The 127,500-nt window shown below is 36.9% G+C and overlaps 1 protein-coding gene across 1 annotated transcript; it reads left to right on the top strand.

Moving 5' to 3' along the window:
* Positions 1 to 42,717: 42,717 nt before the first annotated feature.
* LOC131062646 (uncharacterized) lies at positions 42,718 to 86,592 on the top strand. Its single transcript, XM_057996355.2, has 6 exons — positions 42,718 to 43,406; positions 50,041 to 50,586; positions 68,698 to 68,778; positions 76,628 to 76,705; positions 85,922 to 86,017; positions 86,273 to 86,592. Exons 1-6 carry the CDS (start codon positions 43,080 to 43,082, stop codon positions 86,528 to 86,530), a joined length of 1,386 nt encoding a protein of 461 aa, XP_057852338.1. The 5' UTR covers positions 42,718 to 43,079; the 3' UTR covers positions 86,531 to 86,592.
* Positions 86,593 to 127,500: the final 40,908 nt, after the last annotated feature.

The raw sequence follows: 127,500 nt of genomic DNA, 5'->3' as shown, positions 1-127,500 counted from the left end.
ACTTACAACAAGATGCATCGTCTTTCACTACCTAGGTTAAACATACCAACACCCATATTCAACTTCTAAGAACCACTATTCCAACATACATTCTTACAAGAAAAGATCTTTCGACTGAAATCCTTATCAAAAAGTATACATATCATAGTGTACAAAACATCGTAACTTACTCTATCCAAACATGAAAACACTTATTTTACATCAATATGCATCATAAGATGATATTTACATGTCTACTACAACATCCTACATATACACACTTTCCTGCATTATTAGGGTAACCACAACATACTCTCATATTAAACTCTTAAATTCAATCATAATTAATATATCTTACTACCTCTAAGGTACATAATGCATACACATTGAATGAACAAAGGTTCATGGTATAGAAATCACATCAACAACAACACCAAAACACCAATCCTAAAGCACGATACAACCTCATTCAAAAGAGGAAATGAATATAATTTCCTACATCCAACCATCTAATGTCTACTTAATTCAATTAGAACCCTATGTAGGCTTTTCAAACACTCAACAAACAATAAGTTTGCAGATCATTAATATTTATCCAAAGCCTATCACACAACTCACTAGATCTAGTTCACACTTCTTCCTAATAAACCTTATGATTTGGATGATTACAAACCAATTTTCATCAAAGAAAATACACTTATTTCCTTAGCTGATATCAATACTATTTGGTTACCCCATTATTGCACCTGATGTACAGTTGATGTTTTGCTCGTCACACGGAAGGCTTTCATATATAGAGGACATAAACACAAACTCTCATCAAATAAGATTAAGCTATAGAAGATAATAGTATCAGGTGCGTTGAATTCAAATTTGTATCAGTGTATAAGGGTTGCTTGAGATAGGTTGATAAATTTGGAAACCAAAAGCCATGGTACTCCACCATAAAATGTGTTTAAAAATTTACTTGTGTAAATTTGAATAACACGACACAAGTAAAATATCACAAGTTATATTTCAAAATTGAAATTGCAGGAGAAGTTTAGAAAATCTTTAAAGTTAATAAGTAGCTACTTAAAGTGGGGAAAACAAAGATATCTAACTAATTTATTTTCAACATTTTAAGAGAATTGATTGGAACACTCTTTAATAAATTGATTAATCTCAATCTTGACTTTCAATGTAAATTTGAAATGTCTTAGAGAGATTAGCTACACCACTAACATGATGAAACTAAAGAAATTTGTGAATGTGAAAAACCATACCATTTTGCCTTTGATTTAGTAATAACCAAATACTAACGATATAAGAGGATAACTAATTGAGTTCTATTCATATTTTTATTTTTATTTTATGCGGAAGTCCATGATAAACATGTTTATATAGACTCATAGAGTTCTCAAAATGTATTCCTCAAATATTAGGTTCCACGTTTTTGTAAACTTGCAGTTGACCAAACCTCTAGCGTCCAACACACAAATAGTTTAATAGAGGACATACAACCTGAGGGATTTGTTAAAAAATACATACTATCAAGGAACTCTAGTTAATCATGAAAACATAAACATAATGGAATAAAGTCGAAATGAAAACATTGTTGTAAGCTAAATGCAGTTTTGTAAAATTAAGAAAAGTAAAAATGCAAGTTGTAATTTTATTCGGGGTTTAGAAAAACGATGGATTTCAGCCAGACATTTAAACTAGAAAAGCAGGATTTAGAACAGTAAATCACAAATGTCTATATTGGAGAAGTAGAGTAAGAAAACTTGCTCAAATCGCATGTTGGCATAGTATCAGAAGCTACCCAAACAGTTTCCTCCATGTAAAGTGGACCAAACCATCATTCACAGTCAGGTGTCAACTTACCTTTAATTGGATGAGTGTAAGACAACCATGATTAGCTATAGTCCCTCGAACAATTGCTGGAAGTGTTGTAATATGTGCGTACAATTTATTTAAATTCCAGTTCTTTAAAGAGTCAATTGGAACAAACTCTAAAAATATAAGCAGAAAAAAGTCAATAATGCCAAAATTTTACAGACTCCCAAGAATAAGTTGACAACAAATCATCAGGAATTATTTTTTGTAACAAAACTTACAAAGCAGTGCATGGCGCATGGGTGCATGGTGTAATAGCACATTTATTCAATGTTTGGCCAATAAGTATTGAGTTGATCCTTGATGGACGGGTCCCACAATAGACGTTGTGATTTTGGTTGAGTTGGTCTTTGGTCTAATGGTATGACTATTGGATGTTCGTTCATAGATATCTAGTTCAAAACCCACATATTTTCCTATTGGTTGAGTTGGTTAGTTGCCTAAATATTTCAATGTATGGGAATGAGGCCCCCGTTTGTAGCCTAAGCAGTTAATCCCTAGATTTACCAGTAAAAGACACAACTTACCAAGCAAGAAAATATATACAACCCAAGAAATTGACCCTCATTTAACAGTGTGTTGGAACTATCCCTTAACAATTCATTAAACAATTTCACTAATGAACATTTTTTATTATTATTTGGTCAATTTTTCAAGTGGTGTGTCCTTTAACTTTAATTTCTACCTCATACTAATATAATTTACAGAATGTGTTTTCAAACATGATGTATACTAAACTCAGAAAATGTCATCCCAAAAATTGCGTCACTCCTCTACTTGTATTCCATTTACGAATAAAAATCAAAAGTCATTTCCAATGAACAAGGCAATCAGCACACAAGTGAAAATATTACCTCATGATGAGATTGGTAATATAAACAACAGAAGGAGTATTCTCTTGGAAGAGTCTCACAGTGGAAAGTTCATCATTCTGTAGTTTTCAAAGAGGGGTAACCACAAAAGCATTGGCCCTATCCACATTACATGTTACAATAGATAACATTATTGCCAAACTTGTACACCACACAAATAAATGATCAACATCTTTTGTTGAATTTAAGAGTTTTTGGACACCTTAGTGGCATTTGAGCAGAGCAGAGCTGTCTGTGGAGAAGAATAGGGCAATCAAAAAATCAAACTTTTAAACACAAAAATAGTTTAGCCGAACATCTAAAATTAAAATAATTAGGTTGACAGATCTAAACAATCACGACCATGCAAACACCTTGCTAGAAAAATTCATTACCAAAAAGGGAAGGCTTTCAAGAAAATTCTCCATAAACCCAGATTTCTCATTCTTTAAAAAGGGAAAAACCCAGAAAAAGTTGAATGTTATTGACCAAGATGAAATAGTGGATGGAATTAAGGAAGTGGGTATTACTAAAAGATCTATAAAAAATAAATACTAAATAAGGAGTCCTCAAATTGTTGAGAAAATTACAGTGCCTGAAAAACTGCATGAACTTGAAGATCTTTTAGATATTCTGACATGGGATTCTTGGAATAAATACCTTAGTCCTTCTGAGAGATGTGATCTTCGTCTCCTTTTGCCTCAAGGGAAGAGGAACAATTGTATGTTAAAGTCTTTGCTTGATGGTGAGATTCAGAGATTTGGGAAAAACCCTGTTGCAGAGTGGGGGAAGAGTGTGAGTAAGGGAGACAAAAGCCTTGTTGAAATCTTGCAGAAAGAAGTTGCAGGTTTCTCAATCATAGTACTTCAAGAATCTTAGAGCTTATCACCACATGTATATTGATAGAGTACATATCCATGGCTATGCAAGTCTAAAAATTTATCATAGTCAGAGCATGAGAAAATAGAGCACTTTATCTTGCAAACCTAGCCCCTGTTCACCAAAGTTGTGAGAGTAAAGTCGTTGAAGCTTCAATTTAAAGTAACATGCGTTCCTCATTAATATTGAATTCTTGTGAGAAATTAAAAATTATCCTTCCGACACATAAAAGGAGAAGCAAATTACAAAACTTACAAGATTGAACATTTCCTATGGTGCAAATTATTTATGAACGAAAGAAAAAGAAAAAAACAGACTGGATAGCTTAGGAACAAGAAGATTTACCTGTCAGCATGATTTCATGCAACACAATTAGCTATAAACCCCGATTTTAGACAAATGCATTGATCGAACTTTGCAAATGATTGAAAGAAATTTAAGTTTTAGATATGAATTTCACTGGGCTAATATCAACAAGGTGAAGGACTTGAGAAACTCGAAAGGTTTACAAACAACAATGCAAAAATCTTCAAGAAACAAATGATTCCAAATGTGCAAAAGAAAAATGAGGTGAGTCGTAGAGAGAAGAGAACAAAAGTATAGATGGGTGTAGGGGAGAGGGACCAATAGGTGATAGGGGTACCGATACATGTTATAGTACATGGACACTTTTAGATCAACAGTAGTGCCTTAAAAATGTCATGTCAATGCTCATCCCCAAAAAAGTACCTCTAAAATTAAAAAACAAACCAATGATGCGATGCCACATCAAAACACAAGTAAACATGACTTAGTGCACACCTATGGGTGTTATGACAATTTGGGACCATTTTGGACACCTTCACAAAAATGCATGTTGATGTGGCATCATATGTGACCATATGGACTTGAAATTTTATTTTTAAGCATGGGAGTTGAAAAGTAAGCTGTTGTGTAAAATTGATTTTTTTTATTAAATGTCCACATATGATTTTGAGAAGTGTGAAGTTAGGGTGAGCATGTGTTGGCTCCTCTCCCCTAGAGCCAAAACAAATCATCGGACATTTTCAGAAGTTTCATAGTTTCCAGAAGTCTCTACTTAGAATTCAAATTTATTTTTAAAAACAAAATTAATGGCAGGCTCCAATGAAAATTAGAATGAATAATTTTATATTCATTATTAAATTTACTTAAACTCAAAACATTTAAGAAAAATAAGAAGTTCAAAAATACTTCACTGTGATTGGATGGCTCAAAATAAGAAATGCATCTATCTGATGCATTAGTGTCGACAGGAACTAAAAAACAAACCACAAACAACTAATTAATAAAGACAAAAAAAATTCCCTTTCATTAACGAAAGTTCTATCCCATAAAATAAACTATATATCACTTTTATTCACATTGACATACTTTCTCTATTCCACTTTCCATGCATATCAATAACAACCACTTATCATACATTCATTGCCAAAACGAAAAAAAACTAAGAAAAAAACACTAGCCAAAAACAAACAACTAAACAATAATAAATAAATAAGCAATAGCTACGCAACCCACAAAATTATAATCATAGACTTCTCCCTATCGGCTTCTTGTTGCATGCAAACCATCCAACAACTAGTATTTACTGTGTATGGTGAAAATGGATAACAATAATAACAATATTGAAAGACTAAAATGGATTCAACCACTAAACCCTAGCCTAACAATGAACAAAGATCCACCATAACATATGAAGATAACCTAAGACAATGCAAAATAACTCAAAATCACAAAGATTATACCATCACATGTCCAATAGGGTTTTGATCTCCATTCTTCCTATCTCCATTGATCTTGTTTGATATGCTTGCTCTCAGATTTTTGTATGCACAAGAGCTCAATAAAGAACGGAATGTGGTTGCAAGTGGAATTGTAGTGTAGCCAAGTTGCATGAAAGATCATTAGCATCTGTTATTAGGGTTTGACAATGAAGAAAGCATCTCCTTAAATAGAAGACACAATAAGAAATGGAGGGTTAAGATTGAGAGGTGTAAAAAGAGAGGTCGGCTAGGATTAGAGGGTAGGTAAAAGAAATACCAAAATAATGAAAGAGGTAGGTAGTGTAGGAATTAAGAGATGAATGACATGTGTCATGTGTAGAAAAGGCTAATGAATTAATTAAATAAATAAAGATTTATTTAATTAATAGAAGAAGTAGGATAATTAAATAAATAAAATATTTATTTAATTTAGGAAAGGGATAATTTAAATAAATAAATGTATTTATTTAAATGAGAAATAAGGCTAGAAGAGGATAAGTGAATTAATTAAATAAATAAAAATTTATTTAATTAATAGAAGAATTAGGCTTAGATAATTAAATAAATAAAATATTTATTTAATTAGACATGACAATTTTGGGTGTCTACATTTTGCCCCTCTTTGAGACAATGCGGCTTGTCGCGTTGTTTCAAAGAAAATAAGATGAACTGATACAGAGTTGCCCCAAGATGGGAATGATATGCCCCCTCGAGAGATTGGAGGAAAATGTCTGAAAAGATTGCAGACAATCTCTCGATAAGAAAGACGGGATAGAATGGACTGATTGGATAAAGTGACAAAGTCACGGGATGAGAAAGACTGACTCGGGAAATGAAGACGAGAGCTAAGCTAGGCTATAAGATAGACCACGGGCAAAAGACATCCTCATTGTCATCCACACCCTTACGAGATCACAGTGCAGAGCGAGAAAAGAGCAGCAGCAGTCAGTAGCGATGGCATCCATTCATAGATTCGACCGTGTTCGTCGATTCCAGCGACCAGCCGATGCAGGAGAGCCGGTAAGTACCCGAAAACCTCCTCGTACTTTCACGCATTTCGAGTTTTGTCATAAATGCATGTTTAGTAGCAATAAATGCGCTAGGAATAGGATAGTTTAAATATGCAAAAACGCGCAACCGCGTCTGTGTCGGTGCCAGGCGCGTCTGTGTCGGGCAGGCGCGTCTGTGTCGGGTTCAGGCGCGTCTGTGCCTGGAACCGCGTTTGTGCTGAATGCGGACGCGTTTGTGAAATGTAGAAGCGTCTGTGCTTTGTAGGAGCGTTTATGTCATGTAGGGACGTCTGTGTTCCCTGGTCGCGTTTGTGCATGGCATAGGCACGTTTGTGTTCAGAAAACGCGTCTGTGTTGCAGAAGCGCGTTTGTGCAGTCTATAAGCGCGTTTAGGTGTTAAAAGCGCGTTTGTGTGTTAAAAGTGTGTTTGTGTGTCAAAATGCATGGTTTTAGTCTTTTAGGTCAAACCGACAGTTCTGTGATGAACATACGCTGTCGATTGGATAAGCTGCTGAGAGGATACACTTCAAGCAGGTCCTCTAGGAAGAGTAGAATAGATCAAGGCACTTTGTGATGAACAGGGAGCACCAAGATAGGCAGCACTTTGTGATGAACAGGGAGTGCGAATGTGAGTAACACTTTGTGATGAACAGTGAGTGTCACACACGTAGTACTTTGTGATGAACAGGGAGCACTACTAGGGTAGATAGCAACACTTTGTGATGAACAGTGAGTGTCACTAGGAGAGATAACCAGATGCATTTAGGTAGCAAGTAGCATTTTGTGATAAACAGTGAATGCCACGATAACTGACAAAATTGATTGTGTGACTGCAGGAGTATTTGCCGATGTTAGAGTCACGGGAGAGATTCCCGTCGACTCAGAGGCTGCGACCAGAGTTGTCGATTCAGGACATGATATCCATTGAGGAGATGGGTCTCACACATGTGCTCTATGTGCCTGAGTTTCGGGCAAACATGGGGTTGCTGACTGCATTAGCTGAGAGATGGCACTCGGAGACGTGCACGTTTCACCTGCCGATGGGTGAGATGACAGTTACATTAGAGGATGTCTACAGGATTCTGCATATCCCTATTGATGGAGAGTTGATTCCCTATGACCGTGACGGTGACAGGGAGGCATTGAGACGGGTCTTCCAGGATCCCGGGTTGGAGATGCGAGCAGGTCATGTAGCCTGGGATACCATGACTGCCACAGGTTTAGCATTGCCGGCAGTTATTGGGGGAGCCATCAGTGGGTATTTGTGTCCAGACAGGGCCACATGAGGATTGGCAGTGGGCTGGGGAGGGGCATTGGAGACACTGATGACAGAGCACACTAGGTATGCCTGGGGGCCATGTGTCCTGGCACATTTATATTATGAGCTGCATCAGTTTGTATACCACGGATCAGTGGGTTTGGGCTGCGACGTGACTCTCTTGCAGGTGTGGGCTTATGAGCACCTTCCCATCACACAGCCCATTCATTTCAGAGGCAGAGGACAGGGACGGAGCTTCGTGCACTTGTACGACATGATTACTTCCCAGCCTCGGATTGGTAGATTGGAGCATTGGAGGCGCGTCATAGATGACATAGACATGGTCATCTGGAGGTCGTACCTGGGGTGCGAGGAGTGGAATGACGACGCATTGGAGCTACCATATGTTTTCAGGAGCAGGTATCTGATTGGGCGGACGCCCTATATTTTGGAGAGGCAGCTTGTTGATAGGGTGTGCAGGCAGTTTGGGCGGATCCAGCGGATGCCACGGGGCTCGGGCATGTATGCCCGTACGGTCAGAGATCAGGTGCAGTTTGGGCCGCTATTATCATATGATCAGGCGGTGACACAACTAGCAGAGATGATGCCGATGCCCTGGGACATGTGGCCAGAGTTAGATGATGCAGGGATGGACGCAGAGTACTCTACGTATTGGGCAGAGCATCCGTTTCCTAGGTTGACAGATCCGGCAGAGCCACTAGAGGGAGAGGGTGGAGGAGATGATGATGATGGTGGAGGGGATGGAGGTAGGGGCCGGTGGAGGCGGAGGGGAGTGGTGGGAGAGAGGCAGGTGGCACCTCGGAGGGAGGGAGGACAGGAGAGAGCAGCTCCGGTGGTGAGGGGTCGGGGTGGACTGCCCCTACAGGTGCCAGCAGCACAGGGTCCTAGAGCACAGGGACCTAGACAGGTGCAGGCAGAGGGACAGAGACAGGTACAGCCACAGGTACCTAGACAGACACAGGGACAGGTGCAGGCAGAGGCACAGGGACAGGCACCTGCAGGGGAGGAGCCACAGGCAGAGGCTGAGAGCGGAGATTCTGAGGAGGATGAGGTGTTGAGGCTACGAGAGATCTGCCAAGGCCAGGCAGATGAGATTGAGGATTTGGTGCGGGAGAGAGATCACCTCAGGATCAGGGTCAGAGACACAGAGCGGGAGAGGGATCAGGCCATCCAGAGATACACAAAGGCCGAGACAGCTCTGAGGGCAGGGAGGCGGGCAGCAGAGGATGCAGGGGCAGGCTACGCATATGTCTTGCGAGCCGGAGAGGAGATCGCCTACTGGAGGGATCTATACTATGCAGCCGTGCCAGCAGATCAGCGGGCTAGGAGCTTCCATAGATCGTCGCGTACAGCGACGGCTACGGGAGGGAGTCGCAGGAGACAGGCATCCAGCGGTGGGGTCATGGGGCCTCCACCACCACCGGAGAGACAGGGGGATCCTGGGGCGGGACCATCTACAGCTCAGACTCCGTCGAGGCCAGGCGCCTCCGAGGGAGGGAGTTCCTCATAGCTATAGTGGGCTCCCCATTGTATCAGTATATGTATCACTTCTTGTATTGTAGACACCTGTGGGTGATTCTTTGTAGCCATATGATTCTTTTGACATCATTGTATCATGACACTTTATATATATATGAGAGATGATTCATTTTGCGGCAGCTATATGCATGTGTACCTTATGTGATGAAATGTTCTTATGTGATGCATGTTTTATGATATGGATGCTTATATGATGCAATGCAATATATTTTTGTTCTTTTATGTTGTATATGTGATGCATGATGCAAATGTGAATGTATGAGATGCAAATGAATATGATAATGTAAATGATTATTTACATAATGAAAATGTGAGATGTGCTAACATGTGTTGTATGCAGGATGTGATGCAATTGTGATATCTATATGTATGTATGAAATGCTTATATGTGGTGATATAGGTATAGCTATATGAAATGCAAATGTTTTTGGTGTGTCATTATACTCAGTCATGTGATAGCGGGCTACGCGGACTCGAGAAGGACAATGGAAGTCAATCAAGAAAGGGGGATGGAAGACAGAAGATATGAACGTGAAAGAGCTTCTTGTGCGTTATCATCATTGAGCTTTATTATGGCAGAATAGGTTATGACAATCGAGACATTTGTTCGACCCAGAAAGTCATTGTACCTGTTTGCATGGAGATAAGACAGTCACAAACAAGGAATGCCCCAGTTCATACTAGACTCACAATGTCCTCATATCCTTGGACAAGTCATAGCATTACTGAAAGACAATCCACAAACAGCAAATGCAAATAGGTGACGATACCCCATCCTCGCTTTTCTAGTCAAAGACATCCTGGAGATAGAATCTCTAGTCAAAGACATCCTGGAAAAGCTAAAAGACATGTCACCAAAAAGATAAAATCAAAAGAAAACCAAGACTCGACACCAACATCCACTGTAGTCCTCAAGTTTAGTGTCTCTTGTCACTTGTTTAAGTCTTATTCGATTGTGGTCACAATGTTCACTTTCACAAAAAGGATAGATAGCACTGAACCATATGTTGTCTGAGTCTGTTGAAAGATTTGATTTTGTTGAAGCTCATTGTTGTTGCTGTGTCTCCTTGGAAACTAACTGAATCCATGAAACTGATACTTTATTGTGGAGAAGATGGAACTTTATTGTGGACTGGCGATGCAAATGTTGCTTTATTGCGGATTGTGCGTGGATAGACTTGAAGGAAGCTGGAAGACACTGTACTCCTCGAAACATGTGATGTTCTCAGTTCCACACCCATCACTAGACGTAGGAATTGCCTTAGTCACAGATAGGAGCTGATTTATTATGGATGGAAAGGGAGTGAAAAAGGGAGGGTTATGGATGGCTAACCAATCTTAGGTAGATCAATAACAAGCCATGATGGGAATGGGTAAGTTTATTGTGAGTGAATAGGTTGTGAGTGTGTGCAAAGTGAAAGGATGAAAGAGAATCCTGAAGGAGAGAGGAGCAATGTCTCTACGCATGGCGCTGGTGACCCAGTTTTCACCATGGTACTTGCCCAGGGCGCCACCGAAGTGGTTTTCACCGTTGGACGAAATTATTTCTCTTTACTTTTCTCGATTTTTCAATTTTTTTGTTGTCACAAGGCGCCTGTTTGCCAGGTTTTCACCAAGTAACGATTTTTTTTGTTTTATAATTTTTTTTGTATTTTTGAATTTTTTGGATTTTTTTTTTTTTGTATTTTTTTTGAATTAGGATGTTCCGAAGAGCTTATGTGTAGAACCTGCGAAGGTGCATGCTGTTGATAGGATCCTCCAAGGGTTCACCTTCTGTAGTTGAGAGCTGATATGCCCCAGATCCATATACTGCTGTGATGATGTAAGGACCAAGCCAGTTTGGTTCGAACTTGCCCTTCTTATCTCTGTCTTGTTGATTCTTGGGGTTCTCTCTGAGGACTAAGTCACCTACCTCAAATGTGCGAGGCTTGACTTTGTGATTGTAGCTGCATTGTTCCTTGACTGAATGATGTGTAGCTTGAGTGACAGTCTTCCTTGATAAAGGAACTGAGATAGAATTACTAGTGTGTGGACTACACAGGCCCATATGCGCGTCACCTGAAGAAGTTTGGGCATCTCTGATAACAAAGTCCTTCAAGGAAGCTCCATTAAAGGTCCATGATGTATCGCCAGAAGGGAAAGGATGTGTGGAACAAGTGGATGAGTTATGAAGGCTTATGACTGTGAAAAGAAGTGAAAGTAGGATAGCATGATGGAGACTTAAGATCAACAAGTATGCTTTTTGACTTGCAATTGTAGAATTTTTGCCCCCAGTTATTTTGATATTAGGGGATATCAACTCTTGCTCTTTTTCTTTCATAGGATTTTTATCCTTGAATTTGATTTTTGCAGAGTCCAGTAGCTTTTGATTTTGATTTGGACTAAAGCTCTTTTCTTTATTTTTGACTTTTAAATTTTTCTTTTCAAGGCTTGATTTTTGATCCCCAATGAGTAAGGGCTTTTGTAATTCTTGTTGATCTAAGTCTAGAAGTGGAGTGGAAATGGAATGAGTGGATGATATGGTAAGGCTATGTGAGTTCTCAAGAGGGTTGGCGATACGCTCAATAAATTCTTCATTGGAACCACTCTTAGGACTATTGATATCAAGAGTTGCTTGCACCACTAGAGGAGATTTGCATTCAGACTTAGTAGCCACAACAATAGGTGGTTCACACCCAATTCCTTGTAAATTGTTTGTAGATTGTTCTTGTTGACTGAATACCTTAGCAGATAGTGGGAGTTGATCAACATGAAAGATATACTCACCACATCCCATGTCTTTAAACTTGAATTTTTCCTTGATCTCTGCTTGTTTGGTTGTAGAAGCTTTCAAGGATTCAGGATCCACATATGTTGAAGATGGAATAGCTTCTCGATTAGCTGGAATTGTTATTTCTGATCTAGGTCGCAGATTGTTGCAATATGTGGATCAATCTACTTGATACATCGATGATATGTAGATGGGACTGCTTCCATCTCAAGAATCCATGGACGTCCTAGCAATATGTTGTATGTGAGGTCAAGATCAAGGACTTGACAAACCACATCCTTTGTGACTGGCCCAATTCTTAGAGGTAAGGTGACTGTGCCCTTGGATGAGCGCTCTTCATCATCATAAGCCTTAATAGTGATTTGGTTTGTAGCATTCACAGCCTTGTCAGAATATCCCAATTGTTTGATGGTGCTCAATGTACAAATATTAAGACCTGCTCCTCCATCTATCAGGACTCGTTTTATTCGGTGTTTATGTATGAAGGCTTCAATGTGTAGAGGTGCATTATGAGGCTGACTTATGGAGGCATCATCGGCTTCTGTGAATGTGAGGGAGTGTGGAACGGATAAATATCCCACCATGGCTTGAAACTGGTCCATGTTCAGATCAGTAGGGACGGCAGTATCTCTCAAGGTTTTATCAAGGATAGCTTTATGTGCAGGAGATATACGTAAAAGCTCAAGAATAGAGATGAGCGCAGGTGTCTTCCCTAGTTGTTCTACAAGGTTGTACTCAGGTTTGGTTGATGAAAGATTGGTATTCTTAGTAGAGGCACCTGGCAATGTGATCTTACCTTGACGGGTTGTAACATGACATTCAGAGGTAGATGCGGACGAAGATCCCACACCTTTTAGGACAATTTTGGGTCTTTGAGAAGGATTCTCAGGATTTTTGTTTTTGATAGTAATGGTAGAAATATGATTGTCCATTGAGATGTGATTGATAGTGGAATCATAATTGTAAGATGCTCTAGTGTAATTGGCTTGATCATCTGTGACTTTGCCTTTTCCCTTGTCATGTTTTGGGAATGGTTCCTTAAACACCTCATGCTCTTGGTTAGATGAATGTCCCTCAATCTCAATATCTCCTCTGTCAATGAGATCTTGTACAATGTTTTTCAATCGATGGCAATTACTTGTCTTATGACCCTTGCTCTTATGAAATTCGCAAAATTCATCATCATTCCACCAATTCGGTTTTACCTTTGGTTCATATGAAGGAAAATCTGGGACCGTGATTACTTTATTTGCTACAAGCTTTTTGAATACTGATTCAAGTGGTTCTCCCAATGGAGTATACTTCCTTCGTGGTTTAGCAGCCGTTTGATTGTTCACTTGATTGTTGGTAGAACTTGATCCAGAAAAGACGAACTTTGGTCTTACTGTGTTGGCATCAACAACACCATCATTAACTGTGTTCTTATTCTTGTTCCAAAATTTTGGTTTGTCCTTTCCTTTGAAGTCCTCTTTGTTTTCTTTGAATAGTTTGATAACTCCTTGTTCAATTAAGACCTTTTCTGTTGCTAGGCCCTTTTCAATGACATCCTTGAATGTAGACAAACAAGCTTTTCTGAGATCATAGCCAATAGCTTTATTAACGTTTTGTGTGAACATCTCCACCATTTGTTTTTGCGGGATTTCACAAGAGCATCTGCTAGCTAGGTTTCTCCATCTCTGTAAGAATGTTGCGAAAGATTCTCCTTCCTTTTGTTTCGTATTGCACAAGGTAGTAACTGAGACATCTGTTTCAATGTTGTAAGAGAAATGCTGAATGAATGCCTCTGCTAAGTCGCCCCATGACTTAATACCGGGAGGTAATTGAGAAAACCATTCCATCGCTTGATCTCCTAAGCTCTGTGGGAACAACCTCATTAAGTATGTTTCTTCCGCGGCTACCTCAATGCAAGTTGTGAAGAATTGTCTTATATGTGCCTTGGGGTCTCCTCTCCCTCTATATTTGTCAAATTTTGGTGTTACAAAGTGCGGAGGAAACGGAGGCATTGGAATGCTCTTATCGAAGGGATAAGGGCATATATCTCTCATAGTGTATGTAGGTTTGGATGTACTCATGTCCTCCACTTTCTTTTGTAGATCTCTAATTTGTTGTTCCAAATTATTCTTGGGAGGAGACTGATTTCTTGTAGCATACCCCATGTTTGAAACACCCATTTGAGGAGGAGCTTGTTGCATGTATGGATGATACTGATCGTAGACCTGTCCATATGGAGGTCTATATTGTTGCGACATATATGGAGCACTTGGCATAACTTCTTGTTGAGGGACTCCATATCTGTTTTGTGTGTATAAACCATATTCAACAGGTCTTTCATTTTCCATTGTGTTGCCCCCAATTTTGACATGAGGTCTCCTTGTGTCAAAATTTTGAGGATGTCCTTGAGTATCCACTTGTCTTGATTGATCCATACCTTGAGCATGTGTTTGAGCATAAGGCCTCCATGATGGTCTTTGAATGTAAGTATCATATGTTTGAGCTTGTGTATGTGGGATTGCCGGTTTTTGAAGCAAAACTGATGGTGACTCAGGCATCATATTCGGTCCTCTATTTCCTCCACTATTTGGTCTCCTTTGATCCATGTTGGGTTGAGTTTGTTGTGAAGGTCGACTTTCCATAAGTTGAGATAAGTCAAAATCATGCGGTATTTTAGCTCCACTTTGTGCCATCATGTTTAAAAAGTATTGACGATCTCTCTTCATTATCTCTTCAACCAATCTATTGAATTGAGGATCCATTATGGATTCTTGTATGTCTGCTGATAGTATTGAAGAGTTGTCAACATTGTCATTGTGTGTAGTATTGTTGTTTATAGCATTTGCGCTTTCCACATTTGGATTGTTTCTATAAACATTCATGTCTGGTAATGTAGTGTGCTCAGGATTGTAGAATAGATCATTGTCATACTCATAAGAACTCATGTTTATGGATTCTTGAGCTTCTTTAGCTATTCTCCTAGATTTTTGAAGGCGGGTTTCAACCATGAACTAGGTGTTTGACCAAGATGTGAGAGACTAGATGGAAAATATGAAAAGAGTATGGAAGACCAAGAGTTGTATGGAGTGTAAATGAATCTTGAGGTGTACTTGCAATGTCCAAAGTGTAAGACCAAGTATGTAAGTAGTAGAGTAGGTGTGACTTCCAAAGAGAGGATAGTTTCTCTTGACGAGGTAAGCTGACCTTGACTCTAAGTAAGACCAAATGAGACCCAAAGGTAAGAAACCTTGATGAGGGACCACTTAGCAAAGTGTAGTAGTATGTAGTGTGTTGACAAAGTATGACGAGGACAAGCAAGTGACCTTTTGACTCAAGTTTAGACAATTGTGAATGTAAAATGAGATGTGAAGCAATGATGGACTATGTGAGACCCAAGGACAGGTTGAATGCTAGATGAAATCTGAAGAGACAACCTAGGAAGCTCAAGTATGCCGAAACTGATTTCTTTGTTTTCTTGAACGTTAAAATTTTCAAATCCTGACACAGACGCCTCTGTATACTTCACAGACGCGGTTTTAAGACACAGCCGCTACTCTATTTGACGCAGATGTGATTCTGAGATTTTCCTGTTGATGTTTGCCGGGACTGTAACAGTTTTTTTTTTTGTTTGCAATTGTGGACACAAACGCGCCTGTATACTTCACAGACGCGATTCCCAGACACAGACGTGTCTCTGTTCGACACAGACGCTGATAAAAACACAGACGCTATTCTGTACTTCACAGACGCGTTTATCCTACACAGACGCGGTTTGAACAGACACAGACGCGTTTTTGTAACCTTAGTGCAATCTTTCCTATCTGTGAATTTGTTTTGCTGTGACCAAATCTGATTGTTCGACTGTTTTTCGTGACAAGAGGACACAATGTTGATGACTCAATGTTTGCAGACTGTTTAGACTCCAAAAAGTGTGTTGTTTGATGTAAAAAGTTTTGCATACACTTGAAGACACAAAAGACACAATGTTTTGCTGTTTGGTCTTGATTGTTTGAATGTTTAACATAAGTCAAGCACAAATCTTAGGGCTGGCCAAGACAATAGTTGTTGATCCCACATAGGGTTTTACCCCCGAGGCTACGCTATTCAGAGCGGATACTTAGATGCTTGACCTCACTAGCTCCACCCTCGGCACTCACTTCTCGGGTCAGCCAAACATCAGTCCCCATGAAAACTCCCCATGGCGAACTTTGTATCTCTACTAAGAACTGTATGTGTGTGGGCCGCTACCAGAGGTCCGACCTCCTGTCTCAACAACTAGAAGGATTTGGGCATCTAAAACAAAAAGGTGCTAGTAAGGGCATCCGCTCGTGTGGCCATACATGCGGCACTTTCAGCTCTGTAAATACAGAAGGCTCCCAGCCGGTAGGGGTTACGCCCTACAAATGATCAAATAAATTTGATCAAACGGGTTTATGGGGAGACATAGTGTCGGTATGAACTAATCAGCACACGGTATTCATAGTTTTCACCATGAATACATTTGATTATAGTGGTTTGGATGAGGTGGGTTTTCCTCGCTACCACTTGGGTCGTTCTCTTCTCACTAGTAGTCCTAATGACCACACGGGAAGACAGGCCCTCTAAAGAGTAAACAAAAAGAGCCTATTGCTCAAGACACAAAAGACAATGATTCAATTTTAGTGCACCAATTGAAGTGTTTGCTAAGCTATGAAAACAAGGCACACAATAAAAATTACAAAACCCTAGCTAAGGCCCTGCAACAAAATTGTTAGTAGTTTGGGTTGTTTCAAATGATAACCCCTTCCTGCAAGCACACAAGTTAGGTAAATTTTAGAAAACCCAAAAAGACTTTGTGAAAAGGGGCCTTCAACAAAAACGTATTTGCCTCCAAAGCAAGCTGCACAAACTAGGTTAGCTAGATCTGCAAAGGTTAGCCGAAAATAAACCAGATCTGAAACCCTAAGTACAAAATCCGAAAACCCGAATCAAAGAAACTTGAAAAATTTGCACAACAGAAAGCACAGACGCCTTTATACAGACACAGACGCATCTGAACTACACAGACGCGGTTCTGTAGTTCACAGACGCGATCAAAGGTCACAGACGTGACTCCCGAACATAGACGCGATAAGAGCAGTCACAGACGCGATTAAAATTCTCAGACGCGATTCCAGAAACCTGCAAAAATAAAAATCTGGCAAAAACACAGGCGCGATTCACGATATCACAGACGCTTCTGAAACACAAAAACGCGATCCGAACACTCGCAGACGCGGAAAAAAAACCTAAAATGTCGTCGAAATCGTCCGATTTGCAACTTCAAAAATGCAAAATCTGCAACAAAAATGTTAAATGCAAAGGGACAAGAGTCCCACCGGGCGTGCCAAAATGTGTATGGTGAAAATGGATAACAATAATAACAATATTGAAAGACTAAAATGGATTCAACCACTAAACCCTAGCCTAACAATGAACAAAGATCCACCATAACATATGAAGATAACCTAAGACAATGCAAAATAACTCAAAATCACAAAGATTATACCATCACATGTCCAATAGGGTTTTGATCTCCATGCTTCCTATCTCCATTGATCTTGTTTGATATGCTTGCTCTCAGATTTTTGTATGCACAAGAGCTCAATAAAGAACAGAATGTGGTTGCAAGTGGAATTGTAGTGTAGCCAAGTTGCATGAAAGATCATTAGCATCTGTTATTAGGGTTTGACAATGAAGAAAGCATCTCCTTAAATAGAAGACACAATAAGAAATGGAGGGTTAAGATTGAGAGGTGTAAAAAGAGAGGTCGGCTAGGATTAGAGGGTAGGTAAAAGAAATACCAAAATAATGAAAGAGGTAGGTAGTGTAGGAATTAAGAGATGAATGACATGTGTCATGTGTAGAAAAGGCTAATGAATTAATTAAATAAATAAAGATTTATTTAATTAATAGAAGAAGTAGGATAATTAAATAAATAAAATATTTATTTAATTTAGGAAAGGGATAATTTAAATAAATAAATGTATTTATTTAAATGAGAAATAAGGCTAGAAGAGGATAAATGAATTAATTAAATAAATAAAAATTTATTTAATTAATAGAAGAATTAGGCTTAGATAATTAAATAAATAAAATATTTATTTAATTAGACATGACAATTTTGGGTGTCTACATTTACAATATAATTTTATAACATTTAATTATAAATTTAAATATTTTTCATTTAATCATTAAAAAATACATATTTTCACTTTATTGTTTATATTATATAATTTTATAATTATTAATAGTAATTTTACTATGATCAATTATAATAATATTACATAAATATAATTAAAATAAAATATATCTTAAACTAATAATCAAGTTTAAGATTGATTTTATTATTACAATTTCAATTATATAGATTTTATTATTATAATTAGAATTGTATTCTTAAGAAAAATATATATTTTTGATAAAATATTTATATTATATTATAATTATTAATATAATTTAATTCAAGTGGGAGTTATAGTTAATATTGCAAAAATATAACTAAAATATATAATTTTAAAATAACAATAATTCAAAATTATAATAATTAAGAATTACAACATATATATATATATATATATATATATATATATATATATATATATATATATATATATATATTTTATTAAATGACAATGAAGAAATATTTCACATCAATGACAATTTAGCACATCATGTGCCAAGAACCATCCAAACTAGATATCACATACACATACACATACACATACACATACACATACACATACACATACACATACACATACAAATACACATGCACATACACATGCACATGCACATGCACATACACATACACATACACATACACATACATGTACACACACATGCACATATACATAAGCATGCACATGCACATACATATGCACGTTTGAACGACTTTTTCTCATAATAAAAATGTTTATTTATGGTACAAGAATTAAAAATAATTTGTATTCATACACATAAGAATTTCAAAGGAATAGGGAGAACATCATATTTTCTCTTTGTGTAATAAGAGCTTTCTGCAAATTTTCTAAACTAAAACTATTTTTCCATTCATGGAGAATGGATCGTAATAAATGCAAAGAAGGATCATCTCAAATCCAACGACAAACCAAAATTTTTGGATGAATTGAGTAGGGAAATCGTATATTTGATATATATTTGGAATGTGGTAATTTATTCTCCATAAGAAGAAACAGGCAATGGATGGATCAGAAACTATTCCATCCATTCATTGCTTTTATGAAATGTTTTGATCGCATTGCGAACAAAACTTCCAAGACAAACCTCTAGTAACGATTTAGAAGAAAAATTCTTATTGCATTCAATCAATTTATTTAGATCGGAATTCCCGAATAAACTAATTAAATTATTTTGTTTACGTATATGACGAATTGAACGTTTTACATTTAGGAAACTTGAAAAATTAGAAACTAAAATTTTCATTGGTTCAAAGGAACCAGATCTATCTAAATGATGATCATGAGCAATTGCATTAAGATCTTCCCCGAAAAAAAAATATCACTTGAAGTGATCATTACTTTCATACTCTCATTGCCAATAAAATGCTTGTGTAATTGTGAATATTAGCAACACTATCAAATAAAGTAATTGTAATAATAAAAAAGATATTTTTTATGAATAAGTGTGTTGGTTCTATTGATATTTAAATATATACATATTCATAATAAAAGGGGTAGGTGGACATGAGGTCACACCCCAAAGTTCATATAGGCAGTGCCTAGAAAGCTAACAATAACAACAATAAAAAGTTTCTAAGTGGCGAAAGCAATGCTAATGGGAGGTGACGGGGGGGTCTCAATCATCTGGTTTATCCCATACACTAGTGAGGTCTGGGTGACGCCAAGAATGGACCACTCGTCATTTTTTACCCCTCTCTCCTTGTGATCTTTGTCTTCATTTCATGTCGAATAAATAGCCAATTCCATGTGAAGGAACCACTTTGAAGACTTAGGCACCCACCACCAATTGACAACCCCACACCACCTAGAGGCCACCCAGAGGCGATAGCATGAGGAGGAGGCAAGACGAAGTTACATTTAGTAATAGAGAAATAGAGAAAAATAAGTTAATTCCCTAACATGATGAAGTACATGTGAAAGAGAGTCTCTAAATCAAATTTCATTGAGGTTAGTAAAGAAACAAAATTAATAATCAAATTAGAGCTTAGCTTTAGATATGGGATGTGAAAGGCTTTAGCAAATGAAGAATTCTCAGACCCGTAAAGTAGATGATTTCCAAGAGATCCTTAATTAGTGAAAGCAAATAAGTAAATTAACTAAGTGAAACCCTAATCTAGCCTATAATGAAAGTTATCTATCTAATTTTAACTTTTTTCTTTCAATATTGTAAATGAAGATTTTGAAACAATGGAAATGGTTTGCAACTCTTGTGATAATTTATTTTGCATTAGTCTAGGAGATAAGATTTGTTGGAATGTGGTGATCCCTAGATATTAAAAGGTTCTTGACTATTATAATAGTTGTTTCAAGTGGTCAAAATTCTCAATATCTTGGTAGAGGAGTAAATCCTTCTCTTTTACTTGGAAAAATACTATGTCGTCTTTTGTCTCCAAAAAAATTCCTCTAATTTCATGTATATAGCTTTTTTTGTGGGTGGAAATGATCTTCTACACAACTCAACCTACCAACCTTTTGCATTGAGTTTTGATAAAACATAACATATAACATTTTTCTAATCAATCACAAAAATGTATCATCATTAACTTTTTTGTTCATGTATTCTTTGTGATTAGCAAGTGCTCAACAAACACATGTAACCACATTAGGTTGGATTGCCCTTTTGATGATTGTGTTTAGGGATTTACTAATATATAAAATATGGTCAAGGTGGTCCATCATGCATATAAAATGACTAATTAAGCATGATGCAATAAATGTCACTCATACAATTAAAGTATTTACAACCATCATCCAACTAGATCTACATGGTTGCATGCAAACAAAATGCATATATGAAGGTTACATCATCAAGATTGATACTAGGGTACATTATTAGTTCAATACTTTGAGGGCATCATTATTATTCCCCTTCTACAACGATTGAATTCCTTGATGCTAAGATTACATTATGAATTGTGTCAAAGTATTCATATGCTTTTTGTATGCTTCACATTTTTTTATGTGATAAGGCATTCACTCCCATAATAATTTGTTTTTTATTATTTTTTGATAAATTTCCATAGCCTTGAACCAAATTTCTAAGTTTTCCACAAGATAAGATGATGTTAGTAAAAGTTCACGACTCTATCTTTATGCTCTCCAATTACATTCTATGAAAAAAATTGTGTCTTTGAATAATTTCATTTGGAGATATCTCACAACTATTATGTTCCATGAGGTCACAATTCACTAACATTTTATCAAATCATAGTGTGCTTTATGTAGGCTTCCACATTATTCTTGCATGTTAATCAAGGAAATTTCAAGTTCAATTATGACATATGACAATAATGACTTTCAATTATATTTTGATGGATCTCCATGCCTTTTTGCAAAGCTTCGAGTTTAGCATAAGTTGGAAGGATGCTCAAAAAAGCTAAAAATTTTACTTTACACCCATTATACTTGATATCTAGAATTTTAATAGTCTTACATCATCATGGTTGCACTCAAAATCACATTCATCCCCATGAGAATCAACAACATCACTGGGTCAAATAGTCAAACCAATGAGAATAAACTCCTCATTTCTAGTGTTGTAAAGTTTGAAAAATATTAGCCTTGGTCAACCACATGTTTAGCAATATGTCACGAGAAAGACAAACAATTTTATTTCTTGTAATTGTCAATCCAACTCTTCTACTCATCCACTAGTACATTAAATATAATGCCTTATTATGTTGTCAATTTACTTGAATTTTGAAGATTACCTTTACCATTATGAGATTTTCATTGTTTAGAAAAATGATGTTCTAAATATTGAATTACCCACAAGGATGATCTTACCCCTTTAGGTACTTGGAATTAGCTTTGTTGAATCCTTGAAATAATCTTATTACCCTATACAAAACTATTTGAGCAATATATGAATTTATCTCAACTACATCATAGTCATGACCAATCTATTCAAGTTTATATCAACACTTTCCATACTTTGACATCTAAGTTGAAATCATCAGAAATTAAGCAAGATACAATATTAAGAGAATAGGTCAAACTTATAACTTTATATTAAAAACTAAAACTTATTTCTTCCAGACCTTATAATATTCCTATTAAAATAAATTATGTATTTTACTATATTTGTAGAAAGGAACAACAAATTTAATCTATGTCTCATTCAAAATCCACCCGAAATTGACTTTTTTAAATTAATCTGAAATACCCACAAAGATTTAACAAGAAATCTTTCAAATTATGTACTCGATTTGAGAGTTGATTGTCAAATCAACCTGAAATTTCACCAAACTTGACATGCAAGTAAATATAAAAAAATAACATTATTTGGATGGTGTTAAGATTTTGATTTTATATAATTTAGATCAAACATAAATCTACATCCCAATTTATCAACGTTAATGAATGTTTTTTCCCAATGTATCTCATCTCAGTTGAATTACTATTTTTGGCAAATTTGTACTTACTATATTTAGTAAATATTATTTTGGAAAAGGGGACATGACAAGTCCTCCCTTCCCAAATTTTTTTGTCCTCAATCAATTGCAAACATGTAACTCCAAAATCCTGATGCCAAAATGATTTGTCATGACAAACTACATACTAGACCTTAACTCTACATCTATAAAATGTTGCATCTCTTTTCCAAGCATCTTGAAGAGAATTTATAAGGTGCAATTGTGTTGAAATGCTTGGTTGTGACTGTCTTCAATTCATAACCAAAATTTCCATGCAATTAGTTTCAATTTTCCCCCCTTCTAAAACTTATCTTTCCAAGCTCGACTTCCAAACTGAAATGATGCATGAACATTGAGCAAGTTGTACCAAAAGGACTTGATACTTTGGATGTTGTTGTGGATCTGATTTTCAATACTATTAGGAATATTATAGCAGTCACCACACCAACTATTACTATCAATACACTTTTTGGAAATAAATCTTTCATTCACTATAATATTGTTGAAATACGTATCATAGAATTCACAACAATAGACCCATAGATTACCTCAAATAAAGTGATGGCGTTTCCAACTTTATAGACTAATATGCAAAAGAAAGTTCACATTATTGGAGTAGCCATTAGTTGTTGGTAAATATGCAGGTTCAATACTAAAGATTGTGAAGATCAATCTATGTCCAATAAACCAATCAAATGATGAGATACAATGCTTGGACAACTACAACATGAAAATTTGAAACTTGTATAAAAATTTGAAAATTAAGTTACCTTAATGTAGAAAACCATCCTTAGATCCTTCTCCTTTATGATGTCAAAAATCAACCTACAAATCATGTTTAATAATCCTCTTATGTGAACTTATGGCAATAATTATAAAGAATGTCATCGCCATAAGATAACACCAATGAGGCAAATTTAGCAACATAAGAACACCACATAACATAGGATTTACATGAAGAAACTATTGCGGGAAAAAACTCCACCAAGAAGAGAGGCCAAGTATGCATTATCAATAATAAATGTGCTTACAATACATTCACTTCCATTCTCCTCTTTGCCTCCAACATAGAAGCACTCATGCACCCGTGAACAAACTCTTTAAGCCTCCCACTTATCCTTGTTCCTATAAATTAACTCTACATTTAGTTGGTTCTCATAATTTCTACATCCAAAGATCTATATTTATATAATGTAGAGAGCTCCAAAACCAAAAATAAAGACGTCCAAATAAGGCTCTTCATTTCTCGTGACCATAACCCTTGGAATGCCTCCATGGAAGTAAAAAAGATGCCAATTTTGGATCCAATACTTTCCCTCCAACTTGGGATTGCAAGATAAGAATTGCATTAAATGTAATAAAGGACAAAATATCAAGAGACACTTGTTACCTCTTCCAATTTCCCACTTGGAGAAGCCCAAAATGTCTCTTTTGTCCACTTCCTAAGTCATTACTTATCCCATTCTAACTTTCCATGTGTGGGGAAAACAATATTAAATAATTATGTTTATGATCCACCTTTGTTGCTACTAGTTGAACTCATCACTCCTTATGAATGCATTACAAACAATATTAAGAATAAATATATTTTTCCAATACACCTAAGTGCCTTAGAGAACTTTTCATGGATGTTGTAACCATAACATAGGATTTACAAGGTAGATGACACCTTAATTCTAACATTAGTATCATACAACGACAATATTCATTCCATAGCATTAGCATTCTAGGTGTTTGAATTGTAGATGATATTTTATCTTGGTAGAGAATGATATACCTTCTTAAATCATCTATCAATGTATGTTTCACATTCTTCATAAATGTGTGTCATTATCTTCCCTCAACTTTCTCTACTTCATCTTTGCTTTAGCAAAGCAAAATTTCCTATCTATATGAAAAGTCAACTCATCTTCTTCCTTCTGACTATAATCCTAAAAGCTTTGCCAAAATTCATCATCAATATTATTGTGTATGTCACCCATATCCATATATGATCTCCTCCAACAGAGACTCCTATCATGAATCTCCTCCAAACCAAAGCTATGATTTTGTTATCCCCAATTTTTAACCTTTAAGTAAAATTGGGGTGATCCCACAAATTTTTGGCATATTTATGGTTTTCTAGCTCCATGCACATTTTTCAAGGTGACTTCATTACTTCGAGTGTAGTCATTCCTTGGTTTTTCTCTTGTTTTTGTCCAACTTTGAGTTTAAGGTGTTAATTGTGTTGGGAAAATGGTGTTTCAACCGTGCATTTACTATTTATAGTAAGTTTTCATTTGAGCACGAAATGGTGCAAAATTCTCCCCGAAGCTTCTGGTTGGCTAGATAAGCATTTCGGTAAAGTTACGTCGCAAGATCACAACTAGTTTTGAAGATATTAAATTTTCATTTTGGAGGGGTCCAATGAAAGGTTTAAATTTGATTTTGAGGTCTTTAGAAGTATTAAAACACCCTAAAAAGTGGGTGTAAACAACGTAGAGGTTTATGAGGTAATAGATCACTTCTCAAGCTTTCCGACACTTCAAACAATTCGTCAATTGGACACACGATTCACAAGTTATGGCCTCCGAAAGTTTGTACTCCTGAAATAGGAAATATAAAATACATCAGACACATAAATGAGCTATAATAAGGGAGGAACATCTCATAGGGAATCTAGAAGGGAGATAAGGTTGGCTACACCTTATTGGGTAGGTTTAGCCCATGGTTTAGTAATACCATTTGACGGTTTCTTGTATTGTATCTCCTATATATGAGGTGCGTGAGATAGAGGTTGTGTGTGAGAGTCTTATGGCTATTGAGTTACCTCTGAATCTCTGATTAGTGGTACTCCTGCGAAGAGCTTGCTCTGCAAGTATATTGTAATTTGTTTTGATTTATGAATAATATATGGGCGGCTTTTGGAGTGTGGGGTTTTTCTCCCGAAAGGGTTTTCCCCACATAAATCACTATGTTATGGTTTGATTGTTATTATATCTATTTCTATTTTTTGTAATTGTTGTAAATATTTGTAAAAGATTTTGCATTACCCTCCTCTCAAGATTAGCGCAGGAAGTTGTTATGCTACTTAACTTCCTTGCAAATTGAGTCTATAAACTTGATTTACACCAATATTGAATTCAAGGTGCAAATCGGGTTTATAGGCCAAATTTGCACCTGCATAAGTCCATTTTGCACCAAGGTGCAAATTGGGTTTGTAAACCCGAAATGCACATTGACAAGTGCAAATTGGGTTTACAAATCCGATTTTCATCTATTTATGACACTTAGAGCTATTAATTGTCCCATTTTATAATTCAACTAGGAATCTTTCTCTGTGTTTTAATCCTTTTTTCTACATTGTTGGCTTCATTTTTTCATTCCTAGCTAAGATGAGTTCGTGGGAGAAAGAGAGATCTTTGGATTTCGTGGATTCTTCCTTCATATCGAGTATTCTTCTATTTCATGTTTTTTCCTTTATTTAGATAGGGTCTTTGAAACCTTATTCTTTCATGGCTTTGTCATTTCGATGGTGATTGAGCTTACTAACTCAAGCACCCATCTTATTTTTATTGTTCTTTTCATAGTTTGTATGATCATCAAATGGTGATGTTCGAGTTTGGAGGCCCGAACAACACCACGTTTGTGATGTTCCTCGAGTCTTTAAACTCGAGCATCTTTGTGTTTTTCCCTTTGCGTAGTGTTTTGAACTTGACCAAACCATGGTGGAGTTCGGGTTTATGAACCCAAACAACGCCAAATTCGGGTGGAGTTCGGGTTCACAAACCCGCACTCCATCCCCTTTACTATTGCCTTGGTGTATGGATGGTGTGTGACAGTGCCATAGGCTTGCCATGAATTGAAAGACATTTCTAGGTGCATGGTGAGTCTACGGACCCAACCTGCACTTCACACCTCTTATCCATTTTACCTTTGTGTACAACGGGTTTACAAACGCTCCTTACACTAACCATTTTACCTTTGTGTATGGCGGGTTAATGAACTCGCCTTGCACCATGATTTGAGATTTCCCCTTTTCAAGTGTATTATGGGTTTATGAACCCGCCTTACCCTATGATTCATCCATTTAGGTGTAAGGTGGACTTTTAGGCTTGGTCTACACCTAGTTTTGATTTACACCTCATAAGTGTAGTTTGGAACTATATGTCCGACCTACACCTATTTTTAGATTTTCCTAAGGTGCAGTTCAGGCCTATGAACCCGAACTACACCTAAGAACCACACCTTGCCAAAAAGTGTAATTTGGGACTATGAACTTGACTTACGACAATTTCACACACGTAAATAGGATTCATAGGCCTGATTTACTTTTGAATTACCATGATACAAGGAGGGTTTTTGAAACCCTAGTGACATAAAATGTATCTCATTGAAGAGCTTGTTCAATTCAAAATAAACAAAATGGTTGGTTGATTGCACTTCTTCAGTACTGATGATTTTTGTCGTGTTACAATGTTGTTATTATACAAATTACAGAGGCATCTCCAAATAAAAAGGCCATGCAGTTCAAGAAGAAAGATCCACATCTGGTCTTCCCACCTTCGTCAATTTCATCAAATATGGACTAGATAAGGGACACTGAGATAGGCCATGTTGACCTAACTGAGATTCTCAAGAGAATTGAGCAACCTCCTTCATACTATAAAATGGAGTCCATCATCAATAGTGGTATCCATTCAGTCACGGCTTTCCCCATGTCTACTCAAGATCCTGAATTCATCATGGCAACTATGATTCACTTTGAACCTGCTAACAAAAGTGTGAAGGAAATCACTGGTAAGAAGTTGATCAGATTAGATGAAGACTTATTTGACACTATTTTCAAGTGTCCTAACCTTGAAAAGTACTCAGATATAACTATGCAATCGGCCCAAGCCTACTATTACAGGAATTCTAACAAATGTAGGAGGAATATGAATGATAACTAGATGAAGACACCAAGGCCTACAATTGCCAGATGGCCGAAGATTTTTCCCATAAGTGATCTCATTGAAGAGGTGAATGATTTGGTAACTCTCTTGAGTAAGGCAAAAGGGCTTCCTACCTCTAACACTTATTATGAATGGATGTATCAATACATCCATGTCAACAGATATAACAGGAGAGGATATTTTGGGGTAAGCAAACCAATGATGTAATATGTGAACAACTTACCAAAGTTCCCACTACTCTTAAGTTCTACATGACTTCCTACTTAGTGTATGTTGCAACTTCAATGAGGCATTTTTCAGAACTATCTACGACAGGAGATAGAAGACAAGTAGTTGTACATGAATACTACTCCCAGTTGGTGCTAAAGAATAGTTTCAATAATTTTTAGAGAGTAAATGATGCTTTCTTTGGATACCACATGTGCATGATGAACAAAGATTTGTATAAGAGAAGAGTATTAGACCATGCTTGGGAGGTTGTAAACGAATGCAAACACATGCTCTTGCAATTCACCACTTTCACATATCTTAGAGTAGGGTGTTTCAATGGTGAACCCTTTATGGTCTTGAGGTATCCATCAGATAAAATTGTTTTGATGCAATTAGCCTATCAGATGGTAGTAGTTCACAAGGCACAATCAAGCTCCCATAAGACAGGCTTGAAATTCACTTTCACCATTGGTGGATATTCCATCACTTCAATCTTCAAAGCTAGGGAAATGGAGGAAGAGATGAGGAGAGTGACCATAAGGTTCTTCAAGGCTTGAAGAGACTTCGACTACAGGGGAATGAAGAACAAATTGAAAAAGGCCTATGTCCACGTTCATCGTATTGAAGATGTATGGGTTGATTACAAAACAAAACATGATATCAGGAAGCTTGATTATTGTTGGCTGACAATTGATCAAATTAGGGAGTTTGATCTTGCTGATTTCCCAGAGAACTTAGAAGAAGATGGTAACATCTTAGACCTTACCTATGTTGAAAAGAAAGTATCATCTACCCTCCTCATTCAATGGTCACAAAAGGAGTCAACCTCCATCAGAGACAGAGTTCAAACTATTATCGGGAATACTAATGTATAGATTCAAACCAAGGGAATTCAGTTGGAACCCTTCTCCTCTGGTTTTAATGTTGGGTTTGTTGGAAAGAGACCAAATATCAAAAGGAGGAATAAACATGATCTTGCTACTCTCTCTAAAACTCCAAAGTTGAAGTTCACAGTTGGGGCTCGTAAAGGAAAGGCCCAAGGAGAACCATCAGCCTCTAATTATCATGAGACAATAGTGAGATACGCAACAAACATTTGGATGATGAACATCCTAACTCACAACCTATTGATGTTGATCAACTTGAAGGTGATCAAGAGGACAGCGAAGAACATGATGAATATGATGAAGAAGGGCTATCACAAGCTAATAAGTCCAAAGAATCCTTACCCCAGGCATCCCTTTCTTTTTCTATGGTGCATGCTCTTATTTCTACTTCTAAGTCAGAACCCTATATTATCACATGTGCCACCCCTAGCATGGTTGTTCACATTTCTTCTAGTGAGTCTACTCTAGATAGCCCACACGACAATATTAAAAATATTTTCTCCACTTTTCCAAGTTTGTTTGAAGTTTTTGTCGCTATGTCAGATGATTTTGACAAATTTATGACAAAGACAAGTCCTAGACCCAATGAGTTATCCCTTGAAAATCCTTATGTAGTTATTAATAGAACGTCACCTATTGTGACTACTACCCCTCAAGAGTTGATGAATCCTTCTCAAGCTTTAACTACTGATGATGATGACTCTTCCTTGCCACCACAGTTATTCTCTAATGCTCCCAAGAGGAAGAAACAAGTTGTTTCACTTGATGATTTTGATTTTAGTCAACTTGTACACACGAAGCCCAAAATTGCCAAGAAAGAGAAAACCTTGTCAAGGGTGAGGGTGGATAAATCAAGAAAAAAATATTCAGAGATTGCTATTCCTCCTCCTGATAAAGATATTGATCAAATTCAAGAATCAAATTATGTAATCAACAGAATCAAGTTAGGCAAACAAACTCATGATTCTACTTCGGTGATGCTCCATCCGCTTTAGATGTTCTTGTTGCTAGGTATGATCGAGGCAAGGTAAAAAAGGATAAACTCAAGGCATGGATTGAATAGCTCACCACTGTGTTAATTAAGGTTACCAAGTCTTCGGAAGCCATTGGGCCAGTGACTTTGTCACTGGATGAACAAATTATGAAAAGGGTCGAGCAAACATCATCATGAAGTAGAGCAGTGGAGGAATGAATGGACTAGAGGCTAAGTCAAGGTACACGACTCCTGAGCTCAACTTCCACTATTGTCAGTAACCTTGATGTTGTGAGGATAGAAATGGACAACACCATGAAAATCTATTCGCAAGAACTGGGAGTGCAGGAGAAGGATTTTGGGGCATGGTTAAAACTTGAATATTTTGATTAAGATGATCTTGTACATAATGGTGTAATTTATTGTTGGCATACATACGTTGAGAAACAAGCGGCGCTAGAGCACCAAAGAATATTCTAGAGTACCTTATCAAAGACACGAGGAAAGCTCAAAAGGAATGCGCAAATAAAATGAAGGAGATTGTTGATAAAAACTTTGAGATCCCATGTACTTTCCTTGATGAAAATCAAAAGTTTATTGGTGTGGATGTGGTCATCAAGGAATTCAGTTCATTAGTAACTACTAAAATTGATAGAAAGGACTTATCCTTGTCCTTTATCAAAAAATTGATCGGTCTACAACTCATCCTAGATTTTTTGGATTCTCTTTTGAAGAAATACAAGAAGTGTTGCATTGATTTAAAAGATTCTATCATATAGGTTAATATTATCACCAATCACACCCAAGGACCTAATGGAGCTCAAATGAAGGATACCTTATAGAAATTTGAAGAATTCCAAAAATAGGAATCAACGTGAAGAAAATGACACTTAGTCACTTTTGTGATTTCCCAATGGCATTTTGTAATGTCAATCAACACCTTAAGTGTCTTTTTGTTTATGCTCTAGTACTCACGTAGGACTAAACGGGTTCCAATTCAAATAGGTCTCTACTTTTGACTTGGTCACAAATTAGTTGTAACTTTCCTAGTTTCATGTTGCACCTCTCCTCTATATATATATTAGGATTTTCATTGTAATAAGGATCTTTTTCCATCATTATTTTATGCAACAAAACTCTTTTGAAGTGAAAAGCAAAGAGAGACTCAGTGTTCATATTGTGAACTTGCAAACTTAATAAAAAAGAAGACAAGCTTGGCTTTCAAACTTTGTGTTGGAATCAATCTTGAGTATGATATAAATGTTCTTGTGTCATTTGTGTTATACTTTATTGAAAGGTATAAGTTGTGTATTGTTTTTGCTGAAAATATTGAGGAGTAACTTGAGTTTATAAAGATAGACTTTGTGTTACTTTGAGAATTCAAGAATAGGAAATTGGTGTGGATAATATTGGAGAGTCTTTGAGCTTTTGTTTATTATCTTTGAAGTTTATATTAAGTGGATAAGAAGGTAAAATCTTTGTGCTATACTGAGTTATCTTGTTAGAGTAGAAAATTTTATGATATATTTGAAAGTCTTTGAGCTAGCAATATATCGGTACTTTGGGTTACAGTGGTTGATAGGACTTAGGTATTTGAAAGAAACTTTGAGTTCTTTGTGTACGTAAGACCCATCCCTAAGTCATTTTCAGAAGAAAAGAAATGGAAGTAACAAAAGACTTTGTTATTTCATGGACACTTTATTTCCTAATTAGCGTAGTTTTAATATTACTGCAAGTTTGAATCGTTTCAATTGAAAGATGAAATCTGTTCTAAATAGAGAATCAGATAGAACTTGTTCTAAAAAGAGAGAATAAATTTGATGTATCATCCTGGATTAGTGTAAAGTTAGCAGGTAAATTTAGAATAGTTAGCAATTGCAGTAAAAAGGGGGAGCCTTCCTTTATAATTAGGAGAGATTATACCTTGCCTTCTGAGAGGTATCATCTTGTGTACTGTCATGAAACTCACATTTTGTAGGCCTTAACCAGCGTACAAAATTTTTACACAATAATTTTTGGCAACTTCATTGGGGAAATGAGCACACAACCAATTTCTACTATGGCAAGACAAAGTTACACACGTGGTAGAAGAAATCAAGGTGTTGTTGACCATATCTTTGAACTTCTTCAAAAGCATCATTTTGATTATTTACCTATGCATGCAACTTCTTCCCTTCAGAAAACAAGGATTTTTTCGCCTACCAGTCAGAGATGTCCTATTCCAAGTGAAGCTTCAGGTGTACCAAGGTCTTTGGTAATTCCACAAGTACAAAGGTTTGTAATTTCACCATATCAATCTCTAGAGCCAGTAGCAATGGGTACGTAAGGACCATGGAGGCAAAATTTTGGTCCCCCAAATTTGACTCCACCTCGTCATCCTCTTCTGCAAGATTTGCAAATGAATATTCCAAAGTTCTATGGGGATGGCAAGCAACACCCGAATGAACACATTGCAACATTTCATATTTCATGTGGAATTATTGGTGTGGAATTTAAAGATGTAGCAATACATCTTTTTGTTGAAACATTGCAAGGTGTAGTAGCAAATTGGTTTTACCATTTGACACCTCAAACTATTAGAACTTGTGATATTCTTAAAACTCAGTTTGAGGCACAGTTTAAGCCAACAAAAGATGTACATGCTCTCTTGGCTCAATTAACTTCTATGAGAAAGGAACCACATGAACCCATGCGGGATTTTGTGGCTAAGTTTAATAAGTTGAAGAATATAATTCCTACCACTTCTCAGCCAATTGAAGAAAATATCAAGTGTTTCTTTGTGAATGCTCAGTTACCCAAGGTCGGATTCTTACTAAGAAGGTCACCTCCTGCAAACTTGAGAGTGGCACGGGCTCAAGATGTGGAAATTGAAGATTACCTAGTTCTTGCTAGAAAAATTAAGAAGGATTCGAGCAAGGAAAAAGTAAGTTTTTCTACTTTAGAGACTTCCAGATTTCCTTCTTCAAGTACTGCCAATTCCATGTTGCAAATACTTGCGAATGAAGTGCTTGCTTTGAAAAAATAGATTTCGCAAACTTCTTTTCCTGCTCCATACAAAAATGTTCCACGAAGGACCTATCTCAATAATGCTTTTAGCTATGCAGCTAAAAATCAGAGTAAGTTACCTCCTCCTCTTGAAAGGTTGGCACTTGAAGCCCACCTCCTATCAATGCTTTGGTGGGATATTATGAGGTGGAGTAAGGAGATAACATTGTTGAAGATATTCCTCTTGAAGATATTGTTAATTCTTTTCAAAAAGAGGAAAGTGAATTAACTGGCGACTCTAATATCTAGTTTATGCATTACCAGGAAGTCGAAGAAGAATGTAGAGATGAAACCTTTGTAGTTTTCACTCTTTCACAAGTTCTGAATCAGCCTGATCAACAGTCTGTTGATAAATCTAAGTCAAAAGATGCTCCTCAATTGCCAGTGACTATGACAAAAAGAGGTACCCCTTTACCCACTTTGCCTAATGATTCTATATCAAATAAACAAGTAAGCACTTATGACCCTTATTCATCAAATGTGTCAAAGAAGTTACTTGTTTATCCTAAGCCTTCAAGTGATGTTTCTAATCCCTCATTAAATTTGCAATATCAACCTTTTGATATTATTGACCATGCTAAGAAAACCAAGATTCAAATGTCAGAGGTAGAACATCTAAAGGCAAATCCTAATCAGTTTGATAGATTGGCCAAATTTGTCAAAGAGAAAGAAATTCCTCAAGTTCCTATTGTTTCCCAGAATAATTTAGTTGTTGTCTTGTCCATCTTATAGGGTAGGATAGAACCTTTTTATATTTCTCTCCTTATAAATGGGTATAAACTTAGCTATTGTGTTATTGATTATGGAGCCTCAGATAATGTAATGCCTGCTAAGGTAGCTAATGCCTTAGGTCTAATCTTACCAAAACCTTTGGTTAATGTTTTTCAATGGAAAACAAGAAAGTACCCTTGATTGGTCAAATCAAGGATGCCCAGTTTGCTTTTGCCACCTATCCAGACAAGAGGATCAAGATAATTGTTTTGGTGGTCAATGTTCCAGTTTCCTATGATATGCTTCTTGGAAGAAACATTTCTAAGGATGTCAGAGGTGAGATCAACATGAATTGGTTTGAAGTGAGGATACCCGTCAAAGGTGAGATACAAAAATTACTTCCTGAAAAGGAAGTTAAGTACTCGGTGGTCAAATACGATGATCACAAAGCTCAAATTATTTTTGTCATTTGGTATGGGCACTTATTTTCTACAAGAAGAAGAAGAAACAAGTTCTACAAGTGATTCTACAAGCGATTCTACTAATGATAGTTTGTCAATCGAAGACTTTATGTTTGTTTCTTCTTTTGGTGAAACTTCCAGTTCATAGCTTGTTATTACAAGCGATGATAATCAAGTATGGATGATGGATTTTGATGGTAGTTGTACCTTCAATAGCTTTGGTGATAGAGTTGTTTTAATTCCCCCTCGTGGTGAAATCTTTCCCTACTCTTTCGAGCTTCAATTTTCCAATACCAATTATATAGTTGAAACTAAATCTTTATTATTAGGTATTGATGTAGCTCGTAAGAAAGGTATAAAAAATCTACACATACAGGGTGATGTTGAGTTGGTTTTATACCGAGTTAGGAATATCTACCAAACTAGAAATGACTGGTTGAAGCATTACCAAAATTTAGTTTGGGACAACATTGAATGTTTTGAATCCTTTAACATTTCAATGGTATCAAGAGAGTTTAATTCTGGAGCAGATTATCTCGCTCAGTTTGCTACTCTTTTTATTCTGCATTATGCTTTTTCTCAAAATGTGTACTATGTTGAGCTAACATGTAGGCCAAGTGTACCAGATAATTGGGACCACTAACAAATCTTTAATGATGATAAACAAATTATTAATTGATAAGTAGGAGGTATTTTCCATAGCAAGTCAAACTATGATATTGCTATCAAGGTTCATTCTCATGAGAGATGGGTTCTTGTGAACCACTACTCATGAAACATAGGTCAATGAGTTTGAATAAAAAACTACACAGTTGAATCCTGATAGCAATAGCATAGTTTGACTTGATGTGGAAAATACCTCCTACTTATCAATTGATGAGTTGAAGGGGCTCTATAATGAATGGTTCATAAGACACAACACTCAAGCTGAAGGTTTTTTAAATGGGGTTGCAAGCTAAGTGGGTTTAACCTTGAAGGGAACTTCATGGTTAAGTGCACTTGAGTTGGAGTAGTACCAGGGGATGGGTGACCTACCGGGAAGTTCCAATGCTTCACCCCTGTGAGCATCACCTAGATGCAATGAGTGCTAAGTGGACCATTCATTCTCATGAGAGATGGATTCTTGTGAACCACTACTCATGAAACATGGGTCAATGAGTTTGACTCGAAAACTACACAGTTGAACCCTAATAGCAATATCATAGGTTGACTTGTTGTTGAAAATACCTGCTACTTATCAATTGATGACCTAAAGGGGCTCTATAACGAATGATTCATAAGATACAACACTTGCTGAAGGTTTTGTAAATGGGGTTGCAAGCTAAGTGGGTTTAACCTTGGAGGGAACTCTGTGGTTAAGCGCGCTTGAGTTGGAGTAGTACTAGGATGAGTGACCTCCCAGGAAGTCCCAATGCTTCACCCCTATGAGCATCACCTAGATGCAATGAGTGCTAAGTGGACCATTCATTCTCATAAGAGATGGGTTCTTCTGAACCACTAATCATGAAACATGGATCAATCAGTTTGACTAAAAAACTACACGGTTGAACCCTGATAGCAATATCATAGATTATTAATTTCCTGGAAATTAGTGATGGTTTCTATAGTTTGTACTTTGAAGGAAGTAATTGCTCAAACTCAGTGGCTAGTGATGACTCTTCGCAAGATGAAGGTTTCCTGCAATTGAAGGGAAATAAGATCCCAAAAGGCCTGGTGTCTCTAGAAAAGTTATTTGATAAGCATGATTGGTACATCAAAAGGTAATAACAAGTGATGTCAGATGTTGCCATGGGATATGAGAAATACAATATTAGATCAGAAGATGATTGGAAAATATGTGCACATTGGTAATAGTTGTACATGAAGGAAAGGGAGCAGTTCATATAATTGCTACATCGGTATGTTGATGTATTGGCATATTCTTATGGTGATCCAAAGTCTTTTTAGTTTAAAGATGGCAAGTTATATGAAGCGTTATGGCACCTCTCTTGTTTCAACCACCATTTTTTTATATGTAATAGATTTGTTTATTTCTTGAATAATAATAAAAACTGTACATAGCAGGAGTCTATATTTTGCCAAATACTATGAGAAGCTTCCCATAATAGCCACCAAACTACCCCAGAATTGGTATCTTGATCAACATATCCCATAAAGTATTACAAAACAAAAGGACATATTTTAGCTAGTCCAAACATCCTTTAAAAGCAATACCATGTCATTACAAAGAAAACAACCATGTTTTGGCTAGTCCAAGCAACCCCCAAAGACACCCCACTTGCCATACTTGCTCAAGCATGCTTATTATCGTACAAAAAACCAGACCATCCCGATGAACCCTACCACTTGGAGAACCAAAATTTATAGGGAAAACACAAAAAATCACCTAAAAAAGTTGAAACATTTTAACATAGTTCTATTTTTTATTTTTCTTCGATCCCAGAGGGTCGTTGACCCAATGATCATTTGGATCAAAGACAAGGTGCCACTTACTGTCATTCTTTACCAAATCCTGCCTAAAAGCGTGCCCTCCTTCTTTCTCACACAAAAAATCCTTGTGTGCACTTGACCCAATGTGTGCTTCAACACACCGTTCCTCCTTGTCTATCATGATGGTCCAATAGATGAAGGGATGAATTGGTAGCTCGAGATCCCCCACTTTCATCCACTCACCATCTTAGGCCAAGAAACCAACCCTTGGTTTGGCCATGACAAATAGAGATTTCATGCCAATCCTCCTTGACACATTTCTCCATCACCCATAGCACTTCCTCCTTGTCATCCATTTCCAAACCCCATGCCATAAATAACACTAATATGGTACCGTACAAACACCTTAAAGATCAAGATTGAGATCTCAAAAATATTCCCACCACTAGTCCTTTTGCCCATCATTAAAAGATGTTGCATGCTTTGATAGCACATCCACCACACAATTACTACTCCTTGGGGTGTGTGTAATTTTAAATTTTTTAAAGGGTTTTATAAGATTTCAAATAAAAATAATAAACTTATTAAGCTTCCACAAAACTACTTCACCTTTGATTTTCACATTCACAATGATCAAAGAGTCACCCTCTAGATGGAGTTGCTCAATTGCCGAATTTTGTGCCACTTTAATAGCCATAAGAGCTACTTGGCACTGAACCTCATTATTCACACCTTCAATCATTTTTTTAGCCCCCATTGCTAGAATGTTGTTGTTCCAATCTTGCTCAACATACCCTGCACCTATTTAAAAATACAAACTTCAATGGCACTTCTGAATCCCGCCGCTGCTAGATTTTACTGTTGTTCTATGCCCAGAGTTGCTCTTCACTTCATGTCCAGATGTCATGGTAGTGCCCATCCTTCTTATTTTGAGGTCGATGGGAAGACATGACGATTTTCTTGGCCCAAGTTGAATCATGGGCGACATTTTCTTGAGGCTTCAACAACGACTCCAAAAAAGGAGATTTTAGTTTCACAGCCAAGAATGTGGCGGGCAGGGAGCAGGCGTGGGAGTACGGGGAATGTTCAAGGGCAGGGGTTTGGAGGATAACAAGAATAAAGGGCAATCTATGAATCATGTTCAAGGTTTTCCAACTGCAGCAAGGGCAATGGTGCTTTTTGGGGCAGAGGTGGCCAACGGAGTTAAGGAAAATGAGAAACATTTTTTTGAATTGGGATTGATTGGGAGATTCAAAGGTTTTTGACTGAGCTTGTGCAATCTGCCCAAATGGAACTATACATTTTGGAATCCTATTGTTGAGGGGGATATTTAGATCTTCTGGGGAGTGAGAGGTCATTTCGTGGTCATCTTTGACAATGAGATGGATCGAAAGAAGGTCCTCTGTGAGTACCAATGGAGTTGGGAGGACAAGTATATGCTGTTGTTAAAATCATGGTATCTGACTTTCAATCCCACCACATAATTCTTTGATAAAGTTCCTATGTGGGTAAGGCTCCCGTATCTTCCTTCACAATTTTGGTTTGAATCATTTTTTGAGGCTATTGGAGATTCTTTGGGCAAATTTTTGGATGTGGATGAGGTTTCCCTAAGGTTTCAACACACTACTTTTGTGCGTATCTTGGTTGACATGGATTTAAAAAGGGTTTCCCTACCGGTGTTCTTTTGAAATCTAGGGAGGGAAATTGGTTGTAACATGTGGATTATGAGGGCATCCCTTTCAGATGTCGACATTGCTTCCAAATGGGATATTTGGCAGCAAGCCGTGTTCATAAAAAATCAAATAAACATGGCTCATGGTGGAAAGATGTTTCAAAGTCACATTATTTGGTGGAAAATGATAGCCAAAACAACACCTCTCGTGAGGAAATGGATGTCGCTTATGCCTCTAAGGAAATGGGAGTTAGTCATGCTCAAAGAGTTGATACTTCTTATTTTGTGCGTGATGGTGTTTTTGTGGTTTTGGCTAATGCTAGAATAGATTCGGGAATTAGAGATGATACAAAGAATAAGGGGAGTAACTAGGCTTTGGGGGAAAAGATTGTCCCTAAGGTAGGTGGTGGTGGTTTGGAGAAAAATGAAATACAAGATTGTCCATGAAGCCTGGTGGTAAGGCAATTGCTTGATGAAGATCCCAAGAGAGAGTTGTAGGAAAGGAGAGATGAGGAGGTTGGATGGATGGAGGTGAAGAGGAAGAGAGACAAGAGAATTAGAGATGAAACTTCTTTCAATATGCTTCTTTGTTCTCATGATAAGGACAATACCAAAACCAAGATGTAATTGGTTGACTTGTTTAGGGGTCTTGCACTTTGGTTCCTTGTTGGTTTTGGGAGGAGGTTCCATTTTTGTAACCTCTATTGGTCCAGGCTCGTTTTAAATGTTGATATATTAATAAAAATTAGTAACATTTATCGACCAAAAATAAAACATACCCTACACCTAAAGGCCCTAGATTTCCCTTCGAAGCTCAATCAAAATTACCCTTAATCCACCATTCTTCAGGTTTCACTTATTTGAGATCCACCTTCAAATTAGAACTCAAATTATCCCGAGTCGGCCCATTAAGCTACCTTGTTTCAACCACCATTACTGTGGTTGCCTATCCCACATTAGCAAGGGAGGCCACCTTATGATGAAAGAGTATATGAAACCAAATAGAACAAGATAGAGAAGATGAATTGTTTCTACTGGAACCCACAAACTCAACATACTGGTATCACAACCCTAAGAGACTTCAGGGAGTTTGCCTTGATTTAGAATTAGACGTTGCCTCCTAGTTGAGGGCAAGCTAGAAATTGATTCAAAGGGAGTGATGATACCTTCAATTGTCTTTTAATAGCTATAGTGTGTCTCGTTGTTTCTTAAGAATGATTGAACTTTCATACAAACTCCATGACACTTTCCTAGGTTTATGATAAATATAAAGCACTTAACATAATCACCAATATTGTGACAAATATTTGCTGAGTATTTGTTAAAACGATGAAATGACATAATTTAAATAATGATGAGTATAAGTTTTGAAGAGTAATTAACTTATTCTACAAAAAAAGAAGAGAGGATGTGAATTGACATAGAAACTCCTATAGCCGAAGAAGTTTGAAGAAGAAGAACGAGTTCCCATAACTAAGGAATATGCAAAAACATACATTAATGACTTGCGATGAGCTAGTTGTGCCTAGGGAGATCAAACAAAAACACTCAAACTCATATTGCCATCAAATATCTACTGAGCCAAGACTCTCTTAACGTAATTAATATTTTATGTTGCATGATCCAAATCTAGAAAAGTCATGACTAGGACTCTATTTTTAATCTTTTAGTTGTGCTCTTTCATGAGAATAATTGTGTCCTTGCTTAATAAGGATGAGAAACAAATGTGGTTATGAGTTTGAGTTAGTTAAGTAGTTAGACATATATTGTAAAGAGTAGTGAATCAAATGATGAAGTATTCTATAATTTTTCCGTTTTCAAGTAGAAATTGAATTCAACAAAGTATTGTATTATATTCATGTGAAATGGTTTACGTGAAGTTTTGATTGTGAGTTGATAGTTTTGTGTATAAGAGTGTATATACCGAAGTAAGGGCCCACTTTTTCTCTATATCAATTTGTTAATATTTTTTGCATCTAGTTATTGATTCAATTAGGTAGTTCATGTAGTGATTGCTTTTTTTTCATTCATTATAGACATTTAGTTGAGTACATAATTTGCTCATAAATGGTGAACCGAAAGGTTGAAACATCAATATTATTTGAAGTTTTTTCAATTATTTATTAATATAATAATATTTATTCCCAATTTTGGGGATCACCTTGTGTTGTAGTGGTCATGTGGTTGCACTGTTAATAGTGCAACTAAGGTTCAAATCCTTGCTTGGCCCAAACAATGTTAATGCTGGTTTGGTCCCATCTTGGTGGACGTGGAGAAGGAGATTGGTGGATGTGTTGGACGTTGGTGGGCGTTCAGAGAATAGATGGAGGAGATAGTTAGGAGAGAAGAGGTGGCGAGAGTAGGGTGAGAAAAGGTGAAGTAGGAGGAATGTTGTTGGGTTGGGGAAGAGGTCCCCCTTGTGGCATCTCCCGGTGCAAGCCAGGCTAAAAATCCCTGTGATTTAACAAGCAAAAAATAAAAATAAAAATTATTCCCAATTTTAGTATTTCTTTTACTTTCATGAAGCATTTTAAGAATCTTAGAAAACTCGTAGTGTGCATATAGTACACGCCTCATCTAAGTGCATGCACTTGGTTGATAATTTAACACAAATTATGACAATTGGTGTGTGCTTAAGTTAGGATAATCTTGTTAATTAAGTAAACACACACAACCTCGTTGCTATAAATTATTAGTTATAGGAAATAATATTTATATTTTACAAACATAGATCCAATATCATTAATAGGAGTCTTCAACAATCTTAGGGATGTTGGAATGATTTCGATAACACAATGGTACCTGCAAAAGATTGATATCATAACTCCAAATGAATAAGTATCCAATAATAGGATTTAAAATGCAAAATAAGAAGGCATCAGAGGTGGATGCCAAGGATTTCCACATGAAAAGAAACTAATGCATGCACATACTCTCAAAAAAATTTCCATGACATGCATAGTGCTTGCATGCATGCACCAACCTTACATGTAGAGCATTGCCATGTTTGAGACCCTCTTGTGATAGTAAAACTAATCCCAACACCTTCCTCAACATGCATAAGGCTTGTTGAACATGAAATGTGCCTAGATGTATGCAAACCCCTTACATGCATATGTGCCTACATCAAATGGGGCCCACTTATCATCAATCAGTCATAATTTGACTCTTACATCATTATAATTTGTCACACGACACAAAAATCAACAAATCCATCATAATCATCATAATAACTCTTACAACTTGATAAATGTCACTAAATTAGCTCCACAGTGGGGTTCACCAAGTGAGATTCCTACTTCCACGATTATAACTTGCATGTCATCATAGTCACCTCCATGTAGGATGCCACCTCAACAAATAGGTCCCACAAAATGACTTTATATTAGTAGGCACAAAATAAATAATTAAATAAATGTCAGGACTTGCAAAAATTGACACACCTTAATCTTACTAGGGACAACTTAGCTCTTCTAATGGGGTTGGCATGCTATGCTATGTTTTACCTTCTATCGTACCTCTAAAACTAGATTATAATTGCACACTTTAGATCTTGTCAAATAAATGTGTCATTTAGTCTTACAATCAAGTAGGTAGAATTGTTATTGTAATCTTATCTTCTAAATTTGTGACCCTATAACAACAAAGTGAACTTGTTTGTGTCTATTACCCACTTTGAATTTCTTTTCTCTACTTCAATATTTATGCTTGGTCAAGGAAGTGTTTAGGAGCACCTTTCATGAGCTTGTTGTGCTAAGGTTGAAGGATTTCACTTCTTCTAGCCCCAATCAATCCCTCTTGTAATTATTGTTCAAAGTGAAAATGGATGATGATGAATTGAAGGATGTTTTTGTTGTAAAGATGTTTGAGTACTCTCAATGCTCTTGTATATGGACGATGTTTATAGGATGAGATGTTCACGATGATCTTAGAACACCCTAAAATTTATCTGTAACTAGTTACATTAAGTGTTCAATTTGAAAGTTTCACATTTAAGTCGACTAGTAATGAGCACTTTTTGAAATGACGTTAGGTTGGAAAATATAAATTTAGTTTAGGGCATAACAATCATGACAATTATCATGTTTAGATTAGGAAAATTGAATTATATATATTAATACCCTCGCCTTTAAATAACTAATCACAAAATTCTCAATAAACATACACTTATTAAGAAGTATCCTTTAACTAAATTATCATTCATATAATTAATTTGAATAATTATTAATCATAATTTTTTATAGAGACAAATTAAATTATATATAGCAATCTCTCTCTCTCTTTAAATAACTAATTATAAAATATTCAATAGACATATACTTATTAAGCAATATCCTTTATCTAAACTATCACCAATAATATCAATCATTATTAATCATAAAATATTTTTTTATTTTCTATATATTTTTTACAAATTTATTTAATAAAATTTAAAACTTAAAATTATTTATTTTTAATAAAGAAAATAAAATTATACAAATATCAACATTTGAATTATAATAAGATAAAATGGGCCATTATTGACAAATATATATGTACCTAATTACAATCCTTGAGAAAAAGTTGCTTAGACAATCCAATTTTGACGAAAATTCTTTTACACGATATCATGGAAGGGCACGCCAAGTCTTCCAGAAGAACTAAAAACAAATATATATTTTTTGGTTTAGAACCGGTCAACAATTAAAGGCTGGTTAGATAATCCAATATTCTTATTAAAATTCTTATAACATTAGTCATATATCACTAAAGTGGCATGTCAAATCGTCCACAAGAGAAATATATACACATAAAATATATTCTATCCAATCGTCAAAGTTCGCTGGCACCGAGAGTTCAAACCCTAACATATATACACAAAATATAGTCGACAGGCTAATCCATTTTGGTTGGACCCTGCAGGTATATTCAAACCCTGATATATATACACACAAAATATATTCCCAATTGAGTCCACCCCGGTTGGCCCCCGCCGGCATGTACAAACCCTTTGATATATAAATAAGAAATGTATTCAGAATCGATTGATTGCAGAGCGGGTGAAATTCCTCCTTTGTTAAAGGGAAAGTGTGTGCAGATCAGTTGATTAAAGAGCAGTATAAATTCTTCTTAGTTTAAAGGAAAAGTCGTACAAACTTTCTGCAGAATCTATGAAATTTAATGCACAGGAATTTGTTGTTGTTAGATGAGAGGAGCTCAAGATTTGTCATGGTGAGGTGCAGGAAGAAGATGCAGAAATTGCAATTTACTACAAAAAACTGTTTCAGCAGATCTCTAGTTCCGCTCTTATTTTTATGCTTTGTAACTCCATTGTTAATAATTCATTTAACGCCGTCTCTACCGATTGATTCGTTAAATCCCGCATCAGAGCCGAGTTGTGAGAAACCTGGGCCGGTCTTTGCAGTTGAAAACTCAGGCTTTTGCATTGGGGCGTGCACATCCGAGTGTTTTCCTCGCGTTAAGAACCTTTGCATTTCTCGTTCTCAGGTTAGCCACTTTTTTTTTTTATTAATGTTATTGGAAGCAAATTACTCTTCCGAATTTTTAGCGTTTATGTTGGTTGAACTTCACGAATGTTTTGGGAGTTTTGAAATGAACATATTCATTCGATATAGAGAAGCCTGAGATTATTATTGTGGAAATTGAGTCAATTGAGCGGAGTAGATTTGAATAAAGGTGGAGTTACTGTTTCATATGTTGATATATCTATTGTAGGAGGTAAGGGATGTTAGACAGTTTATAGATTTATTGTGCATTCAAATTAAAAGTTTGTAAGCTGTATTGTAATAAATTCAGTCCATTAAAAATATTGATTGAGGTTGTGGTTCTATAGAGGGGCTTTAAAAAAATATTTGAGTAGGTGTTGCTGAGGATGGATTTTGTAATAATGGACAAATTTTAAAATTTTAAGCTCCAAAATTTCAGGAAGCTTGTGATCTTGTGATTAATTTTTAGCAACAAGAAATGTTAAATCTACAATTATATAATTTGATGTAAACAATAATTTAGAAGAATTCAAAGAATTATAAATGAATGATGTGTGACAACAAAATTTTAAAAAGTAGTGAAAAAAACTTTCAACCCACCTCAGACACACCTCCGTAAATATAAAATTATAAAAAATAAGTGGCTCCCATTTTTTTTCACAAGATTATAAATTATCCTACAGCATAATTTTTTTTCTTCTCATAAAATCCCTTCACATAGTTCTTATAGGGATTCCATAAGACTCCTTCCTAAAGCCTTATTTCCCTCCAAAATATTAAAAAAAACTTTGTTTCTCATATATTCTCCAGATTATGTGTTTTAATTATTTTATTTGAAATCAATTATGTTTTATTCTTTAGTAACACAGATGACTCGAGATCAAGTGACGAGAATCTTTATTTCTCTGATACATTTCGCAATTTGAAAAGATAAATAGATTCCAGATAAAGTAACTAAAAGCCTTCTTTACCCATTATTTTAGTCGCATTATGCAAATTTTTTCGAAAGAGTATTGAGTAGGTGACTCTTTGGAGACCTAAAGTTGAGATTGTTATGATAGAAATTGATTTAACTTCCAGAGATAGACTTAGATATAAAGGAATCAATGCTATACACACTGCTATATATATATCTTTTAGTCACGTTAAATCAGACAAAACTTATATCTATTTGTGCGTTTGCATTTCAATTTTATTTGGAATATATTAAATTCAGCCAATAAAAAACAGTGAGCAGTTTTAAAAAATGGAAACTGATGAAAATATTATTTTGTTTCTGAGTTTTGAGCATAAGAAGGGTTGGCATTTCTTCGCTAGTTCTGCTACCAATCTTCCTGTCGTTCCGATTCTGCCTTATACAGTAGTATATATTTATAAGCATGAATTTCTAAGGGGACTTTATTACCCTAAATGACTGTCTGAAAATTGCTACTTTACATTATGTTTAGAGAACAGAGCAAAGCTTGTTAATAAGCAGAAGCAAAATTCTTGATCTGAGATCTCAAACCCGTTTAACCATATTTGCCATCACAAAAAGAAATTCTAGATATCAAAAACAGACATTTCTGGAACAGTCCAGAAGGAGAAAAGAGTAAATATGATCGCACACACATGTCTATCTTGCTCCATTAGAACTTCTTGAAACAAAATTCATTACAAAATTTGTTAAATTGGCATCTACTGTGACAACAGCCCTTTCACTGGCATATATTCTCGACAGTTACTCTCCTTGTCTTGCATGCATCCTTTGATTGCAACCCTTGGCTCTGGTTTACGTTTTTTACAAAAACTTCTATTACCCTTGGCTCTGGTTTACTTTTTTTTACAAAAACTTCTATTACTATACCTCTTTTCTAGTTTCTCTTTCTAAAAATTTTATTTAATAAAACATGCAAATCAACAAAATCCCTAATCCTATACCATAACTACCATAACAGTTTTACCTATTGAAAGAGGCAACATTGCAGGACAGATCACATTTTATGGAAGGAGTTTTGAAGTGGAGAAATCTCATTGTTTAGAGACCAGAATAGGAGATTTTTATTGTAGATGTCAGTTTTATAATTTATTCTGCAGAATAGAATTAAATATTAACGTAGCTGCTGTTCTTATGGTGGATCTAGTTTTTCTGTGGGAGGTACATTTTGTTTGGAATTTTTATTAAATTTGACCTATTTAAATTAGTGTGCGCCTTTTTATTGTCTGAAATATTACTGAAGAAGCCTTACTTATCCTGATTCCGGCATATGTGCACAATTACATATTTTATTAATTCATTTTTTAAAAACGAATATTTGGGATTTCTCGGGTAGAAATTAAGTTCATTTTACCAAATAGAACTAAATGTCAAAGGAATTAATGTGCTATATGCCGAGAAGTAGTTTGTCTGAGAGATTGGAAAACTGATATATCTTATCTCAAAGACTTATTGTCAAATTTCCGATTGCATTTTGTTTGGGAATTTTAATAAATTTCTCTATTTAAATTAGTAAACATTTTTTTGTTTCTTGAAATCTTTGCAGAATTTTTTTAGTCTGTTTGATATTCAAGATAATACTGGTTACATCTCAAACTTTTTTGAGCGAGTTTGGAACGGATGAAATTCTCTGTTTAGAAACCAAATTTATAATTATTGTTATTGTAAAAATTGAGTCTATTTTGTAGAATCGACCTAAATTTTGAAGACCTACTGTCCTATATAGTGATATGTATTTTTTTGTTTGAGAGAAGGTAAAGTAGAAAAACTTTTGGACAAAGTTGCATGGACACGGATACGGATACGGTATTGGATACAGATACGACTATTTTTTAAGACCCTCAATATGGATACAGCTGGATATGTTATTCATAAAAAACACATACACATATATTTAACACAATTTTTTAAGTCATTCGAGGAGATTTTCATTACTTCATAAGCAATATGGACAAATAATTGCTACATAAATAATGATAAGTTGATTTAACATTTTACAATATGCAAAAATAAAATAAAAAAATGCATGGATGAAGTTTTTAAAAATTAAATTTAGGAAGATTTACGTCAAATTTAAAAAAAATCAAATCACATAGTATCTAGCATGGTTGGAAATCAAGGTTTTTTGGGCACGCGTGGGCACAATATTTGATGTGTATCCGGGCTTTATCGGATATGTATCTGTATCGGATACGGGGATACGCGTGCCCAAGGAGGGACGAAGGAGTTTCCGGCTACTCTGCTTTTGGATTTTCTTGTGACCTAGCTTTTGCATTTGCTTGTGAATCTTATCAAATAGAGGCTACATAAAATGGTAAGCATTTATTTCCTGAAATTTTCACTGATGTAGACCTTATTAGTTTGGAAAGAAGCATAATATTGGTCAGATCTCCAATATGTTATTAATAGATTTTTCACTGGAGAATTTCATTCTATTGACACCAAAACTTGGGTTTATTATGGTAGAATTTAAAATCATTGTACAGAATGGATTTAAGTGTTGAAGGAATTGTTGTTCTGTATTCTGAGATATGACTTTTGCAAAAGGGAGAAATATGAAAACGTTTAGTTGTTTTGTCTGGGAGGCAACCTTGCGCCTACATTTTACCCATGAATTCTATTATATTCACCCAGCTTTGAATGGTAAGTGCTATTTTCCCCGAAAAGTTTCTCTGTAAAAGCTTTATTGATATGACTTTTACTGAGGATATTTTGACCTGGAAAGTCTTTAGATGCTAGGAAATTATGTTGCTATAGTAGATATTTAGTTTGTTTTCCTGGATTTGGCTTAATATCAAAGGAGTATAGTGTAGAACACGATTCTTCTATTGAGAGGGGTGGGGTGAATCAGTAGAAGATATAAATTTCAGTTCCTTAGTCAAGTAAAATATTTTTTGATAAATTGATAAACATAAAACTGAAACTGAAAAGAATGCAACCACACATAGAAGTCAAAACACATGAAATATGTGGAAAACCCAGAATGAGTGAAAATCCACGGTGAGTAATGCTGCTAGGATCTACTGTCCTAATCCAGTCTCACGAAGAAATGATGAGTACAGATTTTAAGGGCACCAACCCTACAGAATCACCGAATTCCTTGATTGAGAGCACCAACTTCTTTATCTGAGCACCAACTCAACATCCTAGAGGTACCAACCGTAAGGATGTTACAGATACAAATGGCCACTAACTTATATTTCCTTTAAATCTGAAACATCTGAAATCTGCAAACAAATGAAATAAGACGTATCTCTGTTTTCACGTTACTCAGCCTTCACATAATGAAAACTACTCACAACACTCAGATTTCTCTTATTTGCAAAGATACTCTACTGCATGATAGAAACTCTCAACACATCTTAATGCTCTCAAATAATATACTTCTCCTGTTCAATACTTCAATACATGACACAAACTTGTCAATATATTCTATGCCGTGCGTTACACGTCTCTGCTATTATTGTCTTCTCATTAACGATACAGGCTATTTCTTTCCATCAGCCTTTACACTTTGTAGAAAGAGTCTTCTATCGGTTGAACAATTGAAGACAGTTTCAATTGCTTATGCAGTCATAAGTAAGTGTTTAACTTAATAATGATTAGTCTTCAGAAAATTGACGCCACATGTACAATTCCAAAAACCAATATAACTTCCAAAATGATGGCGATTCTAATATAGACAAAAACTATGATCAAACATCTTGTTTGAAATTCTCTGCCCGCTTTGACAAAATTATATTCAATACTCCACTTGAACCTTCGGATGATAGCAGAACTTGGGATCATCAAACAAGTTTTCGTTGCCTCCGTATGACTCCATAAGGATTGCTGTTGTGTTAGCCATCTTCAAAAACATTGTCTTCAACCAGCCCGACTGTTATAGAAAAAGTTGGAGGCAACTTCTGTTCAGACTCTTTCTGCAGTCATGTATAACAGCATCCAAACACAAGATAGATTGCCTGATTTCTGTGAGATGTATATAGTGATAGATGACTTGCCGCCAGTCACAAAAACAATATATTATTTAAATTCTTTCACTGTCTTACATATGATGCATTCACTAACCTGATAACAGGACTGTTGTCTTGCATATGATGCATTCACATACTCGATCCTCGGTTTCTACTTTCCAGTTCCAGAGATAAGCAGCCCGTTCATTGCTTTTATAAAATTCAACTCCTTCAAATCATACAAAATGATGTATTAGCTGTCTAAAGATGAATGCAATTTTCAGATATGTGCCATGTATGAATCTTTTTGTATTGTCTGTTAAATACAATACTAGATTTCTATGTTTCAATACTAAGCTGCATCAGTTTGTCATCTTTTTGACATCAATGACAAATATTTCTGACATATAGATTATCCAAGGGATGGTAAAATAGACAAAGCTCATAGATTTATTTGCAGCTTTGCATCACATTCTGTTTTTAACTATTCAATTTAGCTTATTTAGAATCTGTGTTTTCTATGGGTGTTAGTGGTCCATCAATATGTTATCCTACATAATTTGTACTAAAGTAATCTCTCATTTTTCTTATTTATGCAGTTGTTTCGAAAATCACTTTTGACATGATAATTCTTTTATACGGTGAATTTATTAATTAGAAGGACTTCGAATCGATCTCTACTCATATAGCCATATAGTCAGTGAGAAATAATTGTTGTAGTCTTGAATTTGGCATTTTCGGATTTCACATATTTCTTATTTTTGTTTGTTTGTGTTGTATTGCAGGCTTAAGTTTGTCCTTGCAACATAAGACCATAACTTAAGATTGGCTTGTTGCCACTTACATGTCATAATGATGTGCTTGTTTGATTTTATGTGTTCATTCTTATAATGCTATACTGGGTGAAATAGTTAAACCATCCATCTTTAGTATTTGTTTCACCTTACTCAGCCCTAAAAGGTCAGCAGTAATAACCCTTTAACTTCTGATATACTCCAGTTTCTAGTTCTTAACAAGCTTAATCAACATTGATGTCATGATATTTGCCTTGCATTTGTTATGCAGCAACTCCTCATCTTTCCCAAGGATTACAGATAGCTCTGCAGTGCGAAAATAGCTACATCTTAATTTCAACGCTAAGATAGCTACAATTTTTTGTCTTAATTCAAGCTGTCATATAAACCACAATATCAAGAATTCATCTATAGTATTTTATATTGATGTTTATATCCCTGAGTTCTCACATTAGCTTTTTAAGTTGATAATATGCGTTTTTTTCTGGTTTTAAACAGCTTCAATTAGCATTCATTTCATAATTTAAATTCTAGCCTTGGATATATCTTTGTTAACTCTATGTATTTCCGAAAGAGTTTATAGGTCGACAGTGCCTAGATACAAAGTAAATCTAATGCTTATCTGCTAACCATGGATCAATTAAATTTCTTAAGAAGTAAAAGTAAGAAAAATTTCAGCACCTTGAATTACTGTTGTCTCTGTTTCATTTAGAGCAATAAAATTTCAAAATTAATAATATACTCATCTGTTGTCTACAATTGGTCATGCCTCTGATCTATATGTGTTCTTGTTTGTTTCTCTTCAAATGTTTCTCACTTTGTGCATAGGTGCTTTTATTTATAGACGTCGTGAAATGCATAGTATGGGGAATATATCCTCAAAAACATAACTAATCAAGCTTTCTTATGTAGGTGGCTTACTGTAAGATGGTGGAAGAAAAGGAAGAGATTGCATCAACACAATTAATGCATCCACATGCAGATGAAAATGACTCCCTTCAACCTAAAAATTCTAGAATGCCAAGTATCATGCGTTTTCATGGAGAAACTTTGACCGTACCTGTAGAAAATTCTTGTAATCAAGAAAAAAAGGGAATTCCTGGCTTATCTTTGGTAGCAGATCAACGATATCTTCCATCCCGTAAGCCAAATCCTCATCATGAAGCAGAAAAAATCATCCCAGCTCTTTTATTTACACAAAGTCAACAAGAACACAATCACACTTTTTATTGGTTCTCCTCTCCAAGTGAAGTCTCTGAGTGGGGAAAGGGTTTCTTAAAAGCCTTTAACATGGATAAAAAAGTAAAGTACACGAAATTCCCTGATGGGAAAAACAGTAGTATTTGCTTTGACGATGCCATAGTTTTCTCCGCTGGAACGACCCTCTACTATGTACCTGACCAAGACACAAATGACTGGCTACGACAAAATGTACTGCAATACTGCTCCATACCAATTGTAGGTAATAGTTCTTTTAATTAGCAGATTAATTTCAGTAATATGCATTAGTACCTTTTGAAACATTTTACTTGATTAAATGAAATGTTGTGCATGATGTTGTTTATTGTGTTTATAAGAGTTCTTATTCTTTTTTGATCATTAATGGAACAAAATTTTATGGTGTGGACATGTTACCTCTTAAGTGTTGGAGTATGTTTGAAACCATAGTTACAAGACTCGAACTTGGTAGGCTATTTTTTGACTCAAATTTGGACTTGACAAATTGAAAAAATCATAAATATAGATATTTTCAAGGAATTAAAGCATTTATTAAGCACCCTTCACTAAATCAACTTTGAAGACATTGTCATGATAAGCTAGTGGTAAAGTGGATGAAATCACATGAATGGCTGCTTGTCATTATTTTAGGTCATTAAATCATGTGTCAAAGGGCATTGGGATTTCAAAATGATCAAAATTGCATGGTTACAACATAGATGTCAGCCAAGACAATGTAAATTGTGTAATAGGGTCTAGAATCTCATGTTGTAGTGCATGATCTGTTACAAGTGGATTGTTCCTTAGAGCATTCTCTAGGTCAAGTTTGTTGCCTAACTGATATGTCTTGAGGCTTTCCTCTATCTTACATCCATAGACTAACTCATCATGAGAGGTATCCATTTTTAGCTCGTCATTCCTTTGAGTAGATTGCTTCATTGGGTGCGGTTAGCTGCTAACATTGTTGAGATGTGTTGTGACCTTTTCACACATCGCCCCATTGCTAACGGGGACCCCCCGCTTTGCTAGCTTTCTGCGTTGTTAGGTTAGGGTTTTGGCTGTTTAGTGGGCAATTTTGCGTTTCCCGTGCCCGAGTCTCGGAGTTTTGATCATGCCTAGTGCCGTCTAGGGTTTTTGAAGTTATAGGATCAAGTTGCGAAAAGTTGATATTTTAATGATCCTAAGTTTTGCTAAGTGTAGACCTTTTGAATGTTAACGTGTTTTTAAACACGCGCATCAAGTGATTTTAAAGTGCCAAGATATTCATAGACCCTTTTGGAGTTGTTTTATCGCTCCTAAGGTAACATTTAAGTTGGTTTCGCACTTTATTCCAATATTTTCCTAGCGTTTCGCTCATATTTTTGGAAAATTAGTCTAAGTCTAGTTAAATTTAAAGTCGCTGAGTGATTTTGAGTGGTTAAAATGATAAAATCCTAAGGGAAATTCATATTCCAAGGGTTAAAGGGTCAAAATCCATGCTAGAGGTGTTTTCCCCCTCACATTCCAGACTACCCAACCCATTCCCCCACCCAAAATCCACACTACACATGGGTTTCCCTTGGAATCCATACTGGCTACTAATTTCCTCCACTGTTTATCCACACCTGGGTCGAATTTCCCCTAGAAGTGCTAAAATTTGGCAAAGTGTCAGGATTTATCCAGACCGCCATCGATTTTCCACCAGGATTGCGGACTGGAGTGCGGACTGGAATGCAAGGATAATTCCATGCTTGGGTTGATTTTCCACCAGGATTTTGTGACAACTAAGTGAGGATTTTTGTCTGGATTTTTATCTAGGCAGAGGTCGAATTTCCCCTGAGAGCATTTGTGAGGATTTTTGTCCGGATTTTTATCCAGACAGGGATAGAATTTCCACTGGGAACATTTTTATGAAGAGTTTTGAGTCCGGATTTTTGTCCAGACTGAGGTCGAATTTCCACCAAGGAGGTTTTTTTCCAAGTTAAGTGAGTTTTGAGTGTGGATTTTTGTCAAGACACACATCGAATTTCCCTTGGGGGGTGATTTTTGCAAAATGAGTGCATTTTTGTATGGATTTTTGTCCAAACACACATCGAATTTCCCTTGTGAAGGTTTTTTGTGTGCATTTTGATGAAATTGAGCATGGATTTTTGTCCAAGCATGGGTCGAATTTCCCTTATGGGGTGAATTTTGACACTTAAGTGATTTTTGAAGGGATTTTTCAATCCCAACCTATAGCGATTTTCCCTTGGAGGCTTTATTTTGGATTTAAATTGCAATATTTTAATAAATAAGCCCCATTTTGATTGCTTTTAAATAATTGTTAATGATTATTTAAAATTTAAAAGCAAATTAAATAACTTGCAAAAATTATTAAATGTTTGAACCTTCTAGAAGCAAGTTAGGGTTTCACCAAGCAAGTATTTATACAAGTGTTTTATCCCACATTGTTTGTGTGGTGAAAGTGAAGGATGAAAGCAAGTATATGAGAGGAACTTCAGCATTATTTTATTATTATTTCTGCCAGGTGTCTTCGTGTTAGCGATTTTTCTCCAAGTTGGGCGAATTTTTAGCAAGGCATTTTTGTGAAATGTGGGATTGAGGATTTATTTTCCTCCATTTTTTCCAGCTTGTTGATCTATCCTCCTTGGCTTGCCATTAAAGACTAGTTTCAAATTTTCAATTTTGCTAAGTTTGGCGATTTTTTCCAAATCTAGCAATTTTTGGTGAAAGTTGGCAAATTCATGATTGGAGACTTGGGCGATTTTTCCTCCACCATTTTTGCTGATGTTCAGACCTTCATTGTTGCAGATTGCTGCCATTGACATCAATTTTCAGAATTCCATTTTTGGCGCTAGACTTGGGAAAATTTCGATTTTGCTTGGGAGGTGTTTTGGTGCCATATTTTGATGATTTATATGCATGTTTGGTGGCTGCCATCACTTTCAGCTTGCTGATTTGCTTCAGATTTGAGGTTTGCTTCAGATTTTGACCTCCATTAATGGCTGCCACTAATTTTCAGACTTAAGTTTTTATTGCCCAGCCAATTCCAACTTAAACATTTAGCATTCGGAGGTGTTTTATGGAGTTTTCTGTGCATTTTTTAGACCATTTTATCGCTGTTGCAGGTCTGAAACTCCATTGTTAGGCGGTTGTCCTCAGAAATTTTCATTTCCAGCCACCTAACCAACTTTGGCAAATTCGCTTGGGGCTGTTTCCTTAGCAATTTTTCATCATTTTCAGGGATTTAAACCACTTTGCAAGGTGCTGGTAAGTCTGAAGTATTCGATTTTCAGACTTGTCCTCAGAAAACTAAATTTTACCAGCCATACTTACATTCTAGAAAATGATTGTTTTCATCAATAAAACTGATTTTTATTGATTTCATGCACATTTTAAAGATTCCAACATGTTTTAAGAAGTCTGATTTTCAGGTTGTCTTCAGAATTTTGACCTCCATTGTTGACAGCGGAAGGTGTCTTTAGACATTCATTGTGTGAAAACACAACCTTTCACACCTCTCCTTAGTCATCACTTATTCGGTATACTCCTTTGCTTTTTTGCTTGCATATTTTCTAAGCATAAGGAGATACAAATGAATTTTATGGAAGGCTTCCATGCCTTAGTGTTGTCACACTTTGAACGTAATTGCTAAAACTTACCAAGTGTATGGATTATTTTCTTGACTCCATACTCTAAATTGACTAAATCTTTAGGAAGTTAGGAATTTTATTACGAATATTTTCCTAAGTCTAACTTCGAGCTTCGTAGAGGTGTGATGTCCAAGTCAGGATACAAGGAAAGGAAAGAGCTGTTGAAGACCCTGGAGATTGGATTTTATTCAGAGTTTAAGATTTCATCCAGATGGAAGGAGATCGCAGATACCAACATGCATTTCCTGGACTTCGACCAAATGCAGCGTCGGATGTTCGGAGTTAGAGATCAGGTTCCTTCTCTAGCATATGCGAATATTATGAAGAGTGGCATTTTCCATGCCGCTGGGTTTCCACAATCCATACAATGCAGTGAGTTGATCCTGGAATGTGCAGTGAGTTGATCCTAGAATGTGCACGATGTTACGATCCGCTCACAAGAATGATTAAGAGTCCCAAAGGCGTAGTCATCGCCTACCCTGCTGAGGATGCCATTGTAGAGGTGTTCGGAATTCCATGCGGAACAGACATGAAGGATGTGACCAAGGAAGATTATGCAGACAAATACACGAAGAAGATGGGTGTATGCAAGAGTTTAATTAATAAAGAATGGATGATTGAGCCTAGGTCTCATCATTCCAAGGCTCCCAAGACACTTATGTGCATAGATTTTAAGGAGGAATATAGTGATTTGATATTCCTACTCAACAGAGTGATGGGAATGCCGCAAGGAGCAATATTTGATGGATGGATGTTCTACCTCATCCAGGATTGTCTTAGAGGAACACTAGTGAATTGGTCCAAGATCATAAGTGACAATCTGGATTTTCAATTGAGGAATGTAGAGCGGTCCAAGTCATTCACCATGACTTCTTACCTGGTATACTTGCTTGCACGATTTGTTTCATACAGAGGATTAATATGCAAGGGTGAAGTCGGCAATGGGCAAGGACAATACAAGAGTTATAAATGCTACCCCCAATTGAGTATGCACAAAATTGAAGACTACAAGAGAGTGAATGATGCATTCACCATGTACATCACGCGGATGCTGCAGGGCGGAATCCACAAAAGATTGTCCAAGGAGGCAATAGAATTAATAGAGAAATATGGATCGTGGTATATACAGTTCCCCACTTTCACGTACTCGAGGATTCATGGGTTTCAATCCGAGCCCTACAGACTTCCTAGGTATCCAACCGACAGAATGATATTGTTGGAAGTGGTGAGACAACTTCTAGAGTTCAATGTTATCCAGAGAGAGAAGCACAGGACAGGAATGACATTCCCTATTTCAGTTGGGAAAACGTCAGAGGTTTGGCAATCCGCCATAGCTGCCAGCACTGCAGGTGAGGAGCTTGCATTCTACAAATTTGCTACCTATAAGAAGAGAGAAAGATTTGATCCAAACAAGAAGGTCGGGAGGATCAGGGGAGAGAAGTTCACTCATAAGATTGACATAGAAGAATATTGGGCCAACCTGATGGACGAGCAAGCAGTGAAGAGAAGAATGTGGTCTAGAATGTTAGTGGATTTCATGAGGAAGTGTGGACTTTTCCTCATTCCTGATCAGGTATTAGATGATAGAGATCATACACATCCACAATATGAGAATGAAATGAAGAAGGCAATCCTATTGCCTAATTGGTCAGAGTCAGAAGAGATTGACCTGAGTGTATTGATGAGAGAGGTTTTGAATTTCTCCTGCCTATGGGTGGATATACAGATGAATAAGTTAGTTGACCTGGGTGTTCCCTTCACTTATGAAAGGATGAAGTTGGAAGAGTCTACTTTCAAGGATGATCAGAGGACTGTCAGTGATGTCAGGATTCATGCAGATGAGGAGAGTCAAGCTCCCAAGGGAAGGAAGAACACGCCAGGAGAAGTCAAGGCCAGAGGGAAGAAGATTGAGGATGTGAAGAAGAAACAAAAGATTATCATTCCTCCACTTACCCTTCCTTCACCCCCTCCTAGTGTCTCATCAATCGAATTGATTGAAGTAACAGAACAAAATAAGGAGACTCAACAGTGTTCCAATACAGTGATACTACCAGAGAATACTCAGGAATTTCATGCCACAGCGACATCTGCGCCTCCTGATGAGAATGATGACCAGCCGAGATCCCCTACTGTCCTTTTGGAAGTTAGTTTGGGAAAGGATGTATATGATTGGACCAGGAATAATCCTGATGATAATGATGAAGTTATCTCGGCATTGAAAGGACTTAATCGAGAAATATGTCTTGATGATGGTATGGAGATGACCGCTATTCCTGAATGGTTGAAGAAAAGTATGGAGAAAAGTAAACAGATGATAGAGGTACAACCTATTCATGATATTGATGACTACCTAGCTAGGAGTGCTAAGGAGAAGGAGCCCAAGAGAGCGAAGATTTTGTCGCACATAGCTAGAGATGAGACAGGAATGCGGATTGCGCAGATCGCTGTTCCTATTGCAGGTGTGACAGTGGACATTGCTACTCCTATGGATTTCCAGATCACTTCAGTTGTCCTTGGTCGTACAACCCCAGGGAAGGAATTTCAGGAGATTAATGACAACCTCCAGGCCATCAATGCAAGGTTAGGTAGAGCGGTTGAAGAGAATGAAAGGTACAAAGAAGAAAATATTAGACTTAGAGAGTATATTGCAGGGACAAGGCGTGAGAATCCTACCCTTATTTCCCCTATTGCAGTTGACCATGGAATACATTCATACATTCACACTGCGAGGTAGCAAGAGGTACACACTCGGAGGTGGAAAAATGGATTGAAAGCACAAGAAAGCAGGCAGATGATTTCCTTACTCAGTTTGTTCAAGCATATGAGAAGACAACATCACTTGTATTCAGAATCCAGTATTTGGAGGGAGTTTGGGAAGAATTCCGGCCTATCCAAGAAAAGACTATTTCACGCCTCCTGGCATTGAAGAAGGTTCCTAATTCCACCTTGGTTAGTGAGAACATTGTGCACAGTGGAGATAAATATGATTTCCATGGCTGTTATTGTGCATTAGCCTTGAAGAAATCAGCTTATGAGAACGCCCAATCGAGTTGTATGGAGATGGAAGGATTAATTCAGGACATTCAGATGAAGATCCTTGCCTCAATTGAGGAATTTTTGGGTGTTGATGTTAGTGATGCTAGTGGTTTACACTTAGCCGAATTAAGAGACAAGATGAAATTTATGTATTTTTGCCAGTTGGACTCTTTACAGAAGAGTCAGATTGATGACTTGGTCTCTTTGTTGATTCATGTTCATAGTTCGCAGAAGCTTATGCCAGAATGGGATAACACTTTGAATGCATGCTCGGATTCATTGGACGTGATTGATTTACAGCAGGATACCTCGCCTAGCATTTCCATGGAGGAGTTAGATTCAGTATTGGCTAGATTCTTGGAGTATGCTAGGAGAGAGAAAGATGCAGGAAGGAATCTTCTAGAAGATTCCCTGTATGATGACTAGGTATCTTTTCATTGGGCCATATGTTGGTGGCGCCATTTTTGATGTAACCCTAATTAGGGCAATTCTAGGGTTTTGTTGGCATGATCTCGGCCGTTGATCTTAGATCAATCTGGGCCATCCATTTTTGTAAGAGACTCTATATTTGCCCCTTTGTCTCTCATTTGTAACGGAGAGTTTTTGTAGAATTGTTGGTATATGCTAGAGCTATTTGAATCCTAATCATTGTTCAATTGTTGGTGATTTTGCTCTTCAAATGTTGTATTTGCATTCATGGTTCTCAATTCCTCCAAGTTAGATTAGAATTTAGATTAGAATTTATTTTCATGTATGTTAGATTGAGTGAAAGATTTGTTGAATTCATTTGTGTGGAATCCTTAATCCATACCACTAGCCTCTTTCCGCTGGTAAGTGCGCCTTGTGTGGTCAACTAGAGTTTGAGTAAGCATAACTTCAACTATTATGCGTCCGTTGACAAGCATCAACTTGGATGGTGTCTACGTTTGATGGTAATAGTCTGAAAATCATTAAGTATACCTTAGATGATTGCACTAAGCTTGTGTCAATACCTGATTGTGAGACCTTGCCTGGTTTGATTCCACTAGATCCATTCGTCATTTCCTACATTCCTAGGATTAGAATAGATTTCCTAAACCCTATTCTTTTTCCCCCTTCTTTAGTAAGAAGTAAATCCAGAGCCTTATTGATAAATCTTAAGTTGTCAGCACACCTATTCCGCATCATTCATGATAATCCAAACATTTGCGTAAGTCCCCAAGTGAAACACTGCAATTCACATCAACCACTGAACTTACCCACTCGTCAAGACCTGACATGTAGAAACCTTGAAATCATTTTAGTTGATCTCATTCTTATCATCTGAGGTGATTTTGTTCAAGAGAGGGTAAATTACTTTGGTAATTTATTCTGTATTGTTATGTGCATAAAAAACACATCAACAAGAGGCTAACATTGTTGGTACTACGAGATGAACATCCTCCTTTCTATATCATCTCTATTGATAGACTAGCTCCTTTCACGTATTCCTAAGTTATGGCTACGGGATATGAGTATGCCAATATGACAGTTTTTTCCTCCTTGGGTATGGTACATTTGGGTAGAATATATATATATATCTTGTATGCTAGTATGGCACTTTTTTTCTCCTTGGGTACGGTATAAATATCCCGTATGCCAGTATGGCAGTTTTTTCTCCTTGGGTACGGTACATTTGGGTACTATATATATATATATTCTTAAGTTATGCTTATGGGTATGGAATACGAGTACGCCGATATGGCAATTTTTTCCCTCTTGGGTATGGTACATTTGGGTACAATGTGTGTGTTTATATATAGTTTCAAAAATTAAAGAAATACAAAGAATTGTAAAACTAAATTATGATACTTCATCATTGAGCAATGCTAATTTGGTAGTGATAAAAATAAATATTAAATGCCAATTGATACTTTAGAATTTCAATATTGTCATATGCCATATAATATATATCAGCTGCCCTTCAAAATGCCAAAATGAAAAAAGAGAGTGAAGAGAGAAAAATGATCTTTGTGTTGGGGAAAATGATGATTTTAGGGACATTTTATGGGTTTTGGATGCAAAATAAAAGTTTAAAATATCTTTTTGTGTTACTTTTTGGTGCTCATTGCCTTTAGGTACACTTGGGTACATATCCTGGGTGTACCTTGCAATGTCCCTGAATTGAGTTTAACCTGTTTGTGCCCAAAAATCAACAATTCCAACAATGTAGTTTATTCTTAACAATATTATACTTAAGTTAATTCATTTCATCAGTGATCAACTCAGAAACAATGAACCAATACATGGGTAAGTGAACAATTTCAACATATGGAATGATAAACATCATTAGTAGCTAACTAGCCCATAACCAATCATAGTTTAATTCGGTAGAAAACTCGAAGGGTGCCAGTAAATTGCTTAAGCCCAACTAAGCTTAAGGGTTTGTAGCATTCAACTATGATAACTCGCCCCTGGCCCACAAGCTGAAATGATAATTGATTGTTCGATATTGACAAAAGAGATGAAAATCCCTTAAATAGAGAGTACTAGCGACGTTTCTAAAACTATCTAGATGACAAAAGACAGAAAAAGAAACTTCCTAAAACTAACTAGATGACAAAAGACAGAAACGAAATTTCCTAAAACTAAGTAGATGACCATTACACGCTAAATATTACAATATTACTTTAATACCCTCCCTTAATGGTCACTCTACTAACTACCCTATAGAAAACTTGACAATTTGTAAGTCATTTGGCCACAAATGCATAGAAGGTTGACTCCTCTTTAGAACGCTTTGTGACCTGAGCCTATTACTAAGACCCTCCTCAGCCAACCGTTTTTTGTAGAACTTCTATACATGTCCAAGTTTACCACAATAATGACATGTGATAGATTTTAGATTCTTTGAAGAATCATTTGGTGCACTTTGTCCTTTTTGTTTAGTGGACTTGCCTTTTTCCTTGGTAGTAAACACCTATTCCACATTGGTCGTGTCACCGTTGCTAACCAAACTGCTGTTTTGACCTGGCTTGCTACAAGAGCGTATGACACAACGGATGTAATGTTGACAGTTTTGATGAAGTGCTCATAGGATTGTGGTAAGCTTTTCAGCTTGAACTACCATATTCTCTTCTTCCATCTTGCGACCATTGGCCTCTAGTTGATTGCAGATGTTTTTGATCTTCATGAGATGATCCTTCAAAGACATCTTATTGTCCACCATGATCAAGAACGACATGTTTTTAAGGAAGAAAGCTCTGCCTTTATCTGACATCTCGTGTAGATCCTTTAGGTGACTCTAGATCTCTTTAGCAGTCTTGTCTAATGGCACTTCTGGAAGCATCTCATCGGTGATAGATAACTTAAGTTGCATAACCGCTTTCTGATTACGCTCATCAAACTTGTCTTGGTAAAGACCCGCAACTGTGGGACGAGTAGTGTTACCAAGAACAAATTGATCAAGACACAACTACTCAAAAATAGTGAGCATCGTCTACTTCTAGGTATTGTAGTTCTTGTCGTTGAACCTCTAAGTGCCTTCCAACATGATGTTGAGTAGCGAAGACCTCCCTTGCATTATCCAGAGACATGGAAATTGAGATCAACTTCTCAAATTTTTTTTATTTTTGTTGATAAAAAATCGACAAAAAAATTGAAACTATTGTTGTAAGACCATGATTTTGTGGAAAAATTGGCAAATCCTTGATGTGATGCTGAAATCACACATGATTTTGGGAAATAATGGTAAAAAAGCTTCGTTTTGTGGAAAAATTGTGAAAACTCGCGAATTCAGAAATCTGGAGAAAAAGAACCCACGATTTTTGTATTAAAAAATTGTGCAAAAAAAGAACAAAAAAGCCACGATTTTTGAAGAGAAAATCATGCAAAACCCTAGTTGTTGAAATGTCCAACTCGTGTCGTGGTAAACAAAACCAGAAAAAATATTGTTGTTAGAAACCCTAGGCGGAGAAAAAAGACCCATGATTTTTAGAAATAATTGTGAAAAAAATGCTTTAGAAACGCTAGTAGATTGCATGGAAATAAAGTGTTGAGAAACGACGGTTTGTAGAATACTGCCGTTGTGAGCAGTCGTTTTTAGAATACTCCCGTCGTGAGCAGTCAAAAAACCCTCGCACTATGGCCAGAAGCCATTTGCGCTACAAAACACTAGACGTTGCGTGGAAATACTAGGTCGCGGCAGAAAATGAAGGGCCTACAAAAGTCTGCAAGGCTGTCAAACCTCAGAAACCCTTGCGTGGAAAAACCTTCACTCAGTCCGCGTGCAGCAAAAATTTGAAAAAGAACTTGTAACTGTTGTGGAAAAAAGAAGTGTTGTTGCATGGGGAAATAGAAAACCCTTGCAAAGAAAACACAGGTAAAGGCCACGATTTAAAAGAAAAACAGTCAAAAATGTTGAGAGAAGACGTTGTGTTGCCGTTTAAAAACTCTTGTCAGGATCTACAGGGAAAAACTCTGCATGAAAAACCCTCGATTTGGAAATCTGCTATTTCAAACCCTTTTTTTGAATCAGCGATTTTCCACAACATAGAAACCCTTGCACGATGTTCCAAAAAGATCCTTCGATTTTTATTAGAATAATCGAACTAAAAGTTTTGAAAAAAAGTTTCACAAAATTTTTCAGGAAAAAACCACTTTTAAAAAAAATTCACCAAAAACAAAAACCCTCAATTTTATTTTTAAAAAAAAATCAGGCAAAAAACTTCTAAGTTAAAGACCACAATTTTTATTAAAAAAATTAGCCAAAAAAGAACCTAAACTCCGATACCATGAAATGATAATTGAATGTTTGATATTTACAAAGGAGATGAAAACTCCTTTCTATCTTTCATCATCTAGTTAGTTTTAGGAAGTTTCCTTTCTGTAGTCATGTAAATTTATTTCAATGAAACAATAGCTAGGGCTGAATTGTTTGAGACAATGTCCATAGTGAAATTAGTTTGAACAATATGGGATCATTCCATTGTGTGAATATTGTTTGATAGCTAGAAAGCTAAAAAGATAATGCATATTTGAAGTAGTATCTGGATGTTGAAGGCCTGCTAATTGTTTGACAGAATACTGGCAAGAATTCCAATGGATTATGAAGGAAAGTGCGATACATGTCAGCTGTTTGGTGTAACATCCAATGGAAACAGTTAAGCTCTTGGTGTTCAGCATGAATACGAAGTTAAGCTGCCTAGTCAAGACATAAATTAATGCAAGGAAAAGGAAGTGCACAACCAACAATTATGTTTGTGTAAATTAAATTTATAAAATGAAATTATAATTAAAGTTTACTAATCAAGGGCCATTTGAAGGGTTATGACTGCTGGAGGAAGACTCTATTTAAGAGGAACCAAGCAAGCAGAAGGATGTATATTGAGAAAACATTTTTATTATCTGATTTCTACTCCTTGTGGAGGATGGAACTTTGGCTCAATTAACCTGAGGATGAAAGCCTCTAGGACTAGAATTGGAGGACAAAAGCCCACAATTCCTTAAGAGTGATTTCACATGGATGTTACCATTGTGCAGATTTGACCGATTTTGTAGTGGATATTGATAAAGATTTCAATTTAATAACATTTGATGTTCATCAACGAATCTGATTGCTATCTTTGAAGAAGATTTATGCTGAGCATGGGTGTGGCATTTTAAGCACTGGTTAGTCTAGATTGCAGCATTTGGTTAATCATTCCAACATCTTTGTGAAGAGTTGTACCCTTCCATAAGGGAGTTAATTAATACTCTTTAATATTTAATGAAGCTGTTTAATAATTGAAAACAGAAAATTTGAGGAAATTAATATTATTAATCTACAACAGCCAATTCAGGAGATTTATGAACAGCCATTAACATTTGAATTTTGTGAGGTAAATTAAATTTGATCAGATATTATGAACAGCCATTACATTTGAATTTGGTGTAGATACTTCTAGGAAATCCTAGAGCCTCCAGGTTGATTACCTCCTTCTAGCTCATCTAGGAGATTGTCAACTCTAAACAACCTTTGGATAGTATTACTTAATACATAGATGCAGGGAAACTTGTGAGACGAAGTTTCTCACAACTTAAGCACCGGCAAATGCCCCATTGGCAATGTGGTTCTGCTTCTTCCTTGCAACAAGGTTTTGCTCCTTGACAATCTGCTCCTCTCCATCTACCTGCCTGCCACAGTGATAGATGCATGTAATCATTGTAATGAGCTTCTTCACTGCTATGGGAGTTAGATTAGCCTTGAATGGTAGGTATGATTCCAGAGAGAATGACTTGACACCTTCTAGAATCCCCTAGCCTGGCTCTCCTGGCATTAGGCCTTTCATAGTGATCGATGGTGACACCAATGACTCCTCCATTTCAGGCCCAGACAGATAAATGTTGAGACTTGTCTCCTATATCTCTAGTACCCTACAACTTATGCACTTTGGGGTTCCTGTTTTCCCTACTTGGCTATTTGTTTTAGTTTTTTGACCACATGTGTTGTTTTCTGACAACTGTATTGTATTTCTGTTTTTTTTCTTCCTCTGTGTGAGCCTCTCTAGGATTTTCTTTCCTAAAACTTTCCATTGTATATTGGTGTGCTCTTGAGTCACATTAACCTACTTTTGGTCATCTATGGACATTAATATAATTTCTTTCTTTCTTTCTGTAATATCCTAACACAACCTTTTTAATGGGAATTTGGCTCACTCAATATCAAGCTCTGATCTCTATGCTTGTACATACACTATGAACATTTGCATAGTGCCCAACCATGTCAATCATTGCTTGCTATGAATTCTATACTTGTATGGAACTATTCTTCGATGCCCTACTAGGCAGACACTACTTCGTTGTCATGTTGTGCAGTGTACATCATTTAAAGTTTGATTTTACTCACTTCCCCCCTATTTGATGAGAGATGGAAAGTCCACATAGAATTACAACATTAAATAACTAGTCTGGTCCACATCATCAAACTCGATGAACCAAAACTAACATTCAACAGCAATAAAAAGCTAAAAAAAAGAGGCACCAACTCCTATGTTAACTGTCAAAATTGCCACTAGACTAATAACTCGATCATGGAGCTAGTAGTGAACTTAAGACAAGTAGTCTCTTGACTTGCTCGAAAAGCTCTCCTTATGGCCCTTTGGACCATAGAATGTAGTGAAAAGTCATGGAATTCTTGATGTTGCAAAAATAGCAATAGAGCTCTATTTGCTCTGTGAAAACCTGAATACTTTGTTTGTGCACCTATGTTACATCAAATTTTTAGGATGGGGACAGCAGGGATAGGGGAGCACGTTTCTATGAAGGATTTTTTGGGAAGCCATTTTTTATGGGATGGCTTTTTAAAAAAGTGAATATTAAAAAATGTAGGAAATTTCAAATATTCATATGAATGCGTTCATTATATACATTATAGAACCTTAATGCATAGTTCAGAACTAAATTGAGGTTTCAGATTCATGAGCCAACGCACAAATTAACAAAATTTGATTACTTTCAAGTAGTAGCTATATAGTAGTATATAAATATCTTAAGGTTTTGCAGTGCTCTTGCCGTTTAAATGTTTGCGCATCTGATATGACAGTTCAATTGGATGCCTTCTGCCTTTGCAATTGTCTTATCTGTTGATGATTTATAGCTTCAGTCAGATAAAATTAAATGTTAAATTGGCCGTAAGGCCTTCAACATTTAATTATATATATCATTATGTTATTTATTATTATTATTATAAAATTGATTAAAGGTATATCGATTAACAATAATATTGATAAACACCGATTAATATATATATACCGGGTTGCATATTATTTCTGGCTGCATATTATTATATTGGGATACATATGATATATCTGGTGGCAGTATATTAGTCACCGATAGTTATCGGTGTGTTAGTCTACACCGGTAGTTATCGGTTGTCAAGGCTAACACACCGATAACTATCGGCTGTTAGCGTTGACAGTCACTGATATACTATCGGCTGTTAGCGTTGGGTAAACAGCGATGGACTTTGGTTATAATCCTACTCCACACCGATTGGCATTTACGATAACATGCATTTGTTAGTATAAACAAAAAGGCACGATCAGTAATGTCTTGATCGGTCATGACTGATCAAGGCATTGCTTGACCGTGCCCCACTTGTTATATACTTATAGTGAGTGGCATTCTTGAGATAGGACATAGAAAATAATAAATGCTCCTCTCACCTGCCATACAAACGATTATAGTCAGATTTATATTTTAATTAGTAATACATAGAACAAGATAGATATTAATTCTGATCCATAAATTTAACATGACTTCAGCTAGACTTGGTGCAAAAATTATTTGAAAATACATTGGAACTGGAAAATGTTTTGCCCACAATACTGACCTCAAATTTCAAATTTATATAAATGGCATTTCAAAATGATTAACACACTTAGGTCTCAAGCATATTATGGGTTGACATGAACTTACAGATTGAACTCTCGTTGTAGGCAAACAATAATTTTTTATTTATTGAGGCTTTAGGGTCATATTGTTAACATTTACAATATGGCTTTAAGAGCCTTTCACTGGATGGCTGTTATTTGAGAACTGCCTAACTACCCTTTTGTAGCCAATGACCTAAAGGCTAATCACCTGTTACATATTATTAATAAAATTTATTACATTATAAACCAACACTCTGGATCATAGACAAAAATCTCATGCACAAAAACACCAAACATATATGTGGATGCCCCTAAGGCACTCCAGAACACAATATACAAAATAAAAAATTAGAAAGAATGAATGTGATACATGATGGATATGGGTGTAGCAAAGCCTTGAATTTATACATCCAATTCCACTAATGCATAAGGCATGTTAATACTTAAGAGCCTACTACATTGGCATCAATCCCAAGGTATACTGCAAATATTGGCAACTATACAGGCCTGATATTAACACATGTACTGAATATCTAATTGTAAAAATTTTCATGAAGCAGAAAAGACATTTTTATTTCATCAGTAATCAGAAACAACAATGTTTGAATTCTGAAATCCAGCAATGAAGATTTCCATGGCATGAAAAAAATGAAAGATAAAATCAAGTTCAACAGACAGGAGAGGCAACTTCATCCACCCCTTTTAACCTCAAATATGTGTCTAGGGATAGTTGTAGCCTTGTAGGTGCATGACATTAATGATGCGTACTTTTGACTTTCCTTTTTCCACTACCTCTGCCTCTTCTTTTGTTGTACCAAGCAGCTAAAGTGCTTTTCCATAAATTGGGTTCCATACTTAAATGTTCAGTTTTAATGATGGATCAACCAAGTCCAATTGAATGGGCTCTACATTGACTCCCCATAAAAATCTTTGGTGGAGTTGAAGCTTGCAGTGAATAACAGCCAAGTCATCCATCCTTTTTGAGATGATTCTTTTCATTCTTGGAGTGTATATGTTTGAACATACTTCAATAATGCTTACACCTAGAAGCAGTGGATGGCTGACTCAAAACTCTAATTGCAAAATTTCGAAGTTTAGGGACCAGGAAACCTAAAGTTTGCTGCCGTGTGCCCAGAAGTTTAAAGCATCTAGGGAACTAATCATTTCTATTAATAAAAACGATAAGAGGACAATGTTTCATGTTTCATAGGGATACAATAATTATCAAATTTGAAGGTTTGATTGTTTAAATATATTTGCTTTGTAATATGAGCATGCTTCGTTGACCTGCCATTTTAAATCTAGAAAGGTCCTCCATTCACTTTTATTTTAACTGCTACATGTCAATTATTTATCAGATCTTGTTATTCAAATGCATCTTCTCTATACCATGATAGTGCCTTCTAATGCCTCGTCATCAACAAAGGATCATAAGCGATTGTGGGGTTAGAGTATTACCCAGTTATATGAAGCTGTCTTTGCTATGTACTGTCTATAGGATGGTATCTTTTATTTGTGATAGCTTGCTCGGAATATATCAATTTGTAAGATTCCTTTGGATCAAACTGTGTAGGTAATTTAAAGATGGTATCTGTCCTCCTTGCCTTGATATGTAACTCTAGCAGTCTCTCTGGTCTCATAAATGTAGCTCATGCATGTGTAGTCGCTTTCCACAAAGTGAAGAAATTTAACTAAAGGCTCTGAATCACCTATAAGATTTGTTACAAAGTATCTCATAAAATATATGCTTGATGACATCAATACCATTTGTTTTAACATTTCCTAGCACAAGTGGAAGATGCCTTTTTCTTGCTACCAAACATCCTTTTGAGATTCACCTTTTGGCCATGAAACCTACAAGAAAATGGAATTTGTGGTCAATTGTGTGATGACATTTTATTGAATCTTCTTTCTTTAGGGTTTCATTGTCAAGTTGGTAACACATGAATGGCTGATTCGCCTAGTTATGAAATTTGCCTCATCTACAGCTTGACTGACCCACCAAATTTTTCAAATATTTTCTTAAATATCTGCTGTGCGCTGCACAAGGAGGCCAAAAATTAGTCAAGTATTTTTCTATATGATCTCTACATATATTGGATGCAGATATGCCTGGACATGACTTTAGAACAATCCAGATCTTGATACGGTCTAGATGAAATGGTCTAGGTATGGACATGAGCTGTATCTCAGATTTAGCATGTTGGAAAAACATAGAGGAATATATTACAAAATGTTAAAAATGTTAAATTGAATAAAACATAAGATAAAAGCACATGACTTATAAATTCAGGTAGAATGCCTCATTCATTGCACATTTATTTTTTGTTTTGCCTTGTATTTTCCATGATTGGTGGTATTTTTGTGTGCACACACATATTGACAGATAGATATGCCACATCCCAACCATATCAGGTACGTTATCATACTTGCCTATTTTTTGTAACTTAGTTTGTTGAACACAATTGGATTTTTATGCTTCCTATCTGCAAATGAACAAAACTGAGATCAGCGAAGCAATGTGTTATGAGACATGACATAGTGGGGCTAAAGTTGAGCTAGTTGGCATTTCCTACAAGGAACACGTTGCCCAATGCTTGATTTTTATTACTTTATATGGCATCCTTGTCCCCTCTATATGACCTGAACATAACTTACAAGAATATATATACATGGGAAGGAATCCTGTTTCATTGATAATTTTAAGAATCAACAGAATCCTGTTCCACAGCCCATCTATGTAGCATTGCAGGTTTTATCTATTACAATACCTATTCCCTACTCATAACCATTTTGTTACAACTTAGTTTGACACCATAAAAATTTCCTTTTGATGTTCCCCATTTGCCAATGCCCAAAACTAAAATCAATCAACCAATGTGTTGCGACTCCCTGGCATTGTTGGACTAAATCAAAGTCACTTATCTTTCCTCATTTAGGCAACTTTTCCTGACGCTTGCTTTCTATGACCTTTTTGGAAACTCTTGTCAGTTTGTACGTCCTTAGCATGGTTTACAAGATTATATTGAATGAAATCTATTCTATTGGTATGTTTAGTACTAACAGATCTGATTTCTTTGGTAATGTTAAGTATTAACTACTAAGTAGTAAAATCAAATTCTCAAGAAGTTTTAGCTGCAATATAATTTAGGTCTATGTAGAATCTCTTGCATAGGCCAATTAAACCTATATTGAATTCTTTTTAGCACAAATGATTAAGTAGAATAGGTCATAGACTCATTTAAAGCATTAGCATGGGGATTTTGCTATGTTTGTTGAAATGAATGAATTTTAATCTTTTTTTAATTCAGGTTAATGCATCTTGGCCCCCCAAAAAGGTGGCGATATTAGATCGAATTAGTGGTTCACGTCGACTTCAAAATAAAGATATGGTATTTATCTCCTTAATTGCTCCGGATGTGCTTTGTGATTCATCTGTACTTAACCATTTGTATGCAATGTTTTCTTGTATATTACAGTTTTGTTTTGCTGAATTTGTGTATTTAGGAAAATGCATGGTTTATTTTTGATACAGATTTGGTCTGATTAATCATGGAAAAGTATTTACACTGAAAGTTGCCCTTGATGGGAATATTGGTTAAATATCGAGATGTGCCAATGGAGCCTACAGAAGAGTTTTATGGGTCTGTGGAACAGGTTTCTTCTAAGAGTAGTTACTATCAGTATTGTTCAAAGTAGTGAATAAGGGTAGTTTCAGGCTCAATAAAATTGATAAAATCTCTGATTTTAGGATATAAAAGGTACTGCCTGTTACAGCTAGCCTTTGACAATGTTTGACAGGTTCATCTATGTATTGCAATGCTTCTCAAGTACCTCTTGAAGTCATAATTTTAACAAAATCGATGACCATTAGAAGCAAAAAGGAATCTATAATTCTCATGAATAATGAACAAAATTAGGATTCGCAATCATTTGCACAAATGGTTTTGTTTCCAAAAATTGTATTATACCAATTTCATTAAATAAACACAATGAAGCCATTTTTTTTTCATATAAAAATAGCCCATTTGTGTGAGTTTTGTAAAATTTTGTCTGTTCAGTAAATATTAATAACCAATTGAATTTGAGAATCATAATCCAGTAGCCACCTCTACTTTCTAACTCTAAAGTTTTTGTAATGTTTGTTGAGAATAATTGGTTTACCTTTGGACGCTTAAATCTTTTTTTTTCTTAGAAGGCATTTCAAAGCATTTTTCCACTAAATCTTGCATATGATAGAATGCTATTTCATATTTAGACAATGGTGTGACAGACCAAAGTGCATGATCCACAGAGACATTTTTTTTCTTTTTTTTGATCAGTAATGTCTTTTTTATACTGTAGTTTCTAACCAGTGAGGGCCACATTTGGGGGACCCCCCTCTCCCCGTGGTTACATTTTTTGCGAGGTATTAACACCTCCAATTTTGGCTGGCATTGTTCCTTGAGTCTCCTTATCACTCTGTCTATCTCTCCTTATCACTCCACTTCGTCTCCTTATCACTCCATATCAACACCTTATCGCTCCGCTACATCTCCTTATCTCATCATCTCCTTATCACTCCGCTACATCCATATCATTGGGTGGACCTCCACCCCTTATCTCTCTGTTTCATGCCTTATCTCTCCACATATGATTCAATCCATCCAGCTTGCCAGGAAGTGTCTTGCACGGCCAGTCCTCTATTGGTCCGCAAGGTCAAAGTGTCCACTTGTGCTCCTGCGTGGGCAGTCAGGTTTTGTCAGCCAATCAACTCTTGAGCATTTCTATGGCATTAACACTGTACAACTTCTTCCAGCGGGAATCAACACGGGAAACGGGCATGACCTGCAAGGGACAAGATTTGAACCAAAAACCACCCTATCCTAGGGCTCGTGAGAAACTGTCACGCTGCGGGGTGAACCCCAATCCACATACACTATTATTGCGTAGAAGTTTCCAGATTTTTTCTGTTAGGCATTTCGCTGTTTCATTTGACCATTTTTTTTTTAAGAGGGTAAATCCTTTTGACCTGGAGTTATGAACCGGTGAAGTCACAAACGGGGGGACCTCAACCCAATATAACCATTCAACAAATACACCCCAATGGAGTTTGAACCTTGATGACTAGAACAATAGTACTACCACTTAACCATCACTCCATGTCAATATCAGCTTCATTTGACCATTTCTTGGTTGTTGGGGAGGTTCGCATTTCCAAAGGTGTTTCCATGTTTGGTGCATCATATCATTATTTTATTAGAGGAGTAGTTGAAGTATTTTTTGGATAGGTTGGCAAAGAAATGAAGTACAGTACGAGCATTATGAAGAAGAAGATAATGATCCATATCCCCGAATAAAGTATCCCGTGCAGACAAAAGAGGTCAAAAGGTTTTCTTCCCAACTAAAGAAGCTTATAATGTTATAGGTAAAAGGTAGGACTCCAATGAGAGTATTCTTGTGTCTTTAGCTCCTAGCAACAGGTATAACATCATTGATATTGGCATGACAAATTAATACAGGTTCAAACAAAGAATGTCTAGAAAGTAGAGGTGTTTTGCAGTGTGAATTGAACTTCCAAAACACTTTTTGTCTGGATAATGAAAAGAGACTCTGGTTAATCCTATATGAGTTTCTGTACAAATTGAAATAACGATTTTTTTTTGGGATCTCAGAATAGAATGGATCCATGAAAACAAAGTCATCTTTACCTCTTGGAGAGATAGAAAACGACGAGTCCATTGCCTCACTGGACATGGCACTATGTCTAAATCATAGCTCACAAGAGTATACCAGTTGTTGGCAGAGGCAGATGCTAAGGTCATGTAACCAGTGATATTGAAGATTTTTTGGACATATATTATTTCTGTTGACTTTCTACGTGAATTGCTCAATATCGAAATCCATCTGACCTAACTGTCTTGAATCTATTGCTGCTAATAGCTTTATGCCCTCTCCAGAATTTCTATTACTTATCCCTTTGTGGGTAGGTGGTGAGAGTTGGTGTCTAAGGTTTATTTGAAGGGAAGGACCCAGTAAAGGCAGATGTTAATAGATTGAGGAAACAAAGCAGTCATAAAATGCTATATTGTTTCTTTCAAGGACACCCAAAGATGCATCCTACTCATAGGAATCACCAAGAGACCTTACTTTGTGAAGATAGAAAATAAGCTTGAAAAGACTCTTAAGACAAAGAAGTTTGGCATTAAATTCAAACTGGACATTGTTGTGAGGGACCATTCACTTACAGTGGATCATACATTGGAGCATATTAGTTTGCACTTCTCAACCTTCACACAATCAATTTGCTCTATAAATAGGGGCCTTAAACCTGCAACTCATGCAGTACATTTGCTCTAATTTTATATAGAAGACATGAACCTTTGAAGGGATATCCTTGCAATGTATCTCAAAGCAATGATGCTTGAAAATAGCAAGTGAAGCATGTCACTTACAACTTCTTGACCTAGAGATAGGTCTCAAGCAGAGAGCTGAACCTATAAGTTGATCTGCCTATTAGGTGTAGGTTGTTGTGATTTATTGGCTTGCTTTTGTTAAAAAAGCACATTAAAACGTAGAGAGAAAATTTCTGGAGGTTTAGATATTTTTATTTTTGTGGGATTTTTCACTGCATGGAGCATTTTCATACACAAGTCCTCACCCTGATGACTATCTGTTATGTGAATTGGATCAGTCAAGTTAGTAAGTGGGGCTAGCTTAGCCACTTGATGTTCTCATTGAAGCTAACCTCCTCATTATGCTTAATACAACTTGAAGGCACATTCTAGAAAAATGACATAATTTGATTTGTAGAGACTATCTGTCAAAGAGAATAGAGGAAGAAGAAACTGAAGGAATTGACTGCACAATGTAACTAAACCTGAAGAGGAAAAAAATAGTAATGGTTTCAACTTTCAACTGTGGTCAAACACATCTTTCTAGTTTGAAAGCAATCAAACCTTCTCTTATCAGTACTGGATGTGCAGATTGGGAGCAGTTGTGGTTGAACACTTTTGCAGAAGATGACAGAGACAAGGCCTGCAGGGTCTGAGAGCTCCAAAATATGTCACAATGATTCTTTTCAGTTACAGGGAGGCTTAGGCTTCCTTATTTGACTTTTTCTCTTCTAATTCATCTTCTTATAAACTTTCAACACAGGTCATTGTATGGGGGACTTTTTATTGATGTTCACATGTGTTGGTTGTAAGACTTGTTGCTGGCAGTCTATCAGTCTTAGAGAGTTGTAGCATTGATTTTGGGAGTGTGGGACGTTGCTGTTGTAGGAAAGAAGTCATTCTTGCATGCCTTTTTCTAAAAGATAAAAACATTGTAACAGCTCATGAGATGGTGGATTGAGGGGGAACAGGATCTCACTCTTAATAAGTTTTCCTTCTATTAGTGGGTTTCTCCAGGTCATGTTGCTCTTACTTGTCATTGATAGTGTTGCTTTATGCTTTTTGGTTGTATGTATATTCTCGATTACTTTGCACTTTACTTTTCATAACTTTTAAGATTAATTTATAGGGACTATTTTTCCATATTTCTGCACCAAGAGCAGAAACAAATGCAATTGAATTATAGTAGGGAAGTATAGGATCTGTTTTAATGAATAATATAGTGGAATATCTACACTATTTTAGAGATCATTTTTCTATGAGATCATCCATTTAAGAAATGTTCATTGATGGCTAGTCAATAGGAATGTAGCTCACAAAGCACAAAAGCACCTATTACTCATGTACATTCGTGAACAATCACAAGGTAAGAGAGCTTTCAAAGTACATAAGCACCTCCAAGCATCTTTGTTAAACATGGGGAAAAATGGTGATTTTTAACATTGCTTTTGACCTTTCACCCTCTTATCTTTTTTCTTGATTCGCAAAGCTTTTGGTTTTGTGTGCTTTATAAGTATTTCTTGATTCATGCCTATAATTAATGTTGAATTATCAAAACCCAACAAATTTTGTTCATTGTAAATAATTGGGACTTTCCTAGTTGGAGTAATGTTGAGATGTTTTTAATCAATCAAAGAAAAAAAAATCGATCGAAAAAATATTGAGATGTTTTTATTTTTGTGGAGTGTCTTATTGTGCAAAGTATTTCCATACCAAAAATCATACCCACAACAATTATAATTTATTTTCCATGAGTAGTCAGTCATTTCTCAATAACCTTTAACTTGTGCACACTGATGAATAAGTAAAAGATAAGGGCTTCATAAAGCACAATTACCTTTAAAAGTTTTTAGTATGGGTAAGGAATTGTGATTTTTAGACACTCTTTAGCTATTATTGTGCCGTGCTTCTGGATTCAACTGCGTAGAATATATTTGCATCAATGTTTCAGATCACATTCCATAATCCATCATTAGTGGAGTGTTATCTGAAAGGTTGGTGCAAATAAATTTTACACAGTTGAATCCAAAAGCATAGTGCAATAATCGTTAAGGACTGTGGAAATCTAATGTCTCTGACTCTCTAGTTTTTAGCATTAAGGTGCCATTTACCTTGCAATCTTATGTTTAATGTATGTATCTCCAACAATCTTGGAGAGTGCCCATGGATGGTTAAGGGGTAATTTGAAAATATTTTTTAATCAAGATTCCCTGAGAAATTTGGCATTCGTTATAACGTGCATTCATGAAGAAGGTGGAGCACAACAGTGGTGGTTATGGCTGACTTTGGACTTATTGCATTTTCCCTAAGTTACCGAATTGGCAGAAAATCCTTGCGTATCTGGGTACGATGCGTTTCTGAATCGGATTCGGATACAAATGTCTGTAGAATCGGGCTGGATACGATATTCTTGAGGTGAATTCGTTTGGAATCATCAAGCAGCGTACCTGGCCGATTCCGACTCATACAAGGGGTTTTCACAACGATTCCAGTGGTCAAATAAAAATTTTCACATACTTTTCTTTAACCGTTTTACCATAAAATATATGACCACAACCCTAAACAACAATTTTTTTCAATGTATTTTTGCAAGCAGTAGCAGATTAGCAAGACTATGACGGCATGGTTTGCATGCGTTTCATGGGACAACAACTCTTTTGTTCAGGTCACACTTAAATATTTCTTCCACCCTTGCCGTCGGAATATCTATTGTCTTCCATTTGAACTGCTTCAATCCCAGCAGTAGCCGGTGGGGGGTATTCACTCTTCCATCCATTCGAATAGCCTCCCGTCGGGATGGTCGGAGATTAAACCAAATGTGCGTTTGACAGAAGTGTTTTCTTATTCTCCTTTAATTACTCTATATAAGTTTTAACTTTAATTTTAGGTTTTTAATTTATTAAAATTTTATTAAATTTAATATTGCTTATTATTATTATCATTAAGAAGCTTACAATTATTTTACTGAATTATATTGTTTATTAAAATTTAAACTTAAATTAGTTATATTAAATTATATTAATTAATATTAAATTAAATATTATTTAATATTTATTGTTAATTTTATTTATATTATTATCATACATGTTTATTTTATTAATGACCTATTAAGTAGTATTTATATTAATAGGTTTTGAAAAATAGTGATAGGAATATAGTTCTACTTTTATTTTGTTAATATTTATTTTTAATATTTAACATGTTTAAAAACTAAATAATATCAAATAACTTTATATTAATATGGTATTAAGATAATAGTTAATAAAATTATAAATTTAATATAATATAAAATAATAAATCCATATTAGTATGACATTAAAGTTTTAGGTATAACTTTATATTAATATGGTATTAAGATAATAGTTAATAAAATTATAAATTTGATATAATATAAAATAATAAATCCATATTATTATGACATTAAAGTTTTAGGTATTAAATATGTATATATTTATGATTTCATATGTTTATTAAAGAGGTGTACCCAAAACATACCCAACCCCCTCCAAAAAAATTGCCGTATCCACGTACCGAAACTACGTACCCGTACCCGTATCCGTACCCGATTCAGTAACTTAGCATTTTCCCAATTCTAGGCATTACGACTGAGAAGTGGAGAATTCTATATGAGAAATAGGACCTGCATGTGTTGGCTAGTCCAAAATGGAATGCTATACTTGGGGATGTGAGTCCGGAGAATTATGAAAGTAAAAATTCTTTTGCAGTCATTAACTTACTATTTTTGGTAGACACTCTCCAAGGTGGGTGTGGGGTTTTGGTATCCATTGTTTTGGTAAATCATTTATGGTTTTGTCCTCTCTCCATGCCCATATATTGAGGGTATGAGAGTGATTTCATGAGATTGTTTTACAGGTACATAAGTGTTGTCAGAGTGAAGGGAGTGTTAGTTTGTTTTTTTAAATACTTAATACACTTAAAAGAAATTGATAATTTCAAGAATAGGGCACTCAGCACATCAGAATTGAAAAAAATTATTGAGCTTAGCTGAGCTGTGCATGTACAATTTTCAGGTTCAACAACTTGTTATGTATTTTTTTGTTTAATGCTGTAGTGTGTAACTTTTTTTTATAACAATTGGTTGTTTGTGAACTATTAAGTTGTTTAAGGGGTTCCACACAGTTCAAGTCATCAAAACTCAAGAAACCTGTCTTTTGAGTATGAGTTGTCTGTTTGAAGGTTAGTCCTCCAATGATGATTGTGTCTACGAAAGGCAGTTTTATCTTTCTAGGTCTGGGTTTGTCAGATTGTATTGTTATTTATTGAATCTGTTTTCATGGTGAATGGTATGCTCAATGCTGCGAAACATATTTTATGCCTTTGGATTTATCCTGTTGGATGGCTTCTGTTTTGGTTGTTTCAGATACTTCAATGTGTTCAAGTTCCACCTTGTCAGAGCTCTTGTGTTGTCAATCATGTGTATCAACAATATATGTAGAAGGTTTATATTTTCACAAGCATCACTGTCATCTAGACCTTGCTTCAATGTGACAATTTGTTGCTTAAAATTTTATTAATAACAAGTGGATAACAACGAAACAGACATAGTAAGGTTAACACAAGTTCCAACTTTTCACTAGTAACTAGTATGTCTTAAAAGTAAACGTAGAATTGAGCTCTCTGAGAATCTGTAAATTTGAAATTTTATAATTCACTTGTTTCAATTAATCAGTAAAAAGAATGATTGTTTCTTTAGGGTATTTCTAGTGTGTCCCTGTCTTGTGTTACTGTAAAGAACCTAGAAGTGACTCTCTGGCACTTCATTTACTCATCTTATAGAGGCATACTTTTGAGAGCAGAAACTTTACACTTTTTAATGTTTTTTGTTTCTTTTCTATGTTTATGTTAGGTTGCACAAGTGTTGTTCCAGAAGCTAGGAATACATGCAAGGCAAGGCTACAGTGGCAATGGCTCATTTTGTGATCAGGTAGTTTCTTATACTTGCCTACATGCTACCATGTGTTGTGGATTTTGTTCTGTTGTTCCTTTATTAAATTAGAAAGTAGTGATACATCCAAATACAAAAAGTAAGCTCATTTATAATCACCTATACCTATTTCTTACTTTCCCACATCCCTTTTTCTCTTAAGCTGAAGGGGATAATGTGAAGGAATCATTTATTTTCACTTTGGTTACTTGCAAAGAGCGAAGTATTCACCATTTTGTGCTTGTCTTCTTTTCATGCATTTCAAAACTGGGAACATTCTGTTAGAAAAAAGTGTACAAAGGATACAGTAATAGAGGATGCTTCAGAAAGAACACGATACCATTAATTTTAATGGCAATTCTCACATACAGAACATTATCCTGACTCCTTTGATTACTTTTATGGTTGAGGTAAGCAATTCACAATCACAGATAGAAGATATGAATGTTTGATCAAGGGAAAAAGACTATAAATTTCATGGAGAGAAGTACACCAGAAAATATAATAAATCCATCAGGCAATTTCTTATGCATATTACTGCAAGGGGAGGGTGACTTCTTTGACTAGTGGTAAGGTTGAGGTCAGCAATTTAACATCACAGATAGAAGATAGCAATGTTTGGTCAAGGGAAAAAGACTTTAAATTTCACGAAGCGAATGTATACCAAAAACTGGAAAAAATTTTAAAAAATTCATCAGGCAGTTTCTGATACATAACGCTACAAGGGGAGGGACCAATTGCCAAGATGAAGTGGGTACTGAAATTTGTCTCTGTGGGAAGTTTAACAACAAAATGAAGTTGAGGGATGACTCTAGAGAGTATAGCTGCAACATTAATGGAGCTTGGAAGTTGCCTAGGAAAATCGGAGTCTTGCTTGGAGTTTTGAAAAGAATCAATGGTCGAGGTAAGGATCATAAGTAAGAAAAAACAAACACCAAATATATGTGTTTTGAAAGATGCAAATCCATTCATTCACTCCTCATTGAGAAATTAAATATCAATCCCATGTTCTTGCTTTTTATGATGCATTTCACATGCTTAGATTGGTTGTTGCATGTGATAATGGCGGTTTCCTTTGGTTTTAGTACTTTCTTCATAGTTTTTCATGTTTCAAAATCAGAACTCTATGGGCTATTTTATCTCCAAAACAAGGTCGATTTACAATTATTTGTTTATAATTTGAGTTTCACTGATCAAATTATTTATTTGCCAAAAAGGAAAACAGATGCATCATGGTTCTTTATATTTAATTGAGATCACCTAATGGTGCAAGCTTAAGAATAACCGAGCTACAGTAATGGATTTGGAAAAAGGAGCCATAACTTTCTTTGTGCTACTAGCAATGTATCTGTGGAACATGGGGATGCCGAAAATAATCAGTCAGTTTTATCAAATGACTGTCTTGGATGAATTTTTTTCAACTGATCACTATTTTATATAAGATAGTTTACTAGTTTAATGGTGCAAACTAACCTGTTTAATGGTAAATGAACATTTTATTTTCCATACAGTTTTTCATTTGTCAAATCATAAAACAATTGATTTTGTAGCATATAATCATATTATAGCCACTTTTAAAAGTAACAATTTATTGATACAATCAATCTGATAAGGCATAAGAGCAAAAAGATAGCCATAAATGGGTTTGGCAAAAAAAAGTCAAACCACTTGTGTGGTGTCCCCTTTCTGTAAATGCCCTAGTTTTTGCCCTGAAATTGTTGATTTTAAGTAATCAGATTAGCAATATAGAATGAAAATCAGAATGCAAGATAAATCATACACATAGCACACATGTACCCTGGAAAAACCTCCCTCTTGGAGGTGAAAAACCCAGCAAAAAGATCTCAGTTTATATTAGACAATATCAGTATACAACTTTGCTTCAACACTTGAAGCAACATATAAATAAGAACAGCAGAATGAAGATTCCAAACTAGGGCACAAGGAATAGCTTGATATACTTATCTGCAATATCAAGATTTGCTATTTGCTGTCATGCAGATCATTTGCAGAGCATAGGAGTGAATTCGCTGACTGTGAATGTGATTCGCTGCTACTGAGACAATTCGCTGTTCCTAGGAATGAATCGCTGCCTCAAGAAGATAGTCCGCTGCTCTTGGAAGGATGATTCACATAAGGCTAACAGCACTTGATGAAGATGATGCATTGTGTTTGAAGTGTGAAATGAATCTTGTTTATATACAAGATTCATGTTCAAGTTTTCCAAGTCGGCTTTAACAAAATTGCCGCTATTTTACATATTTTAGTTTTGCCCTTTTGGCGCCCAATTTGGGGCCTACATAAATTGCAAGTTATACCACGTTTCATTTTGGGCCCAGCCCTATTAGACATGTAATTGCTTAACCTTATTACAATATTATTAATATTTTAATTGCCACAAGGCAACATTTAAATATAATCCAAACTAGCTATCCATTTCAACAGAAATCACAATTCCAAGTAAAACAGGAAATGGAATAGAGGAACATTAACTTGATCACATGATATACTTAATTTATTGATGGAATTCAACCCTAGGGAAGCTAGGGTAAGGTGACTTGAGAGGTTGCCCTAGAGATCCTCTACCCTAGGCCCAAGAGCGGAGATATCATCCCTCTTGACCTGATGTGGCCCATACCATCCATATGAGGTGGTGTACCTAGTGAGGTGTCCTATAACTATTCCCTTTCATCATGCCATCCAATTCCACTTCCTATGATAGGACTCCTTAGTATATTGATCCACCATGATAGAGGGTTGGGGTGTATTTACAATAGGCTGTCTTGGAAGTCCCTCCTTTATAAGCCCAAGGGTGGTGAATCGATCATAAACTTGGAAAGGAATGGAGAAAATTATAAGTGACTCGAGAAAATATAAAATAAATAATTATTTTCAAAAGACAACAACTAAGGATGAATAATTGTGACCCTTCCAAAGGGTAGAAATAGTGAAAAGGTGTGACTCCCTCCCAATTTTAAGATATAAAAAGGAGAAAAATCATTTGGAGGGGCATCAATTCATATCACAATTCAAAGCAGAAATTCAGAACGACACTCAGCAATCCAAGAGATCTGGAAACTAAGTTATCATTTTCGAAAGGAAACAATGAAGGGTGGTGAATCAATTATTGTGAAAGGTGGTGACTCTTTCACCAATAAAATATAAAGAAGAAATCATTCCAAGGATTCAATCATCACACTATCAATTCAGCAATCATTCAATCAACCACTCACCAATACATCAAATCAGCAATTATTAAATAATCACTTATGAATCCATCAAAGGAAATCATTTAATCATCCAACAATCATCAATGGAGGTTCATCATCATATATCAATTCATTCAACTATATGTACAAATTCAGAAATCAATCAACTATCATTTTAGAATATCAATTTATATTCATCTACAATCAATAAAATAATATAATTCATCAATTAAATGCAGAATCCCAAAAATACACTCAGCAATACATATAATTTCAGAAATTCATTCAAGAATTATTCCTAAGAACATTCAAATATTATTCAAGGGATTGATTGTCAATCCATCAAGAAATATTATTTAGCAATAGTCTAGCATATATACCAAGTCATCAATTTTGAATTCTAGTTAGTACAGCTAACCGGACAAACTAGGGATGGGGTCTTTGGTTTTGTCACCGTTCTAGTTAGCTCAGCAGATTAGCAAGGTATTTACGGGGAATTCACTATTTGATCAACTTGGGTATGTATTGACTTTAACATATTTAAATAGATTGCAATCCTTGATAAAATTATTTTATCTTGGGTGAATTCTATCATTTTAAAGAATATCTGAAAAGGGGACCATTATAGACCTCCAGTCTACTACCATGAGGTTGCGTACTTAAAAGAGGACCCCAATGCTGTTTCCACTCCTTGTAATCCCTTATTGCGCCTATCATTGCTGATTATAATATTTAAGCAAACAATATAAAGAATCCTACATTATGGCATGTACTCTCTCTCTCTCTCTGTATATATATATATATTTCCTGAATTGGTTAGCAATGTCAAATCTGATCTCTTTGATTGTATGACTTGAAGTGTTGGTGAGTCATGATTAAGTGATGGTTGATTAGGTGATTGAAGAGTCATGATGTAATGAATGCTGATTTGATAGTATGAGTTGCTGATTGATTGTTTGCTTGATTTGATAATTGATGATTTCTTTTGTGGATCCATGAGTGATGAATGCTGATTGAGTTAGTGATCCTTGAATGCTTGGAATGATCTCTCCTTTATACTTTATTGGTGGAAGAGTCATCGCCTTTCATAGGAATTGAGGCACCGCCTTTCATAACAATTGAGTCACCACTTTTCATTGCTGCTTTTGAGAATAATATATTATTCTCCAAATTGATATCCCTTCCATCTCTTCCACAAATGAACCTTCTTCCTTTTATATCTTCTTATGAGAGGGAGAGGTCGCATCTCTTCATCATGCCTGCCCTTTGGCAAGGGACACACCTTTCACAATTAGCACCCTTTGAAAGAGTACAACCCTTCATAATTTCTGCCATTTGAAAGAGTCTCTTCCTTATCTTTTTTCAATTCCTTTCTTCTTCCATTAATCCTTCCTTGATTCACATGCTTCATTCTTTTCTTTCCTCCTTACCCTTTTTAAATGTTCTCCTCTCCCTCTTATATCTCATGTTTGAGAGAGTCACAACTCTTCATTCCATGCCTTTTGACCATTCATTAACTTACTACATTTTAGTTATATTATATTATATTTTTATTATTTTATGTTTTAATTTATTATTAAATCCTATTTCAAATGGGGACATTACAACTTGTCAAACCCTTTAGAACTACAAGCACCACTAGAATAGATGTGTTACAATCTTAGATGATACACATGCCTAATGCTTACGATTTGAATTGTGTGTCTTGATTGGATTTGCCTTGGTAGTGAGTGCTCAATAGATAAGATAAAGAAAGAAGTCCCATGAGTTACCTAATCGTCTCGAGGATGCCCAAGAGTCTCTCATGGTCCCTAGTCAAAAACTCCAATTGAAAACAAAAAAGGTGATACATATGTGAAAATGATATTTATAATGAAGGTTTGTAAGGTTTTAGAGGCCTTATTTGTGAGTTGCCCTCATACACTATGAGGGGCGTTGAGGGCTCTGGCCCTAGGCCCCTACAATGGTGATTGCCCTTTGATCCTGTTGTGTTTTCTACCCCAAACCCCTGCAAGGGACACTACCCCTCGACCCCAAACCTCTACTCACCATTGTTATTGTTAATGTAATCATTGCCTTGTTTTTAATGTTATTAATTCAAACTTCACTTAGTATGCCAAAGTTTCATTTGCAATTCTTATACTTATCCTTGATTTACTACCAAAGTTCTAGAGTTATGCCTACCATTGTTAATGCTAAAATTTCAACTCTATCATTGTCATATCTTAATGTTTATTAGTTTAAACTGTACATTGCATGCCAAAGTTTCATTGGTTGCAATTCTTATACTTATTCTTTACACATCTTATAACTAATTTTGCCCCCTACGTTGCCATCCCCTACCATCCTCAAACTAAGGCCCTTTGTCCACACATCCTTGAAACTGGTCCCGCTATGCCCCTGTGAGTAAACTTCATGGAACTATGTTTTTATACCTCATAGCTCCGTCTCCCCTTCCTTAAGTCATTTTGTTTGTGCATATAATTAATTTTTCAAGTGCTATATGTATTTGCCCCCCACCCCTGCCATCCCTTACTATCCCCAAACTTAGGTCCTTTGTCCACCCATCCTTGAAACTGGTCCCCCTATGCCCCCATGAGTAAACTTCGTGGAACTATGGTTTTATATCTCATAGCTTTGTGTCCCCTTCCTTGTAGTCATTTTGTTTGTGCAAAATAAAGTACAAGTCAGAATGTACGTTCACTAAGTCCTCTACCTTTCTTGAGTGCAATTGGTTGCACTAAATTGTGTGGAGGGACGAGTATGTGTTACAATTTTGTCTAGATGTAGACGAATTGACAACCTATTGAGGCAGAGTGAGAGAGTTAGAGATAAGATTTAAAAGTATAAATGGAGCTTCAAACTTGAAAACGTTTTTGCTTTTTTATTTTAGATACAAAATAAAAACTTGTGATAAAACTTTGATCACAAGAGGTTCTAGGTGTTGGAATGCTTGGCAATGGAAATAAGAGAAATTGTGAGTACTCTTCTTAAACTGGTCATGAAGAGCAAGGATATTTTGACTATAAGAGTGTACAAAATCAATAAATTTTCTCATGACTACATACTCCAAATTAGGATTAAAGAAGAGTCTACAAAATGCTCGCTTGTTTCCCTCATTGATTTCCAAATCCCTGAATTGTGCAATCCTCGTTGGCACAAAATGGATATTAGCAATAATATTTTGGAGTCAAGGCAAAGACAATATGTAGCGGGGTAGTCATTTTGTTCCATAGCTTAGCAATAATTATGTGCACATGTTCAAAGATTTGTTTTAGGATTGTGCTCTTCCTCATTTATGAGGAATTCATCTTCTCAATTATTGAGTTGATGGTATTATATACTTCTCCCAAACAAGGCTTATTCATTTAAATAGAACAAATCATACTTAAAATGGGATTGATGAAACTAAGAAGATATTTCATGGGATTCCACCGAGTGTTGTTTAAAGATCATTTACTTAATATCTGTTTCCCTCTTAGCATTAGATTACTTGGCTAATGACCATACTAGAAAGTGCATCTCAAATCTTTTACCAGCTGTATCATAGAAACTTATTCAAAAATAAAAATTAAAAATATTGAAAACAAAGAAGAAAACATAGGACTAAAAAAATAATGTACTAATGTGGAACATAAAATTTTATATTGTTTCACATACCTTGAACAATTGTGATTTTAAGAATGTTTTGAATATGCATTACGACATGTGTTGGTTGGGGATGAACATTTAGATCTCTTCAACCATAGCATACTTATGGAAATTTCAAATTTATAATTAATTTTTTTTGTTTTTGTATCTTTTATTCCCCCATGGCATTTCATTTGGCCGGTGACATGAAATGCCCACCCGAGGCATATAGAAGTAGAAACGGAATCAAAATGCCAACTATACCTCCATCCGTCCTCGCACATGAATTGATTCTCTCTACTCCCATATTTCCATGCCGGTATCTCTCCACTCAGGACAATTTTTTTATCCAATTTTTGGAACCATATATTTAGGAACATTGAAATGGGAGCCCTTGTTGAGGAGCTAGACCCTAAGCGAACTTAAGGCCATTTGGTCCCTGAATCTGTACCCGAACTGCATTTTTGCCATAAGGGGGACGTATATAGCTGAACCCTGTAACACAGAATAATTGTTGGAAACTAAGAATATGGAGAAACAAGACAAAACAATATCACCTCGAACACTTTAAATGCCAAGAGGGACAATGCTGAAATGTAGGTGCTACTACCACACTTCCAAGAATAGTCTTCATAACAATGGAGATATCTTCACAGTTCATAGTTTGCTAGAATAGAGAGCTATAGAGAAATATTGACAATGAAGTGATAAAATGAATGAAGAATAATTTGAATTGAGTCAAAGAGGAGAACAAATGGGTGCATAGCTGTTCTGAATATCTGTAAGACAATTACTCGTTGAATGCAAGAGATGGCAGAGTTTGAAATGCCTGGTAACGGTTGCAAAATACAAATTGTTGTGGGATGCTAGCGTGTTGTGTGGATGTCTGCATGTCATGCTAGTGTCTAGGCAATTGGGGCTGGAAAAAAGGTCCAACACACTAGGAACAACACAAACAAGACACCTGTGACACAAAAACAAAGAGAAGCAACAACAAAAAGTGCAGAATATAATGTGAAATTGCAAGGGAATGCAATTTTCGACATTTAAAAAAAATGAAGAGGACCAAACAGTGAGTTTGATGTGGGTTCCTGCTAATTCTGTTGGGTTCAATGTGGGTTTGCCTGGGGGATGGACCCATAGAGGAAACCCCCTGGATGATTTCTTGGCCGGACTAAATGGGATCCAAAATGGGTGTGGATTAAACTTGGATCCAGGGGGCTGAGCACAGAACTGGCAACATAGCCTGAAATCAACATCAGAAACACTGCATCTGATTGATCAAGATGAATTTCATACAAAGACCTAGTAAAATGCCAGCATGCTGAGTTTATTCAGGAAGTGCATATTCCACACCACCCCACAAACGGAAAAAGCACGCTCAATCCAGTCAACCAGACTGTAGACAACACCCTTCATCAAATTAATCATCCTCATCCAGATTGTCCCACTTCTGAGTGGATGAACAGATCCAGAAAAGAACCTGCCACTTGCTCCTGCAGGAGCCTTGGGGACCTCTCTACTTCATATTATTAAATATGGAATATGAATCTTGTTTAAGCTCTTATTGTATCCTGTTTTTTTTCCTCTACTTTGTGTTTTGGAAGTTTGCTAAATAGTGTCTCTCTTTACTGAAATGATTAGAAAAAAATTACTATGTCCTAAGTATCTTGAAATTTGTATTTAAAATCTGTCTCTTACTGCTTTAATTATCTTTGCACTATCCTCATGTACAGCCCCTTTGCTGGCTGTATCTTGAGCATGTTTTGTAATTTTTCACCCCTTTTAAATATATTTTGCGATGAAAACATCTCTAAGAAAGGAACCAAATTTTGTGCTGTTAAAGGTTCCTTCATTGGGTTATTTATCTGATCTTCAGAAGATTTTCTTTATTGAATAATAACATAGTGAAAAGCATGTCTCTAAGTACATGAGGATTAGGAAGGAAACAACTCTACAAAAGGATACAAGGATTATGCTGTTTAGGGTATCTTTACAGGGATATTTGCCTGATCTCCACAAGATCTGCTTAATGAGTAGTGTAGTAGCCAAAAGTGTCTCTGCGAGTACATGGGGATGAGAGGTAGAGAAAAGCAACAGTGTTCCAATGGTAAATTAAATGGGCGTTTACTAATTTATTTAGATTGTGCAATCAGGAATTCTTAATTTAAGTTTTGGCACTTTGTTTTACTTTGTTCCATAATGAATATTTATTGAAAATAAATTTGACTATACCTTTTTTTTAGTGTGTCAAAAACAAAAATGATATATTTCCTTTTGAGCTCATATTTTGGATCCCATCATTTCCCAATTAAACTTCAAAAAGAAACTCATGCAATCAACAGTAATTAAATGTGTATTCATGCATTCATACCAGGTCCGTGAAGTTGCAGAAGAGGACCTTGTAATTGTCCCTCACGGTTCTCAAAATGTCAATCTTCTTTTTGCTCGTAAAGGGGCTGTTGTGATCGAGGTAGGCAGACATTAATTTCTGTGGACATTTATAATAGATCTCTTGATAATATATTAGTTAATTTCTTTAAATGAAATAACTTTTCCTCTGTTCATATTTTCTTTTGAAAGGATTAATAACATTTTATTAAACTATTTATTTTATTCAAATGTACAAGTTAGCATAATTTGACACTTTTTCATGTTTTCAAACTTGCATATACTCTAGTCTATTTTTTTTTGGCTAGTTTGTATCTGATTGTCATTTTAATTGCAGATTTTCCCTTATTTATATTACACTTCTGCTTTGAAGAACTACACACATGCAGCACAGTTGCATGTCTATTCACTTCTTGGAGATATGCCAAATGATAGCTTCTTCATGCGTCCTCTATCTTTATTGGGATGGGATTCTTGCTTTAAGATACGATGGTGCAAAAACTATGCTCGTAAACATTTTGTTCTTGCTGATATTGAAGTGCTTAAGAAGTTATTGGGTCACATCGAAAAGGATAGTTTAGGGTGGAGAACTTAATTTTTTGTGTAAATATTTGGTGTTAATCAATTAAATCGTTTCTGCCATCTTTCCATCACTAATTCAATTCAGTTACTGGACTTTGAAATGTGCCATAAAAGCAAATAATTTAATCTAGTAGTCTGAAATTAATCCTCGAAAGTTTAGGAGAGCCAAAAAACAAGTGTAAAAATACCATGATCATTTAATTTTTGCTGTAACCTAAGAAGTATTTCCAAGCATAGCAAAAACGGTGGTAAATTAATAAAAACGGAAGAAATGCTATTTTTCAATCAATCAAGATTTAATTGAGAAATTAAAAACGCTATAAAATTAATAAAGATATAGAAGAAATGCTGTTTTTTTCCCGGTAATTTCATGCCAAATTGCGAATTTTTGTCAAGTTGTTGGTACCGCAGGATTTGTGCCGTAGTATGGAGAAAAAATTGGCGACGTGTGGAGGAGTGCAGACTACTTGTGAGTAATAGCGATTTTTTGCAGATGCAACATTGTTTCAAAATATATCTTCAAAAGACAATTTGTCAATCTGAATAGTGTACAAATAGATAGGAATAACAAGAATTTCACAAATGTCTTGCGCACTCAATGAGCTTCAACCAATTTTCCCTAGCATGAAGTGCATCTGTAGCGTAGTGAATTATGGTACCAAGAACAGAGAGAAATCTTTTCAAGATTTTGTGCAGAACACCTTCTATAATTTCCAATATTGATATTTGCGATGCTCTGCTGGACTAGAAAACTTATTATATTAAAATAATAGTTTGAGCGTACAGTTCGAGAGGCAATTTGAAAAGCATATACATGTTAGCCTTACAATTTGGAAGTTAAGTTAAATACACCATGAGACTATTATATTAAAATAATAGGTTGAAAGTATGTTTCATAGGCATTTTTAAAAGCAAATACATGTAATAAGCACTACATGCCAGGAATTGAGTTCATTATATATGCTTGTGATTTTTTTGGCTTAAGGCAATTCATAGAAGGCTTTTAAATTTTCAAAATTTTGATTTGTTCACTGGTATTCAATTTGATGATTTAATAAAATGTTATTTGGTTTGAGAAAAATATTACATTTCGATCGTATTGCAGCTCTCAGATGCCATTTTATATGTGTGTTGAATTATTGATCAAAGTTAATTGATTGGTCCTGACTCGCTCCCTGAATCTTAGATTTTCAACCAGGGCATTTTGTTTTCGATGTTCTCGTTCTCCTCCACTTCAAGTTTTCAAGCAAGGTTTTTTCTTTTGGATGTTTTCCTTTTACCTTTCTTCCGTTGATTTGAGGTCTCAAAGTTCATAGTTTATTTGGAAAATGCTTTGGACGCGGTCAATGTTGGCAGACTCTGGGAGCCACGGCCTCTTGAAAATGGTGTAAACGTGGGCCCCATTTGGCGGAGATAGCGTGGAAGTTGTGCCATCCGAAAAATGGCTGTGGTCTTTTTGGATCAAATTTTATTATGTTTCGAAGCTAACATGGGCATTCATAATATTAAATTACTTATTACTGATATTACAATTTTAAGATTTTGTGAGGCACAGAGAATGGGAAACGGTTATCTAGAGCCAAGTATCTATTAATCATTATTTTTTACATTATAAATATATTATAATAGATATTTGTTGTATTTTAGAACGTCTTTTTCGTTTTTTTTGGGTCGATTTAAAATTAAAACTGAAAATTGAATTTTTTTTTTGTTTCCCTTTGACTGATTAATGTATTCTAGGCCATAGGCGGATGACAATGGGTAGAAAAAGTCGAGTTTCAGTAATCTTGAATGTTGAAGAGTTAATACGGACATTCATAATCAGTAATTACCGTTACTGATGATACATTTCAATTTTTGGAGAGGCAAAGAAAATGTTGGCAGCCACAAGCTATAGCTTGTAACTACTCTGCATTAGGCCCAGCTCTGACAAAATCTATAGAAGTAGGATCCGTGTTGTTTCAAAGGATCAAAATAAATCTCAGCAAATTAAAAGCATCAATAACCAGAGAAGCTATCGGAGGAGGGTTAGATGACAACTCCAACTAATGTATAGCAGTTCACTCTACGGTTAGTTTCCACAGTTGCCTTCTTTCTGATAGTTTTTCGGCTGCAAATATTCAAACCTGAATTAAACCTACTTAAAGCTTCTTACCCCTGTTATTTGCTATATTCATTATTCTGGTTCACTATCTTAGTATTGTTGTAAGGTGCAACGCAGCGCTGGGGTTTGTGACATGGCTTAACCGCCTCCTATGGATTCTATAAGTTTAGTGGTTGTATCGGGCTTTAACAAGTCGATCTTTTGGTGGAACGAAAACCGTACTTATAACAAGTGGTATCAGGGCTTGGGCCATAGGTTCAAACCTTGTCGCTTGCGTTGGGGGGTGAGATTGTTGCAATGTGTGCGCCCTTGGTCTCCTTGTGCTATGCAACGTGACGCTCGGGTTTGTGACATGGCTTAACCGCTTCCTGTGGATTTACTAAGTCTAGTGGTTGTATCGGGCTTTAACAGGTCGATCTTTTGGTGCAACGACAATCGTACTTCCAACAAGTATTTCTTATTTAATAAATTATAATGTTTTATTCCGATCAAAATATCACGATGATGCAATGCTCAACGCAAATTTCACTAAAGTGAGGACCATTATATCTAAGGCCGCTCAGAAACAAGTGGAATGTTCCTTTTTTGAAATATGATTTAATAATAAAATATAATATACTATAAATATAAGTTAATTAAGTTCAATGAATAGTCAAGAGGTATGCTATGAAGAGTTGTGACTCCTTCAAACATGACATATAAAAAGAGAAAAAATGATTTAAAATAGGATGAGGAAGGGGAAAAAAATGGAGCATAAGAATGAAGGAAAGGTAAATGGAAAAGGAATGGGAAGGAAATAAGGAAGTGATTCTCTCAAAAGAGTAGAAATAATGAAGGATTGCAACTCTTTCAAAAGGTGATAATTATGAAGGTTGTGACCATTGCAAAGGGCAAGCATGATGAAGAGGTGTGATTTCTCACTTGAAGATTTAAGTGGGAGGGTAAATTCAATTAGAGAGGAAGAGATTAAAGGGAGTAGCATTTAATCCATAATTAGAAGTGCAAATTTAATTTGAATGATAAGGCAAGCAATGAGGAGATATGACCTTTAAAACAAGTGTCCCTTTTCAAAGGGTCGTGTCTTCTCAATATAGTATGAAAGTGTAAAAGGAATTAGGCAATTAAGAAGAGCAGAAGTACTCACACATAAACACGATCAAGGAAGAAACAATTAGTTTCAAAATTAATAAGAACAATCAACAAGACTATGTTTTTAAGTGATGGGATCTAAATAAAAATTTAAAGATTTGTAATTCGCATTTCCTAAATATATTTCATACCTTTTTGGAAATTTCAAGGCAAAATATAGGAAACCCCAAAAGGGGACATTACAATCAGTTTTAGAGCTATCCTTCCAGCCATCCTATAAAAGGTAGTTAATGCAAACTAGCCAAAGGGCTTAAAATGGATTATGGGTAAAGGGTGGGGTAAGGCCCACTTTCTGGCTCAAAACGGATTATGGGCTATTGCCATCCTATAAAAGATAGTTAATGCAACCTAGCCGAAGGGCTCAAAATAAATTTTGAGCAAAAGGATGGTGTTAGACCCACTTTTTGGCCCAAAATGGATTATGGGAGAAGGATGGGGTAGGCCCACTTTTTGGATCGAAATGGATTATGGACATAAGGATGGGGTTAGGCCCTCTTTTTGGCTAAAATTGGATTATGGGCAAAAATTTGGGGTTAGGCCCATTTTCTGGCTCAAAATTGCTTATGAGCAATAGATGGTGTTAGGCCCATTTTCTAGCTCAAAATAGATTATGAACAACAGATGGGGTTAGGCCCCCTTTTTGGCTCAAAACAAATTATGAGTAGCAAGATTTGGGTTAGGCCTAGTTTTTGGCTCGAAAAAAGAAAAGAAGGGAGGGATCTAATAACACGTGTATTTGTGTGTATACTTCGTGTTTGCATATATTCATGTGTATACTTCGAATATTTATGTGTATGTTCTATGTGTACATATATTTGCAACAGTAACAATAGTTATCTAAAACCTACCAACAATATTTCACAACAATATACTAGGTATAAGAAAAGAGAAATTTGTGATAAATTTGAAAGTAACTTCAATTAAAAGGAATGCATATTTATATAGCCTAGTGAAATAAAATGAACTTAGAGAAATCTAGATTTTTTTCGTTAAATATATTAATTGCACTCTTTATCTTCAATTTCCATTATTTCATATTTTTGTGTTAAAAATCAAAACAATTAAATATCAAGTGCCACAGAGTGATAAGAACTTGCCTTCGTATTTTTTCAATTTAGACAAGTATTGTAATCAAATTATTTGTTATGAATTTATAAATAGATTAAGAAATTAAAATAAAATAAAATATAATATAAATAATGTAATGGGTGAAAAATTAGGGTTTCCACCAGAAGAAGGATGAAAACTGCTAATTTTTGCTTAGTGATCTATTACATTCAAAAGAGGGTTGAATCCAATAGATTTAGTCACAAACCAACTATAATAAAGACTGAAAATATTGATGGGATTCAAGTGGTGGATTTGTTTACCCTCTTTTGTGAGTTGAATTGCTAAAATTAGGGTAAAGTGCTGATAATGAAGGTAAAAAAACACAAAAAACAAGTTACAGTTGTCGGATTGAGGCACGCACCTAGATTTGAGAAATATAAGCAGATTCAGACATGATCCCTAAAAAAAGCTCCAAAAATGTTGGGATTGTAGCAAAATTTGCCTTGGTCCTCCAAACTTTTCGCACACAAAAAGAAAGGGAAATAGATTGGGAATAGGGGCTTGCTTAAGTCAAACCCCGGTTTTAGAATAAACCCCAGTTTTAGAATTAACCATGAAATAAAGATAAAAGATAATTGAATTGCTATAATTGAAGATTCTCCTTTTGAGGGAGATGTTGATTAATGACTGAAAACCAAATGTATACCTCCTTTCGAAGTTTTGTTTGTCTCCACACGGGTTAGGGCTTCATGAAGTCTTTGATAAAATATGATGTGAATGTTTACTTCAATGCTTGAATCTTGACTTTGCTGCTGCTCCTAGGCTTGAAGGATGACTGATTACTTGCTCAATTGCTTGAATACTTGAATGCTTGTGTGTGCTATGTATGCTTGCTTATCAAAATGAGAGAGGAAAGCCTCCTTTTATACTTGCCTGTAAAAGAACTTGCTAATTCTTTGACATGAGCCGACACAGAGTTGGGTTTTCTCGGTCAAATTTGAAATAGCAAAAAGGGTTTTAAAAGAGGCCTAATTAGGGAGGACTAGAGCGTGGTGCCATGGTCCTAATTAGGACTAGAGCGTGGTACCTTGGTCCTACCCCAATTTAGGGCTAGCGTAAGGTGCGTAGTTGGTGCAAAAATAAAAAAAATGTAGTCATACTTGAGTGATGTGAGCCGAATCAGGGCCCAGTTAGGGTTAGGGGCACAAATGCTAAGGTAGGGACCCGAATGCAGTCAAAATTGTATGTGGGCCGTTCAATTTTAGGATGCTACAAATACTGTTGTGAAAATAAACCTTCTTAAATCATAATGGTAGATCAATCAAAGTGTGTATATAATTATAATTTCATAAAAAATGAAACTAATATGAGTTATTTTTTTACAATATTATATAGTTAATTAGGTACTTAGGATGGAAAGTATAAACAATTTAAACAAATGATTTTGTTTTTAAATTTCATAATGGAAGTAAATTGCATAGGAAACCTTATGTCATAGAAAGAAACTGTAAGTAGGTTTGGTTTGAACTTTGAAGGATTTTATTGTGTTTCATTTTTTTCATATTCGTTGATCTATCCATTTGTGTATTCAATGTTTAAATAAAAATTTAAAATATTATATAATGAAAAACATATATAATGTAGATATTGAATGTATGAATTTTATTAAATGTAAGACAATGTATGGTTTATAAATACTTCAAAGGGAATAAAATAATAAAAGAATGATTTTATAACAAATGGTTTAATATGAAAGTTTAAAATTTAAATTTTTGTATGAGAAATAGAAACAATTTAATTATTATTTTAAAGTTTGATGGTGGTTTAATGCTTGTAATGGAATAGTTTAATATTTAACTCAAATTTTTATTATAATTGTCAGTAAAATAGAATATATATATATTTTTATATATTAAGTTCATTATTAATCATTAATATCAATATATAAATTTTTAATATTTAATTTTAATTAGCGTAAAATTTAACATTTTTTATTTGTAAAATTATAATATTTAAGTACAAAATAATAAATTATATTTTAATATAATATGCTTTTATTATCTTGACAATTTTCTTTCTCATATTTTAATTAAAAAATCAAAACATTTTATAATAAGTACTAAATAATTATAAGCAATTATTGTTTTTAAATGAATAATAAATTATATTATTATAATATGCTTTTATTATCTTGACAATTTTCTTTCTCATATTTTAATTAAAAAATCAAAACATTTTATAATAAGTACTAAATAATTATAATCAATTATTGTTTTTATTTAAAAATATGTTTATTAGCAAAATGGCGGCGTTGGATCGACAGTGGCGATAGGCGCTGGTCTACCGATATGCGAAGTTCTGGCGCTCAGGGCGCGAAGGTTGGTTCATGGAGTGATGAAGCAGATATTGCCTTTCCCATCGATACAGGTAGATTGCAATCAGCTCAGAAACCGGTTAATGCTAGGAAAGCATACATGTTCCAGGGTAACAGATATTCCAGACCGCGGATGAACTATGGAAATCCGTATTCAAGTGGTAACCAGTGCCCTATTGACCCTCATAAATGGAAGGAAAATGGTTTTATTTGGAATAACAAAGGCTGGTTTCGCAAAGCTAAGCATCCTGCTTCTGAGGCCCCCCGAAACTGGTATCCACTGCCTGAATCTAGCATCCCCGGTGCAGCAATTGAGAGAGGCAATCCTCATTTTGAACCTACTCTGGTCCCTCCGAAAGCTCATGGTAATTTCCAATTGCGGAATGGACGCTTCGAGCAAGATAACTCAAGGGCAGACCATGCCAGGTCTTGGAGATCCAACTTCCGTCCTAAAATTCAGAACCCTTGGATGAACCGAGAGAGCTACCCTGACTTCCGAAGACGGATCTTCCTCCCTCAGCGACCCCGTCATCCTAAACCGGTAAGAAAAACCTCAAGACCTGCCATCTTTATGGATGAAAATAAAATTAATTCTGCTAGGTCGAGTTTGCTTGAGTTTTGCCTTTTCATCAAGTGGGGTAGTGGAAAACGGGTTAAGGACAACTTTGAATCCTGGTGTAGAGCACAATGGGGAAAGGATATTAACATTAATATTCTCCCAAATGATTGAATTTATGAGTAATGAGGAGAAATGGCAAGCTAAAAACAAAGGTCCATATATCTTGGATGGCATTGAAGTTCACATCATTGATTGGCAGCCCAATTTCAATCCCCAAATGCATGTATTACTGGACAACAAGGTATGGATAAGATTGTACAACCGTCCCTCAGATTATTAGCACATTGATGTCATTAAGGATATATGCAAAAACCTTGGCACCTTTGTATCGGTTGATGACATTTTAGAGGATAAATTATGGGGAAGCTTCCTCAGAATTTGCAGTAGCACAGATCAAATCACCAAGATCCCTGATGAAGTCAAAATTATTGGTGCTGGGAAGATCTGGATCCAAAAGATTGATAGAGAAGTTCAATTGCATATTTGTCCTAAATGCTTCTCCTTGGATCACACCGGCATTAGTTGTGATGTTTCGGCTTCGATATAGCGAAGTTATTCCTGTATGTAATTTCCTATTGAAGAAAAACTGCAACCGGAACCTCCTAGCTCCATTGATATCGAGGAAGATTTTTGCAACGAAACTCATGATAATGAGAATGTTGCATTGACAGAGGCAACTCCTTTGAACATAGCTCCTCCCTCCTCTAGACAAAGCGGATTTGCCTCCACCCTCTCCTCTTGTGCCCAGGAATCAATTGGTAATTGAAGATTGCAATATTCACACTCAGGGTATGGAGGCTAGTACTCTGGGGGAGAAGGGAGGGAAGATTTGCTCCTCGATAGGTATTGAATTGGAAGATGGTGAAATTGAATCTTCCTCCTCGGAGGGTGATGAAGACTTTGAACCTGACTCTGAGCTTATATTGGAGGTTACTACAAAAGGTTTTGGGAAGTCGGATTCAACTATTGACAAACCAAATTTTAAGCCAAAAGGTGTGTGGGGGTGCATATAAAAAAAAATTATGCTAGCTGTGGCTGGTGCTGCTAGTGGTCAAACCAAACTTAATTTAGGGAAGGGAAATGCCCCTCCCCAAGAGAAATGAAACTCTTATCTTGGAATGTCAATGCCCCTGACAAATGGCGCTTGATTAAGCGCTAGATTGATGATACCAAATAAGATATTTGGCAACTACAAGAAACTAAGTGGAGTAAGGCTGAGACTGATGCTAAAATGAGAGTTTGGAAACAGTGGAATGGGTTGTTTAGGCAATCAGATGGAGCGTCTGGTGGCTTGAGAATCATTTGGAATCCCATGATTGTTAGGATATCTCTTGTTGGGGAAGATAAGTATTGGCAACATTGCCTAGTAACTTTTCTTGGTCGGAATGAGAATTTCAATCTTTTCAATGTGTACGGACCATCTTCTACTGGTGATAAACGTGCTCTCTGGGATCTCTTAACCATCAGACTGAACAGTATTACTGATGGCAGTTGTGTGGTAGCCGGGGACTTCAATGAAATCCTTTCTGGCATTGAGAAAAGTGGGGGTATTTAGAGGACCGGTACGTCCCAGAAGGACTTTGTGGAATTTGTTGAGAAGAATCAACTTCTAGACATTATTCCTAAAAATGGAGTTTTCACATGGATGAACAAAAGAGTGGGTTTTACTAATATTGCTAAACGACTTGATCGGTTTCTTGTTACTGGTGAGTGGCTAGGTCAAAATCTAGCTTTAGAGTCGTCGATTCTCCTGCTTATCGGATCAGATCATTACCCGATCTGTCTGGAAGTCACTACGGGACAAGCGGAAGGAGGTACTCCTTTCCGGTTTGAGAAAATGTGGTTCAGAGTGCCTGAGCTATATGATCTTATATCTGTTTGGTGGAATGAACCGGTTCTTGGGAACCATTTGAGATTATTCATTCTCAATAAGAAGCTCAAGTATATTAAGGTTAAGATCAAAGAATGGAATAAGAGCCAATTCAAGAACATTCATATGGAGAAATTAAGAATTAAGGCTGAGTTGGAAGAAATAACCAACTCTGTTATTACTTCAGGAATGAATGAGGATTTATTTATCAAAGAAAATAATCTCAAATCTGATCTAAATGAAATTCTTCGGTGTGAGGAAATCTATTGGCGTCAAAAATCAAGGGAGTTATGGCTAAAGGAAGGTGACAAAAACACCAAATTCTTCCACCGAGCAGCTATTGCCATTCGAAATAGAAATAGAATATCGGAGATTATAAGACCAGATGGAGTCACTGTCAGGAACTATGAGGACATTGCGCAAGAAGCTGTAAGATTCTTTGATTCCTTGTTGAATGGTGATCACCAGATCGATCATGAAGCAAGAGCCAAAATTCTTAACTCAATCCCATCCGTAATATCTGATAGTCAAAATACAGCTCTCTGTACTCCTATTTCAATTGATGAAGTAAGGAAAACTACCTTTCAGCTGAAACCTGATAAGACTCCTGGCCCTGATGGCTTCCCTACTGCTTTTTTCCATCAATTTTGGGATATCATCGCTCGAGATCTACATCTTGCCGTAGAATAATCAAGAAAGAAAATGACTATGTTAGGTGCTATTAATCACACCTTTTTGACTCTAATCCTGAAGAAGCAAAATCCTCAACAGATGAGTGATTTTAGGCCCATTGCTCTATGCAACACGGTATATAAGATTGTAACAAAGATCATAGCCAACAGATTGAAGCCCCTCCTTAAACACATCATATCAGATGAACAAAGTGGTTTTTCCCCTGGAAGATCCATTGTGGAAGGCATTATCATTGCTCATGAAACGCTTCACATGGCCAAGAAAACCAAGGATTCCTGTATGATTTTAAAACTGGATATTCTAAAAGCTTATGATATGGTGGACATGGATTTCTTATTTGATGTTCTTAATAAATTTGGCTTTTGCAAGGAATGGATCACATGGGTCACAAGTTGTCAATCGTCCCCCAAATTCTCTATTTTGGTTAATGGCTTAGCTCATGGCTTCTTTTCCTCGACAAGAGGAATTCGACAAGGTGATCCAATATCACCATTTCTGTTTATCATAATGGCTGAAGCCTTAGGTCGATCAATCAGATCTCTTCAGCTTAATGATCATTGGATTGGAGTCAATGTGGCAACAGGGGTTGAAAAAATGACTCATTTGCAATTTGCCGATGATACCATTTTGTTTGGTTCGACTTCTAGGAGGGGGCAAGAACTATTAAATCAAGCCTCGGTGATTACTATATGGTTTCTAGGCAGAAAACCAATTGACACAAATCTGAAGTGTTTTTTGTCAATACTCCGATTAACTTGCAAGGTGTATTATCAAGGATTCTTAATCTCAAAGCTGCAAACTTCCTAGGGAAATTTCTTGGAACCCCCCTCTTCATTGGCAGTAACAGATATCACTATTGGAGGCATCTTATTGATAAGTGGAAATCCAAGCTTGCAATTTGGAAAGGCAAGTGGTTATCCTCTGCTAGTAAACTCACTATGATAAAATCGATCCTTTATGCGCTACCGGTGTTTTCCATGGCTTGCTTGAGATTACCAATGGCAATTGAAGATGAATTGATCTCTCTAATGAGAAAGTTCCTTTGGAATGGTTTAGATGACAAAGGGAAATTTCCTTTGGTAGATTGGAAAAAGATCTGCTAACTAAAAAAGGCAAGGGGTGCTGGCATTCGCCAAATCTCGATTATGAATTTAGCTATGGGTGAAAAATTGGTTTGGGAAATTTGTAGTGGTGGGAAGCAAAAATGGGTAAGGCTTCTGAAACATAAATATCTGGACTCTCTGGAGCCAAAAAGGATTCTCACTATAAACAATCCCCCTAGAGGCTCGATCATCTGGAATTTTATTGTGGATAACAGGGAAATCATAAGTGATCAGGTTACCTGGGATGTCAGGAATGGTAGGGATGCCTCCTTTTGGATTAACTCTTGCGCTGGTGAAGATGCCTTATGTCTCAATCGCCCACTGCAACCTATTATGGTAGAAACCTGTCGCCTTTGGGGGCATAATATCTGTGATTATGGTTATCCTATCCAAGAAAAATGGTATTGTTAAGTGGAAATGGAACTCCTTGGATCCCCTGGACTTGGATCAACATCAGAAAGACTTGTTTGCCGATATTCTTAGCAAAAGGATTATTTTCCCTTCCCCTCAAAATGATAACAATAATAACAATATTGAAAGGCTAAATGAATCCAACCACAAAACCCTAGCCTAACAATCAACAAAGATCCACCATAACATATGAAGATTACCTAAGACAATGCAAATCACATGAAATCACAAAGATTATACCATCACATGTCCAATAGGGTTTTGATCTTCATTCTTCCTATCTCCATTGATCTTGCTTGATATATTTGCTCTCAGATTTTATGTGCACAAGAGCTCAACAAAGAACGGAATGTGGTTGCAAGTAGGATCGTAGTGTAGTCAATTGATCAAGTCATTAGGGTTTGATAATGAAGGAAGCATCTCCTTAAATAGAAGACACAATATGAAATGGAGGGATAAGATTGAGAGGTGTAAAAAGGAGGTCGGCTAGGATTAGAGGGTAGGTAGAAGAAATAATAAAATAATGAAAGGGGTAGGTAGTGTATGAATTAAGAGATGAATGAGATGTGTCATGTGTAGAAAAAGATAATGAATTAATTAAATAAATAAAGATTTATTTAATTAATGGAAGAAATGGGATTAATTAAATAAATAAAATATTTATTTAAATGAGAAATAAGGCTAGAAGAGGATAAATGAATTAATTAAATAAATAAAGATTTATTTAATTAATAGAAGAATTAGGCTTAAATAATTAAATAAATAAAATAAAATATTTATTTAATTAGACATGACAATTTTGGGTGTCTACACTCAGCAAAAAGATTATTTTCCCTTCCCCTGAAAAGGATATTATTAGGTGGTGCGGTTCCTTTGATGATAAATACAAAGTATGTTTTGGTTACAAATTGAAAGAAGTAGCCATAGACAAAAAAGATTGGCCTGCTAATCTTTTTTGGCATCGACACCTCCTTCCCAAAGCAGGCTCTTTTGCCTGGTTGGCTTGTCAGAAAAATATCTTAACTAAAGAAAGGCTCTATTCAATGGGTATCAATGGACCCAACAGATGCACTCTATGTCTAGAGAATGAAGAGACTACAGATCATCTACTTCTCCACTGCAAATTCTCCAGCCACTGTTGGTGGCATTTCATGGGAAAATTGAGAATCTTCGGCCCCTTCCCATCAAGGCTGGATATGTGGTTTTCGCAATGGCTTAAACCGGCGGGAAAGGCTATTTTTTCTGATTTTCTTAATATCCTTCCATCGCTTCTGATTTGGGAAATTTGGAAAGAAAGGAATTGTAGAATCTTTCGGGGTAAAGAGATGAGCTTAATGTCTCTTTGTGGGAAAATTGAGATCCACCTGACAGAGCTCCTGAATGAGGCTTCTCAATCCAAATCATTAAAGAAGAATTTGTACATAGACTGGGATTGTAAGATTAAGCTGGCTCTCCCAAATTTACTCATTCCACCGCTTTTTGGCTTGGGAACCCCGGTAGATCAGGTCAATCCAAGAGTGGGGGTGAAATGGGATGCATTAGAACCTGGGTGGAGCAAGGTAAACTTCGATGGTGCTTCTGTAGGAAATTCGGGTCAAAGTGGTATTGGTTGTATTTTGAGGGACTCCGATGGTTTCTGTATAAAAGAAATCTCTGAAAAGATTGGAGTTGCTTCTAACAATGAAGCTGGATTTAGAGCGGCTTTAAGAGGTCTTCAGTTAGGGAAGGAGCTTGGGGTGCAGAGAATTTATTTGGAGGGAGACTCATTAAATGTGGTTAATGCAATCCGCTGTAAAACATCCCTAGTTGGCGCCTTAACCAATGGCTTCAACCGATTTTGGTGCTGTTAGCCACCTTTGATGAATTTCGGGTTAGCCACATCTATAGGGAAGGTAACAAAGAGGCTGATAGACTCTCTAAATTGGTGATAGCCGTTGGTGACCCCCCTGATCTTCCAACTGGTGTTATGGCATGCTTATCCTGTTAAGCAATGATGGTTTGTGGTTGAGTTTGCCGACAGTGGCTTGTATCGATTGTCTACTCCTTACAGATGATGGTTCTTTGTTGGGCCGATTGGTGACGTTGTATTGCCTCCACCGGTTGACATGGTATCCTCACTATCTCATTGAGGGGGGTGCTCTCCAGTTGGGTCTCTTACCGGTTGCACTCTTCTCTCTTTTTCCGATTAAGTTTCTCTCCATATTAATCACCGGTTGTGGTGCAAACTGGCGCATTGCTCCCTGTAAAGCGAAAAAATCGAACCCTAGTTGTTCTCCCCTCCCCAACTCCAAGGAGAGAGAAGGGAGAGTCACTAGGGTTGATGGTTTTCACTTAGGAGGGACTTTACATTCAAAAGAGGGGTTGAAACCCACAAGATCCAATCCCACGCAATGCAAGATTGGATTCTATATGAGTTTCAAGGGTTAAGACATCAAGGATACCCTTTTTTGTAAAGAATGTAGATAGAAAGATTGAACTAGGAATGCATGTAAAGTAGGAAAGATTCGCTTATAAACAGAGATAGGGATATGGGATGAAGCTGCGGACCTGGAATTAGCAGTAAAATGTCGAGACGGTGCTGTTCTGCAAATTTGAGCGAAAGTTGACGGGACGATGGCGCCCGGCGTGCACACGGTCCTCCAAAAAATCCGCGAAACGAAGGTGGATCTGTTCGTTTCTGCACAAGGATTCCAGATCTTCAATTATAGCTGCGTACCTACAACCTACACACAGAAAAGAGAGGACGATTGGGGGGTTAGGGATGAGGGGTTTGCCTTTAGGTCAAACCCCGGTTTTGGAATTAACCAAGAAATGAAAATGCTGTAAATGTAAATGTTTGTAATGTAAACAAGTACTGATACCTTGTTGTAAGAATGTTTGTATTCTTACATGCGAAGGTGTAATGTATGTAGTATGTTGTATGTTGTATGTGATCTCCTCTTCAATGGTTGAATCCTTGTCTTGAATGCAACACTTAGCCTTGAATGGAGATTTAGAATGCTCAATTGCTTGAAGGAATGCTTGAATGCTTGAATGCTTGAATGTTTGAATATCGTTTCCGCCTTTTTTTTTCATCTTCCCAAAATGGGAGAGGAAATGCAGTTTTTATACTTGTCAATTAGGGATGATAGACTGATTTTCCCGACCTTAGGCCGACCAGGAAATAATATTTTCCAATTTGCAAACTTAAAGACCCGAAGCCCCAAAAAGAGACCGGGCCCAAAATAGGGCCAGGGACCAGGGCGTTGGGCGCCATGGTCCTGGGGGACCAGGGCGCTGGGTGCCCTAGTCCTGAAGGACCAGGGCGCTGGGCGCCATGGTCCCACCTCTAGGGGCAGCAGGGTGCAAGGAGGATCAGGCCAGGGTGCTAAAAAATGCAGTTTTTGATGTCATAAGCAAGTTTCGGGGTCTCCATTCAGGTTTCGTGTTGCATCGCCATCGTGAAGACCCAAATGCGGTCGAAATTGCAAGTGTCGCAATTTTAGGACGCTACACTCCCCGATCGCCGCTTTACTCTTTCTCAACCTAATGTCGTGGTTTTCAATGGATAGACCGACCGACTGATTTGATATCCTGTTAAGGTTTCTTCTTGTCACTGGGATGTGACACATTGCTGTCATCATTGATTTGTGCCGGTTTGGGGCCTGTGGCAATTGGAAATAAGTGTACTTTAATTAATATCTAGTTACGACTAGATCCTTTCAAGATTTGCTCATAATGACCTGATGGTTAAAGTCAGTCGACATTAAGTTGACGAGCTTTGGCTCAGATGTTGTTTGGACACTGGTATTTCATGTGTGTGTATTTAATTGGCATGAACTACTTGTAGGGTGTCGTATTCTTTGGTTCGATGTCTTACTATTAAATAATGAAATGCCCTCTTCTTTCCATCAAACAATTGCTTTCTTTTCTCGGTGCCTTGCTATGGAGACCCGAATTCTCCTTGAATCTACTTGTCATCTGATGGCTTTCCTGGGCGAAATCATAGAGAGATGTCTACAGGAGGTCCTCTTCTCTCGACATCCTCTTATTCTCCACAACATTAAGAGGATTCTGGGAAAGGAATTCCTTACGACTTATCACAGGTACAGAGCCAATGCCGATATCTCGACATTTTTCCTTGCAATGATATTATACATGGGTATTAGCAAGTAGAGAGCAAAGCTGTTAACTCAAATGATGTTTAAACATCCCTTTTGGGGGAGATTGATGCTGTATTGGATAATATTGATGCCAATTTGCGAATTTCGCTTCCCCAAAATTACTATATGACTTTAGGCAACGAGGCAAAGGTGAGGAAGCTTGTGATTGTTAAATCCCTAGACTTTGATTCTCTTCAATCAACCTGGCCTGTTATTATCGGGAACATTGAATTCCTGCTTAAAGTGACTGACATTCAAAACGACTTCACGTCGGAATGAAGGGCAAAATTTCTTTGTGATGAAGAGCTAGTGGGTGCTGAAGATTTTGGGATTTTGGAGAATGGAGACTTGGTGGTTGGTAATGACTGGGGGTTTGGGCTTGGTGAGGAGTGGTTCCCAAATGACTATCGACTTCCTAGGGAGAAGGCAGAATCGATGACTCACTTGAACTGTGACACTGAATGCCCTATTGTCCTGGATGCGGCTCATGCTCCTATGGATAGTGCTTCTGAAGAATCCCTTTGACTCCGGTTGTAATTATTTTCTCCGGTCTCTTTGATTTTGTTATTGTCTATTTTTGTTTTAATGCCTCTGTTATCTACCTTTAAGAGGTTGGTATTTGATGTCATGTACTCATCTAGCCTCCACTGCTAGTTTTTCTTTGTTTAAGGAATAGAGCTAAGGTAGGGAGTTTTCTTCCTGGTTCTTTCCCCCTACCGCTCTCACTGAATCAGGCCTTGTATTCTCGTTTTTTGATTAATACAAGGGTGCTGCCCCTCTGCAGCTATTTACTTATTAAAATAAAATAAAATATGTTATTAAATATATTAATACATATCTTTAGATTTTTCAAATGCTTCAAATCTGGATATTTTAAAAGGGAAAAAGCTTTAAATGGAATTGCCTACTTTTGCAAGCTTTACAAATGGACTAAAATATGGAATGTTATTTTTGTTTTTAGAATAGTTAAACTTTTTGGCTTTCAACTTGCATGTTTATATATTAAAAAAAAAGAATTATTAAAATCATTTAAGTGTGAATGGATTGTTATTTTTCAAGCTTTAAAAATAATTAAAATAGAATGTTTTGTTAGGGTTTCAAGCAGATCCGAAGCAAATATGAACTAACAATTATATGTAGATTTAAATACAAAAGATAAAGAGATAAAACAGGACACATATAACATAGAGATTTAACATGGTTCACCCAGAATGGGTTACGTCCACCATACACAGTCGTCCAATCTTTCTTATTATCCAGCAAAAATAGTACATCAACCTTATAATGCCTTAAGCATCCCAACCGCTTATAAAATGCGGTTTTAGGGCAACAAACAAAGTCGGCCTTTTTAGGGTTTTATTACAATGTCGGTTTTCATCAACGAAAAAATGGCAAAAATTTTTTTCTCGGGGGTTGCCGCCCCCGAACCCCCGCTTTTCTCAGGGGCTGCCGCCTCCGAACCTCTGCCTGGGGCCCAACTCGGCCCCAGACCCCATCGAGGATACGTGCTGAGTGTACAGTACTTTGCTGATCAGTCGCCACATTTCAATAATCTCCCACTTGGAGACTGATACTACACGACACCACTGTACATGCAACATCCACTGGATAAAACACTAGGACTTGACTGGTATAAATTCCACAATTATCAATCAAGAAGACCAACATAAACTAATGAAGAAATCAGCTTCTCCTGTGGAACTGCCTTTGTGAACATATCGGTAGGATTCTCACTTGTGTGAATCTTCTCAAGTTGTAATTGACCCTCCTCCAAAACAGTCTGGATGAAGTGGTACCTGAGTTGAATGTGCTTTGTCCTTGAATGAAAAGCAAAGTTCTTTGCAAGATGAATGGCACTCTGGCTATCAGTATACAATGGGCTATCCTCTTGTGTCTGACCCAATTCCTTCATAAAACATTGCAACCAAATCATCTCCTTGCTGGCTTCTGTAGCAGCAACATACTCAGCTTCAGTGGTTGAAAGTGCAACAACCTTTTGCAGCCTAGAAATCCAACTGACTGCAGTTCCCTCTATAGTAAAAACATACCCTGTAGTAATTCTCCGTGAATCAATATCATCCACTAGATCAGAGTCAACAAATCCACTTAGAGCAGCATTAGATCCTTTGAAACATAATGCCTTCGTAGTAGTTCCTTTCAAATATCGAAGAATCCATTTCACAACATTCCAATGTTCCATACCCGGATTACTCATAAACCTGCTCACAACTCCCACTGCATGTGCAATATCTGGCCTTGTGCATACCATTGCATACATCAGACTGCCAACAGCTGATGAATACGGGATGTTAGACATTTTACTAACCTCTTCCTGTGTCTTTGGGCACATCTCCTTAGTCAATTTGAAATGACTAGCCAAAGGTGTACTAACTGCTTTTGCATCCTGCATGTTAAATCTTTTCAACACCTTCTTTATATACTCACTTTGGGACAAATTCAAGGTTCTATTTTTCCTGTCTCGTGTAATCTTCATACCGAGAATTTGCTTAGCTGCACCCAAATCTTTCATAGCAAATGACTTGGCTAATTTCTGTTTAAGATCATTTATATGTTGCATGTTAGACCCAACAACAAGCATGTCATCAACATAAAGGAACAGGATAATATAACTGCCATTATCAAATCTCTTAAAATATACACAATGATCAAAATGACATCTATGATAACCGTGTTCGGCCATGAAACTATCAAATTTTAAATACCATTGTTGGGGTGCTTGCTTTAGGCCATACAGACTTTTCTTCAACTTGCACACCAAGTTCTCCTTACCTCTGACCTCATATCCCTGTGGTTGCAACATGTAAATTTCCTCCTCCAAATCTCCATGGAGAAAAGCTGTTTTGACATCTAATTGTTCAAGATGTAAATCATCTGCAGCCACAAGACTAAGTACAGTTCTAATTGAAGTTATTTTTACAACTGGAGAAAATATTTCATCATAATCTATAGCCTTTTTCTGTGCAAAACCTTTTACCACAAGTCTGGCCTTATATCTTTTTTGACCTCCTTCCTCCTCCTTCAGCCGATAAACCCATTTGTTAGGCAAGGCTCTTTTTTCTGCAGGTAAAGGGACTAAGTCCCAAGTCTTATTTTTCATCAAGGAGTCCATCTCCTCTTTCATGTCTAGCTCCCACTGTTGTTTGGCATCTACTTGCATTGCTTCTTCATATTCTTCTGGTTCACCAGAATCCGTTAATAAAATAGAATACAAAGAAGGAGAAAATATTTCAGGGGGTCTACTTGTCCTCGTAGAACGTCTAACACTTGCAGGAGTTTGTGGGACAATCTGTTGTTGTTGAGCATCGGGTACCCGTGGCATTTCATTTTCAGGAATCTCATCCAACACCACATATTCTTGTTTGTTCCGTTCATGCTTCTTTTCCTGCATCTGTTCTTTATACATAACCTTCTCATTGAATATAACATCTCTACTTCTAATTATTTTCTTATTTTCCAAATCCCATAACCGATAGCCATATTCATCTATCCCATATCTAATGAAGGTACATTTCTGAGATTTAGCATCAAGCTTGGTTTTGTTTTCTTTATCAACATGGACAAAAGCTTTGCAACCAAAAGTTTTTAGAAAAGAATAATTTACCTTTTTACCAGTCCATGCCTCCTCTGGAATACCACCATCCAAAGGGGTTGAAGGTCCTCTATTTATCAAATAGACAACAGTATGTACAACATCTGCCCAAAAATGTAAGGGCAATCCAGCATGCAATCTCATGCTCCTCGCACGTTCCATAATCGTCCTATTCATTCTCTCTGACACACCATTTTCCTATGGAGTTCTTGGAACTGTCTTTTGCTTTTGAATCCCATTTAAGGAACAGTAATCTTCAAATGCTTTGCTGCAATACTCACCTCCATTATCCGATCTGAGACACTTCAACTTTTTTTCTGTCTCATTCTCAACCAAAGCTTTCCATTTCTTAAAAGTTTCAAAAACATCTGATTTTTGTTTTAGGAAATATACCCATGTTTTTCTGGTTGAGTCATCAATAAAAATAACATAATAACAAGAGCCACCAAGAGATGATACCTGAGCCGGTCCCCATACATCTGAATGTACAAGCTCTAATTTCTCACTCTTCTTCTCTTTCCCAACCTTGAGAAATCTGACTCTTTTCTGTTTACCATAAACACAGTTTTCATAGAACTCTAAATCAATCTTCTTTAGTCATGGCAATAGATTTTTGGAGTGAAGGATTTTCATCCCTTTCTCACTCATGTGCCCAAGCCTATGGTGCCACATTATCGAATCTGTTCTTGCAACATTTATTGTTGTTGTCCCTGCAGTAACTTTATCTGTAGCAACTAAGGTAGAGTAAGTGTTACCAGTACATAGATATAATGTGCCCACCTTCGCACCTTTAGCTACTACTAATGATCCTTTAGTGACCTTCCACATACTGTCTGAGAAGGTAACTATGCAACCTTCACTACCTAGTTGCCCTGCAGAAATTAAATTTCTTCTTAAATTAGGAACATGTCTTACCTCCTGCAGAAACCAATCATTACCATTCTGTAACTTGATCTTTATCTTTCCTTTTCCAACAATTTGACAGGGCTCATCATCACTCAAATATACCTGTCCAAAATCACCTTGAACATAATCTAGAAAATATTTTCTATGGGGTGTAGCATGAAATGAAGCCCCAAAATCTATTACCCAAGAATCATTAACACTATCCAAACATAAGATTAAAGCATCTTGTAAAGTATTACTTGCAATATTAGCTTCCTTACTATCATTTTCATTTTTGTCTCCTTCTTTGTTTTTCCGAGACCAACAGTCTTTCTTTAGATGACTAGGCTTTCCGCAGTACTAGCAATCTTTCTTTCCTCTAGATTGAGAGCGTCCTTTCTTTGACTTCCCTCGTGACTTCTCATTCCCAGGGCCTTTTCCTCTTTCCTTTGATCTTCCTCTGTTCTCCACATTCAAAACACTACCTGATGATGTTGAAGTCTCACCTGTGCTTTTCCTTCGCATTTCCTCGCTTAGGATAACACCAACAATATCATCAAATACCAAAGTATTTTTACCAGAGACAAAGTTACTTACAGCCATAACCAAGCTATTCCAGCTTTCTGGCAAAGAACATAAAATCAAGAGAGCCCTAAGCTCTTCTGCAAAGGTAATTTTTACCGAAGACAATTGACTGGTAATTGTATTAAATTCATTTAAGTGCTCCGCTACAGATCCTCCCTCACTCATTTTTAAGTTAAATAAACGCTTCATAAGAAATACCTTATTCGAAGCCGAGGGTTTCTCATACAACTTAGCCAATGTTGCCATCAAATCTATAGTCATTTTTGCTTCTGTTATATTGAATGCTATAGACGACGCAAGGCACAATCGAATGGATCCCAGTGCCTTTCTATCTAAAATGTCCCACTCTTCATTTGATATTGTGGTCGGTTTCTTTGCCTTTCCTTGCAATGACCGCCACAAATCCTTTTGATACAGGTAATCCTCCATCTGCATTTTCCATAACTGATAATTCTGGCTGTTAAACTTTTCGACCTTGAATTTGGAATCCTCCATTGCTCCCACTCAAATCTGAAAGTCCTGCCAATATACAGAAAACCTCGCTCTGATACCAATTTTTAGGGTTTCAAGCAGATCCGAAGTAAATATGAACTAACAATTATATGCAGATTTAAATACAAAAGATAAAGAGATAAAACATGACACAGATAACACGAAGATTTAACGTGGTTCACCCAGAATGGGTTACGTCCACCATACATAGTCGTCCAATCTTTCTTATTATCCAACAAAAATAGTACATCAACCTTACAATGCCTTAAGCATCCCAATCGCTTATAACATGTGTTTTTAGGGCAACAAACAAAGTCGGACTTTTTAAGGTTTTATTACAATGGCGGTTTTCATCAACGAAAAAATGACAAATTTTTTTTTTCTCGAGGGCTGTCGCCCCTGAACCCCTGCCCGGGCCCAGACCTTGGCGAGGATACGTGCTGAGTGTACAGTACTTTGCTAATCAGTCGCCACATTTCAACATGTTTATTTTTGTTTTTAAAATTATATATATATATATATATATATATATATATATATATATATATTCCAAAAATAAAACGTAAATGGATTTATTTTTTCAAACATGAGAAAATGATCAATTTGTTTTTCTACATGAGAAATTGATTAAAATTTTTTCGGGCATGAGAAATACAAAATTACGATAGGCAATGTCGACACTAAATAGCCTATAGGCTAAAAAATTGGTTTAAATTTAAGATTGGCAAAGCAATTCACCACCTTGTTCCCAATTTGAAGATGCAAAAGACTTTCCTCCAACTAAGCAACTAGATAGAGCCTCTTCTATAAGTCTTTGCAACTTCCAAATGGAAAAATTACCATTCACAACTTCCACAGTAATTTGAGAATCCCCTTTAATTATGGGACATTTTCTTTTAGATTCAACAACCAAGTCTAAACCCATGATTAAGGTTCCATTTCCACTAAATTGTTTGAGTTAGTGTGGGTGGGTTTATACTTAATTTAATGATTTTTGTGCCTTACTTATTGTATATGGTGTAAATGGATAACAATAATAACAATATTGAAAGGCTAAATGAATTCAACCACCAAACCCTAGCCTAACAACAACAAAGATCCACCATAACATATGAAGATTACCTAAGACAATGTAAATAAAACAAAATCACAAAGATTATACCATCACATGTCCAATAGGGTTTTGATCTCCATTCTTCCTATCTCCATTGATCTTGCTTGATATATTTGCTCTCAGATTTTATATGCACAAGAGCTCAACAAAGAACGAAATGTGGTTGCAAGTAGGATCGTAGTGTAGTCAAAATGATCATTAGGGCATCAAGTCATTAGAATGCTTGATTAGGGTTTGATAATGAAGGAAGCATCTCCTTAAATAGAAGACACAATATGAAATGGAGGGATAAGATTGAGAGGTGTAAAAGGAGGTCGGCTAGGATTAGAGGGTAGGTAAAAGAAATAATAGAATAATGAAAGGGGTAGGTAGTGTATGAATTAAGAGATGAATGACATGTGTCATGTGTAGAAAAAGATAATGAATTAATTAAATAAATAAAGATTTATTTAATTAATAGAAGAAGTGGGATCAATTAAATAAATAAGATATTTATTTAATTTAGGAAAATGATAATTTAAATAAATAAATGTATTTATTTAAATGAGAAATAAGGCTAGAAGAGGATAAATGAATTAATTAAATAAATAAGGATTTATTTAATTAATAGAAGAATTAGGCTTAGATAAAAAAATAAATAAAATATTTATTTAATTAGACATGACAATTTTGAGTGTCTACATTTTGCCCCTCTTTGAGACAATGCGGCTTGTCGCTTTGTTTCAAAGAAGATAAGATGAACTGATACATAGTTGCCCCAGAATGGGAATGATATGCCCCCTCTAGAGATTGGATGAAAATGTCTGGAAAGATCCTAGACAATCTCTCGATAAGAAAGAAAGGATAGAATGGACTAACCGAATAAAGTGACAAAGTCACGGGATAAAGAAGACTGACTCAAGAGACGAAAGCGAGGGCTAGGGGTAGTCTATAAGATAGACCACGGGCAAAAGACATCCTCATTGTCATCTACACCTTCACAAGATCAAAGTGCAGAGCAAGAAAAGAGCAGCAGCAGTCAGCAGTGATGGCTTCCGTGCACAGATTCGACCGTGTTTGACGATTTCAGAGGCCAGCAGAGGCAGGAGAGCTGGTAAGTACCACCAAGCCTCCTCGTACTTTGATGCATTTATTGTTGTCATTAATGCATGCTAGTTAGAGCAATAAATGCGCTTAGGAATAGGGTACAAAAAAAGTCTGAAAACGTGTAACCGCGTCTGCGTCGGTGTCAGGCGCGTCTATGTCGGTGCCAGGCACGTCTATGTCTGGAACCGCGTTTGCGTCGAATGCGGGGGCGTCTGCGATGTGCAAGGGCGTCTGCGTAGTATAGTCGCGTTTATGCACAGCCTAGGCACGTCTATGTCATATAGGTGCGTCTGTGTTTTTCAGGCGCGCTTGTGTAGTCTGTAGGTGCGTTTGTGTCAGTCAAGCGCATTTATGTTGAAAAAAATGCAAGGTTGTGTCTTCTAGGTCAAATCGGCAGTTCTGTGATGAACATACGCTGTCGATTGGATAAGCTGCTGAGAGGATACACTCAAGCAGGTCCTTTAGGAAGACTAGGATAGATCAAGGCACTTTGTGATGAACAGGGAGTACCCCAAAGTATGAGCAGCACTTTGTGATGAACAGGGAGTGCAAATGTGAGTAACACTTTGTGATAAACAGTGAGTGTCACACACGTAGTACTTTGTGATGGACAGGGAGTACCACTAGGATAGAAGCAACACTTTGTGATGAACAGTGAGTGTCACTAGGATAGATAACCATATGCATTTAGATAGCTAGTAGCATTTTGTGATGAACAGTGAATGCCACCATGACTGACATGATTAATTTGCTTGACTGCAGGAGTACTTGCCTATGCTAGAGTCACGAGAGAGATTCCCGTCGACACAGAGATTGCGACCTGAGTTGTCGTTTCAGGATAGAGCTGCCATCGAGGAGATGGGTTTGAGACATATATTGTATGTGCCTGAGTTTCGAGCAAACATGGGTTTGCTGACTGCGCTTGCTGAGAGATGGCACTCAGAGACGTGCACCTTCCATTTGCCGATGGGTGAGATGACAGTCACCCTTGAGGATGTCTACAGGATTCTGCGGATACCGATTGATGGAGAGTTGATTCCATATGATCGTGACGGAGACAGGGAGGCATTGAGACGGGTGTTCCAGGATCCCGACCTAGAGATGAGGGCAGGACACGTGGCATGGGACACCATGACCGCCACAGGGTTAGCATTGCCGGTTGTGATCGGAGGAGCGATCAGTGGATTTTTATGCCCAGACAGGGCGACACGGAGATTGGCTATGGGCTGGGGGGGAGCACTGGAGACACTGGTAACACATCACACCAGATATGCCTGGGGACCATGTGTATTGGCCCACCTGTACTATGAGCTTCACCAGTTTGTCTATCACGGGTCAGTGGGATTGGGCTGCGGGGTGACACTATTGTAGGTTTGGGCCTATGAGCATCTGCCAATGACGAGGCCGATACACTTCCGAGGCAGGGGACATGGACACAGCTTTGTTCATTTATACAACATGATCACCTCGCAGCCGCGGATTGGCAGGTTAGAGCATTGGCGGCGAGTGCTGGATGATATTGATGTAGTCATCTGGAGACCGTATCTAGGATGCGAGGAGTGGGAGGATGACGCAGTGGAGCTGCCATACACCTTCCGGAGCAGGTACCTGATTGGGCGGACGCTCTATGTATTAGAGAGGCAGCTTGTGGACAAGGTATGTAGGCAGTATGGCAGGATCCAGAGGATGCCACGAGGCTCGGGTATGTATGCTCGTACAGTTAGGGATCAGGTGCAGTTTGGGCCTTTATTGTCATATGATCAGGCGGTCACACAGCTGGCAGAGATGGTACCCCTACCCTGGGACATGTGGCCAAAGGTTGACGATGCTGAGCATTCAGCATATTGGGCGGAGCATCCATTCCCACAACTGACAGATCCAGGGGAGTTGTTGGAGGGAGATGGAGGAGGAGATGATGATGATGATGGCGGAGGTGATGGGGGTAGAGGCCAACGAAGGCGGAGGAGAGTAGTTGGGGAGAGGAGGGTTGCACCTCGGAGAGAGGGTGGAGAGGAGCAACAGGCTCGGGTGGTGAGGGGTCGCGGAGGATTACCCCTACAGGTACTAGCAGCACAGGATCCCAGGCAGAGATAGGGACAGGGACAGGTATAGGGATAGGTGCAGGGACAGAGGCATGCACAGAGACAGGTACCCGTACAGGCACCAGTACAGGTACCGATACAGGGGCAGGTACTTGCAGAGGGAGAGCCACAGGCAGAGGCAGAGGGTGGGGATCCAGAGGAGGATGAGCTGATTGAGCTCAGGGAGATCTGCCAGGGTCAGGAAGATGAGATACAGGAGTTGGAGAGGGAGAGAGATCGGCTCCGGACTAGGCTCAGGGATACTGAGCGAGAGAGAGATCAGGCGATTCAGCGCTACACAGAGGCTGAGACAGCGCTGAGGGCAGGGAGGCAGGCGGCGAAGGACACAGGGGCAGGATATGCATATGTCCTGCGGGCTGGAGAGGAGATAGGATACTGGAGGGGCCTCTACTATGGTGCAGTGCCGACAGATCAGCAGGCGAGGAGCTTCCATAGACCATCGCGTACAGCGACAGCTACGGGAGGGAGTCGGAGGAGGTAGGCATTGAGTGGTGGGGTCATGGGTCCTCCACCACCACCAGATAGAGGGGGCAGGCAGGATGATCCTGGGGCGGGTCCTTCGGGGGCTCAGATTCTATCGAGGCCAGGCGGCTCCGAGGGAGGGAGTTCATCATAGCCTTAGAGGGCTCCCATTGTATCAGTTTTGTACCATTGTTTTGTATTGTAGACACCTGCGGGTGCTTTTGTAGCCATATGATTTTGACATCATTGTATCATGACACTTTATATATGTATGAGATGATTCATTTTTTGCGGCAGCTATATGCATGTGTACCTATGTGATGAGATGTTTCATGATGTATGTTTATGATATGAATGCAAATATGTACATGGTGTAATGCAATGTATTTTTGTTCTTTTATGTTTTATATGTGTATGCATGATGCAAATGTGAATGTATGTAATGCAGATGAATATGATAATGCAAATGTAAAATGTGCTAACAGGTGTTGTGTGCAGGATGTGATGCAGTTGTGATATCTATATGTATGTATGAAATGCTTATATGTGGAAATGCAGGTGTAACTACATGAGATGCAAATGTTTTTGGTGTGTCATTATACTCAGTCATGTGATAGCAGGCTACGCGGACTCGAGAAGGACGATGGAAGTCAATCAAGAAAGGGGGATGGAAGATAGAAGATATGAAAGTGAAAGAGCTTCTTGTGTGTTATCATCATTGAGCTTTATTATGGCAAAATAGGTTATGACAATCGAGGCATATGTTCGACCCAGATAGTCATTGTACCTGTTTGCATGGAGATAAGACAGTCACAAACAAGGAATGCCCCAGTTCACACTAGACTCATAGTGTCCTCATATCCTTGGACAAGTCATAGCATTACTAAGAGACAATCCACAGACAGCAAATGCCAATTGGTGACGATACCCCATCCTCGCCTTTCTAGTCAAAGACATCCTGGAGATAGAATCTCTAGTCAGAGACATCCTGGAAAAGCTAAAAGACATGTCACCAAAAAAGATGAAATCAAAAGAAAACCAAGACTCGACACCAACATCCATTGTAGTCCTCAAGTTTAGTGTCTCTTGTCACTTGTATAAGTCTTATTTGATTGTGGTCACAATGTTTACTTTCACAGAAAGGATTAGATAGCACTGAACTATAATGTTGTCTGAGTCTGTTGAAAGATTTGATTTGTTGAAGCCCATTGTTGCTGCTGTGTCTCATCTAAAACTGACTGAATCCATGAAACTGATACTTTATTGCAAAGAAGATGAAACTTTATTGCGGATCTGTGATGCAGATGTTGCTTTATTGCGGATTGTGCGTGGATAGACTGAAGGAAGCTGGAAGAAACTTTACTCCTTGAAACATGTGATGTTCTCAGTTCCACTCCCATCACTAGACATAGGATTTGCCTTAGCCTCAGATAGGATCTGATTTATTATGGATGGAAAGGAATGAAAAGGGAGGTTTATTATGAATGGCTAACCAATCTTGGGTAGATCAATAACAAGCCATGATGGGACTGGGTAAGTTTATTACGGATGAATAGGTTGTGAGTGTGTGCAATGTGAAAGGATGAAAGTGAATCCTGAAGGAGGGAGGAGCAATGTCTCTACGCATGGCGCTGGTGACCCAGTTTTCACCATGGTACTTGCCCAAGGCACCACCGAAGTGGTTTTCACCGGTGGACGAAATTATTTCTCTTTACTTTTTTCGATTTTTCAATGTTTTTGTGTCACAAGGCGCCTGTTTGCCAGGTTTTCACCAAGTAACGATTTTTTGTTTTATAATTTTTTTTGTATTTTTGAATTAGGATATTCTAAAGAGCTATGTGTAAAACCTGCGAAGGTGCATGCTATTGATAGGATCCTCCAAAGGTTCACCTTCTGTAGTTGAGAGTTGATATGCCCCAGATCCATATGCTGCTGTAATAATGTAGGGACCCAGCCAGTTTGGTTCGAACTTGCCGTTCTTCTCTCTGTCTTGCTGATTCTTGGGGTTTTCTCTGAGAACCAAGTCACCTACCTCAAATGTGCGAGGCTTGACCTTGTGCTTGTAGCTGCGACTCATTCGTTGTTGGTAAGCCTTGAGATGATTAAAAGCAGTTTGTCTCCATTCATCTAGCAGTTCTAGTTCTTGTAAGCGAGAGACCCTGTAATCTTCATCAGTGATGATGTTTTGCAAAGAGACCCGTAAAGAGGGTAGCTCGACCTCAATAGGCAAGATGGCTTCAGAACCATAGACTAGTGAATAGGGTGTAGCTCCTGTAGGTGTGCGGATACTTGTGCGGTAGGCCCAAAGTGCAGGATTGAGTTGGATATGCCAATTACGGCCAGCGTCGTCGACTGTCTTCTTGAGGATTTTAAGAATTGTTTTATTAGACGCCTCAGCTTGGCCATTACCTTGGGGGTAATACGGTGTGGAGAAACGATGGGAAATATGGAAGCGGTCACAGAGTTCATGAACATCCTGATTTTTGAAGGGATGCCCGTTATCAATAATAATGGAAACAGGAATACCATATTGGCATATGATATAGTTAAGGATGAAGGTAGCAATCTATTTTCTAGTGACTTGTGTGAGAGGCACGACTTCAATCCATTTTTGAAATACTCTGTGGCTGTGATAATGAATTTATGACCATTAGAGGAAGGAGGGTGAATCTTGCCTATGAGATCGAGTCCCCACTGACAAAAGGGCCAAGGAGACACAAGTGGTCGTAATTATTGTGCTGGCGCATGTATGAGGTCTCCATGAATTTGACATTGCTTACATTTCTTGACAAACTGATATGAGTCTTTTTCCATATTGGGCCAGTAATATCCAGTCCTAATGAGTTTCTTGGCCAAGGTAGGACCACTAGCATGTGGACCACATATCCCTTCATGCACTTCACGTAACGCAATCTGAGCTTCATCGCTTTCTAAACATCTAAGAAGAGTGCCATCTAGACCTTGTCGGTATAGGATATCAGCTAAAATGACATATCGAGAGGATTGGTGAATGAAGGTGCGACGTTGGTTATTTGATAGATCAGGGGGTAAAGTATTGTCACGTAGGTATGTGAAAATGGAACCATATAACTGGGATTCGGGACCAAGAACGCATATCATTTCAGTAGGAGTGATCTCATATGAAGGAACCAAAAGGTTATCCACCAAGAACTCATAGCAGGTCTCATTTTGAGGTAGATCAATCAATGAAGCAATTGTAGCCATGGCATCTGCAACACGATTATGCTCTCTTGGTATCTGCTCAAAATCTATCTTTGTGAAGTGTTGTTTCAAATCATCCACCATTTGCTTGTAAGGCAGTAATTTTTCATCTTTTGTTTGGTAATCATCAGTTGCTTGATGGATGACAAGTTGAGAATCCCCAAAAACACGAAGTTCCTGAATCTTCCACTGAACTGCAATTCGTAATCCAGTTGTTAATGCCTCATATTCCGCTATATTGTTAGTGCAAGGAAATGATAAGCGGTATGATTTTGGTATAGAATCACCTTGAGGAGTTATAAAGAGAATACCAGCTCCTGCCCCATGCTGTGTGTATGAGCCGTCAAAATATAGTTGCCATGGCTTTGCATGTGATATTGTTAAAATAGATTCATCTGGAAATTCTGAATTTAGAGGAACATCATCAATCATGGGGGCATCTGCTAATTGATCCGCGATGGCTTGTCCTTTTATTGCTTTTCTATCCACATACTCGATGTCGAATTCACTAAGTATCATTACCCATTTGGCCAGCCACCCAGTAAGTGTTGCTTTATTGAGGAGGTATTTCAATGGATCTATCCTTGCAACTAACTTAGTCTTATGAGTAAGCATGTAATGTCATAATTTTTGTGAAGAAAAGACCACGGCGAGACATGCACGCTCGATTGGTGTGTAGTTTAGCTCATATCCCACCAATGTACGACTGATATAGTATACTACTTTTTCCTTGCCGTCAGCAATTTGTTGTGCTAGGAGTGCCCCCAGTGCTGTTGGAGTAGCTGATATGTATAGTAGCAGTGGTTGATCTAGAACTGGTGGCATTAGAACTGGCAGATTTAGAAGATAATCTTTGAGCATCTGAAAAGCTTGTTGACAGTTATCATCCCATTTAAATTTGATATTTTTATGTAGCAGGTGTTGAAAAGGATTACACTTATCTGCAAGTTGTGCTATGAATCTTCGTATAGACTAGAGTCTCCCTTGTAAGGATCGAAGTTGACTGATATTTCTGGGTGGCGGCATGTCCAAGATAACCTTGACTTTTGCTGGATCGGCTTCGATTCCTCTTTTGGACACAATGAATCCTAGGAGCTTCCCGGAGGTTACTCCAAAGACACATTTCTTGGGGTTTAATCTTACTTTGTATTTTTCCAACCGATCAAAGACGACTGAAAGTATGGCCAAATGTGTATTTCTGTCCACTGATTTACCCAAGAGATCATCAACATAATCTTCCATAGTTATGTGCATGAGATCATGAAAGATAGTGGTCATTGCTCTTTGATATGTAGCACCTGCATTTTTTAGCCCAAAGGGCATGACATTCAAACAGAAAGTTCCCCACGGACAAGTAAATGCTGTTTTATGTTGATCTTCGGGTGCGATCCTTATTTGATTATAACCAGAAAATCCATCCATTAATGATAGCATTTCATGATCTGCTGTGAGATCAACGATCAAGTCAATATTTGGTAATGGGAAGTCATCTTTCGGACAAGCTTTGTTGATGTCTCTGAAATCTGTACATATTCTGATGCTGCGATCTGGTTTACTGACAGGTACCAAGTTAGAGATCCATTCCGGATAATCAATTGGGCGTATGAATCCGACATCCAATAACTTTTCTAGCTCTGCTTTGACTAGTAATACCACTTGTAGATGCATTTTTCTTAATTTCTGTTTCACTGGCTTTGCCCCCTGTTTGACTGTCAAATGGTGCATTACCAAATCCGGATCTAGTCCAGGCATATCAGCATATGACCATGCAAAGTTGATTTGTCGTTCCTTGAAGAAACTTATGAATTGTGACCTTTCAGACTCTGTCAATGATTTAGCCAGGAATATGTTGTGTGGAACCTCTTCCGTACCAATGTTTGTTTTGATAGTCTCCTCTAACAGCATGGATGACTTTTCCTCATACGAGGCTGGGAGAATGTCGAGCCTTCCATCTTTGGGTGCCTCAAAGAGGTTTTCGCCCTCAGATACATCCTTTATTTTTACTTTTTTGGGATCAGATAGCGCCACAGTGTGGTTTTTGCCATAAGATCCTTGATTTTCTCTTATTTTCACATTTTTGCGACTGGAAGGTCCGACACCCTCGCCAAAATATGCCATGTTGTTGAGTTCTATAGTGTATCCTGCTTTATGGTCTCCAAGGGGAAGATCATCTCGTATGCCAAGATAGTCAATAACAACTTCATCATTTTGGAATGTGTCAAACTGTGCTGGTCCTTCATAATCCCAGTCAATGAGTTGGTGGTGAACAAGGGGAAGGCCTTTAATGTTTTCGGAGTTTGCAGGGTTAAGAGTGAAGATGTGGTTATATTCGGGTATGTCAAGGTAATTATCGAGGTCATCGATGGCACTCTCCTCATCAGTCTCGATCATAAGCGAATCCAAATTATCATCACTAGTAGCGCATTCCGGAACAGGTGTTCTCATCCTATGTGATTTCAACCTAGGACCTTGAGACAAGGACTATGTAAACTCCTCATGGGTTGTTTCTTGACCAACTCTGAATTTGTTATAAAATTCCTCCTCTTCTGTGGGTTCATCTGGCTCTCTGAATGTCTCAGTGAGCTCGTAGTCACTGGAAGACTTATCGGAACCCCATTCCCATTCGTTGAAATATGTGGAATAGCAATTCTCTTGTTGAATTTCGGCAGCTTTGATTTGTAAGGCTTCTTCTGTCCTTTTAGTATGGATCTTGGAAGTCAGAAAACCAAGTCCCTTCGAGTGTTCCCTTTTTACAGTCAATTCAGGTTGTAAGGGCTCCATAACACCGCCTTTGCGTAACCCAAGAGGGCTTTTTCCATCATACCCAAATTTTTGTAGAATCTTGAAGCCTTTGCCATATTTCTCACAGGGTATATTGATCTGTTCTTGTGTGTCATCTTCAATGTCTTTGTAGAGCATTTTGTATAAACCTTCCTCTTCCAGTTTGCCCCATCTTTGAAAGGTAGTAGGATCCCATTTGAATGCCATGATGGATATTTGCTTGTTAGGATGTGGCCTTCCATATTCTTTTGGAGAGCTCATGACTTGTCGTAAATACATGGTCTGATTTAAAGTGTATTCTCCCATGCCTTTGTCCTGAAATCTGCCTTTAAGTTCACCTTGTTTTGATGTCGAAGGTTTCAATGACTCAGGATCAATGTATGCCGAAGAAGGAACAACTTCACGATTACTGGGAATGATGGTCTCAGTATGTGATCTCAAGTTATTGCAATATATGAACGGATTAGGATCATCGTTAACTGTTACCTTGACTCCGTTGTGAGGAAACTTAATGCATTGATGATATGTCGATGGGATTGCCCTCATTTCATGAATCCAAGGACGTCCTAACAATATATTATAAGTGAGATCCAGATCTAGGACCTGACAAACCACATCCTTTGTGACTGGCCCAATTCTTAGAGGTAAGGTGACTGTGCCCTTGGATGAGCACTCTTCATCATCATATGCCTTGATGGTGATTTGATTTGTTGAATTCACAGCTTTATCAGAATATCCCAATTGTTTAATGGTGCTCAATGTACAAATGTTTAGACCAGCTCCTCCGTCTATCAGGACTCGCTTTATTCGATGTTTGTGTATGAAGGCTTCAATATGTAATGGCGCATTATGTGGCTGACTTATGGAGGCGTCATCGGCTTCTGTGAATGTAAGGGAATGTGGAATGGAAAGGTATCCCACCATGGCTTGAAACTGGTCCACGTTCAGATCAGTAGGAACGGCGGTGTCTCTCAAGATTTTGTCCAAAATAGCTTTATGAGCGGGGGATATGCGTAAGAGTTCAAGTATGGAGATGAGCGCGGGTGTCTTCCCTAACTGTTCTACAAGGTCATACTCAGGTTTGGTTGATGAAGAAGCAGTGTTTTTAGTTGAAGCACCTGGAAAAGTCATTTTACCTCGACGGGTTGTAACATGACACTCAGAGGTAGGTTCGGAAGAAGATCCAACACCTTTTAGGACAATCTTGGGTCGCTGAGGAGGATTCTCAGGGTTTTTGTTCTTGATGGTAATAGTAGAGATATGATTGTCCATCGAGATATGATTGATAGTTGAATCATAGTTGTAAGGTGCTCTAGTATAGTTGGCTTGATCATTTGTGACTTTAGCTTTTCCATTGTCATGCTTTGGGAATGGTTCCTTAAACATCTCATGTTCTGGATTGGATGAGTGTCCCTCAATCTCAATGTCACCTCTATCAATGAGATCTTGTACGATGTTCTTCAGTCGATGACAATTTCCTGTCTTATGACCCTTGCTCTTATGAAATTCACAATACTCATCATCATTCCACCAATTTGGTTTAACCTTTGGTTCATATGGAGGAAAATCTGGAACTGTGATCACCTTGTTTGCCACCAGCTTTTTGAAGACTGACTCAAGTGGTTCTCCCAATGGGGTGTACTTCCTTCGTGATCTGGAAGTTGTTTGAGTATTTACTTGATTGTTTGTAGAACTTGATCCTGAAAAGATGAATTTGGGTCGCACTGTGTTGGCATCAACAACACTGTCATTGACTGTGTTCTTGTTTTTATTCCAAAATCTTGGCTTGTCTTTTCCTTTAAAGTCATCTTTGTTTTCCTTAAATATCTTAATGACTCCTTGTTCAATTAGGACCTTTTCTGTCGCTAAGCCCTTTTCAATGACGTCCTTGAAGGTGGACAAACAAGCTTTCCTTAAGTCATAGCCAATGTCTTTGTTAACATTTTGTGTGAACATCTCTACCATTTGTTTTTGTGGAATTTCACAAGAGCATCTGCTAGCTAGATTTCTCCATCTTTGCAAAAATGATGCAAAGGACTCTCCTTCTTTTTGCTTAGTGTTGCACAAAGTAGTGACTGATATGTCTGTCTCTATATTGTAGGAGAAATGTTGAATAAATGCTTCTGCTAGGTCACCCCATGACTTAATACCAAGTGGAAGTTGGGAGAACCATTCCATAGCATGATCACCTAAGCTTTGTGGGTATAATCGCATCAAATATGTCTCTTCTGCTGCTACCTCAATGCAAGCTGTGAAAAACTGTCTTATGTGCGCCTTAGGATCCCCTTTTCCTCTATACTTGTCAAATTTAGGCATCACAAAGTGTGTAGGAAAAGGAGGCATTGGAATGCTCTTGTCAAATGGATAAGGACATATGTCTCTCATTGTGTATGTTGGCTTCGGTGTATTTATGTCCTCCATTTTCTTTTGTAAGTCCCTGATTTGTTGTTCCAAACTGCTCTTAGGTGGAGATCAACTTCTTGGACCATACCCCATGCTTGAGGCACCAATTGGAGGAGGAGCATGTTGCATATATGGATGATATTGATCATACACATGTTCATATGGAGGAGGTCTGTAATGATGTTGCATATATGGACCACTTGGTATAGATTCATGTTGAGGAACACCATATCTATTTTGTGCATGTATACCATACTCTACAGGCATGTCATGTTCTATTGTATTGCCCCCAAATTTGACATGAGGTTTCCTTGTGTCCAAATTTTGAGCATGCCTTGGAATATCCTATTGCTTTGGTGGTTGATCCTTAGCATTGATATGTGATTGAGCATATTTTTCTCCATAAGACTTCCATAATGGTCTGCGAAGGTGAGTATCATATGTTTGACCAAAATGTGTATGTGGGACCTCTGGTTTTTGAAGCAAAGCTGATGGTGATTCAAGTACCATGTGTGGTCCTCTATTTCCTCCATTATTAGGTCTCCTTTGATCCATATTAGAGTGAGGTTGTTGCAAAGGTCTATGTTCCATTATTTGAGACATGTCAAAATCATGAGGTATCTTGGCTCCACTTTGTGCCATCATTTGTAAGAAGTATTGTCTATCCCTCCTCATTATTTCCTCAACCAATCGATTGAAATGGGGATTCATGATGGATTCTTCCACATCTGCTGAATGTACTGAAAAGTTGTCCACATTATCATTTTGTGTAGCATTGTTGTTTATAGTGTCCATGTTCTCCACATTTGGGATGTTTCTATAAACATCCATGTCCGGCAATGTAGTGTGATCAGTATTGAAAAATAAATCATTGTCATACTCATAAGAACTCATGTTTGCGGACTCTTGAGCCTCTTTAGTTTCTCTCCTAGATTTTTGAAGACGGGTTTCAACCATGAACTAGGTATTGACGAAGATGTGTAAGGCTAGATGAAAAATGGAAAGAGTATGGAAGACCAAGAGTTGAATGGAATGTAAATGAATCTGAAGTGTACTTGCAATGTCCAAAGTGTAAGACCAAGTATGTATGTAGTAGAGTAGGTGTGACTTCCAAAGAGAGGATAGTTTCTCTTGATGAGGTATGTTGACCTTGACTCTAAGTAAGACCAAATGAGACCCAAAGGTAAGAAACCTTGATGAGGGACCACTTAGCAAAGTGTTGTTGTATGTAGTATGTTGACAAAGTATGATGAGGACAAGCAAGTGACCTTTTGACTCAAGTTTAGACAAGTATGAATGTAAAATGAGATGTGAAGCAATGATAGACTATGTGAGACCCAAAGACAGGTTGAATGCTAGATGAAACCTAGAGAAACAACCTAGGAAGCTCAAGTATTCTGAAACTGATTTCTTTTGTTTGCTGGACTGTGAAATTTTCTTGCAATTTTTTTTTTTGAACACAGACGCGCCTGTATACTGCACAGACGCGGTTATCCGACACAAACGTGTTTCTATTCAACACAGACGCTGTTATAAACACAAACACTATTCTGCCCTTCACAGACGCGTTTATATGACCCAGACGCGGTTAAAACAGACACAGACGCGTTTCTGTAAAATTTGTGCAATTTTTTCCAATCTGTGAAGTTGTGACCAAATCTGACTGTTTGACTGTTTTTCGTGACAAGAGGACACAATGTTGATGAGGACTCAATGTTTGCAAGTGTCTAGACTCAAAATGACTCTAAGAAAGTGTGTTGTTTGATGTAAAATTGTTTTGCATACACTTGAAGACACAAAAGACACAATGTTTTGCTGTTTGGTCTTGAATGTTTGAATGTTTAAAATAAGTCAAGCACAATTCTTATGGCTGGCCAAGACAATAGTTGTTGATCCTACATGGGGTTTTACCCCTGAGGCTACGCTATTCAGAGCGGATACTTAGATGCTTGACCTCACTGGCTCCACCCTCGGCACTCACTTCTCGGGTCAGCCAAGCATCAGTCCCCATGAAAACTCCCCATGGCGAACTTTGTATCTCTACTAAGAACCGTATGTGTGTGGGCCGCTACCAGAGGTCCGACCTCCTGCCCCAACAACTAGAAGGATTTGGGCCTCTAAAACAAAATGGTGCTAGTAAGGGCATCCGCTCGTGTGGCCATACATGCGGCACTTTCAGCTCTGTAAATACAGAAGGCTCCCAGCCGGTAGGGGTTACGCCCTACAAATGATCAAATAAATTTGATCAAACGGGTTTATGGGGAGACATAGTGTCGGTATGAATTAATTAGCACACGTTATTCATAGTTTTCACCATGAATACATTTGATTATAGTGGTTTGGAAGAGGTGGGTTTTCCTCGCTACCTTTTGGGTTGTTCTCTTCTCACTAGTAGTCCTAATGACCACACGGGAAGACAGACCCTCTAAAGATTAAACAAAAAGAGCCTATTGCTCAAGACACAAAAGACAATGATTCAATTTTAGTGCACCAATGGAAGTGTTTTCTATTCTATGAAAACAAAGCACACAACAAAAATTCAAAACTCTAGCCAAGGACCTGCAACAAAAGTTGTTAGTAGTTTGGGTTGTTTGACATAATCACCCCTTCCTGCAAACACACAAGTTAGGTACATTTTAAAAACCCAAAAGACTTTGTGACATAGGGGCCTTCAACCAAACGATTTTGCTTTCAAGACAAGCTGCACCAATTTAGTTAGCTAGATCTGAAAGTGTTAGTCCAAAAATAAACCAGATCTGAAACCCTAAGTACAAAATCCGAAAATTGAATCAATGAAAACTTCAAAATTTTGAAACAGTAAATACACAGACGCTGTTACCCTCAACACAGACGCGTCTGGATAACACAGACGCGGTTCTGTGATGCACAGACGCGCCTAAAAATCACATACACCCCTTTCCGACACAGACGCGGGTAGAAATAACACAGACGCGTTTCTGAAACACAGACGCTCCTTTCTGAAACCTGCAAAATAAAATTTGTCGAAAAAACAGATGCGATTCCAGATCCCGCAAACGTGCCAGAAAATCAAAGACGTGATCCGAAAGTTCACAGACGCGGAAAAAAAACTAAAATGCTGTCGAAAAATGTCCGATCTGCAACTTCAAAAACACAAAATCTGCAGCAAGGAGGTTAGATGCAAAGGGACAAGAGTCCCACCGGGCGTGCCAAAATGTATATGGTGTAAATGGATAACAATAATAACAATATTGAAAGGCTAAATGAATTCAACCACCAAACCCTAGCCTAACAACAACAAAGATCCACCATAACATATGAAGAGTACCTAAGACAATGTAAATAAAACAAAATCACAAAGATTATACCATCACATGTCCAATAGGGTTTTGATCTCCATTCTTCCTATCTCCATTGATCTTGCTTGATATATTTGCTCTCAGATTTTATATGCACAAGAGCTCAACAAAGAACGGAATGTGGTTGCAAGTAGGATCGTAGTGTAGTCAAAATGATCATTAGGGCATCAAGTCATTAGAATGCTTGATTAGGGTTTGATAATGAAGGAAGCATCTCCTTAAATAGAAGACACAATATGAAATGGAGGGATAAGATTGAGAGGTGTAAAAGGAGGTCGGCTAGGATTAGAGGGTAGGTAAAAGAAATAATAGAATAATGAAAGGGGTAGGTAGTGTATGAATTAAGAGATGAATGACATGTGTCATGTGTAGAAAAAGATAATGAATTAATTAAATAAATAAAGATTTATTTAATTAATAGAAGAAGTGGGATCAATTAAATAAATAAGATATTTATTTAATTTAGGAAAATGATAATTTAAATAAATAAATGTATTTATTTAAATGAGAAATAAGGCTAGAAGAGGATAAATGAATTAATTAAATAAATAAGGATTTATTTAATTAATAGAAGAATTAGGCTTAGATAATTAAGTAAATAAAATATTTATTTAATTAGACATGACAATTTTGAGTGTCTACACTTATAATAATATTTCCTACCTTAGAGATCCTTGGATTTATTTTGGAGGCACTATCAAAGTTAAAATCTTCCCATCTCTAAGGGGTTTGAACCATTTTTAGATGTTAGGTTTAATTTGATCGTGAAGGATTTTGAGGTGGGACCAATATTGAAGAATATAGAGATGATTGCAATGCTTTTGTTGTTCTTGGTTCCTCTATTTACTGATAGGATATGTATGCAATTGGTCATAGAATCTATGTAGAGATGAATGTTATCATTAAAATTCTATTATTTCTTTCCAACCATATCTTTTAGGAGATTATTCCAAGAGCAAAACTCCACAACTCTTAAGAATTCATAATGAAGAAAGGCTATTTCAAGCTTCCACATTTTCTAAAATAGTAGAACTAAAGACATGGGGGGTTGAAAGTTGAAAGAAGTCCACCCAGATTTTTTTAGCAAAAGGGTAAGAAGTAGTAGGCAATTGATCTTTTTTCATCAACAAAGCACAAGGAACATCTATTATGACCTACCAACTTCCTTTTCATTAAATGATCCAAGGTAAGAATTTATCTTAAGGAACCACTCATGGGAAAACTTTGGCCTTAAGTGTTTTGAGTGCCAAAAATCCAAGCACTTGAGAGAGGGACTCCCTTGATAGAATTGAATAATTTGTTGTAACATTCTTTCACATGTAAGTGATAACTCAATGATGAACCACTAGTACCAAACCGGTACTGAGAGGGGGGGGGTGAATCAGTACAGACACAAATACAGTCCAAAACCGGTTTGTCAGCAAACACTCACAATGACTGATAAACAAAGATACCGGTAAAACAGAGTGCAACCGGTAGCATCCAGTATAGCTCAATCAGTCATGAACCGGTCACTCACTAAGCTTTTCACTTAGCTCAATACCACATTATCGTAATATTCTCATGCATGAACTAGTAGACTTAACCATCAAATCTTCACAACAGTGAGTTCAATATGTTTTATAGACAAGTATAAAACATAGAAACTTCATGTGCATAACAGATAAAACAAAGCATCATAAGACAAAAACATTTCACATGACACACATATTTTTCACGTGGAAACCCAATTGGGAAAAACCACGGTGGGGATGAATACCCACAAGCTTCTTTTTGAACTCTTTAGAAGTCTGCTCTGTTAGGAGCCTTGTCTGGTTAAGAACATTACAATAGGTTCTGGTAGGAACTGATCCTGTTAGGGATCACCCAGTTAAGGGATACCCGGTTAAGGGTTAAACCCTGTAGGGTCACCTTGTTAGAGGATTTTAAGAACTCAATAGATGAAAGGATCTCCTAAGCTTCTCTAGCTTCTCAGAACTCATTAGCTTTGAGTTACCCGGTTAAGGGATTTACAACAAGCCGGTTAAGACCACCCGATTTAAGGGATTTTGAATCAAGCCAGTTAAGGCTACCCTGTTAGGGGATTTTGCAACTGTTGAAGTGATTAGAGATCAATAGGTATTACAATGATCTGTTAACAGTACTTAATACTAATACAGATCCATTTAGGCTCTTCTTTTCCTTCTGCACATACACTTTACAGGTATCTCTTCTCTCCTATGGTTTGGCAAGAATCTTGTATCACTTTTGTTGGATACACACTCACAATTTTTGCCAACAACTTCAGACAGAAACCTAACATCGACCTTATAGGGAACATACAGGTCGGTAGCAAAAACCTTAAACCCTAAACCTGTTAGGTTGAGTAATTCAAACGGTTCGATCCTGACCATTGAAACATACTGCATTAAATGCACTAGTCTTGAGTCGATCTCAAGCCATTCTCCATCGTCCATTATCCACCATTTACATGGCGACTGATAACCCATCACGCGTTATCACCATTTGACAGACTTCGTACATTCCCGAGGTAGATAGGAATAGTCTTCTTCATGCAAGATCCTTCACGCGCACAGAGCTTACGTGGCAACACGATCTGTCCTCCATCATACTGCTAACTCATCACACAAAGATCACCAATTGAGTCTCACAAACTTGAGATACTCCAACCGGAAACCCCGAAGTGGAAGCTGCCATACCAACCAGTAGTCATACAGTGCTTCCATGTACCGGTTCCCATAACTGCATGCCGGTTCACTTTGAACAAATGTGCCGCTTCACTTTGGCATATACCGGTTCACACATATGCTGGTACCTGTTTCTTCACTTATCTCATGTGCCGGTTCACACTATGTCTCATATTGACATCAATGACAACATACAATATCATTATGTCTTCATGCCAGTTTATATAAGGCTCATGCCGGTTCACATAATGCTCATGCCGGTTCACATAATGCCAACAGTAAGCTTCTTTCACTTTTCTATTCCAGGTTGGAAGATCTATTTCCTTACTCTCACCTAGTCTAAAACTTGCAATAAAGTGTTGAGTTAACTTGTCACTTCATCTCCTTAATTTTTGATTGCTTTTTATCCATTTCTCTTGCTTGGTCTAATAATTGTTAACCTTGGTCCCCTATAGGTTGAAGAAATTGTCTTGTAAATCTTCATAGTTTCCATCCAAGCAAAAATGTTGACCTTGCAGGAAAACATCTTTCCAAAAAATTAAATGTTTTTTCATTGTTGATAATCTACCAAAACTAGTTTTGAAACAATTATCTAACATCTTTCATGCTCTCCCAATTAGTGGAAAATTTAAGAAGCTCACTTAATGAGAGAAAGAAACTTGCATGCCCTTGTTAAATGAGACATTTTTTCCTTAGAATAT

This window comes from Cryptomeria japonica, chromosome 5 (assembly GCF_030272615.1).
Source record: "Cryptomeria japonica chromosome 5, Sugi_1.0, whole genome shotgun sequence".
NCBI lineage: Eukaryota > Viridiplantae > Streptophyta > Pinopsida > Cupressales > Cupressaceae > Cryptomeria > Cryptomeria japonica.
Note: the sequence above shows the minus strand (reverse complement) of the source record. Positions and strands in the feature narration are given on the sequence as shown.

Coding starts and splice junctions, on each gene's coding strand:
- LOC131062646 (XM_057996355.2), top strand. CDS start 43,080: ATGCACAGGAATTTGTTGTTGTTAGATGAGAGGAGCTCAAGATTTGTC. Junction 43,407..50,040: donor TTTGCATTTCTCGTTCTCAG/GTTAGCCACTTT, acceptor TTTCTTATGTAG/GTGGCTTACTGTAAGATGGT. Junction 86,018..86,272: donor AAGGGGCTGTTGTGATCGAG/GTAGGCAGACAT, acceptor TTTTAATTGCAG/ATTTTCCCTTATTTATATTA.